Source organism: Callospermophilus lateralis, unplaced genomic scaffold, assembly GCF_048772815.1.
Source record: "Callospermophilus lateralis isolate mCalLat2 unplaced genomic scaffold, mCalLat2.hap1 Scaffold_63, whole genome shotgun sequence".
Classification (NCBI taxonomy): Eukaryota; Metazoa; Chordata; class Mammalia; order Rodentia; family Sciuridae; genus Callospermophilus; species Callospermophilus lateralis.
Genome location: NW_027514713.1, coordinates 620,146 through 764,324, shown reverse-complemented (window position 1 = coordinate 764,324; position 144,179 = coordinate 620,146). Strand labels below are relative to the sequence as shown.

The following is a 144,179-nucleotide window of genomic DNA, read 5'->3' as shown; positions in this document are numbered from 1 at the left end:
TTGGTGATGCACATCAAAGAGAAAAAGATGGTATAAATGGACATACAGAAGGTAAGAACCACTCATTATAAAATCATTGGATATAATGCATGTTTAAAACATGAGCACTAGTGTGATTTAATAGTGGAAGAAATGAAAATAATAAATAGTATGGGAGTTGAAATAGTGTATCTTATCAAGTTGCAACCACAGGGTAAGTTGGAGTTGTCCTAGAGGAGCTGAGTTATTAGGTCCATTTCCAGACCTGCTTAAATTAGAGGAAAGTTGGGACATAAGAAAAGGGGAGAGAAGAATTCAGAAATAAAGAATGAGAAAAGACTATAGACAACAACAACCAAAAAGAAAAAGAAAAAGAAAAAATAAGCAGATGCACATTGATGATGGCCTGATTTAAAACATTCCTTGGAAAGATTATGACTTCTAATACATCTACAAATTAGAGTACAAATTGGGAGAATTTTAAAAATGAGAAATGCAAATATTACATGGTAAACCCAAAGAACTTAAACAGTTGGTGTGTTTTATTCTACATGTCATTTGAAACCTTGTGTAACAGTACAGAGCTCTTATTCCAGACATCCAGCTTTGTCCTTTATTACTTAAAGAAACTTCATTCTACACTGGTCCCAGGAAATGATACATCCTCTATTTTTCATGGAACATTTTTTCCATTCTGGCCTGCTTCCTTCTATTTGTCACTCCTGCCATCTTCTTATTCATTTCTGCTCATGCATATGCTCTCCATACTCATCCTATCTTCAGCATTAGGAGTCATCTAGCTAAAATGCAAATGTGATTATGAACATCTTTAGAAGATAAAAGGCCAGCTTTTAAAATTACCCAGAAATCTTTCATGAGTTAAGCCTAACAATTTATCCTTTTTCTTAATTTTACTGTCATCTGGATGGCTCCTCACCAATCCCTATATTTTTAGACAAATACTGACCCATTTATTGCTTCAGTCTGTGTGTAGCTACAGCTTTTTAAGCTTTCCCCATTTTCTGCCTCTGACTGGTAACCTCATTCCTTTAGTCTCTGCTGAATTCTAGCTCTAGGAAAGCCACTATTCCTGGCACCTTTTTACTCTATTCTCATAGGGAACATATTAATTCTTGGTTCAAATAAACTGTTGATGCTAAGGTGATGTAAAAGAGGTCTTTTAAAGTTCAGGAGCCAAAGGACTAGACAGGGGAAGGAGTAATTTACAAGTCAACTGGTTGATATCCAGTTGAACAGTGGCTGAAATGCTGAGATACCTCAAGGGGGTAAAAACAGTTTATGACAAGGAGATTGGTAATCATGCAGGACTGAACAGACTAAGTCTTACAGAAGAACACATTTTTTAGAGTAATATAGAAAAACGTTGCATATGCAAGATATTCATTGATAACAGTAGAAAGAGTCTAAGTCACTGTGGAAATGACTACTTATGAATAGTTGCTTTTAAAAGTTAATGTTATGGGGAAGAGAATAGCAAATTATGTGTATCCCCACATTTCTATAGTGTTTTTAAAATTCAATTCTGGCAAATTTTCATTCATCTTGAGTGGATATACCTTTGAGATATTCTTGTTTTCTTAAACCTGGTGATACATAGTGTCTCCTCAGGTAGACTGTTGAAGTTTTATTCCACTAAAAACATTCCCTGAAAAAAATTTTTTGCTGGGTACAGTGGATCACCTCTAAACACAGCTATTGGGAGATTGAGACAAGAGCATGGCAAGTCTCAGGCCAGAACAAACACTTTAGAGAGACCCAGTTTCCAAAAATAAACAAATATACAACTCTGGCAGAGCTCTTGCCAATGTTGCAATGTTCTAGGGTTAAATCACTGAGTACACACAAGTATACCCCACCAATAAACAGTTAAAGAGGTAATATCACCTAAAATTCCAGCTTATTATTACTTTTTATTTTTGGCAGACTATCATTCTCTCTAAATGTTCTAAGTAGTTTACGTAAATCTACATACATTTTTCAGCTGATCCACTTTGGTTCTCATCATCTGAAGAAGAGGAGGAAGGTCTTGATGACACCAAAAGTAAGCAGCCACAGGTGTGTTCACTCATATATATTTTTTAAAACTTCTGATTTCTTACTGTATTCCTTATTTTAAGAAAGTCAATATGGGCAAATTTGATTCCCTTTCCTAACAGTGGTTTGAAATCTAAAGGTGATAATTTAATATTCAAACCTAATAGAATTTAACTGGTTATGAATCTGAAAATATCATTAAAATTCAGGATAATATATAGGTAAATATTATCCTTGTGATTCGGGCAGAAGTTTTTCTGAATATTATTTGGGTTTCCATTTTTTTTAATCCCTGAAAATGATGAAGAAGTTAAAATTAGTGGTTTTGCAAATAACCATTTAATTAATGAACATATATAGTTGTGATGGTCATTGAGTACATTTATGGTAAAAGATGGTCCTTCCCAGTGGCTCAGTTTTAGTTACATATAAACATGGAAAATCACACCCATCTCAGGTGCTCTTTGGGTATCATAGGCAGAGTGAGTGAAAAGACACACATACATGCAGATCCTAATCAGACAGCAATTTCAGACCAGTTTTTCTCATACACTCAAATGTGCATAGCTCACACACCCAGCCCATGGACAGCTGGTGAAATCCTTGAATTCATTTACTATTCTAAAAGCCAAAGTTCTAGGTTTCATTTTGTCTGAGGCTCTCTACAGTGTCTCTCCAGGTTTTCTTTTTTTCCATAGCTGCTCTTTTTTCATCCAGAATGCACACAGGAGCCAATATGACTCAAGCTCTGAAAAATGGTCAGGAAGTGCTGTACATTTTTGTGTTGTCATTTTTCTTCATTGGTGTACTTTTTAGTTCTCTCTCAGAGGAACTTGTTGTTTACTCTACCCAGATCCTGTGTGTTGCTTTCTAACAATACAATAGAAATATTTCTTTACCCTACTTTGTCATTTTATTAAACTGGATTTTCTCTCAGTGAAACACTTACGATAAGCTCCTTAGATTCTACGAGACTGTGATGACCAAAATGAGGCAAGTCCAACAAAGTCTTATTCCAGCTCAACATCACATAATTCCAAAACTCTTATCACACTGAGTCTCATAAGTCTGTTATTTAAAACATGTAATGCAACATAATATTAATTATATTTCTCAAGAATGTTTAATTAAGTATTTAATGCATTCTCATCTTGTGGGGTTGTGATATATGTTTGTTTACACTCTTAGAATACATGCATTCATGTTATTAAATTTTCAGGGAATACCTTTTCTATGATATCCATCCTGCTTTTACCAAATCAGGAGCCATTGGAAGACAAGAGTTAGCTTCATCTGAAGCACAAATTCTAGGTTGCCCTGTGGAAAATATGACTGTACTTATCTACATTTTAGTTAACTGCTTTCAAGACCAAAATTTGGGTGATGTCTGAAAGAGTGATAGTGAAGTTTTCATGCAGCTCATTGGGGTCCTTTATTTTGCAGGTATTTTCTGAGGGTGGTCCACAGATGTGCATTTCTCACTCATCTGGAGAGAAAAATTATATAGCAAAAGAGAAAGCAGATGGACATGTCCATGGTAAGAACTACATACTCTCCTACATACTTGATTTCTAACATGAGTGCTGATTTATTCTAATACTTGGAAAAATGAACCTAGTAAACAGGTAATAATGAAAAAGTGAGAAAGATAATGAGTTGTCTCTCTTAAGACCAAGTCCAGCAGCAGGTTATAGTGGGAGTGTTCCTCTTAGTTTCTATACAAGACATGCATAGATCATAGGGGAGTTGGAAATTGTGAAGTAGAGAGGATAATGGTGAATACACATTGGGAAAGGCAGAGAGAGTGAGTGCAGCAAGTAAATGAAGGAATAAGAAACAATGAAGGCAGGTAAATTTCAGTCATTTACCAGAATAAAAAGACCACCTGTTCAACATGTGGAAAGAAAATGGGAGTTTCCAGTTGTGCAAATGACTCAAGGTATTAATATTTTTTCTCACCACTCATTTCTGAGTTGTCATTAGAAAGGAATTGACATGTGAAGAACTGATCATGAAGAAAGGAAGTTTTTTTTTTTCTTTTTAAGTGAAATGTTCATAAATCCATGTGTCTGGTCATAAATTTATGTAAAACAATATTGTAATTAAAACAAATAAAAAATAAAAATACCTATATCATAGACATTCTTGCCACTACCTGAGATGAAGCACAGATGGCAGACACAGCAGTATGGGAAGTGGAAAAATGTGCAAATTGTTATGGACTGATACCTAAATTCATAGGTTTTTAAAATATTCTTTGGACAATTTGGAAAGGAGAAGGGAGAATAGACATTGAGAAAAGCAGAGAGAATACAGTGAGCAAATGAAGGAGAAAGGACTTCTTCTCATCCTTCAGGTTTGGGAACATCATTGGGTGGAAACCTGGCTCTATTATTGTAAGGCATTTGAAGGCAGGGAAATGAGAAGCAGACTAAGTGCAGACCCAGACTGTCAGACTCTAATAGATCATCTGTGGGGAACCCAATTCAAAATGCATACTCTGACTTACCTGGCCTGCACATCTATGTTTTCTTCCATGTAAGGTAATTCCAATAATCACTATTTGCTGGCCACCATGTAAAGACATCAGCAAAGGATTTCCTTTTAGCCAAACTAAATGCAGAGCCACTGGAACATCAAATGTAATAAAGTTATTGCATACATCTTGTTTTTATTCTGATCTTGTCTCTTGGCAAGTGATAAGAACTCAAAGTATAGAATTTATATTTCTTAGGTCTAATCCTTAAATTGGGAATTAAGAAAGAGTGGTGGACTGGGGTTGTAGCTCAGTGGTAGAGTGCTTGCCTTGTATGCGTGAGGCACTGGGTTCTATCCTCAGCAACACATATAAATAAATAAATAAATGAAAGAAAGAAAGAAAGAGAAGATGTGTCCCTCTACAACTGAAGAAAAAGAAAAGAAAAGAAAAAGAAAGAGTGGGGATAATTCATTGACAAAATGGAAAATATAAAGAATCAAGACGAGAGATCACGATGTTGCTTTTGAAAAGTTCCTGGGAAGGAGAAATATGGAAGAAACAAAATAAGTTAGCTGGGTAATCTTGGAGGGAATGATGGGGAAACTGAGAGCATGCAATTCAGGGGCTATCAGTATATCTATCTTTTACAATGTGTGAGAGACTGTAACTTGTCCATCATTTGAATCATGAGGGTCTTGTAAGTTGGGGAAAGATTCCAGCCATGATCATCTTTTCTCCATACCTATCAGACATACTGCTTCCTGTGGTTTAAATTGGGTCATTCTGAGGAGCAAAATTACATTTCAGAATCATTCATGGTTTTTAATGATAGCTCTGCTCTTTCTCCTTTTTCCTCTCTTCCTTCCTTCCTTCCTTCCTTCCTACTCCCTTCCCTCCCTCCCTGTCTTTTTTCCTTACATAATTACTTTCTGTATTTCTTTCCTATTTGCCTGAAAATAAAATTTTGACCATGGGCATTCTAGAAATTCACTTTATTACTGAGCTACATCCTCATCTATCAAAAGCTAATTATAATTTTTTGATAGGCCTGGCCTTTTATGAATACACTTAAAACACTGGCAAGTCAACCAAACCAAACTCATTTGTAAACAGAAATCTTTATACAGTTTACTCTTTGAATACCCAAAATCTTTGTCATATATGCATGTGTTTGTGTGTGTAATAATATATTATTGTTATCAGATAAAGCTATGCTCTTCCATTTCAACTTTCCCTTTAAATTTTTATGTCTCAAAAGTTTAAACCAATCAAACCTTTTTTCTTAGATGTGGAAACTATCTGTTCTCACACAAGGGGATCATGAAAATCTAATCCATTTAAACCAGAGAATACAGGAATAGAGGATGCACAAGAGGAACCAGCATCCCACCTGAATATAAGAAACAAACAATAGGTGTCATGGCTTTCAGAGTCAAAGTATGTATTTCAACTGACTCCTTCAGATATCTTTATTGAGAAATGAACCTAACATTTCCCTGGGATCTGAACACAGCTTTGGCCTTACTAAACAAAAATGAAAGGACAAATGCAGTAAATATATACATACTTAAAATTATAAAGATTAAATCTTTTCAATAGTATTTCCATAAGATAGGTTCTATGGCTTGTTTTTGTTTTGACTTCACCTTTGCCATTGACTCTCTTAGGAACCTTCTTTGCTTCTCCACTAGAGGATTGTTGGATTCTCATCAATCTTTGCATTGGTATATGTTCCCTTGTCTCTTTTATTTATGGTCATTGGACAAATACTCTCAGGTTTGTGAAATGAACATCATGTTTCACAAAACTTATTCACAAAATTCCTTTGGCATATTTTAGTCACATGATTTTTGTCAGCCAAACCAGCCAGCACAGAAACCCAGGAGATAGCATAATTTTTAGCACAGCTGAACCATGGACCTCAGCTCTATGTGGAGGCATCTGTAATGTATGAGTTGTTTTGTCCTCTTCACCTTTGCTTGATTATATACCCCTTTTGTTTTTCAGCCTCTAGGGATTCATCTGATTTCAGAAAGGTAATTAAATTTCTATATTTATTCTAAATTATTAACTTTGTAGTCAATGAAAAATACACTCTTTATTTACTATCTTCTTTCTAAGCGCACCGATCCCATCACAATAAAAGAGGCCCTTCCAAGTACAGGATTAGGCAAGGTGAAAGAAAAGACAGTCAAATTGGGTAAGTTTTGCTTTACAACACTCCAGGGAACACAATGTTAAAACACTTGAAATGCTACCAGTGTTCTCACATGTAAGGTGGTTTTCCCAAAGAGGTGGGAGGATTTTCCTCACAATGTCATCAGTAGTCACAGAAAATGATCTCGCCTCTGTGTTTCTGGGAATATCCCCTCAATTCTGAATTGTTTCCCCTCCCTATCATACTTTTAAATTCTCCCTATTTCCAGCCTTTGGAGTGAACTAGCTACCATGCAAATGTCACCATAAGCATCTCTTTAGAATGTGAAAGGTCAACCTTCTGAAATTTCTTAGAAATATTTCCTGACATGAGCAAGTCTCATTCCATATCTTTATACCTTTCCTCTGCCTCAACTGTCCTCTGGCATTAGGCCTCACCTATCCCTTTATTCTGAGACAAATCCTGACCTATTTGATACTTTTCTCTGTGTGGGCCTACAGCAATTCATGCTCTCACCATCTCCTGCTTTCTGGCTACTCACCTCTCACCTGTCTTTTTGTGGGGTGAGTAGTCAGAAAAAACACCATCCCTAGGGGCACATTTTCTCTGCTTTCTTAGTTCATTTTCTCTGACACTTCAGCTGGTCACATTAGCTTCCAGACACATAGGTTCCCCTTTGCCCTTCTCACCGAGTCACACAGGTTTAGTCTAGCCTGCACCAGTTTTTTCTACCTTCCATCAGGCACAACCTAGGTCCCTTGATAGGCACTTCCAGGATCCTCGTGTATGTGTGTGTGTGTGTGTGTGTGTGTGTGTGTGTGTGTGTGTGTTGTTTAGAGGAACTGAATCAAAGAAACCACTGTTGCACTCTTTCCAAGGATGGCTACGGCTTCAGCACTCTCATCACCCATTGAGAGAAGAGCATGCTTTTTAAGCACCAGTGCACAGTGCACCTTTTGGTCAGATCAGTTTAAGCAATATTTTTGATCTCAGGTTTCTCTTTAGCAGGGCACATCATGGTACAACTCAGAATGCAACTTCCTCTTCTCTCTCCCCATTTGTCTGAGGCAGATCTGGTCGTATATTTGCATGCAGGTTGTAGGCCTTTTTTTGTTTATGTTACACAGATTACTGAATCTCTGGACCTTTTCAATGTTCAGAAATTTTAGGGATTTGAATAAAATCCCTCTTTCACTCACTTCGCTGAGAAGCTCTTCACCAACTCTTTGGTCTCCATGCAATAGTGTAGCTTAGAATGCAGCTTACTCTAAACCAACATTTTCCCAGAATCAGCCCTTCTTTTGATGTGGATTTTCAAGCTTGTTTCTGATCAAATTTCATTGATCTTGAGTAGTCAAATCTTGGCAATATGGTTAGCACTGAACTTGTATCCTGTCATGTCTCTATAAGGTGTGTTTTGAGGATTTGGATCAAGAAAAACTACTCCCTGAGAAATCAATGTTTGTTGGGTGCAAATGGGTACATCTTTATTCACAACTACTTGGAAGTCCAAGCCTTGAAGGATGGCTGTATTCAGTCCACACAGAGGACTCCAGTTGCCAATTAAAGTGGCCATGGGATAGAACTAAGTGGTAGAGTATTTGACAAGAAAGCATAAGTTTGTGGGTGCATTTCCAAAGTGTATACACAGAGAAAGAAAAAGAAAAAAGAAAAACTGTGGAAAGTTGAAACCAGTAATAATTCACCAAATATTAAACTTAATTGAAAATCATATTTGGAAATATTAAGTTGTTTTGGTGTTACAATTACGCTTTTCTATTTGGATTGATGTTCACTCTTTCTAATGCAGTTCTAAGGAATGTGAGTATATGTATTCATTTATCAGCAGAGACCCATTTTGACATGACTTCAGAGGAAGAGCACAAAAGTTTTGATGACGGTCAGTGTACCCAGTCTCAGGTATGTCAACATATAAAGCATTTCTTCCTGTTTCCTCTTGTTTTTCTTTCTTGAAGAAAGTAAAGGAGGCCAAATGAAAATACCATTTAAATCGTCTTTTGGAATCCAGGCATTATATATTACTAATTACATCTAAAACCACTCTGAACTGGTTAGAATCTGAAAATAGTATTAGTATTCCTGTCAACCTATAGCTAAATTTACTATGTAATGGAGGCAAAACAATTCTAAATGTTGCTTGTGCATCCACTTGCATAAACATTTTGAAAAATAAAAAGTTGAGACTAAATTTGAGACTGACGAATAACCACCTGGGTTATGAATGGTAATGGTCACAGACTGCATTCATGTGAAAGGGTGATGTTGTCAAAGGCTCAAAATTCTAGTGACAATTAGTAGTTATTTGCTACAAGTTGGAAAAAAAAAATATATATATATATATATATATATATATATATATATATATATATATATATATATATATATTTAACTTTACATCCTGGTTAATGTTTATTTGTTATTTTTTGTTTATTTTTTATTGATTTTTTAAAAAAATAAATGACAGCAGAATGCATTATAATTCTTATTACACATATATAGCACAATTTTTTATACCTCTGGTTGTGTATAAAGTATGTTGACCCAATTTTTGTCTTTTTACGTGTATTAAACAATTTTTTTCTGTGGTGACCTTTTCATTTTGTTTCTCATCCTTGCAGAAAATTCAGTCAATATGTTGAATAATTTTATCAAAATGTCTTAGTATATTAAAGAAATGTATTTGTGTGCATTAATGGGGCAATGATGGAATTTAGAGATGCTGTCTCATCTTTTTTCTCACATTGCCAACATTCCTGGTGTGAGATTTAGCACACATCTAGATTTATTTTATTTGGCTGACATATGTAGGTCCTTGGGTTTACAGCTTTCCCTTTGAGGTGTATCCTGGGCAGGGGCCATATCTCATTGTCAAATCCCCAACTGAACACCTAAGTCTCATATTTTCAAACAAAAACTTAGTTCATTGTTTAAAAAGTGTAATCCTATTTAATATGAAACATACTCCTCAAAATTTTTTAAAATAAGTCTTGAAAGCCTTCTCACATTTGATGGTGAATGCAAAGTCGGATGAGTTACAATGAATATCATTCCTCTCGTCCTTTGGGGTGTATACACCTTTGTATGTTGTCAAGGAATGCCTTTTCTATGAAATCCACCATGCTTTTACCAAATCAGGAGCCATTGGAAGATAAGTGTTCAGCTTCATCTGGAGCACAATGCTAAGACACCCTGTGGAAGGTATGACTGCTTAGTCTGTAGTTATCTACATGTTAGTTATCTGCTTTCAAGACCAAAATTTGGGTGATGTCTAAAAAAGTGATAGTGAAGTCTTCATGCAGCTCACTGGGGTCCTTTATTTTGCAGGTATTTTCTGAGGACCATCCACAGATGTTTGTTTCTCACTCATCTGGAGAGAAACATCATAAAGCAAAAGAGAAAGAAGATGGACATGTCCATGGTAAGAAAACATATTCTACACAGTTTTTTGGATAGAATACTGATTTGTAACATGAGTGCTGATATATTCTAGTACTGGTAGAAATGAACCTAGTAAACAGGGAATAAAGAAAAAGAAAGAAAGATAAAGAGTTGTCACTCTCAAGACCGAAGTCCAGCAGCAGGTTATAGTGGGAGTGTCTCTCTTAGTTTCTGTACAAAACAAGTATAGACCACAGGGGAGTTGGAAAACTTGAATTTTTATGTTGGAAAGAATAATGTTCTTCACATTCTACCTGCTTTCTGTTTATTTCTTAGTGTATTTTCATTTTCCTCAGGGAATCTTTTCTATAGATCAGATTTATATATTAGATCACAAACCTCTTTTCTAATATCATCTGTCTAAAATTATAATGAACTTTTTTGTGTGTCTGTCTTCTACATTAGACTTTAAGCTAAAGAAAAATAGGGGTCTAATCTCATCTGCTATATCTTCAGAGTTTAGCATATTGTGTCACGTGTTTTATGCACTCATTGCTTTAGTGTATAAATAATGCATGTGAAATATACAGCATTCATATATTTAAATTAGTCACATATTTTATTTCTATCTTCTTTTTTCTGACAGATTCTGTTAGCCTGTCGAAAACCCAGAAAGCAGTTCTATTACTTCAAAGAATAATAAGGAGCAAAAAAAGTCACTGCACACAGTGTTTACTACATGTTAAAAAAAATGCACAACTGGAAAATGAGATTCATGAGCTAAAACAGAGGGTTTCAGAGTTTAAGCAAGAAAATACAGAATTCAAACAACAACTCCACAATTTGAGGTATTATATCCTCGATTGAAAGAAGGAGTGGAATCTTTTCCTTTAATCCAGTAAAATAAGAAGGACAATTTTTTTAACTACTGCCTCATCTGTTAGCACTTTGCAAGGGAGAAAACGTGAATAAATTATAAAATTCTTACAAATATGATAGCATATTACTAAATGTGATTACTTCTAAAAAATAAGTTCATATTTTTCTCCATCACAATTTTAATGGCTCTATGGAACCCCATCTGCTAGTACCCTATTTATTTAACAAACATAATTTGGGATTGTTATTTGTTTATATTTTTAACTGTTTATTACAATTAATATTTCAAGAAATATTATTTATAAAAAAATCATTTCCTACTCAGATACCATGGCATATGCCTATAATTCCAGCAGCTTGGGAGACTAAGATAGGAGGATCAAAAGTTCAAAATAATCCTCATCAACATAGCAGCAATGTCCTAAGCAAATTAATGAGACCCTGTCTCAAAAAAAAAAAAAAAAAAGAAAGAAAGAAATGAAAAAGACCTTGGGATGTAACTAAGGGATTTAGCTTTTGTGGGTTCAATCCCTGGTACCAAAGTTGGGGATGAGAAGAAAAGAAAAGAAAATAACTTTCCATATTTCTGTTTACTTTTGAAAAAAATTTCAATATAGAGTTATTTGGTTAAAGCTGTGAAACTTTAAAAAGATTACAGGATTTATAAATTTCTCTCAAGAAAGTTTGTATTCCACCAATGAGGTATTTTTCACTGCCCTGAAACATGTTATTATACATTTATAGTTTTTAGGCTGATTTTCAGGATCAAACTCTGGGTTTTGTGTTACTAGTGTGATGTGCTAGTGATGAGCTAGATAGACCCTTGGCTACACTTCTAACATTAACATTCATTAAAAAATTAAATGAAAACAGAGTATTTTTATTCAAATTCATTCTCATTCATAAATTTGTTCATATTTCTATATTGAAAGGACATATACTTTTTTATGTTTTTTAGGTATACATGACAGTAGACTATATGTTGACATAAATTTATTTTTGTTATGTCTTATATTCCATTGTGTGTGTGCACATATACACATCATATTTTTTTATCCATTCTTCTGTTGAAGAACATTATTCTTCATTATTGGATTAAATATTAGGTCCCATCTTGTTCAAAAATGGATTTTGAGTTTTTTGTAAATTACATAATGATCAAAAAGGTAAGTTGAGAGTGTTACCATAAAGAAACATAAAAAGTATAATAACAGGTATTAGATTATTTATCCCAATTCGGGGTTATAGTAATATGAAAGATACATATTTTTTATATCTTTATTTTATTTATATGTGGTGCTAAGGATTGAACCTAGCACCTTACCCTTGCTAGGCAAACACTCTACCACTCTGCTACAGCCCCAGCCCCAAAAGACACATATTGAAAAAAGAATGTCTGAATATGCTGTTACACTGTAAGCCAATTATAGGTATACCTGACATATTTTATAAAGATAAATGATATTACTACTGAATTCATAAGTTTGTATATAAACAATGTCTTTAAAACTTGTTTGACATGTAATTATCTTTTTAACTGGGGAGGATCTATGATTGTGCAAAAAAAATTTACCTTGATCTTGTCAATTTACCAAATCATTTCTAAATTCCCTTTCTGTGGTATCTAAAAAATTTGCTAGTAACAGAAACTTATCAAATAACAAAACAATCTTTTATTATTGACTTTCAATTATGTATGTTTTACATAAGATTAAAGGAGAAATTTAAAATGTTAAACTAGAAAAGCTTCAGAAAACATAGAATTTTTATTAAGATACTAAATCAGCATACAAAGAGCCAGAACATAAAAATACATTTTTGGTTTTTGGCAAAAATCAATTAAAAGACATCCATATTAACTTCAGATATAACCTTAAAAGAAGATGAGGTGAAGAGAAAAAATGATGATATGTTAGATGAAAAAAATAAGAACCCATTAAAAGAAAAAGAAACAGAATATAACAAAGAGGATCATGTGAGAAAGCAAGCTGAAATCTCTATTTGTACAATAGATAAAGAATTGGAGACTGCAAGAAATCATTTTAATCAGGTAAATGAACATTCAGTAAAGTTTCAAATTTTTACTGTATTTTATTTGAACTATTTATAAAATCCCTTTAACTTATTGTATGTGGCCATGTTTCACTTAATGATGGCAATGTGGTCTGAGGAATGTGCTGTTTGGCAATTTCACCAACATGCAGTCATCATGTGTGTGTACTTCCACACACTTCAGACATCTCCCACAATACCAGGAAACACAGACTTATATCACCTCCATTTAGATGAAGTCTGCTGTTTCCCAAAGCATGGGTATATTATTTTGATTTAAAACACAATGTTCATTATTTGGCAATAAAAAAGATCTGACAAACCAGAAAAAAAAACCCACAATGTTATATGACTCTAAAATTAAATGATGATATTTATGACAAAACTAGTCACAGCAAAACTTAGTATCTGGTAGTTGTTAAGCATTGGTTTTCTGAATGAAGAAGTTTAGTTTAATCGCTGACATAAATACAAATTTAGGTGTTTTATGTTAAAATACAAACTAAATAGCTATGCAACTATTTAAAACATTTTTTAAAGTGTTTTACAATTACATTTCTGTCTGCATTTAAAAAATGTTTTAACTCACCCAAATTTATCTGTCATTTGTGCAATTGAAATGTAAGACATTTACTCATAAAGAATAAATCTACCTTTTGGAATTATTTTTTAATCTTGAAGGTCCCACTCTTAAATTAAGCTTTTAGACTTCTGTCACCTTCTGATATACAACCAAAACCTTGCTGAAATAAAATTGTAGATTTTAGCAGAACAAAATGAAACCTACAGACAATTTCCATGAGACCATAATGCCAGAATTTATGATATGAAATTTCAGTAACACATCTTTGCAAACAAAAAGAGATAGACATGTGCAGAAAGGAAATGTTTCCTGAATTATTTTCTTCTGTTTTCAAATGAGTGAGTGAGAGTGTGTGTGTGTGTGTGTGTGTGTGTGTGTGTGTGTGTGTGTAACATAGTTAAACAGTAAATCTATTAATCATGGGAAAGTATAGAGGGTTTTAAATCCATATATTTATAACCATAATGTACATATTTTGGAGGTGAGGGGTGCAATTTTTGTCCCATTGAATTAAGTAATGTTCTTAATTCAACTGTATTTCTCCGCAGCAGTCCCATGAATACTTTCAGAGTAGCCTTATAAAGAGAAAAGACTTTTAATATTTTCCAGAGGAATAGATGATTTTTCTATGATCTCAAAACCCTTGCTTCTAATAGTAGATCTTCTAGTTTGTGGAAGTTACTTTTCTCTCTTGTTGTATTAATATGCATTACTACTCCCACTGTTATGTAAGGAGGAAAAGTGGGGCCAGCAAATACTCTGGTTTTGTAAATCATTTTCTCACTTTTGAGAAGAGAAACAAACACTTTGCTTCAAGTAATCTCCTACTTCAGTACAAAACACCTTTGGAAAAAATGTCATACCATAATATGTTCTTAGAAATAAATCACTGGTAAGTATTTGTTCCTAATACATAAGATCTGTTTATTTCCTTTATTTTATATTGACTCTTGTTTCAGTCTTCACTGAAATGAAACAAATGCTACTGAGTAGAAATCTCAGGATTTTCTGAGTAGAGTCTTACACATTTTGCCTTATTTGTCATTTGTATTTTGAAACACAGGCCTTCTTTGGTGTTTATCCATTCATAGGACAGAAGTAACTGGCTTTGTGGGTGTGCACTAGAAGCAGAGGCAAAAGACTTGGAGAAAAATTATGTAATTTGCCTATGTTTTTAGCCTTGTGCTCCTTTTCAGAATTGTGATACATTGTTCATTGATATAGATCATGTGTTTAATGCTGTTCCTGCATTTATCATTTATCAATAGGTGCAATTCTCATTCCCAGCTACAAAATGTTAGAAAACAGAATATGCTAGGAATATTTTTAGGAAAAGACCTTGGAGAACTTTTGTATGTCTCAGTAGATGTAGAGCTAAGGCTCTTACTATGGTCTGGTTGAATACATGAGGTGTCAGATTGCAAACTTATTCTTCTTAAAGTTAAATGTTCTTTTATTTGTCACTGAAGCCATCCCAACAGATAGGTACATAATAAAATATTTGGAATTTTTAACTGTTTGAAGGGTAGATCATATGATCCTAAAAGTGGATCAACATGAGAAATAGTGAATTCTAATTTTTATTTATTGTTTTTAGGTATACATTACAATAGAGTTCTTTTGGTGTATTACACATACATAGTATATAACTTCTTCTATTCTAGAGTTTTTCTGGTCATGTACTCATATGTGAAAATAGGAATGTAATGTCAGATTCATTCTACTATATTCCCCTCCCCTCTTAGCCCTTTATTTACTTTTGTCTAACCAACAAACTTCTATTCTTTTATCCTCCACCCTTATGTGTGTTAGCAACTACATGTTAAGGAGAATATTCAGACTTTGGATTTGAGAACTGGATTATTTCACTTGGCATGTCAGTGTCCAGTTCCATTCATTTGCCAGCAAATGCCATAATTTCATTCTTCATGGCTGAATTCATTGTGTATATATGACACATTGTCTTTATCCTTCCTTGTGTTTAAAGGCACCTAGGTTTGTTCCACAGCTTAACTTTTGTGAAGAGCTGCTATAAATATTTATTTATAGTATCATTCTAGTATACACTGAGGAGCAGAGTAACTGGGTCAAATGGTCATTCCACTCCAGGTTTTGTGAGAAATCTATATACTGATTTCCTGAAAAATTGCTTGGTGCAATGTATGAGTGAATCTTTTCCCCACATTCTCACCAACATTTATTGTTACTTGTATTCTCTATATCTCAGTGTAGTTTTATTTTTTAATTTTCATTTTTCTAATTGCTAAAGATGTTGAACATTTTTTTTCATATACTTGTTAACTGTACATGTTTTTCTTTGAAGTGCTTGCTCAGTTTTTTGTTCATTTATTGATTGGGTTATTTTTTGTTTGTGAGTTATTTTTCGAGTTGTTTATATATTCTGGAGATTAATGCTCTATCTGACATGTCAGTGACAAAGATTTTCTCCCATTCTATAGGGTGTCTACTCACATTCTTGATGGTTTCCTTTGCTGAAAAGATACCACCCCATTTATTTATTCTTTATTTTATTTCTTGTACTTTAAGTGTCTTTTTGAGAAATTCAGTACCTACAATGACAAGATGGAGCACTGGGCCTGTCTAGTCTTATAATAGGTCTAGGGTCTTTTATCTATTATCTAGGTCCTTGATCCACTTTGTTTTTGAGAAATAGGGGTTAAATTTCTCCTATGACATATGGGTTTTCAGTTTTCCCAGCACAATTGGTTGATGAACCTATCCTTTCCCCAATGCATGTTTTATAGTGTGTTTGTCTAGTATTAGATAACTATATGTGTGGGGTTTTCTCTGTTGCTTCTCTTCTGCTCTGCAAAGTTATTTTTTTTTCTTACATTGGCAAACTAACTAATCACTTAATCTATTCTTTCATTCTGGTATAATGCAGATTTTTTCAATCCTTAATTTTTTTCTTTTTTTATAACCAGGAATTGAACCAGGGTGCTCAACCACTGAGATGCATCCTCAGTCATTTATTTATTTATTTATTTATTTATTTATTTATTTATTTATTTATGAATGAGTCAAGGTCTCACTGAATTGCTGAAGACTGGCTTTGAACCTGTGATCCTCCTGCCTCAGTCTCCTGAGACACTCTTATTACAAGCATGAGCCCCTGAACCTGGCAGTTCTTACATTCTTTAAATTGTAATTTTCTTTTACTCTCATAGATCCATCTTCTTGAATTAACTTTTGAACTCTTGGGAATTTATATTTTTATAAGCTCAGAAGTTTACATCTACTTTTTCTTCAGTGGGTATCTATTTATTGAAACCCTTTCACCATATAAATATACAGGTTTTTCTTTAATTTCTGTGAAAATTATGAAACATCATTTTATTGAGTGCTAGCTAAATGTATCCTTGATTTTATTTAGGTTTCTCCTAGTGATGGAACAGAGAACAAGCTATTGCATAAATATCACAAGAAGAAGGATGAGGTCTCTGTGAAGAGACTGGGAATGGACACAGTAAAATATCAGAACCAGGAAAAGAAGTGCTTTGAGAATACTGAAATTTTAAGAGAAAAGAATACCAGCCTTCCATGGACACAAAAATTGAATGAGGAAACACTTATGGAAATATTCCAGGACAATGAACAGTTGGATATTTGGAAAGTTGAGAGTACATTGCAAAATTTCACACCTGAGAGTGAAAAACAAAGCACAGAAAGACCAGAAACAGATGTCAAATCTCACCCTGCCAGATCTGGTCCTACTCCACCCCATCAAAGTGAAAGTCCAACACCAAAAGGAAATCTAGAACTTGCTTTCCAGAGAGGCAGAGATAACGACTTTAGTTCACAGGAAGAAAAGAATATTGATGTATCTAACCTAAACGTTAGTAGTGAGATTCCTTCCCAACAGGTTCCAAAGTCTGAAGTAAAAATAAGTAACCTAGAAAATGAGTTGCATCAGTCAAGAATAATGACTTTGGCTACAGATCAGGTAAACAGACACCTAATACAAAGACAGTGCCAACTGAAGGAGATGGAACACAGGTATCAAAATGAACAAAGAAAAAGGAATGAACACCTCAGAAAGCAGGAAGTTTCTAAAGAGAAGGTATCTAAACTACAAAGAGAAACTATATCGCATGAAGAACAATTGCATGACGACCAATTGCATGACTATCAGAACAAAGGTGACAATAGAATAGATGGAGTTATTAATGTCCAAACTCAATTTTATGATGTTATAAAAAAACTTCAAGCTCGGAATGACAGGTATCATCTCATGCTGGAAAACAAATATTTGGAGTTAATCAATGAAACTAATCATTTAAAAGAACAACTGGATCAATATGGAAAGGAGAAAGCAGAAGAAGTAAGTATCAAGCAAGATATCTGTATAAAGAGTCTTCAAAGGAATACTCAAAGTGATATCTGCTTATGGATAAATGTTGATTCTTGATGAATATAAAAATGTAGATATTATGAATGTGTTTCTGTATCAACATAGAACTACAACCTGTTGTCTAGCAAAAATAACTTAGACATCATTTGCAGCACAACCAATCTGTGTTTGAAGTGCTAAGTATTCCAATTTCCCTGCTCTGATTCTTACACACTGTGTACATATTTTAAAATAACTATAGGTACTCATATGTCAACTAAACACAAAAGACTTAGTTAAAATGAATTTTAATATTTAAAAAGGAGGAAATTTTTGAAACTTGGGCCTGACCCTTCAATTTAAGAAATTGTTTCTTATAAAGATTTAAGAGGTTGAGTTAAGATTTTTTTGTAGGTTTATATGCTGCCATTAGTAATATGGTCTCAATAATGCTGAAACAATATCTAATTTTGGTGCCATTAATTCAACCCAAAGTTTGCACATGCTCAACACATGTTCTACCAATGAGCTACATCCCATTACTGAATAACAATTTTAATGTCTTCTTGTTGCTATACTTGAAGATCACAATGAAACAAATAATGGAAATGCTCATACCTAGTTTCAAATAAATTAGTTACTTTTACAGTTTGTTCCAGATTTTCCAGTTGAACTGAAATGTAGATGCTGTGTTTTGTAATAGACTTTCTTCAGTATATTTTTGTATATTTCTAGTTGGTAAATTAATAAGTCATTTAAGTTTAACATAAATCTGAAAATAAGTGTCCTGATATTTTTTTGTTTTTATTCATGTCTTGTCCACCTCTTTAAAAACATCTATTTGTCATTATCATAAACTGGGACTAATGTGATGAATTGCAGCAAAGCCACAGTTGATTTCATCTGTAATTTGATGCATATATTTATGATAACTTGCTAATAGTTTTCTTCATTTCATGGCCTAATTCCTATTATATAGTGACTTTCAGTACAAAGATAATTGTAGCCATATAAAATTCATTAATTTGGCACTGAACCCCCATGTCCACACTAATGAGGGTGGCAGGGTTTATGTAAAGCAGGAGTGGTCTGAGGATCCGTGAGAAATCTAGGAGATGTGGACAGGCAGTGAGGTGGAGACCAGGTTACCTAGCATCTCCTTTATTCTTTGTGAAAGTATATTGGAATTATTTTAGCAAAGCTTTAGAGATGTGACGATGTGGGGTATTAATTTGAGTCTCTAATAAGAGGGGGATAATAACCTCTGTAGAATTCACCACTACCAATGAGACCTGTGTAACCATTTTTGATTGAGATTTCAGTAGTTTGTTAAACATTGCAACTTTATCAAGGGCAGTATGTAGAGATACAGGGCTCTTCCTGTTGTGTAAGGAATGTGATAGTGACTCAGCAGGAGTACACAATCTTCTATTTTCTTAAGGGAATTCAGAAATAAACAGCAGCTTACTGTTGTATGTAGTGATATTTTTTTTCAGAGTAAACATCATTATATAATAATAATAATAACAATAACAATAATAATAATAAATTTTTTAAGTGAGCTGAGTAACAAAATCATTAACAGAAATATCAGGTAGTTGCGAGACATCTTGAAAAACAGCCAGCTGGTACCCTGAAACTACAACGTGTATCAGAGTCTTCTCTAGAAGATTTAGCATATTTTCACATAAATTTAAAATATAAAGACAGGATTTAATGAAGAAACTAAGACAAATGACAAGTCAAGTATGTAGAAAATTGAACATGTCATCTGTAAATCAACACCTGCTTAAGTAATAAAAGTTATTCTGAGATACTAATTTCAATGAACAGTTTTCTTTATATTTTCATTATAATTATGTACCCAGAATTGGGATTTATAGATGTGTAATCCTTTCCAACTGAAAAGCTAATATACCTTATTATAGGAACTTAATCTACTCTCCAAAATGCTGGTATAGATTATGTTTTGTTGCAATTGAAATTATGTAAAATTTGTTGTTTGAGTTTGTGTCGAATATTTTCAGTATCTTATTTTCATATTGGGTTTTTCATACTTCTTTTATTCATGCAGATGGATGATCTTACTACAAAGATGAAAAATGCATCTTCAAAGCATTTACATTTGAGGACAATCTATGACTGTTTTATGCAGAACTTGTTTTTTATAAAAAGTATGCAAGATACATTTGAAAAAAATAGAAAGGAATCAAAAGAAGTTGGAAGAAAATGTAGTAAGCTTTCCAAGGCACACATGGAGCACTCGAGTAGAACGAGGCCAAGGAGTATGGTGGGAATGTGACATTGAACATCGAGCAAGATGGAATTTAGAGGAGAAGCAAAAACAAGTATTTCTGATTTTACAGGCTATATTACTTATCTGCAATTTGCTTTAATTCTTTTCATTGTAAACTTTATTTTGGATATACATATTATAGGTGTATTCTATATCTCTAGAGGAAAGATGTTGTGTAGATTTCAAAGAGAAGGAAGACATTTGATGCCCCTTCAAATACCACAATTTACATCATCCTTTCAGCTAATTTGATCTGAGTAATAATTTTCATCAGATAACTTTTGGATATTTGATAATAGTAGGCATAGTAAGAGTATGAGGAGAAAAAATGTGATGCAGAAATATACTTTTGAATTGTTAAGTTAAAATTTTCAACTTTCATATTTTGAATTGATTCTATTATTCTTTAAATTTTCAGATGATCTGAGTGCTAATATGAGAATGATTCATTACTTTGAGCACAGATCAATGGTAGATAGCCTAGCCTGTGCAGCATCCTGGGTTCCATTCGCAGTAGAAAGCAGGAGGAGGAGGGCAGGGAATCAGGAGGGAAAGGGGGAGAGGAAGAACCCAATTATTATTGTTTCAGATTTAATGTAATTGATACTGATGACAGAAGTTTACAGTCTAATATTTTTTTTCTTCACATTTAAATTTGCTGTCTGAATTTTTTACACAGAACTAAATAAAATAACTACATAATAATTATTTGGGTTCTAATTATTTTTAAAATATATTCTTTTTTATGTTCTTTTGACACAAGAAGCAGCTCCGGAAATTACAGAGCAGTTCAGAAAGACTAATTTTACTTCAATAAGAAGTCAGATGGAACTCAGAATTAGCCATCTGGAATCTGAACTGAAAATTCTAAGAAATGCAACTGAGAGAATATAGACACTTCCATATAGAACAATCCAGATTCCACAAGTATGTCAAAACCTAGACTGAAAGAGAGCAACTTAGTCTCCTTAATTTGTGTCTACTGCATAACTTTGAGACAGGTTGATGAGATCGGTAGCATGCAAAAGCTAACTAGACCCTATAATTTGTGTAAGTAATGTTAGGAAATGGATGTACTCTTGAAATATTAGTCTAGGAAGTTTATCTTTCACTCACCTTTGCATTTTACATCTGAAGGTAAACTATTAAGCTTTCTTCCCTTAGTGTTCTCCTATATGTAATCTGGTCTATTAGACTTTTAGTTAAGTATTTTTGAAGTTTTGTGATTCACATATTAATATTGTGACTGCTTTTACATGGAAACATGAACAAGTTTCACAATTTTTGAAAGATTATATCTGAAACCTTAAGTGTCCAGTGTTGCTATAACTACACTCTGAGCACATTCTGACACCTGACAGATTAACTGATTTTTATTTTAATTTTTTAATATTATCCTTACATGGTATCTAGAGACAAAATGTTCTATATAATTTTTTCTCTCTACATTGTCATACTTGTGATGATGGGAAGAATAACCTGCAAAAGTGGTTAAAAATATTCTGATGATCCGTGTTGGGGCCTGTGAATGACAGAATGAATGGGCAGTCTCCTGAAGCCCTGGTAACAAATTTATGGGCCAACTTTCTAGACAGCAGCTTTAATCTGTCTTGATCACCCACTCACCTATCTTGTTCTGAACCAGTGGCTATTGCTCTGAATTGTCTCAGTGTCAAATGCTTAATTTATCTAGGTAATAGGTAGAATATACATATTATGGTAATAAATGCTTGACAATATCTTCAAGGAACATTCTTTAAGTGCTTGAACTGGTTCACTAAATATGAATCTTTCTAGCTTTACTAAAATTTTCTAGTTGCATATGTTTAACAAAACCATAATGATTTAATATACTTCAACATAGTAAAATGACTTTGGTAGTCAAATAAACTAAGTTATACATCATCTGCTATATTTATCTTTAAAATACCAATATTTCTAATGGCATCCTCAAGAATCTTCCAAGGAGAGTCTTTCAAGAAGGCAGCATTGTTACTTGCAAAGTCATACATCGCTGATTTCTGTCTCTCTTCCACCAAGATTGCTTTAATTGGAAGTTTGAAGCCCCCTAGAAATATGTACACTTCTTTAGAGAAATTACAAACCCATAATTGCATACACTGTCTCTGTTCTGATTCTTTTCAGTGTTGTGAAAACATATGGAGAGTTTCTACCTACTCTCTTTTTAAAATATTTTTTTTAAGTTATAGATGAACAATACTTTTATTTTCTTTATTTTATGTGGTGCCGAGTATTGAACCCAGTGCCTCACATGTGTAGGCAAGTACTCTACCACTGAGCAACAATCCCTCCACTTATTCTTATGGAAAATTTAAATTATTCTTTTATTTGATGAAAATTTTGAAAGTGCATTTTGACATAAATAATATTGAGGTTAATTTTGACATAATTTAACAACATGAAATATAATGTGCTCTAATTCAGGAACCAGTACTTCCACTTTATCCCCCCTTCTTTCTCCCTGTGTTCTCTTTCTTCTGTTCTACTTATCTTATACTTATTTGTAGTTTTTAAGTTTTTTTTTTAAATTATGCATTATGAATATACATGAAGGTGAAATTCACTGTGATATTTTCATACGGATTCACAAAAAACTCGATCAGATTCATTTCACTATTCCACACTGAGTGCTTTCCCCAACTCCCTGGCTTGGGTTGGGTTAGGGATAGGGTTAGAGTTGCATTGTGTAACAGGAGCCCTTCAGTACAACCAGGTGATTTCCTTCATACTAAGACTTCATTTGAGTGAGTCAAATATTAGTCCAACAATGATGAGTTATATTTTTAAGAGCTGAAAAGAAAAACAATGTCCAGCTATTTTGAACCCATTTGAAGATATTTCTATAATATTTGACAATTTTTTATCAGGGGTATTATTACAATAATGAAATATCTGCTTGAAAATGAACAAATAAAAGATACTACCTTGCTTTCATTGCAGCTTGGTTTAGAGCTTCCATGTTGTTTTTTTTTCCTGTTTTTTTTTTTTTGTTTCTTTGTACCAGGGATTGTACTCAGGGACACTTGACCACTGAGCCACATCCCCAAACTATTCATGTTTTGTTTAGAGACAGGGTCTCAGTGAGTTGCTTAGGCCTCATGGTTGCTGAGGCTAGCTTTGAACTCAAGACTGTCCTGTCTCAGCCTCTTAAACCACTGTGATTACAGGCATGTGCCATAACACCCTGCATCAATGTGTTTTGATGAACTTCTTAACACATAGTAAAGCCATGCATATCTATGTTAAATGTGACCTCAACTTTATTCTTTTATTTGGCATTTTGACCTAAAAAATAACAGGAGAACAAATCTAAGCTTTATAAAACAATGCTGAAGTTAAATAGTTATGACAGAAAGAAATAATTTTAATACATAAATTACAATTTAATTTAATAGCTGATATATTTTTTTTTCAGTTTCTTAGCTTACATGAATATCTTTCTGAAAAAATGAGAGAATCGGTTTTGAAGTGCTTCAGAGTCATGAAATTGGATGAGTATATACAAAAAGAGAATGAAAGTTAGTTGTTATGCACGATGCAAGTATAAGTTGTTCTTATTAGTTCTTACCAGAAAAAATGAGATAATTTACCATTTACAAAACAATGATAAATTGTGTATGAATGTAGACACAATGCAAAGGGGATTTGGGAGGCAACTGTTTTTCCAATGTATTTCTGGGAGAAAGTGATGTTTCTTTTTTACTTATGCATAAGCTAGTTTATTTAAAACTTAATGTAATGGTTCTACATTTCCTTGTGGAACATTAGTTTGCCATATCATGCTAGCCTGAATAGAAGAGTGTTTTTTAAACTCTCTCATCACGATACAAAGATATGTCTCCATAATCACTGTAGAATGCCTTCAAAGGTGAAGGGAGAAGGAGAGGAAAAAACTACTAGAGAGGAAGAGTGATCAAATTATTTTATGTGCATCTGTGAATATGTCATAACTACTTCCTCTATTATAAATAGTCAAATGCACCAGTAAAAATTTTTGTTTAAAATAATTTTCTTTAAAAATAGAACATAAAGACAGGAATGGGAATTCTGTCAGTCAAAATCATTTGTTTTCACATCAAATGTGTAAAGGCATTAGACACCACCTTATTGTTATCACTACAACATACTTACTATATTCAGTAATATATTTTAGACCCTATTTGGGGAATTAGTAAGAGAAGAGTTTTATACAAAGAACACTCTACATGGTGATATTTATATAAGATTTGGAAGTATTTACCACATATCTCATCAAGTGCACATCTATATTGAGCCAAATGTTTAAAAACTGCTGGTCATAACTTCTGAAATCAATTACAATTAAAGAGATATGTATTTTTTTCAATTCTGAATATCAACAAATTAAAGACCTTAAGTGTGAAACTGCTTTTTTCCCACTTCTGCCCCACTATGAAACTCTCACCCTATACACTGACATTCTTTGGTGGGAAAAAAATGACATCACCCATTTTCTGTGGTTTACAGCCAAAAGCCCAGACTGACTTAGTAACAGTCACATTATGGTATTATGAAAAAACGTGGATGTGTAACCGATGTGATTCTGCAATCTTTGTAATGTTTTGAATAACCAATAAAAAAATAAAATAAAAAAAATAAATAAAATACCCTGTCATGACTCTGTCATTAGTTTACATTTGCCTCAAGAAAAGTATGAAATTTCTTAGCCAAAAATTAAAATATCCAAATCAACTGGATTTTTGTCTGGTTACTCAGCCTATCTCATCTCACTTGCTTTACTGCCACTTTGCTCTAGATTATAGTGACACTGGACCACTGTGATTTCACAAGTGTTCTTTCTCATCTCGGTGTCTGCATGCACCTCTTCCCTTTCTCTCATAATTTCTCCTTTTACTTCAGGTGTTAACTCATGTATCACTTCCTTTGAAGGACCTCAAACACTGACACAAATTTGGGACAGAAGTCCCTTCTAAGTGTTCCAGTAGTATCCTGTTTTATCCTTGTCCTAATGCCAATGACTCTGTATGGAAATTTCCTGATTGTCTGCTTTTGAAGCTATGGTATATGACTGTTGAGACGTGTCCATTATCATCTCCATGTTGTCATCCCAGTTCTTGCCAGAATACCCTAGCATATGGTTGTCAAATTTATGCATAAGGGGTGAAAAACACAAAGCTCTGATACTCAGTCATAATGACAACTGTGTATGAAAATATAGGCAGACTTCATTCCATAGTGATTTTGTATTGTGGACATATCTATTTTTCTTCTTATAAACAATGAAAAGTTCTAAACTTCTTCACTGATTTATACTTATAACATGTTTGAGAAAAAATATAATTTTTTTTTCTCTTCACTTGCTGCAGAATTTGAATCCTGACCATGGGAGCTTCTGCCTTAAGAATTACTAATAAGACAAGACAAGATCTACTTTTGGAAACATCATAAGGATATACAGAGATTTTAAGAAAAAAAAATGAAAGCTAATATTGTGTTTTTCAGACTGTTAATATAATATTTAAATTATTTATGAAATGTGATGTAAATACTTTATTGAAATGGATGTGTGTAACATATATATGATGAAATTATCAAAATATGAAAATTGTTTATATCTGTAAGAAAATTTGAAATGCAAGTGCAAACCAGTTTTTATGGAGATGTGTTTTCAGACTATCTAAATGTTAGCATTTAAGCTCAATTCAGCAACCAAGTCAACACTAATTTGGTAGATCTAAATATCACATTAATGATGGATTATTTATATTATATCACTGAATATGGGTCCAGAGAATTAGGCAACATTATTTTTACATGCTGGTTACTATATTCACTAATGGATTAATGTATTGCAATTATTATACTGCCATCTTTAAATTTATATTTGAGGCACTGACTTAATAATTTTTCTAATAAGAATATTTGCTTAGTGGTTTATCTATATATTTTTTTCCTTTTCTGTTTATACAATCTTGGGAAATAATAGTAAATTTACAGGTTCTAATATAAAGTACTTTTGTCTGCTGAAGCATTTTAAATTGAATTGCTTACATATGCTATCATTTATGATATTTTTAGTATTTTGTACAAGTCAGAACATGCTAGATAACTACAATTCAACATTCATTCATTATGAATATATTTTTCAAATATTAACAGGTAACAGCATAGTTGTTGATTATATCAGTTTCATTATGAAGGTTATATTGTTATCTAGCATGTTCTGACTTTTAGGAAATACTAAACCTATCATGAAAGATGGCATATGTTAACAATTCATTTTAAAGTGCTTCAGTGGGAAAAAGTATTTTGCATTAGAACCTGCAACTTCACTAGTATTTTCCAAGATTGTATAGAGAAAAAAAGCAAAACAAACAAACAAAAAAAAACACATTAAGCAAATGCTGTTTCTCAAATCAACACTTATACATTCTATCATTATGCCTTCGACCACTTAATTCTCAGATTATTTTCATGTTTTTCTAGTAGCCTAATATTGTTCTTTATAAAAAAAAATATTTCATTCATAGGCATGAAATGAATTTAATTGTTTTATTTTATAGATGCCTTCTGATTTAAATATTCCTTAGTCTTTTTTTAACCTTCATGACCTTGAATTTTTCAGGGGGAAAGTTTGTAGAATGTGCTTAAAATGGATTCTCTTGTTTCTTTATGATTGGAGCTAGATTACATGTTTTTGGCAAGAGTACCACAGAAATCAATTCTATGATTTTCACTTTGAATCACATCATGTGACCTATAATATCCTCATTACTGCTGATGTTAATATTGGTCATTAATGTGGTATTTGCAGGATTTTACTTTGTAATTATTATTTGTGTGAAGATAGTTTGAGACTATAAATATAATTGTGTATCATTCACCACTAAATTTGTTCATTTATTATACCTATACAGATTCATGGTTTATTGTACTGTGTTTGCTGTTACTTGTTAATATTCAAAAAATTTATTTTTCTTTCATAAATGTTCTATTTTGATAATCTCAGATTTATAGAAGATTTAAAACAGTAGTGAAAGGAATTCATAAGAAACATTCCCCAAATGTTATTCTTCATTTCTAGATAAGTCTAGGTACATAACAGTTTTTATCTCTGAACCATTTGCAAGATGCACACAATGTCTTTTTATTTGTAAATCAAAAAACTCACATTTTCTAAAAATGAGAAATTATCTCTGTAACTATGGTGCAATGATCAAAATAGGTAAACTATATTGTGAATATCTACTCTACAAATCTTATTCAAAATTTGACAGTTATTTTAACAATTGTCTTTGAACCAAAATAAATCCAATTTGGGGAAATTTTAATATCAATTATTCACTGTGTCCAGTGGTCTTGTTTCTTCTTCTTCTTTTTTTTTTGTTGTTGTTTGTTATGTTTTTTTTTTAATCTGGGATGATTTCTGGGCATTTCTGGGCTATTCATGATATCTTTGATTTTGATTTTTGAATGGTGTATTTCAGTAGTAGTTCTATAGATGTTTCTTCAGTTTATAATTAAATTTTAATTTTCATAACCAGTGGATAAATGCTCAAAATATTTGACTCTCAAATTAACCTGAATGCTGCTGGTAGATTGCACACAGGGATCCCTGTTCCACCAATATGTCAATATATTTGGTGATATTAAAATTAATACCAATGGAATTTGCAAAATATTTCTTTAGAGGAGCACATGATGAAGACTTTAGGCTTTGTGGACCAGAAGTTCTCTGGTCATAGCCTAAAATCTGCAATATATAATAATTGAATGCCTGATGGCATTCCAATAAAACTATATTTTCAGGGTAAGTGGGTGAGGCTCAGTGGTAGAGTACGTGTATAGCACATATGAAGCCTGAGGACAAATCTCAGCATGGCAAAAGAAAACAACAACAGAAACACTTTATTTGCCAAAACAAGCTACATTCTGGATTTAGTCTTGATTTGGTGATCCAATGTTCCTCTAATGCTGTGAAACTTCAGTGGTGACCTGCGTGCATGTCTTTTCTTTTGTATGCAGAACACACTTCATATGCACCACATCATTCTTCTACAGACTATCTGTACAATTCAGTTTATGAAATAAGAATATTTTCTGAATTTGCTCTCAGGTTTTGTTATTGAATTCACCATTTCAATATTAATAAGTTCTTTGCATATCTGCCCTTGAAACTTATTCTGTTATCTTTTAAAAAATATTATTATTAATTGTTGATAAACTTTTATTTTATTTATTTATTTATATGTGGTGTTGAGTATCAAAAACAGTGCCTCAACCATGCTAGAAAAATTCTCTAAAACTGAAAAACAACCCCAGTCCTGTGTTATCATTAAAAATAAGAAAATTAATACTCAGTTTATCTAATAAATCAGGAAAAAATTTTCAAGGTGACTGTAGATTAAGTTATTATGAATTTATTATTTAATACATTTTTAGCATTTTTCGTGTTACATATGTAATTTTTAAAATGTTCAGAGTTTTACATATGATCATTATGTAAAGATTGAAAAATACAGTTAAAGAACAAAGATATTTCTCCATTATTCCACTTAGATACAATGTCTTTCAAAAGGAGGGTCTGCAAACACTAAAATCAGTTTTTAATTATTTTATTTTATTTTATTGATTGATTGATTGATTGATTGAAGATATTCCAATCTAATCCAGAATATGCTCTACCCTGAGCCATATCCCAAGTCTTTCATTCATTTGTGAATCTCACTCTTGTGTTTTTCTCTTCCTGCATAACTAAGAATTACTTTTCCAAAAATTACCATTGAATTTTACTTTTAACACATCTATACTTAAGTTCATGCACTTAATTTTACAATTACTCATTCATCAATGGAACATTTCCATTTCTAATAACAAGAACTCCCAAGTGGCTGAAGGGAGTTTAGACTCAACAAAAACAGCTATACAAGTGATTTCTCTTTCCCACAACCACACTTTACTCTTTACGTGTGGAGTGCCCTTATTGACTTGCTCCCAGCAAAGAGGATAGGGCAGAAGTGTTGGTAAGTGTTGGTACATGAGCTGAAGACTGTGCCATAAATGTAGCCTCCCCACTTTTGTCACTTAGCGTGTTAGTCATCTTTCTGTTGCTATGACAAAATACATGAAAAAAAGAACAAACTTAAAAGGGAGAAAGGTTTATTTTGGCTCATGGTTTCAGAGATTTCAGTCCATGTTTGCTGACCCATTGATTTGGGGCCTATGGCAAGGCAGTACATCATGGTGAAAGTGTGTAGTAGAGGAAATGGCTCATGTGATGGCAAGGGGGAAGCAAAAAGAGAGAGAAAGGGGGTAGGGTCCTGCAAGGACACACCCTCAATGATCTAACTTCCTTCCACTAGGCCCCACCTACTAAAGGTTCTACCAATCCCCAATAACACAATAGGCTGGGGACCAAGCATTTAACATATAGGTCTTTGGGGGACATTTAAGATTTAAAACATAACACTCTGCCTTTGAGAAGCCACACTGTGAATAGCCCTGAATAGGGGCCCAAATAGCAAGAAATTGAAATGTCCTGCCAACAGTCAGGCAAATGAGCTTGGAAGAAAATCCTCTGCTCAATCCAGAGGCTACAGCTCCAGATGCCAGGTTCACTGAAACCTCAGCAGAGACCTTGAGCCCAAACTACCCCGCTAAGTGGTCCGTATATTCCTAACCCTCAGAAACTTTGTAAGATCATTTAAACTGAATTTGGGAGTAATTTGTTAATACAGTAATTAATAATAGGCACACATTCTGTGATTCCATCTAAACAAGCTCTCAGGAAGACAAATCTTATCTAGCTGTCACCCGGAATGCTGACCGGGGGTGGAACATGACTGGGCAGGGGCCAATGAAACTTCTGGAGTTCACAGAGGTATTCTCCATCTTGTTTGTGCAGGTAGTTATACATTTGTCACACATTGAATTGTGCACTAAAAATGAATGTATTAGTGTACATTTTACCTTCGTAAATTGGTTTTAGGAAAAGTGGGTAAATGATGAAGAAGTGGGGGTCAGTGGGCTAAAAAGTGAGATGGTAAAGGCAAGAAGAGAAATGGGACAGTGTCTTAAGAATGTATCTGGGTCAGGAATTTTATTTGTTCATTTCTTAGGATAAAAGGGGCTTGAATATGTTTGAAGGCAGTGGATGAGGAGTTTATGTCTTTTAAAGATGTAAAAGAGAATGTTCAAATTATAAAGTAAAATTCTGGAGGAACTGAAATGACATGAGACTGGAGGGTAAAATAGTGTAATACTTCCTGGAGAAGATGGCTAAAATGATTTAAGGCACTTAGATATTTCCAATGTTCTCTATTCAGTAGAAGATCTGTTTACACACCAAGCGCTAGAGGCTATTTGAGTTGAGGTAGGAAAGAAGATTAATATAGTTTTTGTGCAAATTGACACTGCAAAGTCAATTACTTTTGGATTTTCTGTGAAGGTGTTTAGTGATTATTCTATCAATATTAAGACAGTGACTCCCTGGAAGTGCTTTGAACAAGCAAGGACCCCTGTCAGGGTTGTACTTTAAGAAAATCATTAAGTTTCAGAGGGAAATACAGACAGTTGGGAGATATTAGAAGCAAAGAAGCTGGCTTTACCATAATCATTTAGTCAAAACTGGATGAATGGACCCAAGAACTGCAGGAAAGGGAAACTGGACTCAATCTGTGGTGAAATTAAAAGGCAAAATGCTAGAGATGACTGAGTGGAATTGAGAGAAGGGGAAAGCCAGAAATGGAGCAGGTGGGGGAAAAAGAACTCACTTTTGGAACTGAGGCTGTGGTTTAGCAGGCTGTACAAGTCAAGAGGTGGGAACATAGGTTGACACTTCCTAGGAGTGATCTGATCTGGTTGGTGTGGGATTTGGGAAATATATATTTTCTATTCTTTGTTTAAAATTTTTTTAGTTGTGGATGGACACAATACCTTTATTTTACTTGTTTATTGAACCCAGTGCCTCACACATGCTAGGCAAGTGCTCTGCCACTGAGCCACAACCCCAGTCCCTACATTTCTATTCTTGACTAAGGAATTAAGACCTTTTGAAATGGATAGCGGTGTGAGTGTTCTATTCCTAAATGTCATAGACTCGGTGTCTCAAACAATAGACATTTATTTCTTAATTACAGAAGATTGGGAAGTCCAAAATCAAGGTGCTGTAGGTTTGTTTCTTGGCCTGGGTCTTCTCCTTGCTTGCAGACAGTTACATTTTTGCTGTATCCTCTTATGACAGAGAAAGGAAACTCTTGTGTCTCTTCTTCTTCTTATCAAGTCACCAATCCCATCATATATGGGGGTCCACCATAATAACCTCATCTAAATCAAATCACCTACCCAAGGCCCCAACTCAATACCATCACATTGGGGATTAGTGTTTGGACACATGATTTTTGAGGGGATACAAACATTCAGTTCATTACAGTGGGGTGAATGTTAAATGATGCTTCAGAATATCTGTCCTATTATTTCTGAAAAATTAGTTGAAGAGACTTGGGCAGTGTTTCTTAAATTGTATCCCTAGTGCAATATAATGAATTAATGCATTTTCTGAGAGCAATTGATTTCATGGTCAAAGAAATTTGAGAAATATAGGATTAAACAAATCTAAATAGCTTTATTCTTTATATTCTCCAAACCCTAATATATAATGCTACTGTGCACGGTGAAGCCTCAAGAGGAAAGGAATATACAATAAAGCATTTCTTCTACTTATTACAACATGCAAAGCTTTTTCTAATGAAAAGTTTCAGGAACAAATGTTCCAAAGAAAGTACCTTAGGAAAAGTCTGGGTTAAACTGTGAAGAAAGTGCAGTTGCCTGCAGATATGGATTTATCTTCTTTAATAATTAAAATTCTATACTTTTAGGAAAAACATAATGTATTAAAGGTGAAAACAAATTTTTAAAAAATTTGCCCAGGAAAACCTGAGTTTAGGCCTCACATTATTTATTGGAGTTCATTTCCATTAAATGGTGTTTAGGGCTTAAAAAACATGGTGTTTCTCTAACTCCATCTTCAGAAACCTACCATTATAAATAATTGGGGATAAGTACGAGAGCAGCTGAATAAACTGGAAAAGGCTGTGTATAAAGAGAAGAGCAATAGGAGGAAATGTGCAGTACTTCAGCCAGCCCATAAATCTCTGCAAAGGCAGAGAAACAGTCCCCATCTTCTTTAAACTGTTACTTATATTTAGAGTAAATCCCAAACCAAAACCCAACCAAATCAAAATAATGTCACCCCAAAAAATGATTCTGACTTTTGTTTATTTTTATTTTGGGGGGTTATTAAGAGGGAATCTCTAGATCCTTTTCTTACCCTAAAATTAAATTCCTTGGACTCCAGACTGAGAAGTACGGCAATAACTTTGTCTGAGGTCAGGGTGGTCCATTAATCCCAAGGCTTTTGTGATTCTCTTCCTTCCATCAACCCTTCAGCCCTAACCCTTCTACCACTGGAAATATAATGGCTTTAGAAGGTTAATGTGGTCCCATGGGCAGATTTAAATAAACCTATTGCTGGAAGGATTGTTATAGAGAAAAGCAAGGGTTTCAGAAATTAAATAAATTGTTCATTCAATAAATGGTACATCTGGAGTACATTAATTGAAGGCTGGGGAGCCTCTCGGGGCAAAGGCTGGGTGGCTGCCATTTCTATTGAGGAGGTTAACACAAGACCATATGCACTCTTTATTGGAGATTCTCTATTATAATCGCGGCAAGGTGCATGGTTCCCTGAATTTCTCTAACACTGACTTTTTCTGCAAATAATATCCTAGATTGTTTCATTGTCTTTAAAAGGGGAAATGGAGGAAGGAGTTAATGTGGGCAGAGCACTTGTACTGTGACAGACAACACACTGAAGGGTATGCCCAGGTTGTTTCATGTATTTGTTGTAGGGTGACTATCCTACAACTGATCCCTTCAAACGAAGAATTTTGAATATCCAAGATTCAGTAATAACCCTGATTGCTTCTAATACCCAGGTCTTTCTGTTTCATATGGAAAGAACTTCAATCAGAGAGGTTAGGCACTCATAAATCAGTACAACTGTTCTGGGATTCTACTTGTAACTGAGATCCCTATTTGTAACTTAAATTCCCTAAAAATGTTTATTATTGCCTGATCTGGTGCTACACTTTGGATCTTAAATTTCCCCCAAAGCCTCATGTGTTCAAGGCTTAGACCTCAGCTTGGTGCTGTTGGGAGGTGGTAGAAACTTTAAGAGGTCTTAGGGCATTGGGTTAGTCAGCTTTTTGTCACCGAGCCCAAAATACCTGATAAGAACAACTTAAAAGAAGGAAAAGTTTATTTTGGGTTTATGGTTTTAGAGATCTGAGTTCATGGTTAGCTGGCTCATTTGTTCTAGGCCTGAGGTGAGGCAGAATGTGATAGTGGAAGGGCATGACAGAGGAAAACTGTTTAGCTCATGGCAGCTGGGAAGGGGGGGGAAGAGAGAGAGAGAGAGAGAGAGAGAGAGAGAGAGAGAGAGAGAGAAGAGAGAGAGAGAGAGAGAGAGAGAGAGAGAGAGAGAGAGAGAGAGAGACAAGGGTACACCCTATATGATCTATTTCCTTCAGCCATACCCCACCTGCTGATAGTTACTATCCAGTAGTCCATTCAAATTATTAATCCATCAAATGGATTAATCCACTCATGAGGTCACAGCTCTCATAATCCAATATTTTCACTTCTGAACAATGTATGTTGCCTAACGCATGAGTTCTACAGAGGAAATTTTTAGATCCAAGCCATAACACTCATTGAGGGCCTGCCTTTGTGGAACCTTGGTCTCTTTCTCTCTTTTGTGTCCTGACTGTGAGGTGAGCTGATCTCCACAGGCCTGAAAGCAATGGGGCTAACAGATCATGAACTGAAACTTCTAAAATTATGAGTCAAAATAACTTTATCTCTATATAAGTTGATTATCTTGGGTATTTGTTACAGTGACAGAAAGCTGACTAATGTGGCTGGTTAATAATGATAAATGTCATTCACTGTACATATTCCCTGTCAATCAGTATATAATTCTAACCTACTTTTTAAATTTTGTGCCTGCAGAGTTTCTGAAATGCATTATAGGAATGTATTCTGGACATGGATCTGTTGATTAAGTGGCTCTTTATCAAGCACCCACTTTGTAGGGAGGCTAAGTGCTCACAGTTCTAAGTAGAGTGAGAGGGTATGTGAGAGGGCCAGAGTAAGGGAAGATCTAGTGCATGCACTATTCTAAATTAGATTTGGTGACTTTGCCTTAGTTTTCTATTCTTGGGAGATAAACTGCACCAATCAGTAGCTATGAGATTTGGAGCGAGTTATTAATCTCTCTAAGCCTATGTTATATTAAAGGGGGATAATAGTGCCAGCCTAAGGGGTATTGTAAAGAATAAATGAGATAAAAATCCATCAACTACTGGGTATGTAGCTCAAGTGGTAGAGCCTGTGCTTAGTGAGTGCAGTGCCCTGGATTTGTCCCTGGTACCATTTAAAAAAGAAAGAAAATTAAACAACCTGACTTTTGTTGTCAGGTACAGTAGCCACTACCCTTTTAAGCACTTGAAATGTGGCTAGGGATGGAGATGTGTCAGTGGTAGAGCACTTGCTGCCTACCAACATGAAAGCTTGCTAGTCTGAATTGAGAAGAGATGTAAATATAATACATACTCTGGATTATTTTAAAAACTTAGTGTAATAAAAAGAAAGCAAAATACCTCATTAATGAATTTTTATATTGAGTATACATCAAAATTATAACATTTGGGATACATATCCATATATAAAAATATATGTGGATACATATATGTACATATATCCATATACACATATACATGGTTAAGTAGGATATTATTGAACATAATTTCACCTGTTTTTGTCCTGAAATGTGGTTGTATTTAAAGGCACTTACACATTTCAACACTTTTAAAAATAAAATTTTGCCTATCTGTTTCCCTTGATATTGTAAGCTACTTTAGGACAGGAACCTTGTTTTTCACATGTAACCCCAGGACCAAACCTAATTCCTGGCACACAGTAAAGTTTTTTTTTTTTTTTTTTTTTTTTTTTTTTTTTTGAGTACCAGGGATTGAACTCTCAAGCGCACTTGACCACCAGGCCACACCCCCAGCCCTATTTTGTATTTTATTTAGAGACAGGATCTCACTGAGTTGCTTAGTGCCTCACTTTTTGCTGAGTCTGGCTTTGAACTCGCAATCCTCCTGTCTCTGCCTCCCAAGCCACTGTGGTGTGTGCCACCGTGTCCAGCCACAGTAAACTTTTGACAGCTATTTGCTATTTGAAAAAAGAGGCAGATGCTCATGGATGGTGTATTAGTTAAAATTCTTGTGAATGTGAGTAACAATAACTTTTGCTATTGGCTTTATTGGCTTATATAATTGAAATATCTACATTTTGTTCCATCTTTAGGAAGTACTGGACTCAACAGTTCAAGCAGAGTCACTAAGACATTGTTTTCTTCATGTTTCCTACTTTTCCACTGTGCTGGCTCTATCCTAAGAAGTTCTTTCCTCATGGTGATAAGATGGCTATCAGACATATCCTTCTTAATCCTGTCAAGGCAAAGACTCCAGTCAATGAAAACATTGATAATTCAAAGAAAGGGTAAAATTTGCTCCCATTGCCCCTGGTTGACATATTTAGGATCATGTGACCAACCCTGAACTAATTTCTATTGCCTGTGGATAGGATGCATTGATTGGCTCAAATTTGGGTCCTATGGTAAGACCATGGACTGTGGTAGAGCTGGCTTCACACCAAACAAGGGGCTCAGAGAATTTCCCAAAGCAACATCAGGATACTATTTCTATCACAAAGCAATAAAATGTCCACTGCTGCACAAGAAGAACCCTGGGACAAGTTTGTTCCAGTGCTTCCTTTGCAAAACTAGACATATTAGGAACCATGGGTCTTCACAGAAGTTTCTGTTCTTCTAATCATGCTTCCAATTTTTTTTCTTTCCTTTGTTATTTCCAGGGTCTCTATAAAATGGGATTTATCCTTGTTATATTAAATCAATTAGAAAGATACTGGAGAGACACAAAATCCTATGATAGCTTGATAAGGCCTTGACCTCTTTTCTGGCTTGTAAGCTTAAGGGAAGTGAGAAAATTATTAAACTTGAAATCTCTTTCTGTGAAATGGGACATTCTCTGAAGAGATTTGGTGCACCTTAGAAAAACAAATCTTCAGTATCAGGGACATTCAGTTGAGGGCACCTCATGGGAGTTCTTTTTGTACAAATTCATTCATGTGAAACTTATTATTGAGTCCTCACTGTGTACTAGGTGCAGAAGATGGAGGAGTAAACAAAATAACAGGGAGATTACATTATAATGGGGGACAGAACCAAAATACACATACAAAATAAATAAGATACTTTTAGATTGGAAAAAATGCTATGAAAAAAATTGAGTAATATTAAAGAGAACTAGGTGACAGTGGACCTCTTTATTATTGATTTCATTATTTTCTTCTTGCTTAGCATGCAATATTAACATGTAATAATTAACACATAATAATTGTATACCTTTGTGGGGTGCTGTGTGATAATTTTTAATACATGTATATAATATGTAATGATCAACACAGAATAATGAGCATTTCCATTTCCTTACCATTTCCTTTATGTTTGGCACATTTGATCTCCTCTCTTCTTGTTTTTCTCAAATATATAACAAACTATTGTGAACTACAATTACCCTACTGTGCTACAGAACATTATGACTTATTGTTCCTATCTTTCTATATTTTGGGACAGAAATAACCACCCTTTATTTCCTTGCCCTTCCCAGCCTCCAGTAATCATTCGTCTACTTTATTCTACTTGAGGTCACATATGAAAGAGAACATGCAGTATTTGTTTTTCTGTGCTTGGCTTATTTCACTTAATATAGTGACTCCCATTTCCATCCATTTTGCAAAAAATGACAGGATTTTATTCTTCTTATGGCTGAATTATATTCCATTGTTTTTTTCTAATCATCTATTAGTTAACATCTCAGTTTATTCTATATCTTGACTATTATGAATAGTGCTACAATAAACATGGGTATACAGGTATCTCTTGGACATGTTAATCTCATTTCCTTTGAATACATACCCATAAGTGGGACAGTTAGATCATATGGGATTCTATTTTTTAAATATATTTTTTAATATCTTTATTTTGTTGTTTATTTTTATGTGGTGGTGAGGATCGAACCCAGCGCCTCACATGTGTGAGATAATCACTCTGCCACTGAGCCACAACCCCAGCCCTGGGATTCTATTTTTAGTTTTAGCTTTTTTCCAATATGGGTGCTTAAACCCCAGCAGTGCTTTACAATTGAGCTATATTCCCAGCCCTTTTAATTTTTTTATCTTATGTCAAAGTCTTGCTAAGTTGCTCAGGCTGTCCTTGAACTTGCAATTCTCTTACCTTAAACTCCTGAGTGGCTGGGATTGCAGGTGTGTGTCAAACATCCTACTGTTTTTTAGTTTTTTGGGGGAGCCTCCATACTCTTTTCCATAATTGTGGTACAATTACATGTGAGAGTGGGTTACTCTAGATAGGTTGGTCAGGCAAGTGGAGTCGTAGCAGGATCTAGTTGCTACAAGGAAGACATGTTTTAGACAATAGTCACGTGCATTTGAAAGAATTTCAAGGACTGTATTTATGACTCATTGTTATGTAAAATGTTTATTGTGATGTTGGTTTCTGTTCTATGGACAGTATAAAGCATTCCAACAGAGGATTTCAATATAGATTTTAATTTTTTTTAAACCCATGTAGTTAATTACTAAATATAATAGTCTTGTCATGACACTGATTCAAAGTCTTTCTAAAAGCGTACTGCATAAAGTTCTTCTATTTAAAATAATCTTGGTGAAGTTCCCCAATACGGGAAATTAAAATTTCTTGAGGGTGATTCCAGGTTCCATTGGAAATTTATGTGTAATCAGTTTAGGTGGAAAAGCTGTTGTCTTCAGAAACTTTGGTATAGTTGACCATTGAAAGGGTCATCCAAGCAAAGTTATGGAATTACTTGGTTATAAAAATGATTGCTGGGGCCTGGGATTGTGGCTCAGCGATAGAGCCTAGCACGGGCGGGTCCCAGGTTTGATTCTCAGCACCACATAAAAATAAAAGCATTGTGTTGTGTCCATCTACAAAAAATAATAAAAAAGATTCTCTCTCTCTCTCTCTCTCTCTCTCTCTCTCTCTCTCTCTCAAAAAAAAAAATTTAAAAAAATGATTGCTGGGCTGAGGATGTAGCTCAATGTTACAGCTCACACTTCCCATGTGAGTGGCCCTGGATTTGATGCCCAGCACTGTCAAAAAGATACACACACACACACAAAGAAGATTATTGGCACATTCTATGTGATATACTATGCAATATATCTAAATTGAATAATAGTACAAGATAAAATTTTATATTGGACTAAAACTTGTGAATCATCCACTATTATGTGCAATCAACACATAACTTTTCATGGAAAAATGAGAAAAGATAGCCAATATTCAGAGGAATATTTGAATGATAGCCATGCAGATAACTATTTAGGACTTCCCAGAGGATAGAAGGGCTCAGCTGTCTGGAAAATTTAGAGTAGACTCTGTCTCTCAGATTGGGATCCCAAATGAGCAGTTTCAGTACCAGTCGGGAACTTTTTAGAAATAGAGAATCCCACAACCTTAGACCTATTGAGTCTGAATCTACTTTTAACTAAATTTCCAGATATTTCATAGGTACAGTAAATTTGGAAAGTGCTGAACTTTCAATCCTTTCTGCAGCTCCTGAGAAAGGTATAAATATCCCACTAAGAGTGGGGAGTAGGGAATGGAATTTTCAGACAGTCACTAGAAAAATGACATGGTAACATTTACTGCTGCCTCATCTAACATTAAGGTCCAAATGACTTTCTGGGTGAGCCCCCTTGTGAGGTTCTTCATGGAAGAGCAACCTGCTCATGGTGAACTCTTTTGTGGCAGGGTCAGGACTAGAATGCAGGAGTCTTTTCTCTTTGTGCCAACTATTGAATATTTTCAAGGAGGGTTTTTAAATTTTTTTTTTTAGTCATACATGACAGCAGAATGTATTTTGACATATAATACATACATGGAATGTACATACATCAATCATAATGTCTATTCTATTCTGCTGCCCTTCCTATCCCCCCTACTCCTCCCCTCCTCTCCCATCCTTTCTCTCTATCAAATCTAATGTGCCACTTTCTTTTTCTCATTACAACATCATATATGTATTCTGTATAACAATGAGGTTCTCCTTCCATCTTCTGTGCAACTCCCCTTCTCCCTCTTTTCCCCTCCCACCTCTCTTCCCTATTTGGTGGTAGTCTTCTTCTCATGCTCTTCCTCCCTATCCCTTTTTGAGTCACCCCCCCCCCCCTTATATCAGAAAAGACATTCGGCATTTGTTTTTTAGGGATTGGCTTACTTCACTTAGCATAATCTGCCCTAATGCCATCCATTTGCCTGCAAATGCCATGATCTTTTTATTTTTTAGTGCTGAGTAATATTCCATTGTGTATAAATGGCACATTTTTTAATCCATTCATCTATTGAAGGGCATCAAGGAGGGTTTTGAGTGAATATAGAAGTAGTTAAGCAGCATGATAAGGTGATTTGGAAACATTTTTTTACATGAAGAACCAAGGTTAGCCTTGGTTTTTATCATTTTTGTGAAGGTGAACTGAGAAAATAACACATAAGAATCAGGTTTACTGACAGAAAAGCAAATTTAAGCTCAATAGTAGAAGCAGTTCTAAGATTTAGAACCCTTTAAAGATGGGAGTGCCTGATACAAGTATTAGGTTTTCATAATATTCTCTCAGAAGTTTGGTTGCTGATAGTGAGCTTATCTGGATCGAGGTTTCCCAAATGACAGTCATTTGCATCTTTGCAAAATTTTTTTCCATGTCCTGTAGGATTTTTAAAAGCTGACCTTAAAAATACTTGTTTAAAATATGTAAATTGCACTAATCTTAAACTGCTTTTGAATTTTTCATATGTATATACTTTTTTTTTTTTTTTACCACTCAGATTAAAATGCAGAACCACCACCCCAAGGGGTCCTTTGTTGCTCCTTTCCAGCCAATAGCCTTCTTCCCCTAGGTAATCATGGTTTTTTCATCAATCTCTACAAATTGGTCTTGCACGTTCTTGAACTGCATATAGTCTCCGTTTTTCACTTAACATTTTTAAGTACTTTTTTTTTTTTTTTTAAACTAGGGATTGAACCCAGGGGCTCTGTACCGTTGAGCTACAAACCCAGATATTTTATTTTATTTTTTTGAGACAGGGTCTCCCTAAGTTGCTTAGGGCTTTGCTAAATTGCTGAGGTTGACCTCGAATTTATGGCCCCCTGCCTTAGTCTCTGAAGTCGCTGGGATTATTAGGAGTGCGCCATTGCACCGGGGTAGGGTCCTTTTTTTTCTTTCACTCTTTCTTTCTTCTTCTTCTTTTTTTTTTTTTTTTAAAAACAACTTTCTATTGACCTAAGAAATGACAAAGGGTAAACAGTGGTTGGACATGACAGTCTTTCCCACCCTCCTCTGCAATACTTATTAAAACACACACAGAGTGAAAACCTTTCTTCGTATTCCAATTTAATATCCTGGACCACCATTGGAACTTGGACCATATTTTGCTTCTCAGAAGCCACCAGATGATTTCTGAGGTCCTTTGCATTTGTAAGCCTAAAATTTTGTGGTGATCGAGTAGCCAAAATTTCACAATGCATAGTGACAGTCCTGATCTCTCCATTGCGCCATCTATCCAAGTTAACACTTGTTGAGTACCTAGCATGAGTCTCTTACACGGGACAACTGGAAGACCCCACTTCCTCAGTGGAGTTAGGGGGAGAATAGAAGAAAAAATCGTTTGAGTGTGTGTGGTAAGTGCTACAGCTCAAGTAAGCGCCACGCACACTGTGGAAGGGCGGTTTCCGGAGATGGGGTGGAGAGAAGGTGAGTGGGCATTTCAACCAGAGGCAGCTGCTGGCTACCCGACTTTGATCACTTTGCTTCGGAGCAGAAGCGGCGGTCAACCTCAGCCTCCCTTAGCAACCAGAGCACACTGCCCAGAAAGACTTCTACTGGCCTCACGGAGTTTGATGGGCAGCTCTACCATGCAATCCCAGCTCTTGGCCCTGGTTTCCGCGCTTACTCACAGAAGGGCTCCTAGGTTTTATGGCCCTCCTCTAGTGCCCCGCCCAAAGCCAGGTGGCTTGCGGCGCATGCGTGGGTAGCTGGTTGTGTGCTGGGCCAGCGCGGAGCCGAAGCGGCCATGGTGAAGTGCCTGGGCTCGGTCGAAACCGCTGTGTCGGCTCCTCGCCTAGTAGCTGTCGCCACAGAGCGGCCGTCTGTTGTCTTTCTCCGCGGCGAAGGTGCAGAGCTGCTCCGGCTCGGGCCCGCGGGGGAGCCCCGGGAGCCGCACGGTGAGAGGGCAACTTAGTTGATGGAGTTGGGGGAAGTTTTGTGGTTTGAGGAGGGGTCTGGGCGAAGAGCTCGGAGCGCAGGCCCCTCCCCCTGCGGCAGTTCCTCGGGGGCGGGGGCGGGGGCCGGCCGGAGGCGCGTGGGCGGGGATGAATGGGCGGCGGGCAGCTGCCGCTGCGCCTGGGTGGGGGGCGCTGGCACCTCTCCCCACCGCGGTTGCTCTGATGGCGCCTGCGCCCCCCGCGAGGCTTTGGACCCTCGCCCGGGGCTCCGCGCCACGGGGGCCGTCCTTCTCCTCCCAGGCGGGCAACCGCTCCTTGGGTCTCGCCTGTTGGGCGGAGTGCGCTGCCTTGAACAAGTGCTGCGAGCGCTAGGGAGCGGCTCCCCCGGGCCGGTGCTGACTGTAAACACTTCGGCCGCGACCGCCTGGGGGGGGGGGGGGCTTTTCTGCGCCTTCTCCGGGGGCGCGGCCCTACTGACCCGTGCGTCTTCTCCGGACACCAGAGGTCAGGGGGGACCGGTGCGGTCCACACGCGCTCCGGGAACCGTGCATTCAGCTCGCCTTGCCACAGAGCTCAAGTGCAGCTACACTTTGAGACCAAAAGAAACAGTTTTTTTTTTTTTTTTTTTTTTTTTTTTGGTAAATATGGCTCAGGGACACTTAAAAAATTTTTTTTGTTGTTTGCTAAGCCAACCAGTAAGGAGTTTTAAAAACTCATGGGGAAATTTTTTTTTTTCCATTAAGAAAGAGTAGACACGTTTTTTTAAAAAATAATTAACAGAATAGTTCCGATGTATTGTTTCTAGATCCTACTGTGTACTCAGAAATGCACAAAGTTGGATTGTGCAATATTTTGGTGTTCGTTCTTTGCTCTTGTACTCAGTAATGAAGTTATTTTGAGAGTTTATTGCCTCAGGCAAATATGTAGTGCTTAGCATTGGACCTTCTTTGGTTACTACCCCCACTCCGTTTTATTTTCAGAAGAAGCAGTTTATTCAGTTTTTATAAGCCATTGGACTGTCCAGATCAGGATAAATAATGCAGTGCTTGAAAGGTCATTATTTGCAAATTTGTGAAGGAGTTATGATCATATGAGATAAATCAGTGTTACTGTTCTTGCCCTCTGTAATGGTCTCTTGGGGATTTGTGGACTGCATTAATTACAAGCCTTGTTAAGCTTTGGTTGTACCATTCCACTGCATTCGGTTTGTTGGGCTTAGGATATGAGAATAATTCTGTTTAAATTCCCCAGATGGAACTAGCTTACATGTCTGTCATTCATAGTGGAACAAATTGACCAAAGTATCATTTAACGTTAATTTCAGTTGTATCCCTTTGCCATTTGCTAAATTAAAGAAATTTGGGAAATACTGAGTGTAATGCTTTGTTTTGATTTCTCATGCTAGTGAGTAATCTGGAGAAGTGATTTTGGGTGTTTCTGATTTGGTTGGCCTCCTTGTGCTTGAAAACCAACTTTCTTCACTTGATGAAGCTGAAGGAAAACATTTCTTAAGGCATAGGGATGGAGGAATCACAGTGTTTGTCTTGGGCTTCCTTTCCTGTTTCTGTGGTTTGTGTGTGTGTGTGTGTGTGTGTGTGAGAGAGAGAGAGAGAGAGAGAGAGAGAGAGTGATTGTGGGGTGGAAGGGAGGGAGGGTGACAGAGGTTGGAAGGAGTTGTCAGGGAGGGACATAATGTAAACAAATACTACTTAAAATGTAGTGTGACAGGTACACCAGTTGCTTTCCTTCTCTAGGCTGTGATAGCGTGTTGTACATACTTTTGTTATAGAATTTCTCACATTTCATTTATTTGCTGGACTAAACAGTAACTGTACTGGTAGTATAAATGGAATCCTCTGGTCTTTTAACTCCTTGAAGACAGTAATGGTCCTTACTTAGCTTTGTATCCTCTTTGCCCAAAAAGTGTTATACACAATGCAGGCATTCAGCATGTGTTTGAATTGGGTGAAATGCTTTTTACTAGCCAGTGGTAGTGAACAGAGGAGATAGCCATTGACTCTGAGGACTTGTCCAAAATGAGAGTTTACCTGTACATCTGTGATGAAATTTAGTTTTATTTAAAAAGGATTTCTCACCCTCCTTTTCATCTGTTGATTTCTTCTTGAATTGGGGTTCAGATCATGCACTATGGATTTAAAAAAAAAAAAAAGATTGCAATTTAGAAATCCTCCCCCCCAGTTGGTGAAAGGTTAAAATGTTAAAACTGCTGTACTAACCCATTCACAACTCCGCATGTTCCTCAGTTGTGACATTGGGAGATAGCACAATTTAGAAGGAAGTACACACACTTTGGAGGTAGGTAAATTTGTGTTCAAATCCTCCCATTTCCTTTGAATAGTTTTGTTCTTGAGCACCTTACTTTTCCTCTCAGCTTCAGTTTCCTGTTCTAAAAGGTGAAGTAGCATGCTTACAGTGTTCTTAGAAAGAAGTGAAACTGTGTTAGGTAGCTGTTTCCTGGTAGCCATAATGTTAATTTTGATGCATTTTTTACATAACTTACAAAAGCATTTTAAAAGTGATGCTTCTGTGTATGGTGGTTCAGCTGTTTCTTTGATAAAGAAGAAATCCTGAGACTTGAGTCTTATTTATACGCTTTTTTTTTAATATATATATATTGGGGATTGAACTCAGGGGCACTGTATATCCTCAACCCTTTTAATTTTTAATTTTGAGAGGATCATGCTAAGTTGCCCAGGCTGGCCTCAACCTTGGTGATCCTCCTGTCTCAGCCTCCTGAGTAGTGGGATTACAGATGTGCTGCCCCTGCACCCAGCTGTGCTTGCTCCTTCAAGGTTAATGTTTAGTGCATTCAAGTAGGTTTGATTTACTAGTTATTACTAATGAGGGCAGGTATCCAATTGAAAGCCCTGCTTCCCCTGTCAGGCTGTCTTTGGCGAGACTGGAGGAAGCAGTTGGTAGAAAGTTTGTTTTGTGAGCATGTCCTCAGATTTATAGTCTTTCACTTCACTTTTGGGTTGAATGATACAGAATAAGTAGAAGATGAATAGGTCACCTATTTTTATCAGTCTTTGTTGGGAGGGTGGACTAGCAGATCTGTTCCTGAAATACTGTCATTTTTATGAATAGTTGTGTTGGGCAGTGGGGTACTTTCTTTTTTTCACCTCTTCAGAGCTGTGTTCAGTATCTGGGGAAGATGAATATTAGTGTGTTTATATGATGTGGATATTGGGGTGGGAGAGAAGGAATAGGTGTGAGGTATTTACCGTTTATGTCACTCAGTAGGCTCTTTTATGGAAATTAATGTTTTTGAATTTGTACTTTCTGATCATATCATAAGCTCATTCTTTTCCATAGTATTAGCCTGTTACTCAAAATAACCAGTTATTCTTAAATGGTTAGGAATTAATTAAATATGACATTCTATAACAATTGGTGTTTTTAACTAAAACATCATATTACGAAAAGTCAGTAAGAGTTAAGAGTTTTACAGACTGAAGATGGTTCTCTGATGGTGATCTCTAGTAAAAGCATGTGATATGGAATCACAGGATCTGACTTCACATCCAGAGTTCACCATTATTTGCTGTGTGATCTTGAGCAAGCTGCTTTATCTGCCTTAGGCTTAGTATTCTTGCTTATAAAGTGAAAAATTAACATTATCCTTATCCTGTTTATTATATACTACTCTTGTGAGAAACACGTGAAATAAATCACTATACAAATGCCGTGTAGTGGTGTAATTTCATTGGTTAGCTACTGCTTTCAATAAAACTGAAATCCTAGTCTAAAAAGCGAAAACATCCAACTTTATTGTTTGTTCTTTAAAGAAGGTAATTAAAATAGTACAACATTTTTATTGCCATTCTTTTTGCTTGGGAAACTGATATTTTTCTTTGCACTTTTGGGTCTTCTTATGTTTCCGTTTATGACATTTGTTGTGGAATATTTTCTAAAATAAATTTCAGTTCACAGTGCTTGCTGTTAGACCCAAATTACTGTGGACTTCAGGAACTGACATTGGATGCCAGTGCTTGAAGTCAGGTGAAACCGCAACAAACAGTGAACAAAGAATGTCAGAATATTTCAGAAGACTACAAAAGAAGCTAGTCTGATTTTTACTATCATTTTCATACTTAAGATTTAAAAAACTTTGTAAGTCAGGGGAGTGTGCCTCTTATGTGCCAGATGTTATACTGAATCTTACCTTTATTTCTTATATAATTCTTAAATCTATGAGGCAGGAATTATTAATCTATTTTAGGATGAGGAAATAACTCTAAAGTGACTTGGCAGTGACCATATAGGTAGTAGACCATGGTGCTGAAATTTGAATTCTGGCTCAAAAGGCCATTACATCATTGATAACTATCATCTGGAACATCTGTACATTTGAAAAACAAGTCAAATTTATAGAAGCATTATGAATTTATGATAAATTTATGATATGTCACCCATTTTTAAAAAAATAATTTTAGTTGTAGGTGGACACAATACCTTTATTTAATTTATTTATAAGTGGTGCTGAGGATTGAACCCAGTGCCTATGTGTGCTAGGCAAGAGCTCTACCACTGAGTTACAACCCCAGCCCAGTGCACCTGTTTTAAGTATACAGAATTTAGTGAATTTTGAAAAGGTATCCGTGCTTATAACTTAACAAGCACTATCAAGATATAGAACATTTCTGTCATTTGTGATGTGCTGCTTTCCAGCAGTCCCTTCAACTCTTACCCATTGTCTACCTCACCATAGACAACAACTAGGGTACTCTCTTTTCTGTCATTGTAGTTCAGTTTTGTCTTGTCAAGTCTGGCCTGCTGCCTGCTTTTGTAAATAGGGTGTTCTTGGGAAAGCCATGCTCTTTTGTTTACATATTGTCTTTGACTTCTTTGGTGCTACAGTGGCATCCTAGAGTAGTTAACACAGAGACCCTGTGATCCTCAAAGGCAAATATATTTATGGTGGGGCCTTCTATAGAAAAAAATTTGCTGATCCTTGTTCTGTATAACCAAATGCAGTTATTTGCATCTAAGAAGTTTAATAATAATTCTGTACTATTATTCATACATATTCAGCTTTTTCTTTTTGTCTCCTAAATGTCTTTTATAGTTGATTTAAAACAATTTTATTTGAACCAGGGTAAAATCAAAGTTCTCTCAGTACATGTTTATGTTTCTCTTGTCTTTTGTCATTCTTTTTTACATGTATAGATTGCATTTATTAAAATTCACCCATTTTAATGTGTAATGTTCTCTGAGTTTTGACAAATGTACCCATTCATATAGCTACTCCTTGAAAAAAAAAAAAAAAACAGTCAGTTCCTTCATCGCCCCCAAATTCTTCTGTGTGTGTGTGTGTGTGTGTGTGTGTGTGTGTGTATGTGTGGTGCTGGGGAATGAACCCATGGCCTTCTGTATGCAAGGCAAGCACTCTACCAACTGAGCTATAGCCCCAGCCCTCTTCTGAATCCTGTTGTAGTCAACCCATTCTTCACCCCCAGACCTTGGAAACTCCTGATTTGTTTTCTGTCTCCAAGTCTTTTTGCCTTTTCAAAAATAACATATAAATGGAATTATACAGAATGTAGCCTTATTTTTAAAAATTTTCCCAATGACTAATGATTGTATCTTTTCATATGATTATTTGCCATTCTTTGGTGATGTTTCCATTTAAAATTGGCCATTAAAAATCCCAGCAGCTCAGAAGGCTGTAAGCATCTGCAGTTCTTAGCCAGCCTTAGCAACAATGAGGCACTAAGTGACTCATTGAGATCCTGTGTCTAAATAAAATACAAAATAGGGCTGGGGATGTGGCTCAGTGGTTGAGTATCCCTGAGTTCAATCTCAGTAACTCTCCCCCCCAATATATTATGATTTGCAGATTTTCTCCTATGATGCTTGTTTTTTTATCCTTTTTAAATGTTAATTGTATTTTTTATACCTTTATATTATTTATTTGTATATGATGCTGAGGATTGAATCCAGTGCCTCATACATGGTAGGCAAGTACTCTACCACTGATCTACAACTGTAGCCTTAATGTCATTTAAGGAGAAGAATATCTTAATTGTACAATGTTTTTTTTTTCATGGAGCATTCTTTTGGTGTAGTATCAGAAATCTTTGCTAACTTTATAGCACAAAAATTTCCCCGTATTTTCTCTAAGGAGCTTTATAATTTCAAATTTTACATTTTGTTTTATAAACTTTGAAACTACTTTGGTGGTGGTTTGACCAACTTTGAGTTAATTTCCCTAAGTGATTCATGCTATGAGTGTTTTTTTGTTTTGTTTTTGTTTTTGTTCTTTTTTTTTTGTATGTGGATCTTCTAGCAATGAGTGGTGAAAAGACTGTCCTTTCTTCAATGAATTACCTTTGTACCTTTGTTGAAATTTGGCCATATATGTATTGGTCTGTTTCTGAATTCTCTATTCTGTTCTATTGATCTGTGTTTTATTTCTCCATTACCATTGTTGATTACTGTAGTTTATAATCCCTCATGATAAAACTATTATTTGTGTGTAAACCCCCGCCTTGCCTTTTTGGCAGTGGTACTGGTGATAGAACCCAGGGGCTCATGTATGCTGGGCAAGCATTCTGTCACTGAGCTACATCCCGATACCACTAAAGCTCTATGGTAAGTCTTGAAATCGGGTCTTGTGAGTTCTCCTATTGTGTTTATTTTTCAGAATTCCTCTGGCTGTGTATTGCTTTGCCTTTCCATACACTTTTTAGAATCATCTAGTTGATGTCTAAAATAATCCCTCTGGAATTTTTTGATTTTTTTCCCCTTTTCTTTTGTGGTGGTGAGGATGAAACCCCAGATCTCACACATGCTAGGTAAGTGCTCTACCACTAAGGTATATTCCCCAGCCCTGTGTTTGGGATTTTTGTTTGACATATTATTGAATCTGTAAATCATGGGAGAATTGACTTCTTTATGACTTTGAGCCATGAACATGGAATATCTGTTTATTTAGGCCATGTTTGATTTTTCACCACTGTTGTAGTTTTCAACAATTGGATCTTGCATATGTTTTATCAGCTTTATACGGTAATCCCTGCCTATCTGCAGTTTCCATGTATGTGATTTCAGTTACTGCTCTCAACAAGAAGGAAGAGTACAGTAGAATAAGATATTTTGAGAGAGAAAAGAGAGAGGAAGACCACACTCTTAATTTTATTATAGGAAATTGTTATAATTGTTCTATTTTATTGTTTCTTTATCAGTTTCTTATTATGTCTTATTTACAAATTAAACTTTATTACATGTATATATGCGTAGGAAAAAATAGTATATATAAGGTTTGGTATTTTTAATGGTTTCTTAGGATTCTGCAAATAAGGGAGCCCTACTGTATCAGAGTTAGTAGGAATTCACATTCTGAAAACTTGTCTGATCATGATAAAAATATTATTATGAAATCTATTGTACATTTCCTATTTCTAAAGGTGTTGATAATAGTCAATAGATAATGACATTTTTAATGTGATGCCAAGGGTATTATTTGTGTGTACTTCACATACATAGATACACAAAAGATTCTGGAAAGAGGTTATTGCAAAATGTTTAGTCACTCTTGAGGAGTGAGATGGTATAGAGTAATTTTTGATTTTCTGATTTCCTGCAGTGTATGTATTTGTCTTTACTCTTATTTTTCATGAAGGAAGTTAATACTTTTGGAGGGTCTGCTCAGTTGGTGAGTTTCTGGGGTGATGGGCTTCAATTGTTTGCTGTGCTAACATTACTTGTTACCATTGACTCTGTTTTTTTAAAAAAATTGAGTCCTTAATCATAGAGGGCAATCAAGTAAGAGGGAATGGGTGGTTTTGATATGAATCCATACTGGCTTCTTGGAATACTGTTAGCCAGTACTCTTCCTATAAGGCTAGTTGTGGCACCATGTTGTTCACATCAGAGAAATTGAGCAGAGTGTAGAGTTTTTGTTTTGTTTTAAATCTGAATTTTATCAGGGTTTTTTTTTTTTGTTTTTGTTTTTGTACTGGAGATTGAACCCAACTACATCCCCAGCTTTTTTTTTTTTTTTGTTTGTTTGTTTGTTTGAGACAGGGTCTCACTAAATTGCTTAATGGCCTGGCTAGGTTGCTGAGGCAGGCTTTGCACTTGTGATACTTCTGCCTCAGCCTCCCTAGTCATTGGGATTACAGGTGTAATTGAAAGTACTCTTTTTCATAGGTGGTGGCTGTGTTAAAGATGGTGGATATGTCAGGAGCGTTTTGTAAATTTGACATTTTCTTTAATATCATGAATCACTTCTGAAAGCACTTAGAATGATTTGGTCTTGCTAGTTGAATTCTGTTGGTCTACAGTGGGTGTGTTTTTGGAGTCAGAGAAAGGAAGTCCATTGTGACCTTGTGTGAAAATAATTTGTTACCTTTGGCAAGCTGAGAGAGATGGTTTTTTGCATCTCAATAAGAGGTTGAACTCAGAATAGAGTTTACAGTTGTGGAGTTATTTAGGGAAAAATGGTGGCAACAAGAGTTTAGAAGTAGAGTTCTTTTGTTTTATTCTCCCTGTGGTACTGGGGATTGAACTCAGGGCCTTGAGTATGGTAGTCAAGTATTCTTATTACTGAGCTACATTTTGAACCCTTTTTATTTTATTTTTGAGATGGGATCTTGCTAAGTTGTTCTGGCTGGTCTTGAAATTGTGAACCTTCTACCCCAACCTCCTGAGTTCCCAGGCATGCACCATCATGCCTTGGTGAGAGAAGTAGTATTCTTAGTGTTTATTTGGTCACAGGAAACCTTGGGGCCGGGCTAATGTGCTTTCTCTCTTTGAGGATTAAAGGCATATATTGGTCAGTGGCAAACTACACCTTTCCTCTAGGACTTTGTGACTATATATACATAGTCTATCTAGTTTTATGCCATAAGTCACATTTTTTCACAGTGATATAATTAAATCCAAAGTAGCCAGCTTAAAATTCCAGCTTGTTTGTGTTGTAAATAGAAAATCACTATGGTCTGCTTTAAAAATTTTCCTAGAATTCTTAGAAACCTACTAGGCTTTCAGGTTTCTGCCTTGAAAACCAGAAACTTGCCAGTAGAATTATATTTTCTCTCATATGCAGGAGCTTTGAGGGTGGAAATTAATAATTAACATTTGCATATTTGTTCACATCTTTAAAGTGTTTTACAAATATTTAATTAGGTCATTTTTAACCTTTATTAGAAGTTGAAAATCCAGATTTTGTAGGTTCATTGTGGGAGTACAGAAGTGTTAGGTGGGGAGTCTTAAGTGAGAAAAATGCAGGTGTTAAATAGACCTTTAGTTTTTGGCCCAGCTTAGTTCATATCAAGCATGTTTTGGGCTGTATATCTTCTTCTTAATGTGAGGGAGTAGAATTATGTGGATTGAAAAAAAAAAGACAACGGGTGGAATGGTTGGGAAAAGGCATGGGTGATTCAAAGACTTGTAATGCAGCTTTCTCTTCCTTAGTCCCTTAAATGTGAATTGACCCCGTTCATTCCTATGAGCATTTTTAAAATGGCAGGATGTGATTGGAACTGACCCCAGGCACTTGGATAGAGCTGTTATGCATGCAAATTGCTAGAGAAAATTCTTTTTCTTTTTAATTCTGGGTTAGGAGATAATGACTATTGGATACCTTGCTGCTTTCCTCCTCATCATTTGTTACCTGATTCCATCATCTCCTTTGCTACTCCAAGTAAAAATGAATTTTCCTGCAGGATTGTATAGTTGAAAGGAGACTCTAGTTTTCAGTTCTGCTGTGGTTCTGTCACATAACTAGCTGTGTGACCTGGAGTAGGCCCCTGCTTTTCTTCTGCTTTGAGTTCTTTTGTTCTGTGAAACCATTTTTGTTGATGACTTATTTTTTCTTGAGCGCTAGAGGGGTGGCCAGAGGAAGATAGAAAATTTAAGCTCTTGGACATGAAATGTGGCAGAGGATATTTTCATATCAGTGAGTATTGTTTGGAATAATTACTTGATTTTTCTTACTGTTGTCAACCACATTATTATATTATACTTTAAACATCGTTCCCCCCCGCCCCATGTAGTGCAACAAATAGGACCATTTGAGAAATGTTGTATCTGGGTGATTTCCTAAGACAGGACATCTTTTTCATCATTGCTTATACTCACAGGGACCTGTTTTTAAATCTTTAGATGACCTTGCAAGAGAAACCTAAGTATGTGAAGGCAAAAAGAAAATTCTTAGAGCTTTGCATGTATGTTTAATTGAATTCTTAGAGTTTTGCATGAATATTTAATTAAAACAATTTTTTAAAATCATGAATGAGAATCTGTTCTTTTAATGGGGCTAGAAAAGAATGGCCCTGAACTTTTTCCTCTATCAGATGGCGTTTTTTCAAAGTCTCTTTCCTCCTTTTCCTTTCCTTCTGCCCTTAAAATCTGAAAATTTAAAACATGAGTTGCTTGTGGCTGGAGAATCTCTTTTTAACATTAAATACACCCAAGTTTAAGCTATTCATTCTTTCTGTTCTTCCACTAAGATTTGTGGAAGGAATGTTGTACAGCTGGACCTTGAATAATACTGTATATGATCTTTGCATAATTGAGATTGGCTTAGTTAAATGTTTTAAGTCACCCTAGAATGTCTGAAGAGAACATTTACTTACCTTTTTGAAAAATGGGACTTTTTTTGAAACTTTTTTTTGGGGGGTCAGGATAAATTATGTATATAAATTAGACAAGATAGAAGTTTTCTTTTGGAGACTTATCTGGTTATATCAGTATTTTAAGCTACAGAAATGAATTTTTAAAGATACCATGCTAGAATAAATGATTGTTTTTCCTATTTAAAATAGGGATTTGAGATGTACTGTTTTCACTCACTTCTTTATTTAATCCTTTATTGTCTTTGCCCACTGTTTTATTTCCTTTCTCACAAGTTAATGTGGTAGGATTTATTTGTCAGATTAACTGAGTAGATTGGGTAAGGCAATACCACATGTCTGAATTTCTTCCTAGATTATAACCTCCATGGAGGCAGATTTTTCTCTGCTTTAGTCATCACTCAGTCCTTAGCATGGTACATAATAGTTGCTATTCAGGAAATATTTGGATTGATGGAAGGATGAATAAAATTTTGTCAAAACTATATATGTATTATTTAACTTAAAATATATCCTGTTGTAAACAAATGAACACATTTTAATTTTTCTTTCCTTAGCATCAGGTTTAGTTTGATTTTATGAGTTTAAATTAATTCCTTTTTCAGGGAAGAGAAGACACATGTTAAATGAAAGATTGATCATTGTTACCTAAGTCTGGAGGCAAAATTTGTACAAGTGTTGCCTGACTTTTGTGTTTGGTCACTGTAGTACTCTATCACTTTACAATGTAAACCTGTTCAACTTTATCATTGGCCTTTAGTTGGTTGGCCTGAAATGTAGGTGTAGCATGTCTGCCTAATTTATTTAAAAATATTTACAATTTCAAAACATTCAAAATGGAACAGTAGAATTGATCCCTCTATACTCATTACCCAGATTCTAGAGAATTAAGAAGATTTTGCTATTTTTTTTAAAAAAAATATTTATTTTTTAGTTGTAGTTGGATGCAATACTTTTATTTTATTTCTATATATGTGGTGCTGAGGATTGAGTGCAGGGCTTGCACCTGCTAGGCCAGAACTTCAATGCTGAGCCACAACCCTAGCCTGATTTTGCTATTCTTTGCGTGCATCATTTTTAAAATGTCAGCTTTATTATGATAAAATCTGTCTGATACCATCAAATTCACCCTTGCTTCATTTTAATTATGTTCATCTAAGTTATCTTTAAAGTTATCATTTCCTTAATGGTGATTTTTAAATGTTATTTTTATTCTAATGTATAATACTATAAACTGTGAAATGTTTCTGTAAAACATGGCAGGATATGTTTCCAGGATACCAGTGAGACAACTTTAACTCAAAGCAAATGAGTGCTGAGTAGCCTATTTTTCTTTCAACAGCATAATTACAGAAATAGGACCATAAACCTTCTATTAAGCACTTTTATATGAAATCTGAGGTTTCTGTTAAATTAGACATGGAAAATTAAACAAAGCTGCACAAATTACTGATCTGTGCAATTTTTGAGTTCTCCCTTATGTTAAGACTTTTTTCTTTTTTCTTTTGGAAGACCTTTAAATACCAGCACAAGAATGTTATGATTTATACAAAATTATTTTTGGTTTCTTGTCAGTTTTTTTCACCTCCCCCCATAGAATTTAGTGACCTTTTTTTCCCCTCTAGAATTTGTTTTTCTTCTTAAAATGCATTCCTACTTACTTTGAATTTTGTGAAGAAAATACTTTTTTTTTTGAGGCAGTGAATGCCTTAATAAATTTTGTAGTTTTTAATCATTCATTGGGCAGTGTATATAAAATTGTTGAATTTCCCCCCCCATGCTTTTAAATTCAGATCAGCATCTTAACAGCATTTATTTGAAGCCCAAGAACAATTGATAACACTGTTTTTTCATGGCTCCTGTTTGTATATATTGTATTGTAAATTCATGAATTCTCTGAAATACCACACTCCCTACCTCCCCAACCCACTGTGGTAAAATATTGTTTTGGCTGTTTGGCCAAAAGTGCTTGTGGCAATCTAGAGACTACTGCTTCAATCGTTAGGTCTCAGGATATGTGTCCTTAAATGGAGAAACTTCTTTCCTAAAACCAAATAAAAATAATGTGTCCTCTGTGAGATGCCTCAGGACCCAAGTACTAAATTCAGAAGAAAAATGTTATTTATTCTATTCCTTCAGCCTTGATGCCTACAGAAATGTGCAGGGAAAAGTTCATTTATTGAGAATACTATTGATCTGGGTATTTTATGTATATCAGTTCTGATCTGTATAAGCAAGATAGTTTTAGGATTGTTCCGGAATTGAGGCTCAGGGAGGTTAATTAATTTTGGATGTACTTCATTCAGCATGTTACTGAAGGCCTGTTGTGTATCAGGCACACTGCTAGATGCCAAGAATTGAGGAGTGAATAAAGATGAGGTCACTGCCCTTAAAAGTGCTCATGATTTTTCATTAAGATATGATAAAAACAATAATAATGGTAATAATTGCCATCATTTATTATTGCTTTTCATATGCCAAGCTTAGTACTAAGTGCTCTGCAAACCATATTTTAATCCTCACAACCCTTTTAAGAGGTACTATCTATTATTAATCATATTTTATGAATGAGGAGACTGAGGCTCAGATTACATAAATTGCTGAGGAATACACAGAATGTTGGCAGAGTTGGGTGTTGAACATGAGTCTGTGATTTTAGAGCCCAGACTCTCTGCAATGCCTCATTCTAGCAAGAGTTGAAATAGTTATGCAAGGGGGACATCCATTGTGAGTTATGATTTTGGCAGGACTTTATGTAACTTTGACTTTGCTAGTAGGTTTATTTTTATAGTTAACTTTCTACTTTATAATCTCATATGCTAGGGGTCATCAGATAGTTCTTATGCTTCACAAGAAAACATTTTAAAGAAGTCGTATTTTTTTTAAAGTAGTAATATTCAGGCCCTCTAGAAAGTCAGAAATTATACATTGCCGCAGGATGGCTCCCAGCAATACATCACACAAAAAAGTACACATATAAGTAGTTGACATTACTCAAAGAAATTATTTTAGATATAATTTGCTGTTTTTCTTTCCAAACTTGAAAATTTGTAGAGTGTGTGTGTGTGTGTGTGTGTGTGTGTGTGTATACCTGTGTACATAAATACAATCCATGTGTGACATATATACTCAAGTGTAAACAGATTACAAAACATTTCATGAATATAGCTTTATATTCTATCAAGTAACTGATGTATTTTTAAATGGCTATATAATGTTTCATTATATGAATTTAGATTTATCCTCATTCACTAAATATCCTATTTGAATATTTAGGTTATATCCCCCCCGTCTTGCCTAATTTTTCCCCTCTTCCTTTTTGCTAAGGTAAACCTTGCTGTGATGAATCACTGTGTTATTGAGCCCTTCATCACTGTAAGCAAAATTCCTGATAAGAACAGCTTAGAGGAAGACAAATTTACTTTGGGCTCATGGTTTCAGAGATTCAGTTCTTGGTCAGGTGATACCAGTGTTATGGGCCTGAGGTAAGGCAGAGCACCATGGTTGGGAAGGGTATGGTGGAGAAAAGCTGCTTAGCTCAGGGTACTTGGGAAGTAAAAAGAGAGAGAGGCTGAGAGGATCCAGGGACAAGATATAATCTGTAAGGGCATGCCCCCACTGACCTGTTTCCTCTAGCCAAGCCCTGCCTGCCTACATTTACCATCTGGTAGTCCATTCAGATTATTAATCAATTAAATGAATTACAATCTACTGATGAGGAAACAGCTCATAATCATTTCACTTCTAAACTACTGCTTTGCCTAACATGAACTTTTCAGGGTGGACCTTGTGTTCAAACCATAACCAACTTATACATGTATTTTTGAATACTTGTTTACCTTTTTCTCACAGAAATGGAATTGCTAGTGCAAATTATTTCAACAACTGTTCAATGATAATGTCAAGTTGACTACAGAAAACTTACAATCTTTAGACTCCCACTGACAGAACATGAGTGCCTACTTACCATTTTTTTTTGCTTTTTTTAAAACAATTTTTTCATAACATGTAGAAAGCAAGTTTTTAAAGTTTTAAGTGTCATGATAGAAATACTATTAGAATACTGGATTCTTGACAACCAATAATAAATCAAAGAACTTTGTATTTCTAAAGAATAGCTTCAGTGAGGCCCTAAGCACTGAAAACTAATCTAAGATCAGTTCTCAATATTAAAAGACACATGAAGGCAACTTTCAAATAAAAGGAGTGACTGATATGTTCTTTTGGATACTTCCTGCGGGTCCAGAGTAACTCTTATCAGTGAGACAGGGAAGTATTTGAGATAAGATTTGTAGAAATGATAGGAAGTAAGGTACCCTTTTCTTTTTTTTTTATTGGTTATTCAAAACATTACAAAGATTGCAGAATCACATCAGTTACACATGCACATTTTTACATAATGCCATAATAGTAACTGTTGTATTCTGCTACCTTTCCTATCCTCTACTATCCTCCCTCCCCTCGCATCTTCTCTCTCTACCCCATCTACTGTAATTCATTTCTCTCCTTATTTTTTTTCCCATTCCCCTCACAACTTCTTATATATAATTTTATATAACAATGAGGTTCTCCTTCCATTTCCATGCAATTTCCCTTTTCTCTCCCTTTCCCTCCCACCTCATGACTCTGTTTAATGTTAATCTTTTCCTCCTGCTCTTCCTCCCTGCTCTGTTCTTAGTTGCTCTCATTATATCAAAGAAGACATTTGGCATTTGTTTTTTAGGGATTGGCTAGCTTCACTTAGCATAATCTGCTCTAATGCCATCCATTTCCCTGCAAATTCCATGATTTTGTCATTTTTTAGTGCTGCGTAGTACTCCATTGTGTATCAATGCCACATTTTTTTTATCCATTCATCTATTGAGGGGCATCGGGGTTGGTTCCACAGTCTAGCTATTGTGAATTGTGCTGCTATGAACATCGATGTAGCAGTATCTGTGTAGTACGCTCTTTTAAGGTCTTCAGGGAATAGTCCGAGAAGGGCAATAGCTGGGTCAAATGGTGGTTCCATTCCCAGCTTTCCCAGGAATCTCCATACTGCTTTCCATATTGGCCGCACCAATTTGCAGTCCCACCAGCAATGTACAAGAGTACCCTTTTCCCCACATCCTCGCCAGCACTTGTTGTTGTTTGACTTCATAATGGCTGCCAATCTTACTTGAGTGAGATGGTATCTTAGGGTGGTTTTGATTTGCATTTCTCTGACTGCTAGAGATGGTGAGCATTTTTTCATGTACTTGTTGATTGATTGTATGTCCTCCTCTGAGAAGTGTCTGTTCATGTTTTTGGCCCATTTGTTGATTGGGTTATTTGTTGGTACCCTTTTAAAAAGGAGCTCTGAGAAGCCATCTGGGGCCATTCTGTTCTGTATCAAAATTTATAGAATTAATGTTAAATCTCATTTAGTTCTGAAAACATGACTGTACATAATCCACACATTGTACCTCAGGTCTCAGTTCATGTGTTGACATAGTTTAAATGATCAAGAAAATCAAATTAAACATTAGAACTGTGCTCTTGACTTTAGTGTAGCAAAACTTCTTTAATTTTTTATGAGCAAGGGTGAATTAATTGGTCTCAGTTATAACAGCAGTGATTTCCAACTAGATAACACTTGTCAAGATTTTTTTGTACTTTAGGTAGGAAGAGCCAGTTGCACAGGAGATTCTAAGTTGGGTGCATAAATCATCTACTGGCAATATAAATATATCAAAGGGTCTGTTCTTTTGGAAAATTTTAGGAGTTTTACCTGGCTGATCTTTAGCCTATTCCTGGTTATAAAGAACAAGCTGATTAATTATAATGTAATGGATAAATCTAGAAGCTGGGTGTGGTGGTGCACTCCTATAATCCCAATGGTTTGGAAGCTTGAGACAGGAGGATCACAAGTTCAAGGCCAGTTTCAGCAACTCAATGAGGCCCTAAGCAATGTAGTGAGACCCATTTCAAGATAAAAAAACAAAAAGGGCTGGGGATGTAGCTCAGTGGTAAGGTGCTTTTGTGTTAAATCTCCAGTAGGCGTCCGTGCCCCCACCCCAGGAAAACAAATTAAAGACTAGAAGTAGATGAACTGATCTATGCTGGCTCTAAAATTATGTTCTGGAATGTGTATATGGTTATTCACTTGTGGGAGGAGTTCTGTGGTCTCTTTGGAACTGCCTTTTTTTTTTTTTAAGTTTTATGTAGGATGGATACCTGATTCTTTTTTTTTAATATTTACATTTTTTTAGTTTTCGGCAGAGATGACATCTTTGTTTGTATGTGGTGCTGAGGATCGAACCTGGGCCGCACCCATGCCAGGGGAGCGCGCTACTGCGCTAAGGCTGGAGCCACATCCCCAGCCCTGATACCTGATTCTTGAACTATTCATGTTACCTAAATGTCTGGATGTTATTTTGTTTTTGTGGGAACCCTCTTTTATGTGAAATTTTGAGGACATCCTCTGCCAGCCTGAATTAATGGGAATTTTATAGGCTTCCCAAAGGGCATCTTTGTTGGAAATCTTTTGGGGTCAGGCTAACTTTAATTTTTTTTTCTGTTACAACTGCGTTATTTGAGCTTGAATGTCAGAAGTGTGCCATCTTGCTTTCTCAGTATTTCTTCCTCCTAGTAACTTGAGCTATAAATTGTTTACCAAAGAAGCTAGTCAATTTGTGTCAGAATTGTCTTGACAAAAGATAATGCATGAAGAAAATGGAGTAATAGCAAATAACAGGTCAGGCATTGAATAGAACCTTGTCTGCTAACATATCAAAGGATTCTTTGAGTCTTATTACTTTCTTTCCTGTCTTCTGGATGTGGATTAAACATGAAAGGTTTGGTAAATCAGTGCTAGGAGTTAAATGTTTCTCTGCACTTATTCTAGGACATCTGAAAATATTAATAGGGAACAAAATAATAAAAGAATGAGTGATGAGTGATGAAGAACAAAATAATAATATGTGAATAATAGAGTAATGTGAGGGTACTGATAAAAGATGCCAGATGACAGAGATGAGAAGGATAAATTCTGACACAGAGCATTCTGTAGCTGAAAAAAACTTGGTTGTCAGTGATCAGACACTGGATTAGGATTCAGCAGATTTGCGTTCTCAGCTTAGTTTGTTGCTAACTACCTTGCCTCAATTTTATTTTTATTTTTCGTGGTACTGGGGATTGAATCCAGGGATGCTCTACTACTGAGCTACATCCCCCAACTTAAATTTTTATTTTTATTTATTTTTTATAAATCCTAAAACTGGTTCTCACTAAATTGCTGAAGTTGGCTTGGAAATTCAGATTCTCTTAACTTAGCCTCTCAAAGTTGCTGGGATTACAGCTATTGGCATGTGCCACTGCACATGTTAAATTCTTTAGAGTTAGTGAATTAATTAGAAATTAGATTAATCTCAGAGACATGATACGTATATGGCTACATAGGAATTTTGTTGGAAACTTAGATGTCCCAAGCACAAATTTACTATGATGATACCTAATACAAAGAAATTGGGCATTTTGCTGGGCACAGTGGTGCTTGCCTGTAATTCCAGTGATTCAGGAGGCTGAAGCAGGAGGATTGCAAGTTCCAGGCCAGTCTCAGCAACTTAGTGAGTCTCTTATCTCAAAATAGAAATAAAAAGGGCTGGGAATGTAGCTTAGTGCTCGAGTGCCCCTAGGTTCAACTCCTTCCAGAATGAAAAAAAGAAGAAGAAGAAAAAAAAAAAAACAGACATTTTAGGGATTGACTTCTTTTGCCAGCCTGAGGTTTGATATAAGAGGCTCAGGATTTGATCCCTAAAATAGTCAAAAAGAAAGGAAAACAAGCATATTTTTCTTTAAAACATAATGATTTTTAAAAATAAAGTCAACATATGCTGGATTATTAGTGCTCTTCTGATTTCCTACTCTTATGCATGTGTGGTATCACATTTCTCAGCCTCTTTTAAGTTGGTGTGGCCATATTACTTGTTCTGTTCAAGGAAATGTAAGCAGAACTGAAGTGTTAGTTTTGGATAGAAGCATTTAACAGCTGATAGAAAAATCTTTCTCCGTTTCTTACTTGTGGGACCAGGACATACAAGTTGATTTGGAAGTATGGTATGAATAAAGGGGTTGGAACAATGAATTGGAACATGAAGGGCAGCGACCCTATGGAGTTGCCTTAGAACCACGTTGATCTTTATTATTATTTTTTTTTGGTACTGGGGATTGAACCCAGTGGCACTCTACCACTATCTACATCACCAGGCCCTTTTATTTTTAATTTGAGGCAGGGTCTCACTAAAGTTAAGGCTGAGTATGGCCTTAAACTTGAGATCCTTCTGTTTCAGCCTCCCAAGTAGCTGTGTATTGGTGTGTGCCACCACATCTGGCTTCATGTTGATCTTTGAGTGAGGAGTGAACTTAACAATGGTCAGCCTCTTATACTTTCTAATTGTTATAACCTAGCGTATCCTGATGTTACTATACACATCATCAGAAATTATTGATATAATAGATTTCTAAGGAGAAGTACTGACCAAGAATTAAAAAAATTACTTCAGAAGTGATTTTCTTTTCTTTGGATATCATCTGTTTTATGTTCTATCAGTTTATTCTTCCTGAGTCACAATTTTGGTTATATTACTGCTGTACATCAGCTTGTGCCTTTGTTTATTCAGACATTCCAAAAACACGTATTGATCATTTTGTGTGCCAGTGCTGCTTGACTCTAGGGACATATGGAATGTTCCTTTCTCTCAGTGGCTGATTCTGCCTTAGGTTTGGTTGTGAATCTTGGAGGATATTTCCTGTCTAAGACCTACTTTATTCTCATAATTGGAGATAATCTGTCTTTCTGACCTATCAAGCCTTTTTAGCACATTGCCTTGTATCCTGTGTTGTATATTTTTCTGTATGTTATTCCCTTTACTGGACTAGTGTCATACCTTTGTATCCCTAGTACTTGTAGCATGATTAGGGCTCTGAAGTGTTTACTGGGTGAATGGTTGTTAGATTGTGACCGTGTTGAAAGACCAGTAATTAATTATCTTAGTTATCTTTAATCTTCTTTTGCCTTTCTTGTTTGTATGTACTTCCTCCTACCTATTATTGTTTGTCAATTCATAGCACTTAGTGGGGCCTTATGTAGCAATGGATTATTTTTATTATTATTGTTGTTGTTATTGTTTTCATAAACTCTTATCTAGAATACTGTATCCTAGGCACACCCTTGATGTAAGGTCTGTTTTGTGTTTAACTATCTGTAGGGTTTCATAATGTAACTTATTTGATATGTCTGGGCTTATGAGGAACATATGGGTTTACAGTTTTAACCATTTCAGACTGTTTCGTCTTGGTATTTTGCTGTATCTATAATCATTTCCTGAAAGATGTGTGTCCTTTATTCAGTTTTGAACTGAGTGGTTTAAAAGACTTCTTGATTCTAGTCTCATTTGGCTGCTAGCTGACTTTATTAATTTTGCATGTGGACTTTATGTATCCTCAAAACAATTGGGTTAGACAAGAATCTGTTATTTACATCCTGATTTTACTGTGGACCCAAGTAAGTTATTTGAATTCTAGTTTAGTGTGGGTACACAAATTGGAGACAAGATTCTAGTACACAGGGAGTAGGGTGAAAAACAACTTTAGATTTATTGAGTGCTAAATATGTGCTAGATGCTGTTCATGTGCTTTATTCAGCATCTTTTGAAGGAAATTTTTAACTCATGTTTTAGTTAAGAAAATCTCAGGTGCAAAGAAACTAGGTTACTTATATAGCCAGGAAGGACAGGATCCAGAACTTTGGCTGAAGTTAGTCTCATTGCAAAGCCAAGGTGTTTTTTTTTTTTTTGGGGGGGGGTGGTGGTGTTGTTAGTTGCCAACATTTGCAGATTTTGCTAATAGCCTTTAGGTAATGAAGGATGGTGTACCTTGAAACCAGGACTATCTGTTGCGTATGCTACTATTGGTAGAATCCTTTTAAAATACAAAGGGGAGTGACTGGAAAAATAAGCTTGTTTTGAATCTTCCATTAAAACCATATGCTTCACATTAGTGCAGTAATTCCATTTGTTTATTATAAATGCATTTTGCATCCTCAGTGAAGGGATATTGGCTGACATTCCCATGGCAATATGTGATTTCATGATTGTGGGTGCAGGTCTTGCTTCTTTCTCTCAATTGCTTTTTGTAACCTTGAACTAACTAACCCTTTCGAAAAATGCCTTTTTAAAATATGACACATTGTAATTACATATAATAATGAGATTCATTGTATCAAATTGGTTTATGCACATAATTTGATTAATTTTATTCCCTAGTACCTTCCCTTACACTCTTTTCCTCCCTGCCCCTCATCCACTGATCTCCCTATTATTATTATTATTATTATTATTATTATTATTATTATTATCATTATTATTGTAATCAGTATATTCTAATTATATATATGTCAGACTCATTGTGGTGTATTTGTATATGGTATGTAACCCTTTTTGAGCTGCAGTTCTTTTGTATGTAAAATGAGAAAAAACAGTACCTACTTTATATAGCATATTCCTTGTTGCTAGGCACATATTTGTTTAGAAGCAATTGCATCTGTGGTGTTGGGGAAAAATTTTTTTTTCTCTAAGTATATAATATTGGAAGGTAGAAGAGATGCTATGCAGCAGATACTGACCTTTCCAGTCTGCATTCCTGTTGAGAAATAAATTAGTTACAATATTTGTGTGTTCCTGTTTTAGGAGACATGAATAGGTTAATATTTGTTTGCAATTTTGCTATTTTGTTAATTGTTTTAAGTGTAATTATATTTTACAATATTTCAAGTAAGCAGAGGGTAGATACTTTGAGGGAAAAATATGTGAGAATGGAGCTAGTTTGATGGTTTCTAGGGATAGATTTATTTTGTGATTCCATTTAGCAAACATTTGAAACACCTTATTATGGGCTAAATCCTGAAAGAACCAAAGGGGAGTAATGCACAGTCCCAGTTCACAGAGAACATATCTTTGGAGAAAATACTCTTTTATGTCTTGTGCAAAACAAAAAGAGTAAGTATTATGTCAGATTGTAAGTACAAGTAGAATAAGTTCATTGAAGAAAGTATTTGAACAGAATGTTCAAAGAAATTAAAAGGTAATTTTTGAATGTAGTCAGGGAGATAGAACTTTATGGTATAATGGTGACACAATATCAACTGTGTGGTATACAGAAATCAAAGGAACACAAATGAGGGATAAAGGATTGCACTGGATCTTAAAGTGTAAGTAGGGTTTTCCAGGCATAGGTTGAGGAGAGAAGGAATGGAAAGATAGCAATGCAGTGTGCACAAAGAAACAGACATTGCACACTGAAGCAATGCAGTGTGCACAAAGAAACAGACATCAAAAAGTTTAATGTGTGACAGCAGCGAGCAGTAACATGTATTTGATTTATTTAGTGTGGTTAGGGTATGGTCACAGGTCAAGCTGGGGTAGGTGGAAGTGTCTCATGTGTTTGTATAGAGAATTTAGGGCTTAGCCTCCTGAAGCAGAAGAGGGAGAGTGTAGTCTTTTGTTTTGGAGAATGTGGTCTGGGAGCAGTATGGATAGTGACTTAGTTGGGGAAGAAGGGAGCACTGCCTCTTAAGAGACAAGTTACAAGAGAGAATTACAATAGTCTGGGACAGAGATTGTGAAAGTAGTCCTGAAAGTAGTGAAGATAGAGGGGAGTTAACAGTTCTGCTGGATATTTGAAGGTCAAATGGATGAAAGTTGGTGAGTAGATGGTGGGAAGTAAGAGATGGTAGTAGTCCAGAACGATTGGAAGTTTCTCTGAAAGTTTGTTGGTTATGAATGATTGTGTAGCTGTGGGGCATGACTCATTCTGCCTTGGGGATGGCTAGCTAGGCTTTCTGGAAGAGGAAATGTTTGAGTTCAATTTAGATTGTCTCTTTTTCTAAGTGGTTCTTGGTTTTGCCTATAATCTATTTTAGAGTTTATTCAACTAGAAAACACTAACTGCTTAGTATGCCAGTAATGAATATTTAATATGTTTTTTACATTTTAATTGTGGCAAAATCTATACACTATAAAATCTGTTTTAACCATAGTTAAGTAACATTAGATACATTTACATTGTTGTATAATATTACCACTGCCCATGTCCACTGCCATGTTTTCATCTTGCAGAACTGAAACTACTCATTAAACAATAACTGCCCATTCCTTTTGGCACCCCACCACATGGCGAACATGATTTTTCTTTCTGTCTATGGATTTGACTACTCTGTGTACTTCATATAGACGGTATCGTGCAGGATTTATCTTCTTGTAATTGACTTATTTCAACTAGCATGTCCTCAAAATTTATTCATATTGTAGCATATGTCAGAATTTACTACTTTCCAAAGGTACCATAATATTCTGTTATATGTATATATTACGTTGCATTTTAGTCCCTCCATTGATGAACACTATTGCTGCTTCTACTTGTTGTTTGCTCTTGTGTAAAATGCTGCTGTGAACATGGGTGTGCAAATATCTTAAGTTCCTACTTTCAATTCTTTGGAGTATGTACTCAGAATATTCCATGATAATAATATTCCAATATGCCACAGTCCTGATATTTATAACAGTTAAATATTCTGAGTGAAAAATAATGCCAGTTTCACTTTTTTTTTTTACTTATTGTCTTTGATGAAGCAGTAAACATTAATTTTATTAAATTTCAGTCTTCAATCACACATTGAAAAATGTGTGATGTAGAGAAATATGCTCAAAGAACTTCTGTACATGAAATTACTATAGTTGTCTTGAGGAAAAGCTCTCTTGTCCCATTGTCTTTATGGGTAAACTGCTGCTTCTCTTTTTCCTTTCTCTCCTCCTTTTCTTTCTTTCCCCCTCACTCTTGCTTTAGTGGAACTCCATTTTTACTTGAAGGGAAGAGTGAAAACTATGGTTATTAAGAAGGTAGGTAGTTATTTGGCAGATATTTTCTTGAAAACAAAGCAAGTCTGTTACTTCAAGGAAGATAATAGTATTTGTTGTTTATTTATTTTTCGGATGGAAAATCAGAATATTTGAAAACATACTATTTATCACTGTGAGCTTGACAGGTTTCCCAGTATTTAAAAACTCTATTTTAGGTTTATTAATGATATTAACAAATGTGATTTTGATAGTATATAAGGAACTGTATCTACATTTGGAAGATATGCATAACTCAGGGTACTAGTGTTTTTCAGGTGATCATTATCTAACCAAATCATATGTGAGTAAAAGTTTCTTTTAAATAGACAAAAGAATTTTAATAGAATACAAAAAGTTATGGATGTTTTCAGATTTCATATTGCAGCCTACCCTAAAGGTACACCTACTTGTCAAATTTTAGTTTAATATAAAGAATATGAGCAATTATCTGAAAAGGCTGTTAAAATACTCCTTGTTCCAACTATGTATCTATGTGAGGCTGAATTTTTATCATGACTTAACAAAAACAATATAAAAATTTGAATGCAGAAGCAGATAAGAGAATCCAGCTATATTCTGTTAAGCTAAACATTAGAGATTTGTAAAAAATGTAATACAATACCACTTTCTTATCATATTTGTTTTGTTTGAAAAATATTTTTTATGAACGTATGTTATTTTAATATGTAATGCATTCATTGATATTTAATTAATTTCTTAAATTTTTTTTGTAGTTGTAGATGGATAGCATGCCTTTATTTTATTTATTTGTTTTTATCCGGTGCTGAGGATTGAACCCAGTGCCTCACACATGCTAGGCAAGCGCTTTGCCACTGAGCTACAGCCCCCAGCCCAATTTATTTATTCTTTTTTGATACTGGGGATTGATCCCAGGCACAATCTTCCCTGAGCTACATTTTAGTCCAGCTCTTTTTAGTTTGTATTCTGAGACAGGGTCTCCCTAATAGTCCAGGCTGGCTGGAATGTACTGTCTTCCTGCCTCAGCCTCTCAAGTTGCTTGGATTACAGGCATGCACCATAATGCATATTATAATATGAATTAGTAAATATTTTATATATTTTTGAGTTTTAATATTTGATGTAGTATCAGTTATATTCCACATACAAAAGCTCTTTTGGTATAATTAATTTGTGTGTGGGGGTGTTGGGGATTGAACTCTAGGCCTTGCTAATCAGGTGCCCTAACATGGGATCCTCAATATTTGGGGGTCGGGGTCAGAGTCTTGTTATGTTGCTGTGGTTGGTCTCTAGCTTCTGGATTTGAGCCATCCTAGTGGCTCAACCTGTGAGTAGCTGGGTTTATAGGTATACACCACCATGCCCTAAGGAATCATCAGTTTTTAAGAGAGGTCTCAGAAGTTTGAAACCTTTGAATATAATTTACAGTGGATTGAAATAATATTCTAAGGAAATCCTTTAATTCCTGACTTATTTGAAAATCTTTATAAAAATAATACATAAGAAAAGAGAAATGCTTTGTTTATATTTTTTATTATACTGAGTTGTATTGTTAGATACTTAATAGGTGTCTGGCCCTGCACTAAACATGGCACTTACATTATTTCCACTAACTTTTATCCTGTAGCAGTTATCTCAGTTTTATAAATCAGGGGAGTAAGGCACAGAAAAGTTAAGTAATTGGCTCAGATTTATTTAAGAGCCAAGTTTTAGCTCTAGTTTAAGTTAGAAGCAAAAGCCCTAGCCTTTCATCATCATGCTCTTCCATCTCACAGAGAAGTGTATGCTATAAATCAGCACTGAATGCACTCTACAAACCAGTCATTAGAAGAAAAATTTCAGAATTTGGTTATCTGACATGATCGATGATACAAGCATGGAGCAGTGGCTGCTGATCCTGCCCGAACTTTCTTTTCTAATTTTTGGTGATGCTATGGATGATCCCTGCATGCTAGGGATCTACCACTGAACTGTGCCCCAGGTTCTCCCCCCGTGTTTATTTCCTCTCTCCCTCCCTTCTCTCCCCTCTCCTGCCTTCTTTGCTCCTTTCTTTCTGTCAATTTTACCAAAACTATTTACTAGAAGGGTGTTATTTCTTTTTAAACAATTAATAGACTATGTTATGTGAAATCCTACAAATAAAACATGGAAAGACAACTGATATCTTGATGTACATTAAGACAAAGTATTCCAGTGACAAATATTACATATGGCCAATATAACAAAAAGGACTTGGACTTTATTTACAGATCACTTCATTGAAAAAGTAATTAGTATTTTAAGAGATGTTTTTGCCTTTAAAGAAATAAATCTTAATAAAACAAAATGATTTAAAAATCCAAAATACTTTAGATTTGATTCTTGTATACCCTGAAATAGTTGCTTTCCTGTTTCCTGTTTGCTTTTTTTCTTTACCTTTTTTTTAACCCAAGCCATAGTTTTCTACTGTTTCATAGAGACAATCTTTAGAAGGTGATTCCTTCAGAACTTTGCAACAGACTGTATGTAAGTCTGTAGGCTTAATTTTTTATGGATTACCAGTAGTTAGTATATGAATCTCTAGCTCAAGGTTGGGGAGATTTACAGGATGGCTTTAATTTAAAGGCCTCTGCTTGAGGTAGTTGCCTTTATTATTATTATTATTATTATTATTATTATTATTATTATTATTTTCATTTCATTCAGGGGTGTAGAATCTTAGGTTGTGTGACAGCGTTGTTTTGCCACTGAGAGGGAAATAGGAATGAAGTTGAAGTCAGGTGAAAATGAGCAGAATAGCAGTTTCTCTGAGCCCAGGCTCCTGGGTTATTATGCTGCGGGCATTATGTGACTGAAAAGAAAGGCTGCATGAAAGCATACATTTCAGAAAAGGGAAAGCTATGCAAACCAAGTTCTCTGCAACAGAGCGTGTGTTGTTACATGTTGTGATTTCAGTTTGGGATGGTGATAATAGCAGAATGTGTTCTTGGGCCCTCTCTTTTGGGATCAAAAAGCAGAACACTTTGGTTCTTCTTGGTGGTTTGCTAACTAAGAGCCTCACAAACCTTGCTCACAAGATTGAGAAACTCAGCTTTCTACTACTCAATTTTAAAATTGTCTTGGTAAATTTATTTTGAAATTAATAATATGATCATATGTTACAATTATCTTTCTTTATTAAGGGATCTATATGAGTATACATTTATTATGGTGCATTATACTTATTAAACTTTCATTGTTTTAGCTAACCTTTTTGCTATCCCAGTAGAAATGGAAATAAGAGTGCCTATTTTAGTAACCAAAAGCAGAGAAAAAAAGATGTTGTTCTTTTTGATTTTTTTGGTCTTCATTAACTCAAGCTTTATGCCCACATTTCTTTTTGACTTTCATACTGTGCCCTGAATCAGTCTTTCTTTCACACAACACTACTGTGGCTGGTATACACTTGGTGCTTATCTTTCAGAATCGTGTTCTATAAATAGGCTTTGACAGGGGGCAAATTTAAACTGTTGTAAAGATTGCCTATTTATTTCTAAAACTATATTCTGTGGTAGAATCAAATTGCTAGTTATGTGAAGGAGTTTTTAAAATGAGGGACAGATGATGAGAACTTATGGATAGTTACATAGTTAAAAAAAAAAAGAATATGATCATTGATTGTACTCCCTGCTGAATAGCTTTTTATTCCAATGATAATTAATAAAAAGTTCCTGTATATATGAAAATGAGTTTTGTGAGTAGATGATAATATATTGAATGAAATGGGGGGGGGGTCCTAATAGTATAAATGTTGTGGTCCCGGACTGTTCCTCTTACTTATGTAATTTGAAAAGAGTTAGGGAGCTCCAAAATAGGATGTGATGGATAATGTGTTTTGTTAACTCTTAGGTCAAAATGTCTTTTCTTAATGTGGATACATTTCTAAGATGAATGGTTAGTATGTTCTTGTTTCCTTTTCAAAGACTGAGTAGATGACAAATTTAGGTCATGTCCTTATTGTGAACAAGAAAACATACTTTTGGTATCTACCTGAAGCTTTTTCTCCTCTTAGCTTTTTCAATGTATTTGGGAAATATATGACTGTTACTAAAATCGTGTGTGGGAGGATAATTAGTATTCTGTTTTCTTCTTATGTGAAATTGCTGCTTTATAATGGGGAAAAAAAAACACCTAAGTGTAACTTCAGACTAGGAGGAGAAGGGTATTGTGTGAACTGAAGTTTTTACTCTCAGTTTTGGCATGATACTGTAGAAATTGATAATTTTTCTTTAGTTAGTCTGAGGATTTTTAGTGGGAAATGCTTTTTGACATGAGTACATTGTTTATTTTATTTTATTTAATTTTTTTCTTTTAGTTATCAATGGACCTTTACTTTATTTATTTATATGTGGTGCTGAGAATCGAACCCAGTGCTTCACGCATGCTAGACAAGTGCTGATCACTGAGCCACAACCACACTCCTACATTGGTTATTTTAGAAAGAGGTTTATGACAGAACTGAGGGACTAAAGCCTTTTTCTTAAGCTTAAAAGTCATGGTTCCAAGAAGATTTATGAACAATAATGAGCCAGTATGGTCAGAGTCATTAGAAAGATTTGAACAAAATATGGTGTGAACATACGACAATTATTATAGCTTTGAGGAGTTGGGAAGGAAAAGAAGAGAAAAGGATATTCTAAAACCTTTAGAGCATTAGAGAGAAGAGTTTACTCCTATAAACTCAGAATTCACTGAACTATGTATTTGATAAGTGGACACATAAGAATTATTCCAAACAGCTCTAGTCATGGTGCAATTTATATTAAACACTGTTCTAGGTTTTGGGGAAGGAGTTAAAAAAGATATCCAAATGTAATCCTATTTCAGTGTTTTTTTGGGGTAAGGTTACGTTATGAGCAACCCAAATAACATTTGGTTCAAGCCCCAGTTGTGGAAGCCAGTTACAATGGCAGACTGATGCTTTGTTCATTCTGTTTTCTTTTTCTTCCCCATGACTAGCCATTTTGGAAGTTATTCATTTTGTTAATGTAAAGTTACACTTTATACCTCTCCCCAGTAATATTTGTTGGCCTGCCAGCTAACCGCAGAAATTTTTGGGACAACAGTGGTCAATGAGAATGTCAGAGATACTTAATTTCTTCCATGGCTAACTAGGTTTTAGTAAGGAAAAGGAAACTTGAAAGATATTGGGTGGTTTGCTTTAACTTGTAGTATAATGTATAAGATGGCTTTTCTACAAAGTGTTATATACCTAAGGAATTGATGTTTGTTGTCTGTTTTGGAATTTGGTATGTTAGGGTAATTCAGCTCAGTACCGTCCAATAGAAGTAAAATATGAGCTGCATATTTTAGGTAATGTAAAATTTCCAGTAGATGCATAGGAGTGTGAAAGGAAATAGGTGAAATTAATTTTAATATTTTAACACAAAGATAAAAACATTTGAACATGTAATATAAAAAATTGAGATATTTTACATACTTTTTAAAACTGTGTCTTCAAAGTTAGTGTATATTTTACATCCTAGTATGGACTAGTCACATTTTAAATATTCATTGTTCTCATGTGTCTAGTGGCTACTACTGCATGAGATCTTGTAGCCTTAGTGCTTGAGTAGTGGCCACAATTCCTATTTGCTTTTCTTAAATGTAAAAATACTAAAGGAGCTAAGACTTCAGCAGAAAACCAAGTTTTGCACAAATTCAATATTTAAGTTTACAGCATACTTTTTTAGTATTGGCAGTGTACTAAAATTGCTCATTAGAAACCATGACATAGTAGCTTTGTGGTAATGCAGATATTTGGTTGTATTTCCCATATTTAGAAATTCCACTCCTGATCAGTAATAGATGGTATAGGTCCAAACAAAATAGATTAGTAGTATTTAAAAGGCAAATAATTATACTTAGCCTACAGATTTTAAGGAATGAAATCACATATTTATCCTTAATAATAAAGAACATGGGCTGGGGTTGTGGCTCAGTGATAGAGTGCTCGCCTGGCATGCACAAGGCACTGGGTTCAATCCTCAGCACCTCATAAATGTAAAATAAAGATATTGGGTCCACCTAAAGACTTAAGGATAAATATTAAAAAAATAAAGAAAGTAAGTGGCTAAATCCAATTTTATTTATTTATTTATTTATAGCTAAGTCCAATTTTAATCCCAAAAAAGAAGCAGTGGAAATATTTACATGGATTTGAGGTACATAATTAAATTGATAAATCTCCTTTTAGTGTCTACTGTGTATCAGGCATTGTTAAGATGTTTAAAGGTTAAAATAATAAATGGACCTAGTCTCAAGGATCTCATCTTTAAGGATTTATTTAGTTACTTTCACAGTGGTATTTTTCATCTGATTGAAACTGAGAAGAAAAATTTGGGGGTGATTGAAAGAATTAAAGTATACACTTTTTTTGGATGTTTCACAGTGAAGACTGTTTAATTTAGGTACTTGTTCTTTTTAAATTTTTTTTTAATATCTATTTTTTAGTTTTTTTTAGGTGGACATACAATATCTTTATTTTATTTTTATGTGGTGCCGAGAATCGAACCCAGTGCCTCGCATATGCTAGGCGAGCGCGCTACCACTTGAGCCACATCTCCAGCTCCTAGGTACTTGTTCTATAGCATACTTGGTTAACTTCTTTGTGTGCATTTTAAATAAGTATTATGTGGTACTGAGAGGGACAGAATGTTGAGTGCCCCAGAGCCAAGTTTGTAAAATGCTGTCCTTTTGTCTGTGACCTGTGATTATGTTGCTACATTGCTATTCCTGTTGATCCATTGATCATACTGATGAACTTGATGTACGTTTTGACTAAGTTGTTGATGCTGTTGTTTTGTCTGATTTTTTTATACAAGTTACACGGCTCTTGTAAATATACTTCAGTATGTCATTCTAGGATACTACCATATGTCAGCATTGCGCTGGGTATTAACAGAATTGTTTGGCTGAAAAGTAGATGGATATATGCCTGATCATTTAAGAGTAAAACATAATTCACATGAGGAGAGTACGATTTTTTCTACTTTTTGTTTTTGGGGAGAGTGAGGGGCAGGGGTCAGGGGGTGAAGAGAGAATGAAGAGAAATGATTAGTTAACCAGCATTTATTTATTGTTTTTTTAAAATGGAAAGTTTTTGAAGATTGATGCCTTTTCTCATCAGTAACAAACGTGTATGTCATCTATTCTGTTGTGCCAGCAGTGCTTAAGTTGGTAAGTTGAGCAACTAGGTAGGGAACATGTGTACCTCATTTTTTTCTGTGGGGTTGCAAGGAGTGAAGAGGATGAGAAAAAGAATACATCTTTCATATTTTTATGTCATTTTTGGCTGGTTTAGGTGTCCAACCCTTGAAACAGTGTTCTAACAACAGCAGTGGCTTCACAGTGCAGACTATTGGGCTAGAGGTGAAGCTCAGTGGTAGAGCACTTGCCTAGTAGGTGTGAGGCCTTTTGTTCAACCCCAGTATCTATCTCTCTCTCTCTCTCTCTCTCTCTCTCTCTCTCTCTCTCTCTCACACACACACACACACACACACACACACACACAGATTATTGTCACTTCATTTCATGAAGTCAATAGCTTCTTAGAAAGTCTGCCTCATGACTTTGGATATGATGGATGGTTCCTTTAGCATCATTGGTTAAGAGACCAATTCTTTGGATTGTTCTCTTTTTCATTAGTGAAAGAGTGGATGCAGGATATGGTATTATCATATTAATTATCTTTTTTATCCAATGTGAAGACCATGGTTCAGTTTTGTGTAAAGCAATTAATGGACCATATCCTTTTTTTTCACCTTAAATATTTGTTGTTTGGGCTGGGGATGTGGCTCTAGCGGTAGCGCGCTCGCCTGGCATGCGTGCGGCCCGGGTTCGATCCTCAGCACCACATACAAACAAAGATGTTGTGCCCGCCGATAACTAAAAAATAAAAAAATATTAAAATTCTCTCTCTCTCTCTCTCTCTCTCTCTCTCTCTCTCTCTCTACCTCTCTGTCTTTAAAAAAATTGTTGTTTTTAAATATATGTGACAGTAGAGTGCATTTTGATATTTACATACATGGAGAATAATTTATTCTAATTTGGATCCCATTCTTGTGGTTGTACCTGATGCGGATTTTCATATGAACATGGGAAAGTTATGCCTGGTTCATTCTACTGTCTTTCCCGTTCCCATATGTTCCCTTCCTTTCATTCCCCTTTGTCTAATCCAGTAAACTTCTGTCTTCCCCCCCCTTATTGTGTGTTAGCATCCATATTGAGAGAATATTCAGTCTTTGTTTTTTGGGGATTGGCTTATAAAACTTAGGATATTCTTCAACTCCATGCATTTTCTTATAGCTTAGTTATTGTGAATTGAGCTGCTATAAACATTGATGTGATTGTATCACTGTATTATGCTGATTTTAAGTCCTTTGGGTATATGTCAAGGACTGAGATAACTGGGTCAAACTGTGGTTCTATTCCAAGTTTTCTGAGAAATCTTCATACTGCTTTCCAGAGTGGTTGCACCGATTTGCACTCCCACCAGCAATGTGTGAGTGTACCTTTCTCCCAACATCCTCACCAACATTTATTGTTACTTATATTCTTGATAATTGCCATTCTAACTGGAGTGGGATGGAATCTCAGTGTTGTTTTATACACACACACACACACACACACACACACACACACACACACTTTTTTTTGTTGTTGTAGATGGACACAATGCCTTTATTTTTATTTATTTATTTTTATGTGGTGCTGAGGATTGAACCCAGTGCCTCACCTGCACTAGATGAGCACTCTACTATAGAGCCACAACCCCAGCCCTTCAGTGTAGTTTTAATTTACATTTCTTGAGTTGCTGGAGATAGTGAACATTTTTTCATATATTTCTCGACCATTTGTATTTCTTCTGTTAAATGCCTGTTAACTTCCTTTGCCAATTTATTGATTGGGTTATTTGTTTTTGGGGTGTAAATTTTTTGAGTTATTTTTATATCCTAGTGATTAATGCTCTGAGGGTACAGAGGGTACAGGTAGCAAAGACATTCTCCCATTCTGTAGGCTCTCTCTTGGTGTTCTTGATTGTTTCCTTTGCTGTGAAGAAGTTTTTTTGTTTGATACCATCCCATTTACTGACTATTGATTTTATTTCTTGTACTTTAGAAGTCTTGTTGAGGAAGTTGTTTCCTAAGCTGACATGATAGAAAGTTGGGCCTATATTTTCTTCTAGTAGTCACAGGGTCTCTGTTCTAATACCTTGGGCCTTGATCCACTTTGAGTTGAGTTTTGTGCAAGCTGAGAGGGATGAAATTTTATTCTACTATCTTTGGATTTTCAGTTTTCCCAGCACCATTTGTTTAAGAGGCTATCTTTTCTCCAGTATGTGTTTATGGCACCTTTGTCTAGTATGAGATGAAACCCTGTCTCAGAAAGACCAGGATTCTGTAGTTCTCTAACATCATATCTGTATATAAATTCTGCTGAGCAGGATCCAGGCATTCCCATTCCTCTTGAGAGAAATCAGTTGCCACATCCCTGAATGTTTGTGGTTCCATTTCCTGGATTTCTCACTGCCTGCCCTAAGCTCTCCCTGTATAGCTTGGGAACTTGGGGCTCCTGAGCAGCCCAGACATGGATCCCAACAATCAGTGGACCATATCTTGAGATAGAAAAGACAAATACAAGTTGAAAATTGATTCTTAAAACTCTTAACCCTAATTGGGATTTGGAGGAGAGGAGTACATTACTCAGAAAACAGTACCACAAATATTTGCTAAGGGTAAAAATGTAGGTTCCTATAGGCATCAGACATACATTTTCAAAGGAGCCTAGCTCTTTTATGTTTGGGAAATTATCTGAACAACATGGACTTGTAGGGAAAGAAAACTAAAATATAAACAAAGGATTTTTATTTATACTCTTTACTTCAATGTAGGATATTTTTCATTGGAAAAAAATTAAGGGATTACATTTAGAAAATTAGAAAACTCCATTTGAAGTTTTTGTTTTTTACTCCTTCCTAGTTTACACTTTTAGGAAACTTGCATTTATGTGGCAGTCTGAGAACTGTTTCCATTGTATAGGATTTTATTATTAAGCAAGGATACAGATGGAAGGTCACTTAGAAATTCAGGCAATGGATTTGATTTATGTTTTTGATTTCTCATATTTTAAAAAATGGTGACCATCTTACAGAAAGTAACTTTTGTGAAATAGCTAAGTGTCAAAACAGTTCAAGGCACATAGAATTGGAATAAATAAGAAATGAATTGAGGATTTTTTATTTGGAATAAATTAAGGGCAAATGATACTGTAGATTGCATTTGAACTCTTGTAGTATACTAGGAATTCTCCAAGGGTGGGCAAAGCTAAACCTAAAAATAGATGGAGGCTTATCTGCACATTCAACTTGTGGAACAGCTGCAGTGGCTCTCCTTTACCCTTCCCAATGAATAACACTTTCTTTCTGTTGTCTGCTTTTTTGAGAAGCCTTCATTGGCACTCAGGGCATATTTGAAAAAAAAGCCGGGGGGGGGCTTTAATTAGATCACAGGAAGTGGAATGTCAGGGAACATTTGATAATTTCTGACACTGTCAAAATAGAAGCAGTATTTGGTTGGAGAGGTTGCAGGAGAGCAACAAATGTTTTGATGGAGGAGTCTTCAAATGTATATCTGTCTTCGTACTTTTTTCTTTGCTTTTTCCCTTTCCAATCTAATATTCAGTCTCATCTAGACTTTTAAAATATAACTGGAAGAGTTAGAGATAAAGACCCTTTCTCCTTTATGAATGAGTTAAACCTTTCATGGGTCCACAGAAGGTCACAGAAAGGATTTTTTTTTTTAAATTTATAGACTTATTATTTTAAAATTTCAGAGTGAAAGTTTATTTTCCCAGTTTCTGTTTTTCGACTTATCTGCATCATTAAACAGCTACATTTCCCCTTGTTCCATAACAAGGCTTAGTAACATCAGTGTCCCTGTTTTATGAGGGAAGTGTCTGTCCTACCCTCCATATATGCTGTTCCTATATGTTGGCATTCCAGAGGGTTTTGTTTCAGTTACATCTAGGGGATATTTGATAAGAATAATGCAGATGATGGTAGACACTATCATGATCTCTTTGCAAGTGACTTATCCATAGTCATTTGAATGATTTCTCTGTGCAAACTAGTGTGTATGGTCCTGAGGTTGCACATTCTTAGGAACTAATCTCGTTTTCAGGGAACTTAACATTTTAGTGGGAGAGGATAGAAGGCAACCAACAGTTTGCAGTACAGAGGCAGATGTTCTACTGAGAGATTTCAAGTGTGCTGTGGAAGAGTGTGGAGGAAGGTTAACTGGCCCAGGTTAGTATGAATAGGAAGAATTAGGGGTTGTTTGCTGGAGGAGGTGATGCTTTCGTTATCATCTTCTGAAGGAAGAGGAGAGGAATTAACTAAAGAAGAGAAAAGGCTTGGAGTCAGGATGGGAAAGGCTTGGAGTCAGGAGAGAACTTTGTGATGGTTATGTATTCTGTTCAGTTTTCAAGTTAGGTATTATTTTGATTCATCTATAAGGAAATGTAATTGACTGATTTAAATTTATCTTTTCAATTTTAATAAAGTTCTTTTGTAGTAGAGCTGTTTAAGAAAGAACTTAACCTTTGTTTACCCTATCCAAACCAAACCAAGCCAAGCCAAAAAGTGATGACTCCTTCCCTATATATGCATGATTCTACATTAGGAAAGAATCCATTTCAACTCTGTATTCAATAGGTGTTGTTGTTAATGTGTAATTTTTTACATTGGCAGCAAATTCGTCTTGGTAAGGTGCATGTTCTGCAATATATAGAGGTGGTTTTGAAAACCATTTTAGATCTTAATAATATGACATTTTCTGATTGTGAAAAAACAGTTGCATGGCCAATATACAAGTGAGCCACTTGAATATAATACAATATTAATCCATCCAAGTTTATCATTTATTTTTATTGGGATTAGTTTTATTATTTATAAAGTGATGTGGTTATAAATTATAAATTTTAAGGCATTTAAATTATATAAGGTAAAATCTTTTAGTTCCTAGGAAAATTTTTGAGAGTATCAAACTCATTTAAAGAAAGTCACTAAGGACTTGTGCTAGGCAGGGCTTAATTATCCTTATTCCATTATCCCTTTACTACAGGATTCAAGATAGTTCTTTTGAAAGAACTGATATTAATTGTTGGGTAGATAAGTTTTCTAGAGCAGATGAGGTTTTGAATTTTAGACATACATAACCCAAAAGATCTTTAAATATAAGATGGGTTGAAAAAAGATTTAGTCATTTTGCAAAGTATTGTTTTGTGTGAAGAAAGAAAATTTAAGAAATCTATAAACTAATGACTTTGTCATGCTGTTTGAATATTGTTGTAAAAGAGAAGCTCCAAAAATACTTTGAACGGTGGCATCATTGCTAGAGTAGGTATTAACTCATCCAAAAGGACTTTTGGATAATTGCTGCTTCATTGAATAGTTCCAGTTTTGGCTCTTATTAAGTGCTTGAAGATTCTATACATTATCAACATCTTTAAAAATATTCTATGTTGGTTTAGTCAATACTAATGGGTCATCCCATTAATTAGTCTAAATGTGAAGTTTCATTGTAGACTGAGACCTTGAATTATTAAGCCAAGTTCTAATTAAGGCACTTAGCAAAAGAAGCAATTTCACCCAGTGAAATGAGAGCTTAATTAATCTATAAGTGTCTGAATGAGTCTTTACTGTTTAGGGGCCTCTGAGATTATTATCAAGGATCATCCTAAAACAAAAATATGTAAAAACTCTAGTGTGTCTGTGTGTATGCAGATTCACTTGAGTATTGAAATAGCAGTCTGTGGATTCAAAAATTTTTTTGTATGTATGTTAGTGAACTTTTCATTACTGTAAAAAAAAGTACCTAAGGTAATTAACTTATAAAGAGAAAAGGTTTATTTTGGCTCACAGTTTTAGATGTTCCTGTTCATGATTGATTGGTCTTATGGTGTGTGTGTGTGTGTGTGTGTGTGTGTGTGTGTGTGTTAAAGCAAAATAACTTGTATCATGAACCAGGAAGCAAAAGGGAAGAAGATGAGACTAGGGTCCCACAATCTCCTTCAAGGGCACATACCCAGTGACCTAAGGACCTTCCACTAGCGCCACCTCTCAAAGGTTATGCCACCTCCCAATAGTGCCACCGTATGTACCAAATCTTTTTAACACAGAGCCATTGAGGGACATTCAAGAGAGCAGTTTTACTGTTGCATATTTTAAGAGTATATTTTCACATTTGGACTTATGCTGAGGAAAATAAAGGGATCATAAAATTTGAAGAGAAAAAAAAATTCACAGTTCTCAGTGTCACTCAGAAAACTTGGTGGAAGATGGTACATGATGCCTGTTGAGATTTATTTGACTGACAAAACTTTAGTTACTGTATTTTGGCATTTTAAATTCTAAGTATCTACCCCCAAATGGTTTTTAAAGGATTGTGCATTGTGATGCATTTTGAGATCATAACGTCTCCTTCATAAATACCTCTGAAGAAGTTTCTTACATGTTAATTCTTGTGGCCATTTGTGTATAATCATGTTGACCAGAGATGTATGTTCCACATGCTGAAGTCCTGTTTCATCATAATCTCCTTAGCATTGGTTTCTGTATTCTAGGAATTAAAACCTCATTTCTAATTTTTCCATCCTTTATTTTTGTATTGTGCTTTCATAGGAATAAAGAACAGTAGTTACTGAAAATTCAGAGGTTTGGCATTCTTCGTTCTCCTGGTACATGAAGTTTTGAGATGCTTATGATATCTTCAACTAAAAGCTTGATAGAGTGGTTTTATGAAAAGAGCATGAGTGGCTTGCAGGCATTTTGACACCATTAGGGAAAAATTTGTGACTGTGTATGTCTGTGCGTATTTTAAATGTCCTTTCAGATTCCTGGTGCAATAAAATTGCTTTAAAAGTTAAATGTTGTCAGGCGCTGTGGTGCACCCCTATAATCCCACACCTTAGGAGGCTGGGGCAGGAGGATCACAAGCTTGAGGCCAGCCCCAGCAACTTACTAAGAATGAGACTGAACAATTTAACAAGATCTTGTTTCAAAATTAAAAAAAAAAAAGGTTGAGCATGTAGCTCAGTAGCATAGTAGTACTGGGTTCAGGCCCCAGTATCACATGTGTACACACTGAGAGTAATTTATTAACCATATATGTTTGGTAGATGGTAGAATATAGTTTTAAAACTGGGTGGAACAAATTGGGTATTGTGGTGTGTGCCTGTAATGCTAACTACTCGGTAGTCTAAAGCAGGAGAGTCACAAGTCTGAGGCCCACATAGTCAGATCCTGTTTCAAAAAAGAAACCATTGAAATCATCTTAAGCTTGTTCATTTTATTGATAAGGTACTTGAGGACCAAAGAGATAAATCTGATAAGACTAATTATACTAGAAATAATTGTGAAGATCTATATTTGGGTCCAGAAAGTCAGTTAAGCAAATATAGAGAAAGTCTTGCTTTAACTAGAGCATTAGTTGACCATAAATTTAGTCATGAATGATATGACTCTTGCAATTCTCAATTGATCTTGAATTGCAGTAATAAAAATATAAATCAAAAGAACTGGATGTTGGTGTTCTATAAGAGAAGAAGAACATGCCAGAAGATTTGGAGTACTGATGTGTTTAGTCGTTTTGATCTTATTTTCAGAAGAACATTGACAAGCTGTAGCTTACTATTCAACTTACAGTACTGAAGACTCTTTGATACCAGAAGCCTCAGCCAGCTTTTCCAGGTACTCAATAGAACTGGGTTCAGGTCTTCTTCTTGGTTACATGAACAAGTCTTAAGTCTGGCTTTTTGCCTGTTTTTCTTAATGTGATTTTCTTGTCTTTCCTACTGGTAAAAATCACAGTAACACCTTTTTCTTTCCTAGAGACTTGGTCAGGCCATGGTAACCCCTATTTGAAACTGTGAAGGTTGAGAGTTGTTGTCACTCTTCTTGTAAAGTCAGGCCTTCAAACATTAGTAAAAATAATGTCCCCTCCCCCCCAAAGTGTCTGGGAGATTTAGATGATTGTTATTGGTTTGTACTTGTACTATTAAGATATGTCTGAAACAGATATAAAAATCCCATGGGCATTATGATCATTTTTGGCTTTTCTGTGACCTTGCACATCAGAGATGGCAGCTGTGGGAATGGCTAAGGGATGGTACACTTGCTGGAAAAACAAAGCAAACCAGTCATTTTGAGAAGACACACAGTCAAAAATAAGGGTAGAAGGACCATCCAGGCCTCCTGTACCAGGTGCATAATGTGTTTTGTGTTACCTACTAAGTTTCTATGTAAGGTGGAAGGGAACTAATCTTTATTGAACACCCAAAGACCAGGTGCTTTACAGTGTACATCTTATTTTTTCTTACTCTACAGTCGTGTTCTTACCTTATGTATGATTGAAGAAACTGACATATGAATGAAGTAATGTCATAGAGGTAGTGGAACTGGAATTTGAATTGAGGATTTTTTGACTCAAAATATCTTGCAGGACCTTTATTTTATTTGTACCACAGACTACAAGTTATATTTCTTTTGTGTAAAATAGTCAAATAACCCTAATTGTTTTTTGTCTAATTGTTAACTTTTATATCTGTTGTACCTGTTAGGGCCATTATCTGTGTTTTCCTCTTTACTCTAGTAAATATATTAGTAAAATATATTATAAGGATGAAATAAAACAATGTGGAGTACTTAGCAGACTGCCTTGTAAGCACTGTACTAATAGTTACTGACATGAGCTAATAGAAAAACTGGTAGTATTAACTTTAGAGCTTACATGAAAACTTTGGTGACGAAATTGTTAACTGATGTAGTGCTAACCAGTTAGTACCTGCCCTTTTGTGTTAAGCCGACTTTTATTGGTGGTCCTAAGGTCAACCATTTCTGATCTTAAGTAATTATTTTAGAGTGCAAGTAAAAATGCCAAATTCTGAAATATTTTAGACTACTTAAAGGGCTTTATGTTTTAAAATATTTTGCTTGTAAGCATAAAGAAAGTCAAGTAGATAGTCAAAAAAATTGATTATAGTATTCTTTTAGCAAATTAACCAAATGGTATTACTTGATGGAGAGTTGTGTTTGTGCATTTGTGTTTGGTTGGAAGAATTCAGGCAAAAGAGATGTAAAATGGTACAGTTATTGATCCAAATGAAGAGTTGGTATAATTGTGCACATCTGGGGTTTGGTGTATGTAAAAGATGCCAGAATTTCACTGGGAGGCCAAGTTTATTTACCTAAGAGGTTATCTTCAATTCCAGGATTTTATTAGCTTTGTGCATGCTAGGTTAGTGGTATAGCTGTCCTAGCTTTCTCCCCAGCCCTGGTATTTTTCTTTTTTTGAGTGTTGAATGTTGCATATGTTAGTTCTTATTTTGTGCTTTTCAGGAGAATATGTACTTTAGCCTAACAACAATAGAAAACAGCTTTTTCTTTTAGCTGTCTTTTCTAACCTCATTTCTAACTTAGCCTAACATCATGTATTTTGGCTGCAAGACTCTGCCTACTTTTTACCTTCTATTAAACATGTATTTTTCCTTTAGTGAGAGGAAAAATGCAAGCCAGCGCTTATTAATTTTGGATGATCTCCCCCTTCTTAACCCCATGATATATGTTCATGCCTCTGCCAGTCATGAAGAAAAAAACTATTTGAATTTTAGGATAGCTGAAACATTTTTTTGTGCAGTAGTTTGTAAACTGTGGGAGAATTCTGCTGAATTCTTTTTCAGGGCATCATTCAGTAGCAGTTTATTGGTGATCAGAGATTACTATTGATGCCTTGACTATTCTGGGAAAGTTCTAGTCTTCGAAGGACTCAAGAATTTACTGTAATATAGAAATAAGGAAAAGCTGTACTTATTTGAAAAAGACAAGCAGACATCATTCCCATAATACCACTAGGTTTTCATTCACTTTGTAAATTGGGACTTTATTAAGGTAATAAAAGGTGAAAAAAAAGATTCATAGTCCTGGCAGTGTTGCTATGGTCTACTTTCAGTTTTGAATCATGTGGCTGCAAAAGTACGACACTATGGAGAGAAATTCTAGGTGGATTTCTGACAACTGTGTTTATTATGGTTGATAGGAGCCATTGTCATATTTTTAAAAGCAACATGGTACAGTTGTCCATTATCTACTCTTCCTGCTGCTTCCCAGTTATATAGGTTATAAATATATAGATTATATATATAAATATATAAAAGAGAAAAAGATAATCCCTTCCTTATCTCATGACATAGAGATATTAGTATTTTGAATTTCTTCTAGCCTATTTCTCTTATACATGCATAAAAATACATAATTGAGAAGATAGGTTTATATATGTATACTGTTTTCTCTTTAGTTTTCAATTAATTATGGTCTTCCCATGTTATGCAGTTTTTTCAAATACTGTTTTGGAAGATCATATACAATTATTTTGGAGCAATCAAATTTAACCAAGTCTCTATATAGATAATAAGTCCCCCCACACTCCACAATAAAGTGTTTTGCTCAATTCAAACATTTCCTGGGGGTGAGGTTATAGCTCAGTGGTAGAATGCTCACTACTTAGCACGTGTGAGGCCCTGGGTTTGATCCTCAGCACCACATAAAAACAAATAAATAAAATAAAGATACTGTGTCCAACTACACTAAAAAATAAATATTTAAAAAAAACCAAAAACATTTCCTTATGATAAAGTAAAATTAGTGGGTTAAAGTTTTAACACTTCCAAGTGTCTTCATTTGTATTGTTAAATTTGTTAAATTTTATTTATAAGCTTGTGACCACTTTTTATCTCCTAGCTATCAATCAAATATGTTAATACTTGTTTTGCCACATCTTTCTTTATTAGTAGTGGCATTTTTACTTTCTTACCTTTTCTTGATTTCTAGGTGGAAAATTATATTGTCTCAGATACATTATACCTTCCTCAGAAATGTCATGACTGTTGAGTCAGTCCACAAACACCCTAGCTTTTATTTTTGGTCTGAACCTAATAATGGGGACTTCCCAGTCATCGCATCATATTATTAGCTAAGCTTCCTAAACGCATGGGTGTTTTTGCTAGACCAATGTGGTTTCATTACAATGAGGATATCACTGAAAAATTAAGCAAGTATTGAAAATTCCTTGTAAAGGAAAAAGAACAACCAGCAAAGCTATCCATGTTTATGGTGTTTGGTGTTCATCTTTTATATATTTAGCAATTACTTCGAACCAGTTTATGTATCCAGAAGAATCAGTCAGAATATCTGCCTTCTTTTCATCAGAATAATCACCTTGGTCATATGCTCCCTATTGCCTTTTCTTTTAACCATGACTGGCATGTTCCCAACTTGTTTATATAACTTTAGCTTCATGTTTATGGCATAAATCTGTTTTGTGGATGAAAGCTTTTTAAAAAATTTCCCTTTTCCTGGAATTTGTGTTCTGAAATATTGCTCCTATTTTAACTGAGTATGTATATTGTAAATTCATGGGTTCTATCCAGGAGGGACCCGACTTTGATAATGTAGAGCTGATGCAAAATCTTAAACAGGCAGTTGTCATGTAAATAAAACAGCTTTTTTCTTTCTATATTCATCAGTAGATGTTGTTCTATTCAAGCTACATAGGTAAAGCAATCTTTATTTAATTAGTTTTCATTTTAGTCTGTCTGTACCAAAGATGTCAACAGAGTGGTGCATCACAGCACTCTCACACATTTCTCTTTTTCCCAGAAGAGCTGCTTTCTCACGCCCTTCCAGTTATTCTTACCATATATGTAATTGGAAGAAGCTGTTTCTTTTTCTAGCCTCTACCAAAGAAATGATGGCCATTTAAGAGGCCAAGGATTAAGTTTGGAGATGGTGTAGTATTTTTATTTAAAAAATAAATTGTACTTATTTATTTTTTAAATAAAATTTAAAAAACGTAAGTGGATTTTACAAAAGGGGCTGAGAGCAGTTGTAAGAACAAACAGTCTGATATAAAGAGAACTACAAAAATTTTAGGTAAGATCTCTAAGCTCAGCATTTTGGTGACATGGGAAGGTTTGAAGATTTCTGTACAGATCTTTTTGTGGTCAAATTTTCACATATGTAGATACTTAGAATTGAAATTTCTGGGTTAAACTGCTTTTTAAAGTGGTATACATTTTACATTTCCACCAGCATTTTTATGAGTGTTCGAGTTTTTCCACATTTTTGTCAGTACTTGGTATTGTTAATCCATTTTATTATAGCCATTCTGGGGGATATGAATTGACAAGTCTAGGGTATCATGTTTTCTTTTATGGATCACATACTTGTGTCATATCTAAGAGGTCTTTGCCTTAGTCAAGATCACAAAGATTTCTTCTGTTTTTTTCTAAAAGTTGTATAATTTTTGTTTTTAGGTTTATGCCTGAGGTCTATATTTGGGTTAATTTTTTTGAGCTGAGTTTACTTTTTTGGATATGCATATCTGCTTGTTCTAGTGCCATTTGTTAAAAGGCCCTAAGAACTTCTTTTTCCTTTAAGCTATGTTACTACTTCTCAGACTTGTATAAGCAAGAAGCCTTCATTTTCTGGCGGAGTTGGGAGAAGTGGATGGAAAGGGATTTTTTTGGTTCTTAGCTTTGTCATAGGGAACTCTTATACTGTAGTTCAGTTTGCTTTGATACTCTACCTTTTGAGAAGACATCCACAGAGTGTTTGTAAACAGTGAATAGTTTTGGCTGATTTGGCTCTTCTTAAGAAGTGCTCTGTTATCCTCGCCCCCTCAGGGTGATTATGAAGTCTTAATCTTAACCCAGTTAGGGGTGGGTAAGCCTAGGATAGTACACACTATCTTACTAAACATTTAACAAACAGTTCTAGAATGAAAATGGTGAAATGCTTCCTCGAACATTTTCTTTTCCTGGCAATTCTTTCTAACTGTATAAAACATATTTATATACTACTCAAAGTAAAAAGAATAATCTTTTTCTTCTTTCACCACCACCCTTATTGTAGCTCAGCAGTGCTTTTAATTTTGTAGATTGATATAGGGATTGTGGAGAACATACTTTTTTAGAACAGTATTATGATCTGCTGGTGGATTCAGGTCTTTTTTTTTGCGTTTCTCAGGAAAAGGGAAAAGGGTAGGAACTAATTTTTGACAAGCATCTATTATGAGCCAGGGCTTGAACTTCACAAAGCCCAATGGAGTGTTAAAATTACATTAAATAGTATTAAAATTTATTTTCTCTCCCTTTCTCCTTCCTTTTTTTTTTTTTTAAATAGATTCTAGTTCAATAATTTTCCCAGTGTCATTCAGCTAGTAAGAGAGAGATGACAGGGACAAAACGTAAGCATCTTTCAATTTAAATTGTTCACCTTTCATGGTTTAAAAGGCTAAGAAAGAAGAAAGGATGAAGTAATTTCCCCTTTCTTGCTTTCTGGTCCCATGGTGTCCCTTTTGTTCTCCATCAGAATTAGAAATCTCATGATCCCCTTATGTCGTGCTCATATTAAAACTTGTTTTTCTTTTCCTTTCTGCATCGTGTTTTCAGCTCCTAGACCCTTAGTTTTAACTTTGGTATTCAGTAGCTGCATAGAAAGAAGATGACTTGGGTTCTTAATAAGGCATATTCTTTTGAATTGTATTTTTTTTTTGTTTTGTTTTGGTACTGGGGATTGAACTCAGGGGCATTTTACAACTGAGCCAGATCCCCAGCCTTGTTTTGTATTTAATTTAGAGACAGGGTCTCACTGAGTTGCTTAGTGCCTTGCTTTTGTTGAGGCTGGCTTTGAACTCGTGATCCTCCTACTTCAGCCTCCAGAGCTGCTGAGATTATAGGCATATGCCACTGCACCCTGCTGAAATGTATTGATTTTTAAATTAATTTTTAATCAATAAAATATTGATTTTAATTTAAGTGTTAACTGATAACTAACTGGGTTCTCAGGCAGTCCGCTCACTTCATTGATTAAATGGGCTGCCTACTCAACAAGGATCTTTCCATGGTATAGTACTATTCCTTATTTTTTTCATGTAAGTAGAACCAGAAATAAGGTTCTAGTAATATGGGCAAAGAGTATCTACCAGAGGAATGAGATTTGAAGAATCTCTGTCTTCTCATAGTACCCTTAAATCTCAAATTCTTAAAACTCTTTTGTGCTCTTCCTTTTATTTAAATATATATGTATGTATCCATACATACGTATGTATATACACACATACATATACACAAATGTCCATGAATATAACTAGATACATGGCTATATTTATATATCCTTATCTGTATATATGAGGAGAGGGAGAGAGATTGATATATATCTGTATATATGGGGGGAGGGAGAGATTGATTTATGATTCTAGAATTCATTTTTCCTCTGTTTAGGAGGTATTTAGACCGTCAAGTCTCTTTTGATATCCAAAACTTCCCATTGACACTCTAATAATCTGTTGATTATTTTAATAATCTGTTAATTATAATCTGTTGACTATTTTGTTGCCATAGTATCCTTCTTGGAAACAGAAAGGCAGTTAATATGTTTGTATAGGAATTCAGGGTTTTCCCCTTGGCTGACATTTACTGGTAGAAATTTTTTTCTTAGTGATTCAGGTTAAAGTTTGATGCTATAAAGAATATAAAGGGATGTGAGATGTTTGGACTCTGGACAGTTATAAAGCAGAGTTCTTAATATTAACCCACTCTGTTAATTGCTAAACTGGTTTATTTAGCGATTTAGGGCTTTCTACTTGGGCTAGTTACTTGTCATATGAACATCCTGACAGATGTTAAACGTGGGCTGAACATTAGAACTCAGGCTACAATGGAGCACCAGGCTCATCAAACAGAATAGAAAACAACCAAAATGGTAGATAGCAATGATGACATTAATACATTTTGGCCAGTGAATTCTGGTAAGGAATGATAAAATGTGATTATTAGGTATGGAAATGAAATCTTAAGTGGTTATGTTTTTAATTTTATTCTGGTGCAGTGAACCTTTGACATGATTGCAAATGGTGTTCACACAGGAGTAAGCAGTTGGTTAGAGTCAAATCGTTACTTTATATTGATTGTCATTTTTAAGTGTTCAGAAAAGCCAGGAAGAAGCTGCTACTGATGTAGTAAAATTCCAACAAGCAAAACAATCCTTTTAGGATGTCTAGAACTACAAAATAAACTTTTAAATCCTTCTTAGAAGACATGGCCACAGAGTTTTTGTAAGAACAGGATTATAGTTCAATAAAAATTTAGTGAAGTTAGCACTAGGACTCCAGTAATAATTCTGGGGAATGATTCCATTCTCTATGGCCTTCTACTTTACTTTTTGGACCTTTTACTTCCTGGAGGCTTCTCTGAGCCCCTTTGCCCTTGAGTACTCTGTTACCACAGAAATTAACTCTTTATATGGTACAGTCATTATAGCCATTTTGAAATCTGTTTCACTACTGAGGAAATTAACAGAAAGTTGTACAAGTTCTTGAATTTTGTTTTTTCTATTTCATATCTTGTTTTCTCTCAAGGTGTGTAATAAATGTTTTGTTCCCTTCTTTTCCTCCATATACTTAATCAAAAAACCCTTATCATCTGATCTCTGATAAGTACTGGCAAGTTAGTATAAAACAGTTCTTTGAAATGAATTTCCTTAAGGTTATTTATGTTTTTGAAAGATGCTGGATGTTTCAGTTTGACACCTTAACACTGAAAGGGGCTTCATCTCTAAACCTGGCTTTTGGAATCCACAGAATCTATGATGGCATCTCTAAGAGTGAGCCTAAAGGAAACTGATTGACATGTTCTAATTTTAGAGGTACAACTAATAATTTTAGGATTTTAATTAATCATTAATGCAGAAGTAAATTTATCAGGAAACTTAGTTATTTAGGATATTCTGTTTCCTGAAATGTCATTTAATTATTATTATTATTATTATTACCTGCAGAAGTAAATTTACCAGGAAATTTAGTTATTTAGGATATTCTGTTTCCTGAAATGTCACTTAATTATGTTTTTTTTTTAAACCTGCCTATTATGGAAGTAGTTAATGTGGCAGTCTCTTCTGATGAACATTCATTTAATTACATCTTCCTTTGAACTCCCTGGGTACTGTGACTTCACCTTTATTGTAGTATATACTTATAGACTGACTTGGGGAAAAAATATCTGTGAAAAAATTCTGCCTTATACTTGAAGTAATTAATAAGGCAGGAATGGAGATAGCCAAAGATTATTCCTATTTGTCTCACTATAATGGCACCATTACTGAAGGTTTTCTTCTGTTTATTTTGACTTAGTTGTAGAAGTGCCCTGGCTGTTGAGTGGTCTAGTTTTTTTTTTTTTTTAAAGAGAGAGAGAGAGAGAGAGAGAGAGAGAGCATCTGTTTGATGCTTGTCTCTCTTTAACAGTCTTTTATTTTGTCCATTTTTTTTCATAGCCTTCAGCAACCTCTTACTAAAATTTCAATAATCGATTTATCATTTCTTTTATTTTCAACTAATCTCTTAAAAGAAATAACAAGTGATATTAACTTTCAATTAATGCCAGAGATTACATCTCCTTTTAAAATAAATTTAAAGAAAATACACTGTTTAAAAATATGTTAAGTAAATGATAACATATCATTGACTAGGGTTTGGTACAAATTCTGATGATGACAAATGATAAAAGGTAGAAAACACTGCTGTTTAAAATTTTAAGTTACTTGTAAGTTTTTCCCACTATAAATATGGTTGCAGTGAGCATTTGTATAGCTAATAGGCTAATTATCTTTTTTGTATAAAAGATAATTATAGACAATATCTTTTGTATAAAGTAGTAGAACAGAACAAGTGTGTTTGGAGCTCCTTGTTTTTGTGTGTATTTTCATATAATCTTAAATCTAGAGATTTTACTGTGAATCCTCTATTCCCCTATTCTAGTTATGGAATAGTTATTCCCCTAACTCAGCTAATTTCCTCTTCTTTAGACTTGACATGTTCATTTCTTACCCCTCAATATTTAATAAGTTCATTCACAAGTACCTAGTTTTACAACCTTTACAACCCGAATATTCAATCCAATAGTTATTCTGAAACTGTGAAGTCATCTATATTATTATCATCGTTTTACTTTGGTGATAGTTTAATTTTTTAAAGAAAGTGATCCCAAAGAAAAATTATCATTGATGTTAATGATACTTTTTTCCTGTAGCTTGCCCAGTTTCGACAAAGAAGAGCTCAATTGGATGGACAAAACCCTCATAAGAAGCCAAAAAAGAAGAAAACCTCAAGCAGTAAAAATGATGTTCATGGCTTGAATATTGATCAATCAAAGAGTGAGGAGATGTTCATAAATAGTTCTCAGGGTGTTGGATCAGCCGTGATGCCTGAATCCACAATAATGAGAACTCTAAACAATGAAGAAATGCTTAAGCATGAGCAGGTCTTTTGTGTTGATGTAAGTATTCATCCAGATTTTAAAACATTCTACCTCTAACTAGAAAGTAGTGGCAGTGAAAAGTCATTAACATCCACCTGAGGGAAGCTTGACAAAGTCATTGACTTTTTAGCATCAAGAACTGATGATTCTTTTAAAGAACTTGAACTTTTCTGATGGCATGTTAAGGATTTACTTTTATTTAAAAGAGTTACATGAATTAGAGGAATGGTGTCTTTGATGCTTTTGGCTTACAGATGACATCTACTATATATGTAAAAGTTCTTGGTTCTTTTGTATTTATAACAATGCCTTGTGATAAATTTTATATGCATTATTATAAGTCATTATAATTCATAATGAAATGAAATTTTTAAAGATTTGGATAATTTTTACTAGCTTTTTAATAGTATTTTTGTGAATTTTCTATCATTGTTACTAACAGCAATGTCTTAGTAAAGCAGAATTTTTTTTTTTTTTTGTAAAGTATGATATTTAGCAGGGGAAAAATGTCATAATTGTAATCATGTTTTACTTTTGTCGTAGCCAGAAAGTGAGATTTCAACCACAGCAGATGATTGCACTTCGGAGGTAAGACTAACATATCCCAATTAAAAATGTCATAAATAAAATTGATATTTTTTTGAAATTATTGATTGTACTTTATTTCTTATAAATTTATATGCTTCTGTATATATTTAATATAATTTAAGGTAACATAATATAATATAAATAGATTGAAAAACTGAAAATTATATTTTACTGCTGTATCTTTTTCCAGTGGTTAGCTAAAGTCTTAACTGTTTGAATTGCTTAATCCTTAATTATATAGCAGCCCTAATTTGGTTTTTAGGAAAGTGAGTCTGCATTTCTAGGATCCATGACCATTTTAAGATAGCCATTTAGCACAGTAAAAATTTTATAATTTGTATGATTTTTATAGTAATGCTTTTTACAAATGTTTGAATACTAGTGTGTGTGTGTGTGTGTGTGTGTGTGTGTGTGTGTATATATATATATACACACACACATACATTTATATATATAAATGTTTATTGGAATTAATGTTGCTGTAGTGTTGTGCGTGTGTGTGTGTGCATGTGTGTTACTGGGCATTGAACTCAGGGCCTTGTACATGCTAGGAAAGCACTTTGTCACCAAGCTACATTCCCAGCCATTTTTAAGTTTTATTTTAAGATAGATTCTCACTAAGTTGCCCAGGCTGTCTTTGAACTTGTGATCCTCCTGTCTTAGCTTCCTGAGAAGATGGGATTAACGGTGTGCATCACCATGCCTGACAGTGATGATTTTTATTTTAGGTGATAAACTATAAAATAGGCATTGGTCTCTTAAGAAATACCTGCCTTCTTTGTATGTTTGCAATAAGTATTACTTTGTTACCTTATTCTTTTTAGATATGATTGTCATTTCTTTGCTCCCAGATTTAGAGTACATGGAAAATTATTCTTTACTCTGAATGTTTAAGCAACTTAGTATATTTCATAAGTCTGAATTTATTGTAGGCTTCTAATAGAAAAACTATGTCCTTTTTTTTAAGAGAGAGAGAGAGAGAGAGAGAGAGAGAGAAAGAGAGAGAGAGAATGAATATGAATTTTTTTTGTAGATAGACACAACATGATGCCTTTATTTTGTTATTATTTTTTAATGTGGTGCTGAAAATCAAACCCAGGTCCTACCCATGCTAGGCAAGCACTCTACCGCTGAGCCACAATCCCAGCTCGAAAAACTATGTTCTTAAATTAACATATTACAGTTTTTATTTTTGTTGTTTGAGTGTGGGTGTGTGTTTGTTACTGGGGATTGAACCCAGGGGCGCTCTACCACTGAGCTACATTCCCAGCTGTTTTTATTTGAAACTGACTTGCTAAGTTGCTCAGGCTAGCCTTGTACTTGCAAACCAGAATTATCTCAACTTTATCCATGGTGTGGTTCTCTGAGGACCTGCCTCTGAACATCTGCCTAGAAAATGCTCCAGCAGAGCAAAATCTTGAAAGTCATTCACAAAGACATTTTTAAAATTTGCCTTGAGCTTTTTTCTGAGCTGGCACAAAATAAAGAAAACTACAGGGAAAAAAGTCAGAGGCATTCTCCTAAAATCTCTAAAACCTGGAAGCTCTGAGGACTCCCAATAACTACTGATGCCTTTCTGAGCTGCTTGACTATCATACCTCCCAGTCTGGAGGTGAGATCACTTTTCTGTCAAAAATGTCTGTTGCCTGAAGGAGACTCAGGTCTCATCACTGATGAGAGCAAAGATCAGAGAGCAACTCTGCTTTTGTGGAGTGGAGAAACAGGGCTTTCAGGTTGTATATTGATGAGTATTGTATGTTGTAGCTTGGGGAATTTGGTGGGAAGGCCTGCAACTAACTAAAGATGAGGATGAGAAGAATGAAATGGAGGAGAGTGAGGTGAAGTTTGAGAACTCTTCTGCAAACTTATGAAAAAAAATCTTAGATAAGAAGTTGAGAATCTTAGTTATGAAGGTTTTGACAATCCTCCAGTAGGCTGTCTTCAACCTGCTGCATTGTGACTAGCACTCAGGGCTGAACAGCGAACTCAGAGCAGATCATAACAGTCCAGGCACTTCAAGACAACTCTACAATCGGCAACATGATGACCAGAAAGTACTTGGAGATAGATCCTAACCAACTCATTGTGGGGCATTATAAATATGTTTAAACTGAATTAGAGGAGAACTAACTGAATATTTGCTATAGAGGTATTAGATATAACTATTATACTGGATAAATAATTTATGTAATACTGATAACATAATATTTGACATGATCTTTGATGATATTTACAAATATTCATTTTATTACACTGTTACTTCAAAATAGAAATTTTAGTGTGTACTACAATCAGAATGTGTCATTTCTGAGTCATGAAAAAGTAATTGAAATTTAGAAGTATTATAATTTGAAAATTATCACAAGTGACTTTATATCTAGAATTAGTATTCCTACATTCTTGTGGTTTTTCACCAATTACAATAATGTGTTAACAAAAATTGTTTTTTTTGCCTTCCATTTAGCTTTATTTTCAGAGATTATTCTTAGAATTAAAGTAGAGCAATCAAACTGATTTTTTAAAAGTCTCTTAGTTAGGACCCTCTCCCCCCCCCCCCCTTTTTTTTTTATTTGGCAGTTGTGGGTATTGGGCCTTGCACATGCTAGGCAGATGCTCTACAACTGGGCTACATCTTCAGTCCTAGGATTTTTACTTTTTAATGTGTCATGCCTCATACAGACTTAATCCTAACATTCTGACTAGACATTCTGACTAGTCTGTCCTACATATTTCAATGTTAACAATTTCATTCTCCTGGGTTCTATTAACATAGAATTGTGAAGGCTTAAGATATGGGCAGGAATGTGGGCAGGAATGAAGTTGGTTTTTGTACTCTTAGTGGTAAAAAGGCAATTAAATGATTAATTGATAAGAAATCAATTTCCCACTCCTTAAACCCTATGTACATATTCTATCATCCTCCTTTCTCTTACTACAAAATATCTGTTCTACAGACAAGTGGTGATATGTTAAAGAAAGCCCCCACATCTGTCTGGATTGGCATGACTAGCAGTAGTACTATCCCCAGAGGAAAGTTCTTAGGGGAGTGTTCTTTACCTCTTTATTTCCCTTTGCTTGCTTACTAGCCTTTAATTAAATTTATACCAGTAAATGGTTTTATTTGAAAATAAATAAGGCTTAATTTTAAAAATATTTTTAGCTAATTTTAAGGAAGCATTTTGTAAAAGAAGATCTAGTAACTTGAAGCTTTTAGTTATCTTTCTGAAGACTAAATAGGAACTGCACTTCGAACTTCAGTTAACTTAAATGAAAGTGTCTTTTGCATTGTAAGAACTTAGATGTTTGAGGAATGATTGACATTTGATATGCCTCTTAGATACTTCAGTTAAATATAATTACCATATTTGTTTTGCTATTAAGGCATTTTCCCTAGATGTAAAAGATACACAGTTAGTAGAAATATTATTGTTAGGTAAATAAAATTTGGTCTATCATAATATATCAGGAAATTGTTTTTATACAGGTAAATGATTGCTGTAAAACAGGAAAGCCTACCAATTTATTAATGGTACAGTATATAAAACTACTCATGATACTAATATTTTTTATTATTTAAAATCATTTGACTTACTAACCAAGCTTTCTCCTGTATGTAATTCTTTCTGTATGTGATTTCTAAAAGTTACTAGATCTTCTTTACTGCTTAACAAAACAAAGTTACCTCATTTTCATTATAACATGGAATTGGAACAAAATTTGCAGATATGCTGTTTAGGGGTAATATCACATTAATAGCAAACCAGATTCCCATAGAAGTGAACTTCAAAGTGAAGAGTGATGTTTTAAAGTGGATTTTGCTATGGAATTCAATATTCGAATTCCTCACTCAGGAATGTTGCTAGTACTGAATTATTAAAAATATTGGATTGATTTAGGAAGAAGAATTTGGTGTCGTTGATTCTTATTCTGAACAAGGCGCACACTATAATGAGACTCACCTAGAGTTGATAGAAAATGAATTAGTTGGGAAACCTGAACATGAGCCCGAAGAACTGAACAGAGAACTGGAAGAAATGAGGACCAACTATGGGACTGAAGGATTGCATCAGGTACATTTACCTTCTGTGGCCTTTGTTTGCTACTCACAAAAACAAAAACAGGAAATTTTTTTTAAAATATATTTTTTTTAGGTGGACACAATATCTTTATTTTACATTTATGTGGTGCTGAGAATCGAACCCAGTGCCTCACTCATGCTAGGCGAGTGCACTACCACTTGAGCCACATCCCCAGCCCTCCAGGAAATTTTAATTATAGTTTATTTATTTAATGAGAATTACAGGTGTTAACTTAAGATTATCTCATTCACGAGAAAAATGGGGTTCTTGCACATAGTATTAAGAATCCCATTTTACACCTAGAATTCAACTATTTGGGGTAACATGTATGTTACTTTGTTTATTTAACTTAATAAGATAGAGTAAAATAACTTTGGTGATTTCAGGACAGATGTTTTTCTAATGAGCCTGAAAGAAAATTGTGGTATAAATCATATTTTTTTAAAAATGATGACTTAAACCCATTAAGAATGTCAGCATGTCCCTGTAAATATTATCAGCAGTTAGAGTGACATCTCTTGTATTAAGTAATCAGTTATGAATCAAGATGAAAATGGAATATTAATGAGGATGACAGAATAGATTTCAGTTTCATCCTCTCCAAAATCAAGTTGATGCTGTTGCCTGGTAACAGATTGGGGGAGCTCCCCAATATAAAGGCATTTGCTTCTAGAATTAGATATATAGAAAAGCCAGAACAAGTGAAAATTTTTTGCATGTGCACATTAATTTCTTTCAGATTGATTTGGAAGTAAAACAAATTTCTTAAAGCTCATAGCTTTCAAATGTGGGAGATAGCATACAAATTGTAAGAATTCCACTAATGTGTTTTGAATCTCATATTTTTTAAAAAGTTGCTTGTAACAATGATAATCAGTTTTATGTAAAATATAAGCCTAGAATGTAATTATTTTCACTGATTTCCTTTAGTTACAAGAATTTGAAGCAGCAGTTAAACAAAGAGATAGTATTATCACACAGCTCACCGCCAATTTACAACAGGCAAGAAGGGAAAGGGACAAAACGGTGAGAGAATTTTTAGAGTTGACGGAGCAAAGTCAAAAATTGCAGATTCAATTCCAACTAGTAAGTATTACAAGTAGAACAAGACTTACTCTATTTTTATAACGAATTTTTAAATTTTTTCACTTTCTAGAACAAATCTGTTATAAAGCCATTTGTTTATTCGTACTGGAAAAACTAGTGAAAAAGTGTTATGTTAATCAAGAATTTAATTTATACTTCTTGGGTAGTTTCTTGCTATTGTTTTCTTTGTACTTCTTCCCTGTCTCTATTTAAAAATTCTACAAAGTCTTATCATGTGTATTTTTGCAGAAATTTAACCTGCAGTTGCACCCTACTTTTTTTAACCCTGGTATGGTTTTATGTTAATTAGATTCTCAATTATAACTAGACTGACAACTGGATACATTCCATTTGTCTTTAGTTGGAACTATAATCTAATTGCGTTAAACAAAAGGGAGGAATTTAAGGTAAGAATACAGGCTTGTTTATAGAACTTAAGGGCAGAAATAGAATCAGAACTCTGAGAGAAATTGGAACTAGAGTTTGAAAAGTCATCAAGAATCCAGGAAGAACTTTCAGTCCACATTTTTCTCTGCCTGTCTGCCTGTCTTATTTCTCCTATTTTCTCAGCTTTATAATGTGAAAGATAAATTCTTTGGCTCATTACCCAAAGTGCACACACATGACCTGTCAGCATGTTGACAGCATGGAAACATGTTGACTGAGATCGTAAGCCTATGAAGTGAGCATAGTTTCCAGAGAGCCCCTGTGGGCTGAGGATACAATAAAATGTCACTTCAAAATTTAATATTTTAAATATTTTCTTTCTATTTTCAAGTTACAGGCTAGTGAAACTCTACAAAACAGCACTCATAGTAACACAGCTGCAGATTTACTGCAAGCCAAACAACAGATTCTCACTCATCAACAACAGGTTGAAGAACAAGACCATCTATTAGAAGATTATCAAAAAAAGAAAGAAGACTTCAAAATGCAAATTAATTTCTTACAGGAGAAAATTAAAGTATATGAAATGGTATGTGTATCTTAAGGAAGTCAACCTACTTGTAGCAGCTTTGTAATTAACTTTAAAGTTTTTAATGAAGGTGTTTACCTTTTTTTATGCATATGCACCCAAAATTTCATAATTGAGACAAACTCTTTGAGTATATAAAATAATATATTTCAAAAACATTGAGAATTTCGTAGTAATAGTTTTAAAGATGATACTACTCATTACTCTGCTCCTTAAAAGTGATCTGCCTATGATAAACTAAAATCTCAGGAGAATCTATTTTAATAACTAGGATCTTTATCCTTTTTCCTCCAACTAAATGTTTTTCTTCTTATTTTAGCCATGATTATAAAATTCTGAAAAAGAAATTTTGTAAATTTAAATTAGAAAAAAATGTGGTTGATTCTTTTTATTCACTTGAGTTATATTCCAGTTTGGGGGAATTATTTAGTCAATAATTGCTCCTGGTAGGAAATGTATCACATGGATTGTAATTTTTAATCTTAAAAGCAATTCATGCTAGCAGATTCCATTTTTTTGTTTGTTTTTTTGAGAAGTTAAAGTTTAGATGTGATTATCCTGAAGCTGCCCTATTAACAGGTGCCAGAGTTGAAATTTTGAGCTCCTTGCACTACACTGCACCCTGATCCTTGCCATCTCTGTCCTTTTTTTTGCTCTGTGAGAGCTGAAACAAGGCAGTGTGATCACCGTGTTTGAATGTAGCTGAACATCATTTTACAGTAACTCAAATTTCTTGCCATCACTCTGTGTGTGTCTACAAATGTCTATGAAAGCACCATTGGTATGGATTTGTGGGTTTCAAATAAATTTGAGCAAGTAGGCAAATACAGAATCTGGAATAATGAAGATGGAGAATACCTATAATACAGCATATTTTATAAACATAGCAGATTCTTCAGGAAGTTGAGAAATTACCAAGACAAGAATATTGTTTGGATAACAAAAGCATTAACTAGCACTTATTAAGTACTTACTCTATAACAGGCAGTATTCAAAGCCTCTTACACATATTAATGCATTGAATCATCACTACAACCCCATGAGATAAGGGTACCTTTATCATTTACAATTGATGGTACCAAGACAGTGCAAGATGAAGGAAATAATCCAGGTGCAGAAGTGATGTATTGATAGAGCCAGATTTCAAAGCTCAGTTATCTGACTCCAGAGACTCCTCTTTGAAAAATAGGAAATGTACAAATTTAAATTATGAGAAGGGCATGCTTTTCAACTAAGGTAATTTAAAGATTATGCAAGTGTTTACAGAATACCTATTCTGTAGTAACCCTTGCAAAAGATATATGACGGACCTTAAGATGTCCCCTTTCTTCACTGAACCCATGGAGAGGTGCGGCATGTACACAAGTTACCACAAAATAAAAAGTAAGTGCAGGTAACAAGTGTTATGAATGTTTTGACGAGGTCTGATTTATGAGGAAAAGATTCAGGGTAGACATCAGCAGGGAGGTAATATTTGAGATAGATCTATAAATTGGAATAATGTGTTATTTATATTTTGTTTACCCATAAATTGGTATAATATATGGAACATAATATATGGAACAGCTATTCAATACCTATTTGGTAATCAAGAGAATTGTTTATGAATTCATGACAAATAGAGATAGGCAGTATATTCTTTGCGGGGTGTGGAGTGGGCATAAAGACCCAGGCTGAAATATTTAAAATGTATAGGGAGCAAAAAGTAATTTACTTAGAAAGCAATAGGCTTTGGAAGTGTCTTTCTGGAGGGTAAGAGTAGAAAGACAATCGAGGCCTAAGTTGAAAGTGCCCGGATCTAGGATTTTATTATTTCTTATTGTCACTAGGCAGTATAATTGCAGATAATCTAAAATTTATGTAATTCATTTTAGTAATGAAAATAAACTGTTTATTTGAATGTTAGCAATAATGCTTTTATTGTTCTTCTTATTATATTTTAATTTCTCAGTTTTCAAAAAATTTAATCCCTTTGAGAAGTAGTTCTGTCAGAGCAGCTGAAGTAACTATATTGATAGTCAAAGGCTCATTATCCTAATCCTCCAAACCTCCTGTGTTATAGTAGTCACAAACAGGAAGTATGTTATTCCCCACTCTTTCAGGTGTAGTTCTAAAAATAGAGGTTTCCTTGACTGAAGGGCTCTCAGTTTTGTAACATAGAACAAGTGATTTAAAACCATGTAATTTGAAAAAAGCTAAACAAAGAAAACTGTGAATTTGTGGTGTTTAATAGTTGAATGAAGAATTATGGTTATCATATTAGGTGTTGGACAGTATTGAATTAAGTTATTTTCTTTTATGAGGAGTGTTCCTTTCATCTTATAGAAAATCAGGAAATAAAATTATAACAGATTTTTATATCAATGTTAACATTTTTCAAAACTAGTTATTATTTAACAGTTTAGCTAAAATTGACCATCATGAACTGATTTTACTTTTTTAAAAAATTTTTTAGTTGTAGATGGACAAGATATCTTTATGTATTCATTTATTTTTATGTGGTGCTTAGAATTGAACCCAGTGCCTCATGTGTGTGAGGCAAACACTCTACCTCTGAGACCCAGCCTCAGTCCTGATTTTACATTTTATATAGGTTCCAACTGATTTATAAATTTCTTTCTAGTATATGAATATATTTGTATAAAGCTCAGTAAAAATAAAATACCTTAATTATTTTATTTTAACCTCAAACACATTCTGGGAGATAGAGGAAATTTATCTTTATTGTACAGATAGAAATACCAGGATTAATAGATTACATTAATTTACTAATGTTGCATTCTAGTGTAGAAATTAAGAAGGCTCAGCACTTTATAACATTTGATGTAATTGGAAAAGGAATATGTGACACTAAGACAACAGCTCATAGTCTCACTCAAGAGGCTGCACAAGATAACCTTGGTTTATGTAGTGCAAAATTTGGCCTTTATTTGTTAGGCTCAGAAGTCATATTTTTTTTTTCTTGAGCTATATCAGAGGTTAATTAGTTCAAGAGGTTAATGTTTAAGTCTAAATATAAGACTGTGAATTTACAATGAGAAATAATTATCACAAACTTCAGATTTTAAGCTCATTGGATTTTATATTCTTTCTATGGACAGATGAATTTTAAAAGCCAGGTAATAATTTAAAAAAATTGTTTATTAAGTATTAGATGAAAGGGTGTTGGAGGAATCAGATGTTCAGTGGCATGAGGTTGAGATAACCTGTTACATCCATCTCAGAGTAGTAATGTTCATGTCTGTAGACTAAACTTCTTAAATGCTCCTTGCTGTAACTCCCAACATTGTTTTCTGCATTCAGTATGGTTTTTCGAGAGGGATCAGACTTCTCAAAGGTTGATGGTGTGTTGGTCTTCTTCCAAGAACTATACTCAATTGATCAATGTCTACATTTTCTTAGTACATTCATTCAAGGTGCCTAGAAGTCCTTGTTTGGCAAGGACTCGTGTCTCCTTAACATAACTTTTCTTCCTTACCTATATTTTCATCAGTTATATGGATTTCACTTATTTCCTTGGCTTTAGGACTATAGCTCTTAACTGTTTAATGAATATGCGTTAATATGTCTTGTCTTAGCCTAATCTCCAGTTCCAAAGATAGGAACTGGGGAAAATTATCTGATGGTCTTTTATTTTTCTGTTTGAACTGTGGGTCTAAGCCCAAGTTGGTATGCTGTAAATATACAGTAGTGGTCTTAGGTGTCACTTGATGTTCAGTCACTTAAGCATTGCATATCCCTAAATTTCTGATTCACTTAAAACCCTAGGAATGGAGTTAAGGAAGACTTAAAGGAATCCACTTTAGTTCTTGTTGTTGTTCTCATTTTATAGCACTTGTCCATGAATACCTTCAAATCACTAGAATCCAGGGGAGGACCGGTATTTATTTATTTTTTGTTTCTTATGAGAATCCAGGGGAGGACAGGTTTTTATATTTTTGTGTCTTCTGAGAGTGTCTAGATAGTATGTAGTACTATAAGTAGCCATCAGAAATACTTATATTTAGAATATTGACCAGTTAATAAGAAAAATGAAAATGTGATAGTTTATATAGATATTTTAATCAGACTGGATTTTGTTTTGTTTTGCTTTTTTGGTCGTGCTAGAGATCAAACCCAAGGCCTCACACATGCTAGGCAAATTAGATTGCATTTTTAAATTTAAATATTTAATCACAGCACAATGTAAGATAAATTTCTTCCCAAGAAGGGTAAAACTGTTATATTGTTTGCTCATATGTACTGTCAGGTAGATAAGTCCTACTCTTCTTGTACTGGGAAAAACAGGGGTGGGGGGCGGCAGGCCCAACAGTTGTTTTTTATAGAATTTTATAAAAAGGAGACACCCATAAGAAGTTGCCAGAAGCTAAAAATGTCATTCTTATATTTCCATTTTCTTTTCTTTCTAAAGGAACAAGATGAAGTAGAAAAGTCAAATAAAAAAGAATTACAAGAAAAGGAGGTGATCATCCAGGCATTAAATATAAGAATAATAGAAGAAGAAAAAAAGAATCTTGAGCTAAAGGATCAAGTCACAGCCACTGAAAAATTAATGAGAGAATTACAAGAACAAATTGCAAGTATGAAATTAGAGCTGGCTAATTCTAAGCAAAAAGAAAGACAATGTTCTGAAGAAATAAAACAATTAATGGGTACAGTTGAAGACCTTCAGAAAATACATCATTACACAGATAGCCAGTTTGAATCTGATGTGGTACAGAAAATGGTGGAACAAGAAATGCAGAAAAGATTAGAACAACTCCGAGCAGAGATGAATGAAATGTATGGGCAGCAGATAGTACAGATGAAACAAGAGTTAATAAAGCAACACATGTCACAGATAGAGGAACTTAAAGCACAACATAAGGAAGAAATTGAGAGTGTTTTAAAATCACATTGAAATATTACAATTAATGAAGATCAAATAAAGTTAATGAATGTGGCAATAAATGAACTGAATATGAAATTACAAGATGCTAATGCTCAAAAGGAAAAACTCCAAGAAGAACTAGGAATAATTTCAGGAGAAAAATCTACTCTGCAGAGACAACTTGATGACCTTTTTGAAGAATTGAACTTTTTAAGGGACCAAATTCAGAGAGCTAGAATGATAATAGCTGAAAAAGAAAGTCAACTGAATGAAGCACATAAGTCCCTTAGTACAGTGGAAGTTTTAAAAGCTGAGATTGTTCTGGCATCTGAATCTAGGAAAGAACTAGAGTTAAAACATGAAGCAGAAGTTACAGATTACAAGATAAAACTTGAAATGTTGGAAAAAGGAAAAAATGCTGCATTAGACAGAATGGCTGAATCACAAGAAGCTGAATTAGAGAGGCTGAGAACACAGCTCCTATTTAGTCATGAAGAAGAACTTTCGAAACTAAAAGATGATTTAGAAGTTGAACATCGAATAAATATTGAAAAACTTAAAGATAGCTTAGCCATTCACTATAAACAGAAGATAGATGGCTTACAAAATGAAATGAGTCAAAAGATGGAAACAATGCAATTTGAAAAAGATAATTTGATAACTAAGCAGAATCAGTTGGTTTTGGAAATTTCAAAACTAAAAGATTTACAGAAGTCCATCATGGATTCAAAATCAGAAGAAATGACCCTTCAGATGCATGAACTCCAAAAGGAAATTGAAATATTAAGACAAGAAAAAAAAGAAAAAGGTACGCTTGAACAAGAAGTTCAGGAATTACAACTTAAAATTGAATTATTGGAGAAACAAATAAAGAAAAAAGAGGATGACCTTAAAGAAAAATTTTCACAACTTGAAGCAGAAAATAACATTCTTAAAAATGAGAAAAAAGCTTTTGAGGACATGTTGAAAATTTATGTTCCTGCTGAACAAGAAGAAAAATTGATTTTCATTGACTCCAGCAAGTCCATATCCAAAGATTGCAGCTGGCAAAAAGAAATGGAAATGCTTACAAAAGAGAATGAGGCCCTCAAACAACAGTGTATTCAGCTAAATGAAGAAACTGAAAAGCAAAGAAGTACATTTTCATTTGCTGAAAAAAATTTTGAAGCTAACTATCAAGAGTTACAGGAGGAGTATACTTGCCTTCTCAAGGTAAAAGATGATTTAGAAGACAGTAAAAACAAACAAGAATTAGAGTATAAAAGTAAACTTAAAGCACTTAATGGAGAGCTTCATTTACAAAGAATAAATCCAGCTACAATCAAAGTGAAAAGTGCCATGCTTGATACTAACAAAGCTTTTGTTCCAGAGCCATTAGAAATCTGTGAAGTTGTTGAGAAAGATACAACAGAACTTATGGAAAAACTTGAGGTAACCAAGCGAGAAAAGCTAGAATTGTCAGAGAAACTGTCTGATCTCTCTGAACAATTAAAACAGAAACATGGTGAGGTTAATTTTCTCAGTGAAGAAGTCAAATCTTTAAAGCAAGAAAAAGAGAAAATTCTATTGAGGTTTCAAGAGCTAGAACTCCTAATTAACCATCATAGAGCAGAAAATATAAACATGTGTGATGTTCATTTAAGTTCTTTACAAGATGGAATAGTAACTATTATAAACAAGGATTCTCAAGGATCATTATCTAATGTAGGTGAAGATTTTGGAGAAGAATCAAAAACAGTAGTGGAAGAGAAAATTTCTTTTGAAAATGTGGCTATTAGAAGAGAAAGCAAGCAAGAACAGTTATTTTCACCATCAGTAACAAATGAGTCCTCACCTGGGACAGATCAATCAAGTGAAAACGATAAACTCCATCAGGAACTTTATGTACTTAAATCAGAACAGGTATATTTACTTATTTACATATGGTATAGGACAGTGAAAATGTATATTTCATGCTAAAAAGAGTTTTCACCTTCTTAAAACAAATTTATAAAAGAAAATGAAAGTGAATCATGTAATTCTCATTTGGATCTATCATTTATCATTTAATTTTCCTGTTTTTTTCTTAAACTGCTTTTCTTTTAGCTAATCTATTATATATTCTGCTCAGAAAATAAAGCAATATTTCTTTGTAAAGACAATAATTTAAATAATATTGTTTAGAATCTCAACTTTACAAAAGTTATTGATTTTATAACTTAGCATTTTGTTGCAATTTCAAAGACTTTTAGAGTTTTTATTTCATACTGGTCTTTTTCAAGGTTCCACAATTGTAAACAAACTCTTGAGTGTTTTAGAACCTTATGCAGTTGTTCAATAGTTATAAATTCTTTTTCCTTTTTGCAAGAAAAACACTTAAGCCCTAGAGTTTTTTGAGTCTTATACCTGAGGAGGAAAAAAATAGTATTAATTCTCTGTACAGCTAAAGAAATAAAACACATAAAATAATAGGTTATTTCCTTTTATGTCAGCTATTCATATTAGAAATAACAGAAAAGTCTGATGTGTATCTTCAGTATGATAATGCTAAATAAACTTTTTATAATTAAAAACATCTTTTAGCTGTAGATGGACATTTTACCTTTATTTTATTAATTTAGAATATGGTGCTGAGAATTTAACCCAGTGCTTCACACATGCTAGTCAAGCTCTCTACCACTGAGCCACAACTGTAGCCTGCTAAATAAACTTATTTGCTTCTAAAACTTAGGTAATAAATATCTTTTGCAGATATAAGAGTTTAGTGTTGAAAGAGAGAAGAAGTTAAGGAGTATATATTTCAGTGAGGAAAGACAGGTAATAAATGTGAAAATAAGACAGAAATATTGTTAACAGTCTATGAAGAAATAAAACATGGTATTGTGATAAAATAAAACAGGGAAGCTCACAAAAGAAATTGAGAATGATGGGTGGAGGTTTGTGGTGGTCTGGAGCTTGGAGGAATTAACACTTGAACTGAGATTCAAATGAGAGGGAAGAGGCTGCATTATGGAAATTAGAGCAGTTGTACCATGAGTAAATTTGAGGAACCGAATTGAAGGCCTATGTAGTTGAGTTTGAGAAGAATTTGAAGAAGGAAGAAACTCAATCAGAGGGAGCCCCTTATAGACTTTGTAAGTTTAGATTTTTATCCCTAAGTACAATAGGAAGTCATCGGAAAGTTTTCTGTTTTTATTTCTAATGACATGTTCATGTTGATGATCTTATCAAATGTGGTCATACTTTAAGTTTTTAATAACTTGAATAGACCCAAGAAATTCAAATTGCTTAACTACTATTGCTATGTTAAATATTCCAAATTGTTTTTAAAACTATAAATGGTGGTGATTACTCCTAAAAAATGTCAGATATAATTTAAATTTTATTAAAAAGCATTATTCGAAGAAGACCTGAATTTGAAGGACATTTGTCAAATTGGTGAAATTTTCTTAATAGGAATTTTGTTTCTGTATTGAAGATACTTGCAATGGTGTTTAGATACTCTCTCCTTGAAATTAACTAAACAAAGTGAAGAAAAGCAAGTCTGTAAATTGCTCCCATTTATCATTACTAAAATAAACCCCATCATTGATACAGAGGGGGGAGTAAGGTATGTATGCAGGTGGAGGGAAGGTCACAGAAGAAATTGAGCGGTGACTTACATAGTGATACTGTTTACTTGTCTGAAATACTGCAGAGGCAACAAAATACTCCTACTCTCAGTATTAAACTTAGTAATTAGAGCAGATATATCTCACTGAAACCAAAATAAATGTGGCTGTTAAGAATTTTTAACTGGCCAGCTGCAGTGGCAAATGCCTATAATCCCAGCTGAGGGAGGCTGAGGCAGGAGGCTAGTGAGTTCAAAGCCATCCTCAGCAACAGTGAGGCTGTAAGCAACTCAGTGAGACCCTCTCTCTAAATATAATACAAAATAAGGATGAGATGTGGATCAGTGGTCGAGTGCCCTGAGTTCAATCCCCAGTACCAAAAAAGAAAAAAGAAAAAGAAAAAAAAATATTTTTTTTTTTTTTTTACTGAAAAGAAAGAAATGAATAGTTTTGGAGTATAATTCCAGATTATCAAAGAGTCTTTTCAACATTGGGGTGCAAGAAATAAGGAGTGGCAGGAACATATAGATATTGGCTAGTTATTGATGCTGAGAGAAGCCATAAATTCAAGTGTGTGTGTTTACAATTGGAGGTAATTATTGGTATTGGAAGAGATACTGAGCTTAGAAACATCTACTGGAGCTTAGAAACCTCAAGAGGAACCATAATATCAGTTCTGTGAGTGAAGAGACACTACTGTATAGGCTATATAGACAGCTACTATATCCCTAGTACCTAGAATAATGTTTTGCACATAATCAGCAGCTAATAATGTTTTACGAATGGATGAATGAGGGGTGAATAGGGGAAATAAACAAAGCTGCTTTATCAAGAATCAGCTGTGAATCAGGATAGGCCTTCATGTTAGAATGAAAATCAGAATAGCTTTTGTCTCTTGCTATTTAGCATTGTTCTATAAGCCCTAACCATTCCAAAGATAAAAAGATACATGGCATAAATAGAAGTAGATAATTCACAGGTGTAATTAAGAAATTGAGAAAAATAATCTAAGCAAAAAATCCAAAAAACCTAATGTAAAATAAATGTCAAAATTAGCCAAAAATATGTAAGACCAATATAAATAAAATTAGAATACTTTAATGAAAAATATTTGAATAAATGAAAAGTCTCATCTCTGAGTGGGCAATTTTTTATATTATACAATGTCAGTTATCTCTAGATTTATCCAACTTAAAAAGTTACAGAAATTTGACTTAATTGGTTTATAGTTCATCTGGAAGAGTAAATGCACAAGGAGAGACATGAATATTTTTTTTAAAAAAGTAGAATGTATGTAACATGATGTGTAAAAAATAATTTTTAGGTTTAAATATTATCAATTTAATAAATGAGATATTGAAACGAGTTAAGTATTCAACAACATAGAAAAGTGTCAAGAATATCTACGTTCAAAGGAAGTAGAAGGAAGGAAATAAAGAGCAAAAAATAAGAGAACTTGTAATAAACAAGTGGGGAAATTTTTAAGAACTTTGGATGTTTATTATTTGAAAAGATTATTTACCGGTATTAGATCTCCAAAAATATGACCAAGGGGGGAAAAACACATAAGCAAAATCAAGAATGAAATAAGGACATAAGTACAGGTACCACAAGAAATTTCAAAAGTCATAAATAATGCTACAAATAATCTCTGCCAATAGATTTGAAGATATAAGCAAACTCTAAATGGTGTTCTGGAAGAATATAAACTACCAGAACTAATGCAAATAGAAATGAATAAGTTCAAATAACCATTAAATAGAAATGAATAAGTCAGTAATCATTAAAGAGTTGAAGTAGTGGTCAGAAGTTTTCCCTTTTGCCTCATCTCAAACCAAAATGCTAGACTTAAGACCATTTTACAAGTAATTCTTATTAACTCTCCAAGAACAAAAGTGTAATTGTCCACTAAAGTAGGATTAAAGAGAGAATGGAAGAAGAAAGGAAAGAAGAAAAACTGAAGAAAGAAAAACCACTTAGTTCACCTTAGAAGGCCAATATTAATATGAAGTCCTGATAGGAATTGTAAAGAAAATAAAATTGTAGAGTAATCTAACTTGTAAGTGTAGTTGCAGAAATTCCAAATAAAATATTAGCAAGTTATACCAAGAGTGGACAAATAGTTAAACATTTGAAAAAAAAATCTGTGACTGTAATCTCTACATTTTTATGTAGCAAGACAAAATCCATGATTATTTTAGTGCATATCAGAAAAAAATACATAAAAAATTTGACAACCCATTTATAAGTTAAAAAAAAAAAGCTTTAGGAAATCAGGAATAGCAGGGAAATTTTCTAGTCATGATGCTGATTTTCATCAAAATGTTGACAGATTATATTTCTGATGGTGAAATTTAGAAGCATTTCCATTAGAATCAAGTATAGTACTAGGATACATACCCATTGTCAACATTACTATTGCAACATGGTTTTGTAGTTCTTAGTGAATGCTTCTCCAGTTCTTGCAATATGACAAGAATAGGAAATGAGAAAAAATATGAACAGATCAGGCAAAACTTAAAAACCAAGATAATAAGATATTTTGAGTTTTTGTTAAGAAAATTATAAAATATTGAAGGACACAAAGACCTGACTGTGTGCTAATACATATCATATCCATAATGGAAAGATACAAAGAAAAATATTATTTCTCTCCTAATTAATAATTCTAGTCAAAATTACAATAAGGTTTCTTAATGAATGTGGAATACTGATTCTAAAATTGATATAGAAGAGTAAATAGCCAAGAATACTCAAGACAATCTTAAAAGTATGTATTTGTTATCAAAACTTATTACAAAATCATTATAAACAATATGGTTTAATGCCAGGATGGTTAAGTAGATCAGTAGAATATAATGAAAAGCCCAGAACAGATCTGTATCTTGTAAAAATTTAGCAAGAAGACCCTACAAATCAATGAATCACTTAGTGAATCTCTACTACATTCCAGGCACTGTTCAAGTCATTCATAATTTAACAGTGAATAAAAATGATCAAGGAAGAATAAAGTTTACTTTTTAGGGTTTAAATGAACATTAGAAAATACAGACAAATATTTCTGGTGGTCTTAAGTGCTATGAATAAAATTACAGTATGATAAGAAGAATAAGATCTCCCTAAGTGTAGGGCTTTGTTTGCATAGGGTAGGTCAAGGAAGACTACTTTGATGAGATGATATTTGAGCAGAGACAGAGGAAATCAAAAAAATAAACCAAATTAGCAGAAGAAGCTTAGAGTATTCAAAATTGTTTGGGAGGAAAAAAAATTGTTTTGAGCACAATTGACTTTTGATACTAGAGGTTAGAAGTTAGGGAATTAGATCATTGTCCCTTTAGGGAAAAAAAATCAGGTTGGTTAAAAATGTACACATAAGAAGAAAATAGAATCTTAAGATAGGAAAACTTTTAATAAAGACAAAGCATGGGAAAAGATTTAAAAATTTTATTGTATCTTTTAAAAACAATAATGTAAAATAGATTTGAGGACTGGGACTAGATATTTGCCATGAATGTAAGTTGCAAACAAAAGCTATCAAGAATATAGAAAGAACAATTAATGTAACAAGAGGTCCAAAAACAAAATAATAATGGGCAAAAGATGTGAAAGACATGTGCCTGAATAGGAAATCAAAGTATCTAATAAACATGAAAATATTCTTTCAACCTTACTATTCAGTGTAAAAATAAAATAATATTTTATACCCATTAGGTTGGTGAAGTTAGTCTGATATAAAGAATGGTGAGGATGTGAGTATATAAGTAATCAACCTTCTGGTAGCGTTGTAAATTAGTACTGTTATATAAAAATAATTTGATCAAATCTAGCACAGTTAAAAATGCACTATCTGTGACCTAGCAGTTATATTTCTAAGTAGTTCTCAAAGTGGGGTTCCTGACCAGAAGCACAGCATTACTTGGTAACGGGTTAGAATTCATAGCTCTTTGACCTCTCCTGAAACAGAAACTGTGGGGATGGGGTTAGGTTCCTAAAGTAACCTGTTTTAATAAGCATTCCAAGTGATTCTGATGCATGTTACATTTAAGAACCACTAATTAGAAAGAAATTAGCACATTTATCCAAAAATTAGGAATAAACCAATTTATCTCCTGAAAGGAAATGGACAAATTTTGGTATAGTCATAATACCACAGTTAAAATGAATTAACCTATTGCCTACATGCTGTTAATTTTTTGTTTGTTTGTTGTACTGGACATTAAACCCCCTGTTACCTACATGGAATAATACCAGAGTCATATTGAATGAGAAAATAAACTTGTAAAATTAATATCATTTGTGTAAGTCCATAAAAATACAATATATACAGTGCATTGAGAATGCAAAATGTATTGTAATGAGAAGTGATAATGTAAGAATTGGACTTGATTTGTACCAAACTATGATACTGGTTGCCTGTGAGAAAGGAGTGATGAGAACATAGAAGTGTATGGGGAGTACAGGGAATGAAAAAAATAGAGAAAATGTTATAGTACTTGTTAATTTGGGTTTTGAGTTTATTGCTTGCATTTTTCCATATTTAAAATAGTATTTTAAATCCAGGCATGGTGGTGCATGCCTGTAATTCCAGCTATTTGGGAGGCTAAGGCAGAGGAGGGTTCTAAGTTCAAGACCAACCTTGGCAACTTGTTGAGACCTTGCCTCAAAAAGGGCTGGGGTTGGGATTGTGGGTCAGTGGCAGAGCGTTTGTCTCACATATGTGAAGCACTGGGTTCAATCCTCAGCACCACATAAAAATGAAAATATTGAAAAAAAAAGGGGGGCTGGAAATGTCGCTCACAGGTAGAGAGAACCCCTGGGTTCAATTCCCAGTGCCAAGAAAATAAAATATTATTTGAAAATAAAAATGAAAGATAAGGAAGAGCCAAGACAACATGAGAGAAATTGGTATGAAAATTTGTTCTCCTGGTCTCCTTGGCTAACTACTCTTACACAGCTGTAGCCGATCCATTGCTGTTAGTCCTCTTAGGGTTTTTAATTGGACCCTGAATCTTTAACTGTTTATTTAATAAGATATATAAAACAAAAAATACATTCTGTAAAACTGATGGTCCTCCATACTCACTACAGTAGCTGTAAACCAATGATGATTAATTAATGATTTGATTAGTTCCATAAAACCAGTGGAGAATGTTATAGGACAGGCTATATAAGCAATGACCAAAGAGACTTCATTTTACCCTGAGACTCCATATTACGTAAGAAGAGCTTCTCCCATAGGAATGCCCCATCACTGTACCACATTACTAATTGCCTAGCATAGCCTACTTACAATACAAAATAGCAATTCTTACACAATGTAAAATTGTTCTCTTTGGTTCCCATTTTCCTTGGGCAGTGTGCCTTTCTGGGGAATAATTGATTAGATGTTAGTAGCCATTCTTTAATTTATATTCAACTAGGGTCACTTTGATCCATTTCTCTTTTGATTATGATTATGAAAAAATCCCAGGAGAAATGAATGAGATGAAAATTTGATTAAGACATTACATTGTTTCGCTAATGGCTTTATTCTGCTTCTGTACTACTTCTTGCTTGCTTGCTTGCTGGTTGCCAAGTCAATCTGGATGTGGTTTTCGCCTTTAAACATCCTAAAATGTTGAGGCTCTAGGCTGTTTTATGCAGAGGCAACTTGTTTCTGTAGGGAGCATTCCCGGACAGTCAGAATAAAGACTCTCCAATATGGACAAATCATAAGCTATACCAAATATCAAAATTTGCTCTAAAATTGAGGTAATGATACTACTCTCCTTGAAAAAAGAAGTAGCTCAGTATAACTAAATGAAGAATGAAGAAAAAAATGTCATTGGTTCTCTTATGAAGTTTTAAACTATAATTTATTTCTCCTCTTGTTTTAGTATATGCAAAAAGCAAATTATTTTATAGTAAATTATTTTAAATTTTTCTAATATATATTCACTTTCAGAATGATTTAAGGCTACAGATGGAAGCTCAGTGCATATGCCTTTCACTGGTTTATTCAGCTCACGTGGATCAGGTTTGTGAATATATGGAAAATGAAAAAGATAAAGCTCTTTGCAATATTAAAGAGGAGCTTATTTCTGCTCAAGAGGAAAAGATCAAGGAACTTCAGAAAATATACCAGTTAGAACTACAGAATGTAAAAACACAAGAAATAGGTAAATAGTTTCTGACTTATAATTACCATGAAGCAACACTTAGAGTCCACCATTTCATAATTCTGTCCTTAGAACTCACAGGGGAAGGTGACTTGTGTATCTAAGCCCTAGTCTTATTTGTTCATATAATCATTGGATATTCATTTAAGTGCTAGAGAAAACTAAAATTACTGAGTCATTTTCCCATAGGAAATTATAATCCATTGGGAAAGCATATATAAAATACACTGAAAATTTCTGAAATGTAAAGAATGGAGGGAGAAAAAAGAGTCTTGTCTTTCCTGGGGAGATGAGTAGCATGAGGGTATGGGTAGGAGTAACTGGGTTGGAAATTTGGGGAAGGCTATGGAGTCTTAAGCATTGAGCTCTATCTAAGATTGCATCCATTTGGGAGAACTGGGAGTTCAGGTTGTGTTAGCTAGATAAAACTGGAGAGATTGGAAGGAGCTTGATTAGGAAAGGTTTTATGTACTCTGATGAAACATGTTTATGTTTTATGCTATTGGTGATAAGACCTACAGCAGGATTTTAAATAGTGGGAGTAACAATAAGATTTTTATTTTAAGTTGATACCATTAGGATCAGTTGGAAGGGATGAAATTATTGATGGGAAGACCAGCCAGATTGAATTGAGTATGAGAGAAAGTTAAGTTCAACACTTAGAGTTAGGTTCTAGTTTGTTGTTAATGTTAGCAGAAATTAAGAATGATACCCAAGTTTCTAGCTTAAGAAACTAGAGTATGGTTCTAGTCATAGAAAGGAACCAATTTGTGAAAAAAATAATAATTCAGTTTTAAATATATTGAGTTAAGAATAGAATACTTATTGACTTTGAAAAAATATATAGGAGTTAGTTGAAAATAGAAGTCTGAAACCTGGGAGAAAAATTTAATTATGAGGTAAAGATTTATAATCAGCATGAATGTCAAGGACAAGAGGTCAAGGACAAGAATGAGTTATCAGGGGAAACTAGAGAGTGAGTTAAAAGACCAAGATGGAATAATGGGAAGTAACAATGTAAAGGGACCATACAATGAACCATAAACAATTAGTCACAGTTAATGTTTTTCTTTCATGATTATTTGGCCAGTTAACTAGACTTCTTGTGTTCAAGGTATCTCTAGGCCTTCACTTTTGCTTCTAGGAATGAGTTTTATTATTGGAATTGCTTTGGTGAACAGAATAGAATTTCAAGCATATCAGATAATACCATGCTTTTTCACTTCAGGGGTTCTTTGAATATAGTAATATTTTAAGTTTGTATTTTTTTAAATTGATATCTTCTTGAGGTAGTCTGTCCACTATTTCCCAAATTGCATCTTAACTAATGGCTCATTTAATTGGCAAAAAAGTTAGTTTAGTGATTAATTATCAGCATTTTTTAAGAAATAAAAATAAAAGAGGAAAGTGAAAGGTGTTAACTACTCTCCTCTGGTCCCTTTTCAACCCTTCTTTTGTTTCATGTTTCTGAATTGTTTTAAAGATATAAAATTGTTGAATTTAGAGATACTATACCATAAAAATAGGAGAAATGATCTTGAATCACACTGTTTTCTTGTTTTCATCAGTCAGAATGAGTCAAATTAAAACCTGAGTTTCACTCAAAACATTTTTCAAAGAATAAATATTTTTATACATTGAAATAAAATGATTGTTATTTCACTGAGAAGTTTGTATTGAAATGTGTATTGTCTTCTCTTCCTGTTATCTTCTCTGAAAGATACCAAAAAAAAATTAAACAACTTGAAGAACAAATTCAAGAATTAGAAAACTTCATATGCTTTTTGCGCAAACAATTGAAAGAAACTGAAGAAAATCATAGGGCAGAAATTTATTCTCTACAGGAGAAGCTTCAAGCCATTAGTGAGGCCACGGTGGACCCAAGGTATCTATTTACTTAAAACTTCATTCAGCAGTATTTGTAGCTTAGTAACAATGATAGTATCATCTGGAATGGTTATTTTAAGAATAAAATATAACTTTAACAAAGAGATAGGATGTAACATTTTTAAGAAATAAGAGCAGGATATAATTCTGTATCTTTGAAATGTGTGAAATAAATGTTGGTATAAACCAAAGACATTTTATTATAGGAATTTTACTTATACTTTTATAAAGATGTTATTATTAATCTATTTTCTGAATTAAAATAAGTCAGGTAGTAGATATTTACTTGTTTATTCTATGCCTAGGCTTTGATATGTTGATGTGGTGAATACTTAAATAATCTAAGTATGATCATTCCACTATGACTTGAATATACTCCATTTGATTGTCTAATGCTCAAATTCATCATGTCCCAAATAGAACCCTGATCTATGAGGAGAGAAGAAATGATCTTCAATTACCACTATGTATGTTTTCTTGGATCAGGATCTTCTAAAATTTTCTCCTTCTGTAGCCATCTTCATCCATCCTGACTCCTTTCTGTCATAACTCTCTGCCATTCTATGAAAAAATCTTGGGTTTTTTTTAACTTTCAAAGTACATCAAAATTGTGCCACTCCTTACTGCTCCACTGGTCCCTGCCATTGTTGTGTGTTTCACCTGGATTACTTAACTTCTGTTTACAGTCTGTTCTCTATATAGTCAACACAAGTGCCAGAACCTTTGCTTTTATAATTTCAGTTACATCATGTTACTCTAATCCTCTTCTGCTCTTTACAGTCTCACTAGTCCTGAGGACCATGACATCTTTGACTTTCATTTCCTACTGACTTTCTTATCACTTACTGTTCTCCAACCATATAATCCCATGGGGTTGGGGTTGGAGCTCAGCGGTAAAGCGCTTGCCTGGCTTGTGTGAGGTCCTGGGTTTGATTCTCAGCACCACATATAAATAAATAAAGTAAAGGTCCATTGACAACTAAAAACAATTTTAAAAGATTAAAAAAAAAAACCTCATACATCCCCACTGTGATCCTCAAATATATCACATATCAGTACGCTTCTGCTTTAGGGATTCATTGGCTTTTTCTTCTACCTAGAATGATTATTCTCCAGGTATTTGTATGCCCACACCCTCATCTCTTTTGGATCTTTACTTAGATGTCATGTTCTTACATAAATTAAAATCGTCCCCAAAGAGTCTGTGTCTTACTTTTCTACTTAATTTTTTCTTAAAATTATTTGTTTTATATGTACGCATACATTATAATCATTGTGTGTGTGCATGTATATGTGTATATAAATAATGTATGTATGTAATGTATGTATCCAAATGTATATAAATTTAGAGGAAGTATTGTTTCATTTTGTTTGTCTTCAATTAAGGAATTTAAGCCTTTTTAAAAAACATTTTTATTAGTTGTTATTTTATTTATTTATTTATTTACATGCAGTGCTAAGAATTGAACCCAGTGCCTCATACACACTAGGCAAGTACTTTACCACTGAGCCACAACCCCAGCCTAGGAATTTAAGCTTATCTTTGTCTATTTAAGTCACTGATATATTCTAAATTCACATGATTTCTAAATACTAATCTTACCTTATTGTTCTGATGACTGGCTTTTCTTTGGTACTTTTTTCTCTAATTATTTAATATGGCATGTTTCTGCAATAGCAGTGACTATTAGATATAGTAACTATGACAAATATATAGTTTGCATTTTAATTCCTGATTCATTTCTATTAGGGTTAAATTATTGACTTAAGCTGTTTCTTCAATTGTTGACATTTAAACTGATTCATTTATTCCCTATTAGTTGGTAAACTTCTCATATCAATCTACCGTCCCACCCCCTGATACTTTTAATATGCTTCTGGGATTCAATGAGGAAGGAATTATCAATATAACATACATTCCTGTTGAAATATTTGTTCTTTGAATGGTCTTCATATATGACACCCAGAATTTTCTCCAGGTATTCTTTTCTGTTTGGAAACAAACTAAACCTTTTTTTTCTGTGTTAGAATATGAATTATACCTTGAAAAGACTCTTGAGATACCACATATTGTAAAGGGAATTCACTAACTGGTCAGGGAAATTCATCATAATGTATTTCCTGTTATATGGCTCAGTGGTAGAGCACTTGCCCAGTATATGCAAGGCCCTAAGTTCTATCCCCAGCACTGGGGGAAAGGATGGGGAATAAATAGTTAGATAAATATATCTTCTGGTTTGCACCTTGATTGGCCAAACTAAAGCAAACATATGACTTATGTAGTTCCCAAAAATTCTTTTTTGTTTTCATAGATTAATTCTGAGGCCTGTAGTTAAATAGCAGATGAAATTTCTAACCTTGAGCAATTCTTGTTTCTCTAGAGCTTTCTTTTTTAGCATGTACAGAATGATTAAAGCTTCTGTTTCAGTAACTCAAAAATTTACTTGAGCATCACAGAGAACCAAAGACATAATATTCTTGAAGGCTCAAATGCTTGTTATTTGCCAAGAGTAGGAAAAATGATTTATTTAAAAAAAAAAATCAGTGGTGGGCCTATATTCAAAGTTCTGAAGAGTTATTTTATTTTTCATTATCAACATCCTAAGTGCTTGTAAGGAAATGAAATGGTACCCATAAAATTCAGCTTCATTTGTATTATTAAGACATTAATTTTACACTCTTGGATCAGAGAATTTAATAGTCACCTTTCCTTTAGCCCAAAGTTGAGCAGACTATTTAAACTCAAACATTGACATTGTAAATGTTGTGTTGAAATGTGAAATTCCATAGTTATCATTAAAAAAATACACATTTTTACCAAGATTTACTACATTTTTAGTCTTTTATAATTAGCCTAAGTCCTGCATTCTCTCTCTTTTAGAATGCTTATCCATAAACCACTTCTCGAGTATGCGGGTCCACTGAGTCAGCTAAGTCAGTACTTAAAGCTTGAATGCATATGCATCTTAATTATCCCTTTTATTCTATGAAAGATGTATAGAATAGATAATTCTGTATTAAATTCTTCTTTTTGTTTTGTTTATGCTTATTTCAGTCATATTAGTGTTTATATTCTATGATTTGTACTTTTTCTACCAGGAAAACAACTGGTAATACTTTTTCTTTCTTTTTTTAATAACCTTATTTTATTTATCTATTTATTTTTTAATGTGGTGCTGAGGATGGAACCCAGTGCATCACACACGCTAGGCAAGTGTTCTACCCCTGAGCTACAATTGCAGCCCTACTTTTTTTTTAAATATTTATTTATTTATTTTTAGTTTTTGGCAGACACAACATCTTTGTTTGTATGTGGTGCTGAGGATCAAACCCGGGCTGCACACATGCCAGGCGAGTGTGCTACCACTTAAGCCACATCCCCAGCCCCTACTTTTTCTTTCTTGAAAATAAATTTTAAGTATTTAAATTTTGTGGAAGAACCCAAATAAGTAATGTGTCATACCAAAAATATTTTTGCATCTTTGTGATTCCATGGTCATCAGTCCTTTCTTTTCAAACAAACTTAACCTATGACTAAAGAGAGATAATAGGTTTAATAAATATTGTTTCTTCAATTACTATTGTTTTTATTATTGTTCAATTTCAGGAGCAAGCCATTGACAGAGAACATGAAAGAGATGTGTTCCAACAAGAAATACAGAAGTTAGAACAACAACTTAAGGTTGTGCCTCGAATCCAGCCTGTTGGTGAACATCAAACTAGAGAGGTAAGAACTTTATTGGTATTGCCTATTTGTATCTTGAGTGTGAAGTAAGAGTTACATTATGAAAAACTTAAAAGTGAATAAGGTATAAATCTTAAAAATCAGTACATTGAATGTTACTTAAATGTGAGGAGGTCATAAACCCTAAAAAATGTTTGTATTGGACTAGGAGTTATAGTTCATGTGTAGAACACTTGCCTAGTGTACCTGAAGCCCTGGATTTGGATTTGATGCCAGCACCATAAAAAACAAAACATAAAAATGTTGTACTGAAATTTGGAATTATTTCCATCTTTATACATTTTCTAGTATTAAATAAACTTCTCTGCCTAATTATCTACTCCCATCCCAACAAAACTGATAATTCTCTGTAGTCACTCTTTACTAATTATTTCCCTTTCTCTTCTCTTTTACAGTCCACTACAATGAAGTTTCCAACATCTTTTTCTTGGAAATTTATACCCCTTAGTATATTTAAACTGTTCCTATGAAGGTTACCCAAAGCCTCTTGGCTGTATCTAGTAATCACCTCTCTTTCTTCAATACTACTCAACCATTTGGAGACACTCATTACAGTCTTCTATAAGTATCTCCTTCTCTTGACTGCTGTGACACACCTACTGTAGAGTATGGTCTCTCTCCTCCAGTGTTTATTTGTCTTCTGCCTACCCAAAATAAATGAGGGGTGCCTCATGACTTAGTCAGTCTTAGAGTCCTCATTCTTCCGTTTTTACATTTTCTTCCCAGTCATCTGTAAATTGCCCCACAGTTGTTCCTTTATTCCTAACATCTCTGTTGAACTCTGTACTTGAATTTTCAACTGCCTACACTGTCTCCATGTAGATGTCTCATTTTTAACATATCCAGGAATCATATTCTTGGTTCCTGATTAGCCTTTATCAAAAAGACAAAAATAAAATTATCCCTTCTTCATCTCAATAAATGTTGTCTTCTAAATCATCTTCTTTGCTAAATTCTAGAATTCTTCCTCAGTCCCACTCCTTCTCAGCCACATCTACATCTTTTTATTCTTTTCACCTTTATTCATTTCCCTGTGTCTTATTTGCCTATATGTGTGAGGTAGCCTCCTGACCAGTCTCCCTGCTTCTACTCTGTCACTCCAACTGTCCATTTTCCTCATACAGAAAACTCTACATTTATTAAACAAATGCTACATGGGAAATATTATACATATTTATATGTATATCACTTATATATATTTCTAAAGATGGCTTGTCCTGGTTATAAAGAGATTGTGCTTGAGATAATGCAATTCCAGTGTGGATCATGGCTATGCTATGTAGTAGATGTCTGACAGTAACTACGCTACTTAACCTTTCAAATCTATTTATTCATTTCTAAAATAAAGACAGTAATAGCTCCCACTGCATAGCAGTATTAGTGTGGCCCTTAGTTAACACTTAAATTCAACTACTATTATTTCTGAAAATAATTTTATTGCTGAAAATTATCTACAATTTCTAAGAAGTTTACTTGATTCATTTCTCTTAAAAGTACCTCAGTGAAGTATAAAATGCCTATAAGTTCATGGTAATGAAATGTTAAATCTGCTAGAGTAGCAGAGAAGTCATCATTCCCCTTGTTTGTAGTCATTGCCCTTATTTCTAACAAATGTATTTTTAGATTTTGAAAAACAGTGACTTATTCATTGAAACTCAAAAGATAATTCAAGATCTAGAACTTTGACTGCCATTTTCTACTATATAATTTTTTAAAAAATATTTGAAAGTTGACCTATCTCGTTCATGAAACTTTAAGATATGTTTGAATTTCCTCAGGAACATTGTGACCCATTTGTTCTCTGCTTACCCTGCCAGAACTAATCCCAGCTTCTGATTTTCTGAAGACCCAAAAATTCCAACTGTGAATACATATTATAATATGCCATTTCTTTGTACCTGCTTTATAGCCTTTTCTCATGAACTTAATCCAAAACTTAGTCAACCTATTATTCTCAGTAGCTTTATTACTGTTAAAATTTAATCCTATAATTATAATTAAGCTTTCATTTTTTTAATGTTCTGAATAATGATTGTCATTTTGTATAATTGCTTCCAAGTGTTTCACTGAATAAAGGCAGTATTCTTTTATTTCTTACCATCACCTATCTTTTTAGGAACCTCCTCTACCTCTTGATCAGAACTAATTTCATAAATTATCTTATTAATCCTTCCTGTATTCTTCTATCACAGAGCCATTGAATTGAAGGCACTTGCATATCAGTCTTCAGGGATAAGTTCTGGGATTTGTCATCATTTATTTTGGATGCAGGAGAACTATTAAGACACTAAATGTACAGCTCTCTCTTTCCACCCATCCTCATCTCTATTCTGGGATAGTGCAATGTATAGGTTGAAAGTGCTTTGTAAATAACTATTATCAAAAGGTGATTCATGAAAGATTTTTTTTTTCAGGTTATCTTACTTCACATTCTGAGACCAAGTCAGTAAGTACTCTACAAAATTTGCCATCTTTAAGGTCATAGGTCTTAGTACAATTATACCATTACTAGATAATTCAACATTATTCCCCTCTTCCTAGCTAAAGTCTTAGTCTTAAGAGAATGAAATTTTTCTAAAAAGCGTTGAGCAAAAGCAATATTTGTTGTTTACTAGTGCTGCCTAGTTCTTATCAACTTGGGAAATATCAACCTTTGTTTGAGATAATAGTTGCTATTCTTATAAAAAATGAAATTAATATAGCATTTCAAAATGTTTTTTGAAAAAAAAATGATTTTTGAGATGAATTGAAAGTTATGAACTTTTCAAATTTTTAGATTTTTTTGTTTATTATATTTTCAGGTTGAACAATTAACAAAAGATCTAAAAGAAAAAACAGACAAGTGCAGTGAGCTGTTTCTATCAAAAGAACAGCTGCAGAGAGATGTACAAGAGAGGAATGAAGAAATTGAAAAGCTAGAGTTCAGAGTGAGAGAACTGGAACAAGCCTTACTTGTTAGCACAGACAATTTTCAAAAGGTGTGACATTTTGAGTTAACTTTATTAAGTGTTTTAATGAAGAAAAGTTTGAGGCGGAGGGGCCGGCGTCTGACAGCTCCAGTCAGGCAGGGCCGCGCCGACGCGCAGCCCGAGAGCTCAGCGACCCTGGCAATGGCCAAATGGCCAGTACCCGGAGAGGGTTGGGGCACTCGCTGGTTTCCCGATAAACGTTTACCAAGAGGGGAGGGGTCCTGCTAAGTTGTCCAGGCTGCCCTCAAATTTGCAATCCTCCTGCCTCCTCAGCATTCCGAGTCAATGGAATTAGAGAGAAGGCACAAGAAGATGAAGAATGGCTGGAGAAGAGGAAGGTGTCCTCTTCTGAGAAGGAGAGAAAAGAATGGGAATTCAGTTCTTTTTCTTTTCTTTTTCTTTTTGCATACTCGGGGCTGACCCCACGGCCTAGTGACTTGTGAATGTGGGAATGGTGGTTCAGGGAGGTAGCGGGAGCTGGGGTCACATTTCAAAGGTGGTGAGAAAATAGCCAAGAAGCACTTGAAAATGTGGACAGTTCAAGTCAAAACCACCATGAGATACCACTTCATGCCCATGAGCATGGGTAGGATCCAGAAAGTGGAAATCAGCAAGTGCTTGCTGGCCAAGATGTGGAGAAGTCACGCCCCTCTTTCCCTGCCACTGGAAAGTGGTGCTGCCACTCTGGAGAAGAGTTAGTTGGTTCCATGATAAATTACACCTAGAATAACCATATTACCACTCATGTAGTATGTCCAAGTAACTGAGCACAGGTGTTCAAGCCATCCCTTTTCACAAATGTTTGTGGCAGCACTGTTCACAATGGCCAGAAGATGAAAGCAACCAAACTGCCCAACTATGGAGGAATGGAAGAATGACACATGGAAGGTACCTGTGAGGGAATATTATGCTGCCATGTAAAGGAAGGAAGTGCTGACACACCCTGCAGTGAACCTGGAGAACTTGATGCTTTAGGGCTGGGGTGCTTGTAGCTCAGGGGTGGGGTGCTTGTGTAACATGAGAAAGACCCTGGGTCCCATCCCCTGCACCATGGAAGAATAAAAATAAAAAGGACACTTACAAAAAAAAAAAAGTTTGATACACAAACATCAGAGCTTGAATAAGAAAGCTTGAGGATGGGGGCAGATGGGAAAGAGCCTTCAGTTTTATCTGAGAAATGCATTATTAAGTGTCAAAAGTTCCTGTTTGACTCTATGAAAGTATTCAAGACTGAATATCTATAACTTTTTGATATTCACTAATGTAGTTTGTCCTCCTAACTGGTCAGAGAGAATTGCTACTTATCCAAAAGGAAACATACACACACACACATACACACACACACATACACACACACACATACACACACATACACACACACACATTGAATAATCAATATTTAATGTCTGAAAATTTGAGAACATTCTTATATATTTAAAGGTAGAGGACCAGAAACAATTTGGAGCCTTAGAAGCTAAAGCAGAATTGTCTCTAGAAGTGCAACTGCAAGCTGAGCGAGATGCTATTGACAGAAAAGAGAAAGAGGTAAGGACTTTTTTTTTTCTTTTGTGTGTGTGTGTGTGTGTGTGTGTGTGTGTGTGTATGTGTGTGTATTAGATGTAGATGGGCAAATATCTTTGTTTTATTTACTTACATGGTTCTGAGGATTGAACCCAGTGCCTCACACATACTAGGCAAGCACTCTACCACTTTATTTTTAAATGACAAAATATGTTTTGAGTTATTTTAAAATCAGTTACCTTGAAAACCTCATTTGAACAAAATGAAGTTTGTGGTCTAAAACCAAAGTATAGACTTTCTCAATTCAGTGCCTAGATTGATCTTCAAGACAATAAACATGTGAACTGATAAGCTTATGAAGGAAGTTTATTCCAGGTTGAGAAGATAACTAGTGTGAGCACTTTGAAGCAAGAAGAAATTTAGAGAGTGAGAAAGGACAATTTAGCAGGTATGGGCTGAGTGAAGAGGACAGTGGAGAGAAATGTAGTAGTTAGGACAAAAGGCAGCATCTTTCTTCTCCTGTTCGTGCTATGGGAATTGAGTTTTTGCTCCCCTCTACTGTGAATTTGGGTTTGCTTGCTTTCCTTTTTCTTTTTAAACTTTTCCCTGAGAATTGATAGTGTTGTTTTACAACATATGAAGCTTGTGCTTAAAAGATTAATAATGAAATAGGAATGGGAATTTAGCTCAATGTGGGTTTGAATCTGCAGCACCACAAAATAATAACAAGAAAGTAACTATAAAGTTATCCTGTGTTGCCCTTCTCCCTCCTTCTTAATGAGAAGGATTCAATTAGGCATGGTGCATGCCTGTAGTCCCTGCTTCTCAGGACGCTGAGGCAGGAGAATGAATCACTTGAGCCAAGGAGGTTAAGGTCAGCCTATACAACATAATAATACCCCTGTGAGAACAAGAAAAGAAAATTTACCTTTAGAGCTATAGTAATCATAACTTTTATTGTCTACTAATAGTTTTCCTAAAACATATAATACTCAACATTGTATAGTAGTAAATAATTTTAAATGTTTAAAATGTTTTTAATTATGTTTTTGTCTCTTTCCATAGAATTTTTCTCAGAACATTTAAATTTATTTTAACAAATACTTATTTTCCTTAAATATCATAGAAGTATTTGTTAATAAGTACTTGGAAATCTGTTTACAAAACTAATTTAGACATCAGCCAAAATGACGGTTCAGCAAATGTGTAGTTCAAAGAAGAAAAAAGGAATCCATAGAAATTACTATAGTTGAAATTATCCATGAGAAGGATCGTTTTCCCATTTTTATGTAACATCTGAGAAGTTCTTGTTTATTAGGTTTGGAGTTTTCATTGAAGGCAGTGAGAACATTTATTTTTGTGTAACTATTTCTGTATATTTGAAAGGAATTAATACTTAATGATTTATCTTAAATACTGAATAATCTCCTCCCCCAAAAAATGAACCTTCACAACTGGATCTAAAAGTAGTGGTAGTTGATTAAGGAATCTTGGTGTAGCTTACTAGTTATTTCTCTTCATTTGTGTGTGTGTTCTGGGGGTCAAAGGGCATCACACAAGCATTCCATCACTGAGTTATTTCCTTAGCCCTAATTCTATACATACATACATACACACACACACACACACACACACACACACAAGTTTTTTTTGTTTTTGTTTTTGTATTTTGAGATGGAAGCCATTAAGTATAGTGCCAGGCTGGCTATAAACTCCAAATTACAGGGTTCAAGCAATCCTCTCACATCAGCTTCCTTAGTAGCTGGGACTACATTCATGTGCCACCATGCCCTATTATTTTTATTATCTTTTGAATGTAATATATATCTACTAACACCTTAATTTCCTGAATTAAGTTTCTAATACACATCTACCTTTTACTCAGGATTATAGCACTAGTAGTTCAGAACTATAAGAAACCATAGAGAGCATCTGTTAACTGACTTTCAGTTTTTACAGATAGAGACCCAGAGCCAAAGATGTTGAGTGAATATATACAGATTAAAATAGCAGCTGACCTTCATTTACTTGCTTTAAATAACTATAATGAGTATTCTATCAGAACTCCCTCCCTTACCTATAACTGAATAATGAATGTAGAATTAAAACATATGTCTTTCAATGAAAATAACTTAAGCATTCTATCCTGAAAACTAGGCAAATGTTTTCAGATGTCCTATTGAGTATAAACATAAAGATATCCTTATGTATCATTATAGTTGAGATGTTCAAATACTCCCAAAACCTAGATTTGAATAAAACATTTTTTTGAAAGTTCATTAAACTACGTAGAAATGTGGGATGAATAAAAAGAAGAAAACAGCTTCTTATAGGAGAAGGAAATATTGTGGAGACAATAGTTATTTTGAGAAAAGGATTCCTTCAATAAGTTTTAGAATTAATGAGCTCTAGTTTACAGATAGCAATAGTAAATAATAGTTAACTTTGCTGAGGGCTGAGTCTAGAAAGTATATTAAATGCCTTATCCCATTAACCCTTAACAGTCTCCCTGGGAATAGGTTCTGTTCTAAAATATCCTAATTTGCCAATGTGTGAGCTGATCCTTAAGAGAGGTTAGTACTTAGTACAGACAGAAAGAACTGATTCTGGAACCCTATGATGCTATACTGCCAGAACACTGAATATATTTTGCTTGTTAGTGAAAAAATGTTAAAGACTGTCATTCAACATTTATTATTAAACTGTTTCTGCATGTAAAGCACTTTTGTTCAGTTGTGAAATCAACACCAGACTTCAAGGAATATGCTATCTAATTAGTGGAACATATAAGTTTTTTTAACATTTTTTTAAAGTTGTTGATGGACCTTTATTTTATTTTTTGATTTTATGTGGTGCTGAGAATCGAATGCAGTGGCTCACACATGCCAGGCAAACATTTGCTCTACCACTGAGCCACAACCCCAGCCCCTATACTTTTTTTATGAGAAAAAGAAACACTTAAAAATAAAATAAAATAAAACTCAAATAGGTACAAATTAGTGTCATCCAAATAGTCTATATATCAATTGGTAGATAAGTAAAACAAGTTTAAACCTTTCTAATGTTCTTCTGGTTTGGGTGTTGTTATAAGACAGCCTGAAACTAGAGTCTGCTTGAATAACAAGAATGTTCCATAGTGTCATTTGGAGTAATTAAGGTCTGATGTGATGTCTCAAGTTCAGCTACTTAAAATAAAAGTGTTAGTACTTTAAACCAGTCCTTCTCTGCATATGAATCAGCTGGGGATCTTGTTAAAGTGCAGGTCTTTTTTATCTTTTTTTTAAAATTTTTAGTTGTAGAGAAACTAAATACCTTTTTTTCCTAATGTGGTGCTGAAGATCAAACCCTGTGCTCATGCATGCTAGGCAAGTGCTCTACCACTGAGCCACAACCTCAGCTCCCAAAATGCAGATTTTGAGTGCAGCACAAGATTCTGTGCATCAAACGTGCTCTCACATGATACCTATTCTGCTGCTCCAGAGACTACACTTTGAATAGCAGGGCTTTTAAGACATAGAGCTAAGACTTTGACTATTAAGTGATGTCACAAGGGAAAAAAAGGTCATGTGAGGTGGGGCAGCAATTTTGAACTTAAATAACTATGTGTATGTTGATTTTATAATACCTTGTCATTAAAATTTGTTATAGAAGAGAAGAATATGTGTAACTACTGTCAGATAACTTTGAAGAAGATACAGTCATCACAATTTTCAATAAACTAACCTGGAAATTATATATGTACAACCACTAAACATGTTTTAGTGTCTACAGAATTTAATATCAGTGTTACAAAAAATTTTAAATAGAGGTCTTAGACATTAGTTATTAAAAACAAGATAAATTATAGTTTAGGACTGGAACTCCCCAGGTTCAAAAGGTGGTTTCACCACATAGTAGACATGTGACCTCAGGACAAGTTACTCCTTGCTGTAACTCCCTTCCTTACTTCTGAAATGGGGTTAATCATAGAATAGAGCTCCTAAGGTTGTAACAGGCTTTTTTAAAAATAACAATATATAAAGCACTTTGTACCCATGCCTAGCAGTAATTCTCTATAAATAATAGCCATTATTTAGTATTGATACCATTTCTGTTTAAGAAATATTAGGCTGATTTTTTTTTCCTTGCTGACTTCTCTTTTTAGGCTGATTTTTAAGACCTTGCCTTGCCTGTGCTTGAATGATTCTAATTATGTGATGTATCAGTATATAAGCAACATATGCCCCTTTTCAACTTTAAGGCACTAAATGATTTAAAGTTGGCTCTGAGCCAGTTACTACTAAACACTGCTTCTGTATCTTAGGTTGCTGTTAATGCAACATTTTTGATCATCAAGTAAATATATGTTTATAAATTCATTTATTAAATATTAAGTAGCTGTGAAGCAGTGAGCTAAAGTGACTGCTAATGTCCTCAATCAAACCCATATTTTTAAATAGAGCAATAATTAGCTCTTAATATTCATCATCAGGTTCATTTTTTTGTATAACCATCAAAGAGGATTATTTTACTTTTATTACTAATAATCCATCTTCAAAAATTAAATTTCTGTTTTCCTATAAGTAAGAGCTCCCTGATTTTCTACTAAAATTATTTTGTTTAACTTACTCTGCAATTCAGACCTAAGGATCTCTTGACCTTATTGTGTATCTCTGCTTCCATCTGCTTAATCAAACCACAAAGCAGCCAGGGCATTCAATGGATTATAATTAGATATTTGTGGGACTATATTAAGTTAGTTTTATTTGATACTAGAATAACTGAATTAATTCTACAATTTTTCTAAGCTTTTCAATAGCAACTGACTTAATTCTAACTGAATTTAACATAAGGGTTAGCATGTGGACTACTCCTTTCTGTGACTCTTTCTGCTTATGGGAGAAAATGTTTCCTGGTGTCCTTCTTTAAGGTGTCTTCTGCTTGGGCAAGATGGTTTAAGAATGTGCAGGTGACAGGCACGGTGGCACACACCTATAATCCCACAACTCAGAAGTCTGAGGCAGGAAGATTGCAAGTTTGAGGTCAGCCTCAGCAACTTAGCAAGACCCTAAGCAACTTACTAAGCATGACTGTATCTAAAAACTGTAAAATGAAAAAAAGGGCTGGGGATGTGGTTCCATGGTAAAGCTCCCTTGGGTTCAGTCCCCAGTGCCAAAACAAAAACAAAATAAACAAACCAAAAAACAACAAAAAAAGAATGTGCAGTGTGAGCATGTCTAGGAACCATACAGGTATGGCTGGCTTAGAAAACCACTTTCCTTTATTCTTATGAATTAAGCATATGTATTTTATAAAGCAAATAAAACATTCTTTTTTAAAAATTTCTTTTTTAGTTGTAGTTGGACACAATATGTTTATTTATTTTTATGTGGTACTGAGGATCAAACCAAGTGCCTCACATGTGCACAACAGGTGTTTTACCACTGAGCTACAGCCCCAGCCCCAACATTCTTAATTCTATCTCGACAAACATCTGTATAAAGTTTTTTTTCTTTACTTTTCATAATTTTGATATTAAAGATAACAAACTTAGAAGAACAAGTAGAGCAATTTAGAGATGAGCTTGAAAATAAAAATGAAGAAGTTCAGCAACTACATATACAATTGGAAATACAGAAAAAGGAATCCACTACCTGTCTACAGGAACTTGAACAAGAAAATAAATTATTCAAGGTAACTATTTTAGAAAAAAAATTTTCTATAAAGAGATAATAAGTTTTGCTCCTATGTAGTTATAATAAAAATTTACTAAGTCCAGATCTAAATAATACTCACTCAAAGAACACTAGCAAGCAAATAGATTTGCGTGGAACTTATTTTCTGTTTATAATTAAATTTTTGAGATCTTTGATTAAAATATTTCAAGAATTATTGATCTACATTATGTCTATTTTTTTTTACTTGTACATTGTAGGAAATGTATTTTTTATAAGACTTAATTGAAACAATGTTGTGAAAAATGCCAGTCATGAATACATCCAACTATGATAGTTATTTTTGTCACTAGGATGAAATGGAGAAATTGAGATTTGCCATAATGGATCCTGAGGCTGTCTCTACTCATGACCAGCATATGCTATTTGGGAAATTTGCTCAAATAATACAGGAAAAAGAGGTAAAAATTGATCGATTAAATGACCAAATTAGAGACTTTCATCAACAACTTAGACTTACAACAGATAACAAGGTATACTCATTTAAAATTGGTTATTATCTGAAATCTAATAGTTAAATAGAGTAATTAGCTTTGGATGCCATCTGTTATAGACTTAATTCAGTATTTTATCCTTTCCAATAAAATGTACTAATGTTGACAATATCCTATTAGAGAATCAAATACTAAAAGCATAAGCCACTTATGTGTAATAGAACTTCCAGAATGATGTTCTAAATAAGGTCTTTGTTTGATGTGATAAGGGAGGTGTTGGTCTATATTGAAAGTAACATAATGTATCTGACAAGCTATACAGCTTTTGTGCCTGATCATCTTTAAGTTTTTACCCTAAAATAAAACAAAATTTTAAAATATGAATTCATACTTTTCTGTGTTTCCCTTTTTTGAATTAACTAATAGGATTTTTGAAGAAAAAAAATGAACTGATAAGGGATCTTGAAGCCCAAATAGAATGTCTAAAGAGTGATCAAGAACGTTTGAAGAAAAATAGAGAAGAAGAAACAGACAAGCTCAATGAAGTGATTGAAAAACTTCAGGAGGAATTGTCATATATTAAACAGAATATGTTGTTGGATACCAATTCCCCCTCAGAACAAGAGGACAGCTTGAAACATCAGTTGGAAAAGGTTATAGCTGAAAAGCTGGCTTTGGAACAGCAAGTAGAAATCACTAAGGAAGAAATGGCCTTCACAAAAAATGTACTTAAAGAAACCAATTTTAAAATGGATCAGCTAACACAAGAATTAGTCAACTTGAAGAGAGAACATGACCATAAGGAAAAAATCCAAAGAATACCAGATGAAAGTGTTAGCATGACTATAGATGATCTCAGCAAAGACCAACCCGAACTGGAAGTAATCCATATTGAAGATGTTCTTAAACCCCCTGAGAACAATATGTATCTCAGATCTTTTGAAGAAAGCACCGAAGTTTCCAGAAATTTGGAAACAAAACTGCTACAGCTTGAGAGCTCTGTTAGCACAAAGGACTTAGAACTTATCCAGTGTTATAAACAAATAGAAGACATAAAAGAACAAGGCCAATCTGAAACAGAAATGCTTCAGAAGAAGATTGTAAACCTACAGAAAGTACTTGAGGAGAAAGTAGCTGCTGCTCTTGTAAGTCAAGTCCAACTTGAGGCAGTTCAGGAATATGTGAAATTCTATGAAGATAAAGGAATAGCTTCATCAGAACTTGAAAAGGAAAATATGCAGAATTTAAATCAAATAACAGAAAACAAGATGGAGTCAGATATGTCTGCATTAACCTTGAGAATATCAGACTTAGAAAGACAAGTGATTGAAATGCATACTACTTTGATTTCAGAAAAAGAACAAGTAGAAACTGCAGAGAAAAATGCTTTGGAAAAAGAAAAGAAGCTGATAGAACTGCAAAAGTTATTGGAGGACAGTAAGAAAAAACTAGAAGGAAAAGAAAGGAAAAGAAGCCCTCATGGAGATTTTCTTCTCAAGGTTAGTTTTATATTTGAATTTTTAAAATAAATACCCTAAGAAACTCTTTTTTTTCCTTTGCTTATTAAGCTGATTGGTAATTTACTAAGCCAAACAGTTCTGCTGACACCTACCAATTTATACATAATGGGATTTTATTAAAAAAAATCATACTGTTCTTAAAGAACTTTAGACAAATTAAAGAGTTTGTTTGAGCAAAAAGTGCTACATGCATTGTGCAACACTCAGAAACAGAAGAGATTCGAACAGCTTCACTGTGCAATAGTGGATGGATTTAGAGGCAGAACTCACAAATAAAATTCAGAAATTGCTTGATTGGTCATGGTTAGACCTTGTTTGGATGTGATTTGATTGGTTGATTGCCTATGATTGGCTGAAACATAGTTGCCTATTATCATTGGCTGAGACTTAGTAGTTGATTATACTCTGTTCATTTGTTTCCCTACCAAGTTATATTGCAGTTTCTTACACAGAAACTCAAGGTATAGAGACCAGATTAAATTTAACACTATAGGGTCATTTTATTATCATTAGAATAATGGGCCCTAATTATATTTTGTGATCTTCAAACATCTTTATTCAATCAGCGTTGTCATTAATTAGAACAGTTCAAATAAATATGGAGACATTAAAGTTAGCAAATGTCCTCTAGAATTTCTGTGGATATTTCCCCCCTTAATGTACCTCTACTAAATATGTTATGTCATCATCTCTTTTAAGTACCATAGTGCACCCTATAATCATCAAAACCATAGTAATGTATATTCATAAGTATTCTATACATTCTAATCTTGCACCGAAGACAATTTATTAATAGATGATTTTAAATTAATACCAGCACAATTTTTTTTTGGTTGGGGGAGAGCTTTATAAAATGGTCATACCACACTTTTGCAAAAACAATTTTGGCATAAAATCTGTGAAAGTTATGTAGGTGAGATACAATTATAAAAATATCAAAATATATTCATATTGAATTAACATATGAGTAACAAGTTATTAGCTTGGCAAATTTTATGCCTCATAATATATTTTATTCTTCTTAGGAAAAATTTGTAACTGACCTAAGTCTACTTACATAAAGATCAGAAATTGCAGTTATTTCTTAGTGTATGACAGACATGACAAGTTCCCTCACTTAATAAACTTACAATTTCAAGTACCAGAAGTTCAGTCTTATCTGCCCCAGAAGATTGATACATTGGGATTTTATGTCTACTTAATTTATATTGGCAAAGGATAATAATTTCATTCACTATACTTTTTCTTCCTATCTCATTGGAATTGCATATTACTGTAGGTAATAATTATTAAAATATTAATATAACTTTTTAGGTATAACTTATAATAATTATCTTTGAGCTCATATCTTTTGAGGAAAGTAATATAAATAGGAAACTTTTGAGTGGCACAAAGAATATTTTTATCAATAATTTATCAATGTTATATATATTAATGGCATGATTTGTCTTTCATTCCCAGAAAATCTTTCTTATTTCCTTAAGAATACAAAATGATGGTTCTTAAAATGTTTCACTGTTTGTTAAAAGAGCATTTATCACTAAAACCCCTATGCAGTCAGTCTTAGAAAAGCTTCATTAGAATGTGTAAATGCTTTGAATTTAGCTCTTTCTTTTTAATGATGTATTTCTTATGTTTTCTACTGTATCCAGACAACTACTGAGTAAATAAATGCCAGTGGAGAAAGTAGATTTTTTGAAGAACTTGAGGCTCTTAGAATCGAGTTAGTGGCTACCAAAGAAGAACTTGCCACTTTCAAAGAAAGCACAGAAAAACTTCAAAAAGAGCTTTTGGTAAGACAAGTAACATAACTCCTAATTCATTCATTTCTACCCATCTTAATTCCCTTTCAAATTGTCCTATAGAAACAAGTCCAGAGCCATAACTTAAAAACTAAATTTACAAGTCTTTTTGAAAAATTCATTGTTATAAATCTATTCACCATCTCCTTGCTTGTTTTGCTAGGAATCTTTATATTAGAAGAATGCTTTTAATCTCTAGTCTTTTAGCAAAGGAAGCGAAAAACTGCTGTTAAAGAGAACTTAAATCCCCTTGGAAACAAAAGTAAAGGCTAATAAAATTATTTCAATTTTGTAGTAACCTGTGACCATACATACATGCGAAAGTATATATGTATTACAGTTTCCAAAGTGTTTTTCCTATTATTCTGAGGCAAGTGAACATATAAATGAAATAATACTCTTTCCCTCTCCACTGTAAGTTCTTCATTTGATGTGCAAGATTTTCAACTTAATTCATCTGTGTTTTAGGTAAAAGAGACAAATATGGCATCTCTTCAGAGAGATTTAAGCCAAGTTAAGAATCAACTTGTCGAGGAAAAAAAGAAATTATCCCACTTTTTAATAAAAGAGGATAAGTCTGAAGTACCAACAAACAGAAACATCTGCTTAGAGCCACTTCCTATTGTAGTAGGTAAAAACACTGCATCCCAAACGGACCAAATACTCAAGGTCAACATGAGCAACCAGACTCCACAAATTCTTGTTAAAAATGCAGGAATTCAAATTGATATACAGACTAGCTGTTCCTCAGAAAAAGTCTCTGAAATAATTAGGCAATTTACTGAAAGAATTGAACACATACAAGAACTTCATGCCACTGAAATTTTGGATATGGAATCCAGACATATTTCAGAAACTGAAACTTTAAAGAAGGAACATTATGTTGCTGTTGAGTTACTGACAGAGGAGTGTGGTACATTGAAGGCAGTGATACAGTGTCTGAGACCTAAAGAGGTATTTATTTTGTTGTTGTCATGTGGGGGGACTTTCCACTGTTGTCAACAATCTGTTTTTAAGCAAAAATTTTAAAAGAAATTTGAGAAATATCTCTTCTTTATACTATTAGAATTTAAGTGTCCCCATTGTATTAGATAGTAGAGTCCTTATGTAAGTTTACAACTTGTTATGATTCCTTAAATAATAACTATCTCTTCTTACTATGGTAATATCCTTAAGGAAAAAATTATAGACTTGTTATAAATCATAGTTTCATTTCAAGTATGCTTAGATTGAATTTTTTTCTTTTTCTTTCCCCCTTTTTTTTCTTTTTAGAGCATTATAACAGCAAAATAATTAATTGGGTTCTGTTTTTATTAAAACAAAAATTTTTATGTATGTTGTTTCTTTTTTCTAATTAGGGATCCTTGATTCCTGAACTAATGTATTCTAATGCTTACAAAACTAGAGAAATATATTCCAGTGGTAAGTTATATAAAATTCTGGAATGTTTATAGTATTTGATTAAAACATGTTATTTTTGTTTGAAGAGGGTATGTTTTTTATTTTTGTTTGTTTGTTTGTTTAACAACAAATGATTGTTTTCTTTATTTTTAGATTCTGGATCAGACTGGAGTCAGGGAGTTTATCTTACACAAAATCAGGGATTTGACACAGCATCGGAAGGACGAGGAGAAGAAGGTGAAAATATAACAGAATCATTTCCAAAGAAAATAAAGGTACTGAAAGATAAATATTACTGAAACACAGTATATTTTAGTAAACTTAGCCAGTATAATTTCTATGTTGAACATAGTAGTGTATTTAAAGTTATATACTGCATCTCTGCAAAAAAACTGTATAGCAAGAAAGATCGAAGGAAGGGGGAGAGAGAGGGAGAAAATATGCTTCCCTTCACTCCCTCCTTTCTTCCAGAATTAGTGACCAGATCTTTTGGTCAATTCTCTGTTAACTAGATATTGAGAAAAAAGGATGTTGGAAGTAGCATCCCTGGTTGCTCAAACAATGTCTAGTACAGTCTACCCCATCAAATAGAAGCAAAAGGTAGCACTCACCTCATGCTTCAAATGAAAACAGGCTAAAATAAATGACTTAAAAGAAAAAAGAATCCATGAGAATCTATTTCATTTTATTTCCATATTCCACAAATAATAATATATTGTATTTCATTTTATTTCCATATTCCACAAATAATAAAATACAATATATTAAATAATTATGTTATGAAGATTTAAAAAAATAATTTTTATTATTGCTGATTTTGTTTGCCAAAATTATAAAAGCAGTCTCAAGGACTGGAAGTTTTTCCCACGGTATTTCTTTTGGTCAAATCAATGGCTAATCATTAAATCTAGGAAGAGTACATTAGCTAAACTGAAGGAACTTAGAGGTGAAAGCTATGGAAATCATAGACCATCTGTTGCAATTGACTTAGCTCTCCACAGGAAGAAGGCATTTAGTAAAGGTTCCTGGAGTTTCTTTTCTGCGGTTCCTTTTCTAAATCTATTTTGCTTCATAATGCTATATTGCTTAATATTTCTCCTTGTAGCTCTCATTTTTTCAGCATTTGGAGAAGTTGTCATAACTTTGCCTTTTGGATTTTGGTTTCTAGGGATTACTGAGAGCTGTTCATAATGAGGGCTTGCAGGTGCTTTCTCTCACTGAGTCACCATGTGGTGAAAGAGAAGACCATTCTATTCAACAGGTTTCAGAATTTTGGCTAGAAGAGAGAAGATCTTATCTTAATATCATCTCATCTCTTAAGGATTTAATTACCAAAATACAAGTGCAAAGGGAATCTGAGGTACCCAAAGAATATTATATTCTTTGTAGCATTATTATTTTTAATGACAATAATGAACTTTGTAAATTATATTCTTTTTCATATGAATTTTCACATAAATTATTGTCTGTATTTTCAGACTCAAAAATACATACATTCTTTTAAAAACCTATTTTGGTTAGTAGAATGTTTTAAAAACATGTTTATTTGAAACCTAACTTTTGTTATTTGTACTCTGCTAGGTTAATGATAATTCTCAATCTCATGAGAGCCTCCCGGACTGGTGAGGGGAATTTCTACTTGCTCTCCAACATGTTTTCTTAAAGGAGCACAATGTTTTGCTAGCTGCTTTTCAGATTGAACTGACAGCTCTAGGCACTAAAGATGCAGTTGGATTATTAAAGTGTTTGGAACAGTGAATACAAGAACAAGTATAAAAACAAAATTTTATTTTAAAGAATACTATTTTTAATAGTAATAAAAAAATCAGTTGCTGATTTGTTTTAGAGTCTTAATTTAAGTATGAAGATAAGCATTTTTAACAGGGGCCACTAAGAGTATTTAGGAGAAGAACATTACCTTTTGTCTTAAATTAGAAAGTAAGAAAAACTTAAAATTAATGAGATAGTCCTCAAACTTGGAAATTTATAAAGAGCTGTAAAACCTAAAGAAAACAGAAGGAATAAGATACAGTCACTTCTCATTATTTTCAGCAGTTATATTTTATAAACCTACAAGGAGTCATTGCTCCTGTGGGAAATACAGAAATAGGTTACTGCAAGCCTCAATCACAATATTTTCATCAACCAGTCAATACATGATCTTATTTTCTGTGTGGTTGTGTTTAAAGAAATCTTATATGGGGAGGGGAGAAGAAATGTATCTCAGTGGTAGAATGCTTGCCAAGCATACTCTTGGCCCTGGGCTCAGTACTCAGTGCCATTAAAAAAAGAAAAAAGATACCTTCTGTGTTGTATATTATTCATTAATGTTTAACATGGCCAAGAGCAATCATACAGAAGCTTATCTAACACACTTTTCTCCTTAAAGCACGTCACAGATTTCTTGCAATTAGGAACACCAAGCCCTTCACTTGTGGGCCATTTAAAACCATGTAATCACAAATAAAAAGCACAATATGGAAAAACAAGTTACTAAACAGGACATTTGTGTACAATATGAGAGCTAAAATACAAAGGTAGAGTATGCCCTTGTTTAACTTAGCCAGGAACATGTGCATGAGGAAATTTAAATTTTTTACTACTCTAACTGTGTCTGACAAAGCAATACAAGTATTGGTTTGAGGGTTACAAAAACTTTTTATCAAGTAGACAAATCTGAAAACACAGGATCCATTAATAATGAGGATTAACTATAATAAAGTGAAAAACATTAATAAAATGTACAGTACACTATAGAGGATAAATCATTAAAAATTGGTTCCTTGAAAATGCTAATAAGAAAATCTTTTCTGGAGAATTCATTATGATTTTCAAATGTTATAAATGAATATGAGATCATAATTAAACATGTAACAAATAAAATAACAAAATATTATAAATTATTTTATTTATACAAATAAGAAAATTGAGGTGAAATTAAAAAAAAATCACTTATCAAAATTCATGCTGGAAGAAACAGAATACCTGAAAAGACCTACAACAGCATCAAATCAGTAGTTAAAAATAGACAGAAGAAGCTTATTATCTGAAATTGAAGTACCACATGCTCAAATTAATGACAAGAAAATGACCTTGAAAAGAGAACAAGAAAATGATAAACCAAACCTAGGTATGTTACAAAACAGACTCATATAATTATACAAATGGGTGAAAATATTTTACTTTACATTATTATTACTCAGTTAAAACATTTCCTTTCAGTGGTATTGATTTCTCATTTTCATAACATTAATTATAGTAATTACTGCAGTGTCTAGAGAGGATTGTCAAATTGATTTTAAACAACTGTATCTAATTTTAAATACAGTAGCCTTACCTTGACCAAGTTAAACAAATTAATTTCATGGTCTCTTTTTGTTTGTTTGTTTGTTTTAATTGGTTATACATGACAGTAGAGTGCATTTATGCACTTTGATATATCATGCATAGATGGGATATAATTTCTCATTTTTCTGAGTATACATGTTGAAGAATCATATTATTCATGTAGTCACATATATACATACAGTAATAATATCTGTTTCATTCTACTATCTTTCCTATCCCCACATTCCCTTCCGTCTTCTCCCATCACTTCCCTCTACCTAATCTAAGGTAACCATATTCTTCCCTACTATCCCCCACCTTATGTGAATTAGCATTCACAAATTAGAGAAAACATTTGGCCTTTAGTTTTATGGGATTGGCTTATTTTGCTTACCATGATATTCTCCTACTCCAACCATTTTCTGGCAAATGCCATAGTTTTACTCTCCTTTAAAGCTCTGAGTAATATTCCATTGAGTATATATACCACATTTTCTTTATCCATTCATCTGTTGATTGATACATAGGTTGGTTCCATAGATAAGCTATTGTGAATTGAGCTGCTATAAACATTGATACAGCTGCATCACTATACTGTGCTGATTTTAAGTCCTTTGGGTATATAAACCAAGGAATTGGATAGCTGGGTTAAAGGGTGATTCCATTCCCAGTTTTCTGAGGAATCTCCATACTGCTTTCCATAGTGGTTGCACCAATTTGCAGTCCCTCCAGCAATGTATGAGTATGCCTGTTCCACCACATCCTCGACAACATTTGTTGTTGCCTCTATTCTTGATGATTGATTGCCATTCTAACAGGAGTGAGGTGAAATCTTAGAGTAATTTTGATTTGCATTTCTCTAATTGCTAGAGATGTTGAACTCTCTTAAAGCTGTACATTAAGAAAGGTGTTTTATATACTAGAGAATAACTACCTAAAGGAAAAGGAAATCCATAATTAAAGTAGCCATTTCTTTTTTTATCCCTCTTTTTAAAAATTTAACTATAACAACATACAGAAAAGTGAACAATTCAACTCTTCAGTATGACATTATTTTTTTTATTTTTTTAATATTTATTTTTTAGTTGTAGTTGTACTTAATACCTTTTTTTAATTTATTTATTTTTATGTGGTGCTGAGGATTGAACCCAGAGCCTCGCACATGCTAGACGAGCACTCTACTGCTGAGCCACAACTCCAGCCCCAGTATTACATTATTAAATGAATGTCTGTGGAGGAGACATTGTTTGTGTTAAGAAGTAGAACATTGCCCACATCCTAAAGGCCCCCTCTAAAAATCAGATTATCCTGATTTTTCTTTAGTTTTATTACTAATTTATATATTCCAAAATCATATATGTTTAAAGTGTTTCTATTTTTGAACTTTATATTTTATGTCTTGCTTCTGTCACCTTCCTGAATTATCCCAACTTACTGCATTTATCTATAGTTCATTTTTGTTACCATATAGAATTCTCTTGTTTGGATATTCAACAACTTATATTTCATTCTGTGGTTGATTAGATTTGGATTGTTTCTACTTTTTAGCTATTAGAATTATTGCTGTTGTGGACACTGTTGCAAAGTGTTTCTGATGCAATTGTACTTATGTCTTTCTAGGAGTGAAATTGCTGGGTCATAGAATTCATATCTTTAAATTTATTAGAGAACCCCAAACTATTTTAAAGAGTAGTTTTGTTAGGGGCTCACAGGTAGAGTGCTCACCGAGCACATTGGAGGCCCTGGGTTTGATCCTCAGCACCACATAAAAATAAATAAAATAAAGATATTGTGTCCAGCTACAACTAAAAACTAAATTTTTTTAAAGTAGTTTTGTCAATTTGTGCATGCACTAGCAGTATATGAGAGTTGTGTTATATACAACTTTGCCAACTTTCCGGTATTTTTAGACCTTTGCTGCCAATCCATTTGGCATGCAGTACATAATTGTAGTTTTAATTGATTTTAATTATTCAAGTGGCTTAGTGCTTTTTCATATGATTATAAACTGTTTGGATTATTGTTTTTGTGATATGCTTGCTTGGATCATTTCCCCAGTTTTTGATAAAAGTCTATTTAATTTAACTCTAAATGGAAATCGTTATTAAATTCTCATCGTATCTATTGAGGACACATGCATCTTTAGTAACTGTTTCATGTAGTGATTGTAGAAAAATCTGTGCTTTTGCTGATTTAAAATCATGACACAAGCTCAAAATTTGTCATTGAAAAGCTGAATCATGTTAAAATTCTTCAGAGAAAACAGGTATAATAAGTTAAATTAAACATATCCCTGTAGACAAAGGCTTAATTGAAAAATTTTAGAGGTAATTAATATTGTTTATATAGAATGCTATTGAAGTCTTAATGAGTATCTCTGTAGATTCATGTTTATATGTATAAATTATTGACCTCTACCCTTAAGAATCACATCTTGAGTCACATAAATCCTAAAATAATGACTATTTAACACCCAAGTAAATATGTCTACAGACCTTTTCAATGTCCATATGTACATAAGTATATTTTTTGTCATAAAAACAGGATCCTGATGCATATTTTGTAACCTGTTTTTACTTAACATGTATAAGATTTTAGTTCGGTGATTGAACTCAACCACTGAGCCCTATCTCCAAATTTAAAAAAAATTAAAAAAGGCCTTGGGATGTAGCTAAGTGACTTAGCTTCTGTGAGTTCAATCCCTGGTACCAATGATGGAGGTGAGAGCAAAAAAATAATAATAATAATAATAATAATAATTTGTATTTCTCTTTACTTTAAAAAATTCAATATAGGGTAATGTGGTTAAATTGGAAACTTTAAAAAGATTTCAGGATTTTTAAATTGCACTCAAGAAAGTTTGTATTCCACCAATGAGGCATTTTTCACTGCCCTGAAACATGTTTTTATTCCTTTATAATTTTTATTCTGATGTTTAGGATCAAACCCAGATTTTTGTGTGACTAGCATGATGGGCTACTGCTGAGATAGTCCCTCAGCTACATGTTTATGATTAACATTTATTAAAAATTTAAATTAAAACTGACTATAAATTATTTTATTCAAATTCACTCTCATTCATAAATTAAATTTGTTCAGACTTCTATATTGAAAGGACATATACTTTTTAATGTTTTTTAAGTATACATGAGAGTAGACTATATGTTGACATAAGGCTATTTTTTGTTATAACTAATATTCCATTTGTGTGTGTGTGCATACATTTTTTAAAGAGAAAGAGAATTTTTAATATTTATTTTTTAGTTCTTGATGGACACAACATCTTTGTTTGTATGTGATGCTCAGGATCGAACCCAGGCCTCACTCATGCCAGGCAAGCACTCTAACGCTTGAGCCACATCCCCAGCCCCGCTTACAATTATCTTTATCCATTCATCTGTTAAAGGATGTTACTCTCCATTATTGAATTAAATATTAGGTAATTTCTTGTTCAAAAGTGAATTTAATGTTGTTTGTAAGATGCATAATAATTAACAAGGTAAGTTGAAAGTGTTACCATAAAAGAAACATAAAAAGTCTAATAATAGGTATTAGATTTCTTATCCCAGTTTGGGGTTATAGTAATACAAAATATACATTTTTATATCTATATTTTATTTATATATGGTGCTAAGGATCCAACCAAGCACCTCACCCATGCTAGGAAAGTGCTGTACCACTGAGCTACAGCCCCAGCCCCAAAAGATACATATTGAAAGAAGATTTTCTAAATATGCTATTATAATGTAAGTCAATTGTAGGTATACCTGAAATATTTTATGAAGATAAATCATATTACTACTGAATTCATAAGTTTATATATAAACAGTAAGTTTGTAAAACTTATTTAACTTGAAATTATTATTTTTTAACTGAGGAGGATATATGATAGTGCCAAAAAAATCACCTTAAACTTGTCAATTTCCTGAATCATTTGAAAATTCCTTTTCTGTAGTATCAAAAAGATTTGTTAATAACTGAAACTTATCAAACAACAAAACACTCTTTTATTATTGACTTTCAATTTTGTTAGACAAGATTAAAAGAGAAATTATAAATGTTAAACTATAAAAGCTTCAGAGAACATTCAGCTTTTATTAGTATGCTAAATTTGCATACAAAGAGCCAGAACATAAAAAGACATTTTTGTTTTCTGGCAAAAATCAATTATTCTTGAGAATAAAAACTGTATTTAAAGTGGGAGTTGGGGAAATAAAGATGGCTGCAATCATGCCAACAATTGTCATCTATTTTTTTGTTGTTGTTGTTCCACTGTTTTTTAAATCTTATAATATTTCTAAAATATCTTGCCATTACTTTTTCTGGAAGTGTATTTTTCTTGATTTTATATTAGCACAATATTTAAAAATGTACATTATTTATTATTTGAAAAAGATAATTAAGTCTTATGACATTGCTCAGTAAAAATATTTTTAAATAGGACAGTCAATTTATGAATTTAGAACACAGAAATCTACTTTACATGGGTGAATTGGTTGTAATTATTTAAATAAAATTATATATCTAGGAATATCACTGTTCTTTAATGTAACAGAATTTTTAAAAAATATTTTTTTGTAATTTCATTGAAACAGTGAAAAGCAAACTTAGAGAAATATAAATTGTTGCAAATACAATTTGACTAGAGAATAACTAATTTCAAACTGATTCAAGATAAAACTAACAAAAATGAAACAACAAACTCTAGAAACAGGAAAAAAAGGATTATTTTATGTAAATTGTTAATCTAGGTTTTTCACAAATCATTTATGTCCAACATCTAAAAGTTAGATCAGTAAGTAAATGATCTTATTATATGCTATTAATACTAAATCTGATTTAAGAATGAATACTGTTTCAGAGGTGCCTATGGAATCTCCAATACTTTCCTTTTATAAGTTTTTTCAATGGCATTGTAGGTGCATATGTCTAAAAAAATACATTTTAACTGTGCTTTAAATAAGTCTTAAAATATAAGAAACTGGAAACTACCAGTGATCTGTATAAAGCAATATCAACTAAAATGCACAGAATCATTTTTAAAAGTTAAAATTAGAAGATGAGATGTAGCTCTGTGGCAGCACTGAGTCCAATCTCGAGCATAAAAATATGGAAAATAGTAAATTGTGCAGTGCTACTGGCATGATATTTGGCTTAAAACTTGCCGAAGTCAGTAACAACGACTTGAAATCTAAATACTAGTATCCACATTATTTTCTTTAGTTCACCAGTTCAAGCTTAGTTCTTCATTCAGAATTTGCAAAAACTAATGGTGATATCTTTTCTTCATGGGATTTGGATTTTTATTTTCATAAAATTTGGATGAGGTTAGATGTTTGTGTTCTTTATTCAAATTAAGTTTTACTCATTTTTTTAAAAAAAGCAAAACCTTAAAAACTACATTATGCTTCAAAAATTCTCCAATAAACTGGCTTAATTTTAAATGTCCTTAGAGTTCTCAAGTAGGTAAATAGATTAGAAACATCAAAGATTAGCCACTGAACCACAATAATGTTTAAATTAATAAATTTTGCTTAGATCACATAAACAGTGTTAAAAAAAAAGTCAAACAAAGGAGTTCTTTTTAAAAAATGAAGGATTCACTGTCTGAGAATACCATAGTAGGGGCACAAGATCAGCAGCACTTTCAGACAGAAAATAGATGCAACTACACAACAGCCTAATTGGATACAAACTCATCTTCTCAGCTTGCAGATGGTGTTTGTCTTTTTTGGAATCACTGCTGTTATTGACTGGAACTTTCTGTTAGTTACAGGTCACTCTTCTAGCTAGAATTTCAGTCCTCTTAATAGCAAAATAAATTACAAATGGTGGTTAATTTTAAATTAGCCCTGAGACAGGGAGAGCCAGAGAAGGAGCAAGTGTGCACAAAAGTAGTGAAACAACATTAAGCTATTATGAAATTGTAAACAAAAACCCAGGACCATTTACTTAAAGGGAGTAAGAGCCTATGGAGCTTCTGGTAAAGTGGTATAAGGCCCATGGGCATGCAAAACAGCGTCACACTAGAAAATGACAGGATGTGTACACCTGAATTCATCACATGCCTCATCCACAGCTAAATCTTGCTGGTTCTTTGTGAGACCACATGACAAAGCAAAAGCTCTGTTGCTGGTGAAGCTTCATGTGGGAGAAGTCACCACCATTTTCCTGAGGCTGTGGTCACTCCTCCCGGTTTTGCCAAGTTTAAATATTTGTTTACTCTCTCAGGGGCCTATGTGGCAGCTGGCCTTCCATATCTTAGCTGCAACATATTATAAAAAATTCCATCAGTACTAAAAAATGTACATTTCCCCTTGTCATTACTGCTTAACCTGTTACTTGTTGTATATGTCGTACTGGGTATTTTAAGTAATCTACACATGTTTTAATGTATGCAGGAGTGTATGCAAAGATTTCATGGAACTACTATGCCATTTTCTATGAATAGCTTAAGCATCCCTATGGTTTTGATGTTTATGGGAGTCCTGGAACCCATTCAAGCTGGAAGTTAAAAGCCAGGTTTCTCCTGATGCTGACTCTCTGTACAAGGTTTGGTAAAGTAGGGTTCCAGTAACACCTCCTAAATCTGCCTCTAGTATACTCATTGGCTAAGAGGAAATAATACCAGCTAGTTAGTTTAAACTGTTTCAGAGATTTAATGTTGATTAAATGAATCATTCTAGTTAACAAGTTGGATATTAAGAGTATTAAAACTAATCCCATTTGGTAAATTATAGTAATGTAATTCCATTCTAAAATTAAAATCAAATTATTATGAATAAATTATTTTTTATAAAATTTTAAAGGAAATACTGAAAGATAATTTTCATTGACAAGTTATAGAGGACATGGAGAGTTGTAAAAACAAAAACATTTCTAGAATAGGTAAAAATCCAGAAACAGCTGAGTTAAGGCTGATTGAACTTCCATGGAAAGGACAGTTTTGTCACAAGAGGAGGTGGGAATGGGCTACCTAATTAGACCAATTACACAATTGTGCCCTTCAACAGATAGATGGATGAAGAAATTGTGGTACATATACACAATGGAATATTTCTCAGTCTAAAAGAAGAGAAAAATTATGGCATTTGCCAGTATATGGATGAAACTGGAGAATATGGTGCTAAATTAAATAAGCCAATCTCAAAAAAAAAAAAAAAAAAAAAAACAAAGATCTAATGTTCTCTCTGATATGTTAAAGCAGCCTCCAAATAAGCAAGGTGAGGGAAGGAGTGAAGGTTTACCTGATTGGACTGGGGAGTGAGTAGAAGGATTTGGAAATAGAAATGGAAAATACAGTAGAATGAATCAGACACAACATATTTAACGTTAAAACATCAACTGGGGGGAAGCAAGACTCATCACCGGGAACCAATGGTATCAATTGTTTCTTGGAAACAATCTTGACTGAATGGGTCACATATAGATGGAAACGTGTTTAAAAAAGTAATGTTTTATTGTAACATTTGATCTTTGAATATTTTTCTAAAATATTGTACAATATTGCAGCTCAGAATTGACTTATTAGAGATAAAATAATTATCAGAAACACTAGCAATTCATATTATAGGAACAAAAGAATTACATGGGATAATTAGTAAGAAAACATACAGGTCCCCTCTGTTCACATAGTTAGCTCTCACAAGACATGGAGATTATTAATCTACTATCTGACTGTGTATTATGCTTGTCAAAATCCTGTTATATGTAAGTCCCAAGGCACCCACCCCCTTGCACCCTTGGAACTTTGTATGCTAAAAACCTCTTTCCTGAAGATCTGGAGTGTTGATATCTACCATGTGCTAAGAGAGACAAATGTTAATCAGGTCTCTTGGTGTAAACACACACAACCTTGCTGTAATTTGATTTAAAATTAAAGTTGGTGGTCTTTTCTTTGTGTCAGCATTCAACAATAATGATCATTCATTACAGAGAGGATTTTAATTTTATAGGTTATAATTAGGTTTTTTAATCATTGGGACTTCTGGATGTTTGAATAATCAGTGGTAGTTGTGGAGTTTAAACCCTTTAACTAAGGAGGGAAGTTTTTAAAATGTTGAAATTTATTGTTACTTGGAGAGATGGAAGCCCAGATTTCAAGAGATGAGGACTAAAATTTTGTTCTTTCTTACTCTTTCTCTGAGATACCTTGTTTCCTAGAGTTTCAGTATTTACTGTGTCTCTGTTAAAGACCAATTTTCTAGGGGAAAAGTCAAATTCCAGAGCTCCGTATTTAGTATTGCTCCCTTCTTTCTGGGCTTTTAGTTGTTGAAAATGGATATACTGGGATGTGAATACCTGGCTTGTTTCCCCCCATTCTCAGCTGCACCAACTCTCCAATTTGCTTCGGGGGGTGTTTTGTATGATTATCATTTTCAGTAATTCTTCACTTTCCTTTCAATTTCTGCATAAAATAATACTTTAAGTCATGGCTAGATTTTTCTCATACACATGTTTCTTATATTTTTTATACAGTGAATTACTGGTAACTGACACTCTCAGCTAATTCTGGATTTTATTATGTACATTTATTAAACAAAATTAAATAATCCAAACTAAGGCTATGGATATATCTCAGCTTCATAGAGGGCTTGCCTCACATACAGAAGGCCTTGGGTTCTATACACAGCAGCCACCCCTAAAATTAAAAAAAAAAAAATCCAAACTAATATATAATTCAAGATATGTGTCTCTTCTTTTACATGATTTATGTGAAGTAATAACACATATTTAAGTATACACTCACACACACACACACACACACACACATATATACACATATACATATGTGTTGTATGTGTGTATATATACACAAAGAGACACATATCCAATCACAAACACACATACATACACAATGATGGGAAGGCCCTAGTATCATGGCAGATACCTTGTGGGTGCTCAACAAATGGAAGAGATAATTAGTATGGATCACG

The 144,179-nt window shown here is 34.0% G+C and overlaps 1 protein-coding gene across 1 annotated transcript; it reads left to right on the top strand.

The window, feature by feature from the left end:
- Nucleotides 1-41,718: 41,718 nt before the first annotated feature.
- LOC143389527 (A-kinase anchor protein 9-like) lies at nucleotides 41,719-133,692 on the top strand. The gene is given in 22 exon segments (XM_076842529.1): nucleotides 41,719-42,216; nucleotides 89,349-89,594; nucleotides 90,120-90,164; nucleotides 93,649-93,693; nucleotides 94,061-94,234; nucleotides 95,174-95,329; nucleotides 96,108-96,305; nucleotides 100,717-103,077; nucleotides 110,710-110,923; nucleotides 115,910-115,920; nucleotides 116,418-116,537; nucleotides 119,357-119,533; nucleotides 120,965-121,069; nucleotides 126,566-126,718; nucleotides 127,053-127,251; nucleotides 127,620-128,692; nucleotides 130,366-130,506; nucleotides 130,984-131,469; nucleotides 131,874-131,937; nucleotides 132,070-132,191; nucleotides 133,085-133,276; nucleotides 133,498-133,692. Coding segments are annotated over 22 exon segments (6,975 nt in total).
- The last annotated feature ends 10,487 nt before the right edge of the window (nucleotides 133,693-144,179 follow it).